At 44.6% G+C, this 144,179-nt stretch overlaps 1 protein-coding gene across 2 annotated transcripts; it reads left to right on the top strand.

Annotated features, from left to right (window-relative positions):
• Positions 1-27,596: 27,596 nt before the first annotated feature.
• Positions 27,597-94,369, top strand: JAG2 (jagged canonical Notch ligand 2; the record flags this gene model as incomplete). Of its 2 annotated transcripts, XM_084270459.1 has the most annotated exons (26): positions 27,597-27,932; positions 28,230-28,553; positions 53,586-53,640; positions 59,999-60,253; positions 61,215-61,275; positions 71,961-72,091; positions 72,468-72,587; positions 73,996-74,109; positions 74,899-75,012; positions 75,543-75,656; positions 76,196-76,242; positions 76,514-76,687; positions 78,972-79,122; positions 79,412-79,576; positions 80,118-80,231; positions 81,535-81,648; positions 82,041-82,154; positions 83,110-83,226; positions 84,191-84,218; positions 85,213-85,298; positions 86,854-86,967; positions 87,145-87,260; positions 88,701-88,946; positions 89,387-89,518; positions 90,472-90,628; positions 93,764-94,369. In XM_084270459.1, the coding sequence occupies 26 exons, from the start codon at positions 27,597-27,599 to the stop codon at positions 94,234-94,236; spliced, it is 3,972 nt and encodes a 1,323-aa protein (XP_084126585.1). In that variant the 3' UTR covers positions 94,237-94,369. The 2 variants fall into 2 exon arrangements, with proteins under 2 accessions (XP_084126585.1, XP_084126586.1); XM_084270460.1 differs by lacking the exon at positions 75,543-75,656 and having other exon boundaries at positions 27,852-27,932.
• Positions 94,370-144,179: the final 49,810 nt, after the last annotated feature.

Here is a 144,179-nt window from a genome sequence, read left to right on the forward strand (position 1 = left end):
TTCCCCGAAAGGATGTATCCCAAAGTCTCAGAGGAAGAACAGCCATGTGCCCTGGGGCTCCACTGGCTTTTCAGTACTGCCAGGGTCTTTCCAGAGCAGCCATGGACAAGTCACTTAACGGCCCCTGTAAGTGGGAGCGATGATGCTTTCCCTCCTCACAGTCCGCACGTGACACACACTGTGTAAATATTTAGTATTTGAGCCAACTAATGCTTGCCGGAGCGGCACAAGTGAGTATCAGATCTGCAAACATTACGTCCAGGAATGCAGCAGAGAACACTGTTTATTTTTATGAGCTAAGTGCACACCTTCTCGTCTTGGCTGCAAGGGCTGCTCTGTGATGGGAGGGGAAAGTGAAAATCTGAACACTGTCCCAAATATCAGCTTATTCCTCCTTGCAGGGCATCGACGCTGAAGTTAACCTGGAAGGCATTTAGGACAAGATGTGAAATGAGCTTCCCACTGGGCTGGAAGATCTCAAGGTGCCACCACCATTCCTGATAGTGGAAGAAGACTGGGGGTTTTGGTGGGTAGCAGTGAAAGTCTCTGCCCGGGCTCTGAAGAAATGGGTGCCGAAGCCAAATACCCTCAGAGATGAGAAAGCAAAGTCAGAGAACACTCTGGAGCTGGCAGTGTCTGGAAAGGAGGCATGGAAAGCTATGCCAGCTGGTCTTTGCCATGACCCATTCTTGAGGATCCCTCTTGGGCAGCTGGGAACTAAAGATAATCCACATGGGTGGAAGGTATCTTTCAGCCCAAGAAGGTGACCCATGTAATCTACTCTTCTCTATCGAATAAACCCATTGTTTCCCATCTCCTGGTTTACACCAAGTGCCAAAATGATGGATTTATTTGTGGGAATCAGCCACGTGAAATCAAGCCCATGTTTTTACATCCCTGCGGTTAAGTCACCTCGCTGTGCATTAAAGCCGGCTTTATCTCTCTGCCCACCCGAAAATCAATTCACCACTCTTGACCCAAATTGATGGCCAGGTGGAGGGGGCTGCACAGGCAATGCCTTGCTCCATTGCATGCACCCACTCACCGTTTGGTTACATTAATCACAAACAGCCCATCGCTGGGTCACGTCTTCTGCCAGACCCTTGGTTACAGGCTGCAGAACACGCTCGGTGCTGAAGCCACGAGCTAAGATAAATACCTTGTGTGGATATTGCAAACATTTTCAATGGCTCAAAATCCAGGATGAATTTCTGTGCAAGGTTCCCTTGTTACAGACAAGTGTCTGTAAGGTATCTCCAAGGCTTTTATCCTGTGCACGCTCCATCTTTCAGAGGACTTCTGTGGTAAGTCAGCACGAGACATCTACTGTAAAAATCTGCCATGTGACAATTAGATGTGCTTGCTGGTGCCACTCATCCTCGTTATATTTAGCAACATGAGCACCAGGTGGGCCAGCAAGGGCTGACCCGCTGTGAGGGAAAGCATGGATGAGCTCACTCCCCTGCAGCCCAACAGCACAGGAGGGGAGGAGGAGGCACCAGCAGAGGCCGAGGCGGACAAAGGATATGTGTCATCCTTCAGTTATCCTGCTGTCTTTTTTTATCGTTCAGTACAGGTCACAGGGAGGCCACTGGCCAAGGAAAAGAGACATCACCACCGCCTCTCTGGGGAGGGTGTGTTCTCAGCATCAGTAGCCTTGATCCAAGTGGTACCCACTCATTAGGACCTTCGTCCACAAGCAGCAGCTGTGTATCTCTCAACTGCAGAAAGAGCATGGTCCAGCGGTTGCACCTCAAGAGATGATGTGATGGGACATGACGCTGGGGGAGGGAACTGAAGCCCTAAGAAAGGTAAAATGTGCGCGAGGAGTCGCGGACACAACACAAGCCGTCGAGTGCCATCTGCTGCTATCTGGAGATCATGTTAGCTCTGCGAAGGGCACGACACTTAGGGGTCTGCCTAATATGGAAGGAAAAGCAGGAATGAGCTCAGTGGTGCTGCATCTGCTCTCCCAGGCTAAGGACAAGCAAGGAAGGGGTCTGGAAATTGTATAGATCCACCGGCTGGCTCAGCGCAGCCCCGCTGCGGAGCTCAGCTGTGCCCCTGCGCTGGGGAGGAAAGTCTTTCCCGGTGATGCTTTTCTTGCCACCAAATGTTAATAACGTGGTGTGAGGTCCTTGCAGACAGGCAACTGCTGCCCGTTCTCCTCCCTCTGCAGAGCTCTCTGAGGTGATGTTTTTTTGCTGCTGCAGGGACGGATGGTTTGCATGGCCCTCGCTGATGCCATGCAGGGACCCCAGGAGCAGAGAGGGTAGAGCAAGACTGTCAAACCACTTACGGGAGCTCAGGAGCAGCTGTAGCTCCCAAAATAGTTGGGTTGTGCCATTTCAGTCCCAGTGGGCCAAAGCCAGTATCCATGCAGAGCAATTTGGAATCTGTTTGGGCAGCATTCACTGCTTGCACAACCCATCCTCCAGACAGACAGAGCTGTTGCACCAGGATGTGACCTGTGGGCCACCAAGAGAACATCACCACAGAGAGGCTGTATGACACATGGCAGCCTACTCTCCTATCCCATAGTCCATGGCACCCCAAATCATTCCTTAATCAGGACAGTGGAACCACACCACAGCCAAAATCCCCTTGCCCATGCCTGATTCAAAGAAATGTAACCCCTTCCCTTGACATGACTCCCTTCTTGACATGTCCCTAAATGCAAAGCGAGGTCCATCTCTGGTGCCCACGCCTTGTCTGTACATACAGGGCTGAGGCTGCCAAACTTCACTCTCAGGCAATACAAGACCTGCAGCTTTTGAACAAGTGCTCCAGGGATTATTTCATGACAGCGCGGTGGGAGTTTGGCCCCTCCTGCCATTCCCTTAAGAAAGACTGCCTTAGTTAGGAGGGCAGGTTCATTTGTCAGTGGAGTAACAGCTGCACTTCCACACAGTTCTCACCCTGGCCACACAGCTGACCAACTTGTTCACCCTGACCCCCCTGCCACCATACCACAGCCTGCCCCATGCAGCACCCAGCACTGAAAGCAGGGGTTTCTTTAGACATACAGAAGTATCACAGAAGAGTTTCTGGGTTGAAAACACTTTGTTTTCTGATACCAGAGTCCCCTCATGCACTGCAAACCCCTTCCTTCCTCATGGAGAGGCAAAGCAAACAGTCAAGTTGCCTTTTTTTTTTCACCTAGCTGGGTCTTTGGATGTTGTGAGCTATTTCATGTCATGAAAATGACATGACCCCACTGGCAGCAGGACAGGGCTGGGCAGAATCTGTCCCAAATTCTGGGGACAGGGGATGCTGGGGGAGCAGTGCTGGGGCTTGGTACGGAGGCAGGGGAGGGGAAATTGGCATGTGCTGACCCTGCCAGCAGCACCTGCTCGCGTGTGAGTCAACCGTGGAGCAGGAGGCTCTTGAGAGAGCATAAGAAGGAAAGCAGATATTTAAGAAATTAGTCACAAACATAATGGCTTGATCAAGAGCTTGTTGGAGGCAGTTGGGCTTCATTTCACCAGAAGCTGCTCTGGCCACCAGGGCCAAGATATGGGGGTGAAGGGTCTTGTTCAAGAGCATGGTTGGCGATTGGTGCCCCTGCATCTCTCCCCACCTCATCCAGCACCAGGGAAACCCTCCCACCACATACCTGGCATCTCTGTGAGCCAGCCCAGAAAACTGTTCCAGGTGGAAAATAACACACACAAAATAAATCACACTTTCCCCACAGCCAAATCTGGTCTCTGCCGCTGTCCTCAGCAGACCCCAGTCCCTTCCTCTGTAAGCACAGCCAAGAGGATGGAGCAGGACAGGAGCAAGTCACTGGGACGTAGGAGTGAGAAGGGTTGGTTTGCCTGAAACTCAGTGTGGCTGGAGCTAATGAGCCCTGAGATGGGTCACTGGCTTGGGCTGGTGCCTTTGCACAGGGTGTCACACCACCGTGTACCATGCTGGTACCTGGGCCACCATGCTGAGCCACGCAGGCATCCCCTTCAGGCCCTCAAAGTCTGCAAAAGAGACAACACAGTGATGGCCTCCACTGCCTGTGGCTGCTGCTGTCTATTTTAACAGCAGGTTGTGTATGTGTTCCTCATGACAACCTGGGTATCACTGCAGTACAAACCCAGGGAACACAGCTGGGAGATGCTCAAAAGCATTTGCATGTTTATGCTGCTCACACGTGGCAGATAACTAGGTCTTCTGTGCAAAATGGACATTGAAAGTAAAGTAAGTGCATGTCCTGAACAGGAAAGTAAGGATTATTCCAGGAACAAAGAAAATTCAGTCTGAATCATCTAAAGATAAGAATTCAGTGGCTGAAACTACTTTGTAGTAATAGCTGTCTATTAATTTCAAGTACTGACTGGAATATATCCTACTAATAGGTAGGAACAGAGGGCACATTGCTATTAGTAAATGTAGTTGAAACATTTCTGCTGAACCATTTTTTTGCAAGCAGAAACAGTAATTTTTACAGAAAAACCCTTTTTCTATTCCATAAAATAAATCCATTTTTTCTGAGGAAAGCCAAGATGCTTCAATGCAGCTGAAACTTCATTTTGTCAAAAAATATCTCAGTTGGAATAGAGGAGGAAGAGATAAGAAGAGGATTTACCTCATCCACTCTAGCCATTAGCCACTTTGTTGCTTGAGATCTTGATTACATGACCTCTAATAAAAAGTTAGGCTACAGGACAGGGAAGAGTCCCTGCAAAATGACCTTTTTTTCTCTCTCTACAAAAATGCTTCAAGAAATGTTTGGCACAGAGCAAGAAGTTCTGATAAGAGATATTGCCAATAAATCCCCAGCTGCACTGAGATATAAACAAACAAAAAAAAATAGACAAGCATTGCCCCCCCTCCCCCACAAAAGAAAAAAGGGGGAAAAATAGGGTAACAATTTATGTTAGAGCATTCAAGATGGGAAAAACAGTTGCTATAAACAAAGCTAGTGGTTTGAATTAGATCTTTCGTTTGATTTGCCCACCTACTTCAATCTGGCTCAGGAACCGAAGGCAGAATCTGGCTTTTTCAGTGCACATCTACCATTTGCATATCAGCTCTATGAAAATGTGCTATCAGTCTTAAATTGTTACTTCTCCCCTGTTGCCTGAACACAAACCCTTTGCACAAAGAAGTAAGATTACATAGCCACATTTTCCTCAGAGTAAAACAAATGAGAGCAAGGAGGGAATAAAAGCCACCAGCAAAACCCCACTCCTTCTGTTTAAAATAATAGATGTAAGCAAAGAGCCCAGGGAGCAGCCCATATTAGGCAAAGTGCACTCTTTTCTTGTAAAAAGTTTGAAGAATTGAAGGTCTGCTGTCCCCACTTACAGCCAGCAGCACGCTTGTGTACTGCAAATGAAAACAAGAGGAGATGCGAGGATACTGGAGCAAAAGGAGGGGCTTTAAACTGCTCTCTGAAGGGACTGAGGGGTGGACGGGGTGATGAGATGTGCACAGAGGGAAATCATGGGGTCACCCCAGCCCCAGCTTGGTACCTATGGCCAAGCTGGGGGTAACATCGCCGCTGCATCCACTCTGCAACCAAGAGGGGATGTTTTGGCCAGGCTTCCCCACAGAAAAGGGAGCTGCAGGGTCCAGGTTGCCCACTTCCACGCTGCAGGTAGCAGTGAGGGGCCACGCTCAGTCCCATGGTCGACGGCGTTTTGCTTGGCGGCCCAGCGAAGAGCACCTTGTGCTCCCAGAGCACCGCCAGACACCCAAGACACAACGATCTGCCCATCACGACAGAAATCAAAGCTCACTTTAGCTCTGAGAGCCTTGCTGTACGTGACAGTGCTGGGTAACCTAGCGAGGACATCACGAGTAATCAAACCTGTTTGAAGCCTGGGGTAATGCTATACCTGGGTCAGGATCCCAGGTATGATTTCTGCCAGCTCTGCAGCTGAAAATGTGCTTTCTGGTATCTGGTCTCTCTCAAGCTTCAGGGATCAGATTGGTTTATGAACCTGCTTATATTAAGAGCAAACAATTTATCACTGCAGATTTTCCGTGGAGTCTCCTCGCTGTTGTTCCTCTGGTTTAGCAGCTACCTGCCCCTGAGAGCTCGAACCTTGAACCCACGGCTTCAGGGAGCCGTGCAGCCGCTGGTGACTCTGTGGGCACCTCTCTTTCCTTCTTCCCTCGAGGCACATCTCAAATCTGGCATTTTTAACCATTATCACTTCTTTTCTTTTCCTGTAATTCTTCCTGCAAGGTGTCTATGCTCACAGACATTCCTCCAGTGCAGGACGTGAGTGAGAGCGGCGCCCTGTCCGCCCTTTCCACACCGTTTTCTTCTTTACGTGCCATGATTTGGGGCTGGTTACACCATGATCAATAAGGTGTGTTTTTTTCCAGATTGACTCCACATACCGTGCAGTGTGTTTAAAATTGCTGCATCAACAAATCAAAGTAAACAACCTTCTCTCCTCTGTGAGATGATGAAAAACATAAATTATGTAGTCTTTAAACAAATGGTAAAGAGTTTCCTTATTAGGCTTCAGGGTCCTGTGTGTGTATATGCCCCTTGTAAAATCCTTGTCATTCCTGGGTCTGTAGGTCTGTATAATGTTCCTCACAGGTTCAACTGAGTGGTCAGCATACCATGCTTGGACTGGGGGATTTGACATAGACACACACACACACATATATATGTATGTATAAACTGCAGTGAAAAAGTTAAAAATCTCTGCTGATTCTTTTGCAGAAATTATCTTGAGGGGGAAAGTTTGCCTTGTTTTCAGTAGGAGATTTCCTCCTCCATTTCCCTTCTGTAGCAATTGCTCAAACTCTTGGCTTGCATAGAAATGTCTCCTATGTTCAACCTCTTGCTTTGCCAGGTAAGAAAGACATAGTCTGGGAATACGACCTTGTCCTTCCCAGCCACACGAGCTCTAGTCCACCTCCAAGTCCCTCAGACAATGAATCCAGTCACATCCTCACCTGCTGCCCTTCGCTGCCTCACCACCTTCTCCAAAGCACTTGAAAACTGGGGAAGACCTTGGTTGAAAACTCAAAAAATACACTGAGAGCCCTGAATAAAAATGTACCAGCATCTTTGCTCAGTCTCTCCATGGCAAGAGGGGCTGTAGCAGACATCTGGGTGAGCTTCCCAGGGGCCATGAGGTGCTGTGCTCGCTGCTCCAGGCTGCCCATGGGCAGAGGACCAGGGCAGCTCACTGCAGCCCTGAAGGAAATGCCCCTTCAAAAGGGGACATCACTGTGGCTGTTGGCTACCTGAGAGCACCTGCAAGCATGAGAGGCACAGCACCAGCCTTCCCTACATAAATAATTTTGCTTAAACAAACAGCATCTAGTTTGTTGTACTCGTTATGGGAAATATCTTGGATAAGGCAAATACTGAGGTTATCAGAGAGATATGTCTTATCTAAGGCAAATGGCAATTTTCAGGAGGGTCATCACTGTTGACTGATTAAACATGATTCTGATGGGATGTCTGGCATGTACTTATCCATAGAAATGCCTGACTTTTCTGGGTAGCCTTTGACAGCAAAAGCCTGTCCTGGTCTCTTGCCCAACTTCTATTTCCCATGCAATTACCTGTTATCTGAAAGCAAATGTACAACAAAGGAGGAGAACCAACAAGAACTCTGCAAAATGGGGTGCTGAGCCACAGCTAGGCCTCCAAGGGCTACAGCAACACAGATAAGAAGTGTGTGTAGCCAAGTGTACTTGATATCTCCCCATCCTTTTCATCCATCCCCTTCCTATAGCAGCTTTTCACTCATTTGAGAGGTAGTTCACACTGGAGGTAGAAAATCTTTCAAGCTACTTTAACCAGTGAACAACCACCCCAAGATCAAACCATGAAACTGCAATCTCTGAGGATGATCTCACCCCCACCCCCTGTCTCATTTCTCATGGCCTGTTAAGGATCTGTTCGTATCTTTGAAGATATAAATGGGACTGGAAAACCAAGCACTGCACAGGCAAGGTGAGAGGATTAAGGGTGGTTTTAACTGCATCACCACCTCAATTTTCTTGCCCCACTGCTAACAGTTGCTCTTACAGTAGCTGAGCAGTTTGCCAGCATTGAGGAGGGCACCAGCACGACTCCCTGAGAGACCTGGTGGCATTATCTCTTTTTGTAAACTGGAAAAAGGAGAAAATAGGTCAAAACTACCACTCTCCCAATTACTAGGGGTGATCAGTCTAAGATTTTAATTTTTTTAATGCTCCATGTTTTGGAGGTGCATTCTGCACCAAGCAGACTTTGTGGTTTGAACATAAAGACTTTGCACTGGCTACTCAGACATCTGGAAATCTGAAGGCAATTATTAATGCAGCACTTGTGTCTTTACATTCCTACTGAAGCACAGCCAAGCCAATGCCCATCATCTCCCACCTCTCCCCTCTTTCCTGCCCCAGTGCATGTCCACAGACCCGTGAAGGGACAGGAGGGGCATGAGAGCAGGTAATGCAACGATTGTTCATGTCCAGGGACCTCACCCTGCCTCTCCACTTAATGTGGAAAGCCCTTGGGTGCTATAAAGTGTGGTGGCAAAACATGACAGTAAAATAAATGAATATCTCATGCTGGGCACATAGAAAAATGAGGAATACACTAAAGAATTGCATGTGGCTAATTTGCCACATACTTTGTGCAATTTAGATGAGAGGATGTGCAAGGGAAGAAAGGGTTTCTCCAGCCTAGTCCTCAGACCACCTCTTTTACCTCATCTCACTCACCATCTGCTTTCTTCAACAGACACTGAAAAAGTCTCCCAGAGCCCTGTGTGCTCCCAGAGAGCCCCCAGCCCATCCTGGAGCACCAAGACTGAGGGGCTGGAGTGAGGTGACATGCAGCACAGGAGGCAGAGTCTCCCACCTCATCTTACAACCAACTGAGCCACCGGAGAGCTGGATTTGCTTCATGTCCAGGGCCAAAACAGAAGGAAATCCCCTCCATCACAGACACTGGGCAGGGTTTGCCCCTTGCACCTCACTTGGCTGCCCATCCCCAGGCTGTGGGAGAAACCAGTGAGCAAAAGGGACACGAACACCAGGTTGTTCACCGTGCCACAGGGATACTGGCCAAGGAGGAGATATCCTCCTGTGTGCTGAAGAAAGCCTTGGCCAGATGGCACGGGGTCCTGACTGAAACCAGTTTCTGAGTCTAGTTAAGGAGATCAGTTTCAATTAAATGAGCATTCTCTAAGGTAATGAGTAATTTGAAGGTGATTTTTGGCACATATCATAGATGGCTTCTTTAAATTTCTGCTTTTTAAAACTCCTGAAGTAAAACTATCCACAGTTTCTTCTCTGTTTTCAGCACTATCAGCCTTTCATGGTGCCACATTATTTTGTTATCTGATTACTCCTAATTTTACTTGCCCTGCCTGGTAAATATGCCCCTGGAGTAACAGCCCTCACATCCTCACCCTTGGCTTTGGAGCAGAAAGATTCGTGATCTGGAAAAGTGGGTAAAGGCTTAATTACTGGGAGAAGAAAATTAGCTCAGGCAAGAGAAGCTTGAGATAATAGGTTCCAAACCCTGGAATACCTGTCATTTTACCTGAGTGGAGATTTTCTGCTGTGGGTAATTCAACACAGTTTAACATAACATTAGAGACCTGACTCCTGCTTAATTTACCTCACAGAAAACCCAAGAATAAATCCATTCTATTCAGAGGAACTAAACCATTTTGAAAGGGCCTGGAGGTCACGGGTAGGCATATGAAATGTAGGCAAATTTACATGATGTGGGAGTCCCCAGCTTTTCAGCCACAGTGCAGCTATGAAGTGAACGATCAGCTGTTCATTGTGTTAGTGTTGGCATGCAGTGCAAGGTAGCAGATGACTGGGTAACACGTTTCCAATGATCGCTGTGAATCAGATTTAGCTCCTGCTTTCATTGAGGGCTGCTCACCATTACCTCCTGTGGAGATCATCTCAGGGGAACGTGCACTGAAATGCTCTCTCCTGTAGATCGATAGGTGTAGAGAGAGATGGAGCAGGTGGCCCATGATCTACACCTAACAAGACCAGGCACTACAGAAAGCAATGGACCAGCTGAGCTTCAGAGGCTCATTACAGCATCTCCTGCCCAGGGTAGAAAACACTGCACAGCCCTGCACTGCTGGGACAGTTTGTGCTGGGGCAAGGCCAATAGATAGATGCTGGTTACATCCCTGCTTCCTCACTTTAAAAGTCAGGAGGGTTATGGAGTGTGTTTTGCTTCCATGCACAATGTTCAGGAGGTGCACCCCATGTTTCCTGCTCAGTTCTGCCCCATGCATGCACTCAGTGTGTGGATACCATCTTATCTTTACCCCAGCTAAGCTTTTTAATCTGGTCTCTGCTGTTTATTGCTTGATATATCCCCATTCGGGATGTCATTTGGCAGCTGAACACATGCCTTGTGAAAGGAAGGAAAGAAGTGCAAGGGGCACTCACAGTAGATTTAGAGAATAATAACCAGCAGTTGGGGCAAGGCACTGACTATACAGCCAAAGCAGTGAACAGGATTTCAAAACCGACCAAAACCCAGAGATTTTAGGCTGATTTTTCTACACTGGCCCAAAATAACCCTTTTCAGTGTACAGACTCGTACCAGCACTACTTTTCCACACCAGTAAAAGACAGACCCAGAGCACAGGCAGGCAGGCCTCCAGCAGAGATAGGAATCTGCAGCTCTGCACCTCCAAACAGCTCCTGGCAATGATGGTGGCTGGACCAAGTGCTCCCCTGAACGCTCAGGGAGTAGGAGCAGTGCCCATGACCCAGCAATTTGCCACAGAGAAGAACTGCTAATGGCATTTCTTATCTCTTGGCAAAAGCTGCAGGTGATCACAATTTCCATTTCCACTCATTGCCACCTCCCATTAGACCAATTTGTCTCCTGCAGCAAAGTAGCATAGAACATTTGTGGTGCTGGTGCACTCAGTCACCTCTGTGGCCAGCAAAGGTAGATGTGAAATGCAACTGAGTTAGAAAGCCATTGCCATGATTTAGAGATGTTCTGGTGTTTTCTTTGCTTTTTCCTCACTCCTCCTCCTTCATCCCTCTGTTTTTTGCTACCAGGACTGCTGTCTTCATTTCTGGCTTCCACTACAGGCAGAGACACCCTCATCCTGGTGAGCTGCTCAGCCTGAGCTGATACCTGCATATCTCTTGGAGCAACAACATGTCCCATCTAGGGCTGACAGGTCGCAGTGCTCCCTCCACGTCCAGGGGAGGACTTGGAAATCGTGTAACTGTTGCTGCAACCAGCATCCAGGCCCAAGAACAGGGCTTACAATCCAAAGCAGGCACCTGACCTCTCTGAACTGCTCATTGACTTGTCCCAGCTCGCAGGCCCTCCCGTACCAGGAGGTGCCTTGGAGGGAAAGGCTGTCAACAAGATTGCAAGATCTTACGCCACAGATCCTTGGCCGTGCTGTTTGGTGGTGAAGGCTGTTGCGCCAGCTCAACGGATGGGTGGGATGGTGAGGGTGTGGGAGCATCAGGGAAGCCTCTGGGGTCACGAAGCCTCTTTATGGTGATGCTGTTGTCATTTCTACTGCATTGGGTGAGCCACAGCTGCTGATCATGCAAGGTGCCTTCTTTACCTCCCAGAAGCTGGGTGCAAAAGGCAGCTCTCCACATGCAGTGGCACTGCTCCTTGCTTTTTTTTTCCATCAGAGGGAGGGCAGGTGCAGGGGATCAGGCCCCGGAGGCGAGCCATGCTGCAAAGCCAGGGCTTGGAGCTCATCAAAGGGCAGTGGTGTTTGGGTGTAGGACCTTCATTCAGCCTGCAGTGAGGACAGAGCCTGTTTGCAAATCTGGATTTCAGCAGGACCCCAAAAAAATCCTGAAGTAAAGACATCCTGCTATTAAGTAGGGCATGTCTTACTTAAATACTCACTTGGAAAGAGTTTAGCTCCTAATCTCCCTTCTCTAACCAGAAGGGCAGGATCAGTCCCCTCTGTTTTCCTCCTTTTGTATAGTACCTTCTGAAAGATCATTAGACCCTTAGTGATGTGTATATATATAGTGGTGACTGGCACATCACGAACTCCTTAGGAAAAGAAATTTGCTTTGACTGTTGTGAGTTAATTGGGGATTTATTTTCTTTAAAGCCTGAAGCTCTACCTCCTCGGCCTCCGGGTTGATTTGAATAGGACTCAGAGGCCCAACACTCAACCTGGGCTTTGAATAGGATCCCACAAAACATTTGCTTCCTTCAGACCCCGAACGTGATGGCGAGTGCCCAACAAGTGAGTCAGTGAGGTTCTGTGAATCTGTTTATCAGACAGCAACAATCATTTGTGGAAATGTCTTTTGTAGCAACAGAAGAGTCTATTTGATGGTAGAACTGACTAATGTAAATGAGGATTAATTAATGTTTTCCTGCAGTGATGTTGGCACTGATAGCGCCTTATTCATGTAATTTAATTTCTATTGACAGGCTGCTAATGGAAATGGATAGCAATGGGTGTCTCTTCCATCAGGCACGCTCTGCCACAAAAATCATTCTCCGAACTGGCAGTTGGACTCATTTGTTGCTGGAAACGTGAGGCAGTAAAAGAGGACGAGTCAGAAACAGGAGACAAAGGGACTTATTGCTAAGCAGTGGCAGTTATCTCCCAGGTATCTGAACTGGGATAAATGTGGGGGTTTGGGTCTGGTTTGGGTTTAGCTGTCCCTGAAGCTGCAAGTCATGGATTTGCAGCTTCACAGTGGGAAGGAGGATATTTACAGAGGGCAGGGGGATGTGCAGGCAGGCTGGTAGCTCAGGGCTTGGGAGGAGAGAGGCTCAGCTCCTGCGTTCCCTCCGCTTCCCTCGCAGCCCAGCTCTGTGGCCAGGGGAGGAAGGGTACAGCAGGGTTAATAGGCACCGAGTGGGGAAATCCTGCATGGACAGATGCAGAGCAGTCCCCACACTGCACAGGTCCCCAGGAAAGGGGATGTTCTACAAGCAGGAACCAGAAACAGCTGCTGGTGTTCAAGGATGGTTTGAGTTCAGCAAAAGTCTCGGGTTGGGACCCCCTTATGAATGGAGAAAATGGGACACACTTCTTCTGGAATTCATCTCCACACTTCTCACAACTGTTGTCCTCAATATTTTGAAGCACAGTTGCAGAACCTCAGTTCATCAGAAACCATGGAATTGGGAAAGCAGGAAGAAATAATCTGGAGAAGGAAACGTACTCCCTCTTACCTAGCTAATTCAGGTACTAAAATTAACATACAGGTTGGGGTTTTTTTCTGTTTAATGTAATCAGTTCTGCACATTGCTTACTTCTTGAGCAGGCACACTCTCTAAGTGTCCTTTTGTCCGTGGGAATTTACAGTGAATTTCCAAGGGACCGTGGTGATTTTATTCAGCACTAAGTCCCACACAAGGCTGACAAAGTTCATCCAGGTGAGCAGGGAGTTACCACCCCATCAGAGCCTGACGCCTGCCATCGCCCCTCTCCTTGCAGAGCTGAATGGCAGGAAAGCATCTTTCAACATCTCTCCCAGGACATTCAAATACCTGACTCCACTCTGAAGAAATTTTGGCCGTTGAGGATTTTTCATACAGTCATTCTCTCATGGTCAAGGCATCATTTTGGGTCATACTCCTGCTTTTGTGACATCCAGTAGCAAATACTTCAAAATGCGAAATGTGCCTGGGAAGGCTGGAACAAGAGCAAAATGCCAACCTGCCACAAACAACTTGGACACAAGGCACAGCAGCACCTCTCCGGAGAGGCAGGAGCAGCCAAAGCAAGAGCCCCACGGCCAGTAGCTGCCCCATAACTCTGCTTGTCCCCACATGCAAGAGCCCGCGGCTCTCCCTCTAATCTGATCACCCATTTAAGTGCTCACCATTAGCATCTGCTTAGACCTCATACCTTCACTGCACTCCATCCCTGTCCCTTCAAAGGGAGAGCAATAACCTCTCCCCTCTGGCGATGCTGTTGCTGCTATCCCCAGTCTCTAACCAAACGGCAGGATCTCATTTGAGGACTCTGCTGTGCTCTGCCCTGACTGTAGCAACGGGGAGACCCCAGCACCCTCAGGAAACGAAATCTTTGCCCTCTAAAATCAAGCACCCAGACTCAGAGGATACTGGAGTCACCAAGGGCTGCGATGTCCAAGCGAACCGTAATGCTACTCCAGACATCAAGGCGTGGGTATGGGTGAGATCAGCTGTGCCCTGGGTGGTGACAACAAAGCCGTGGTGGCCCAGCCAGCACAGCCTCCCCCCAACCCTCGCCCAGAGATCCTGGTAGCAGCAATTTATTCCCTGCTGCCTTCTAGGGCATCTCCTTGCTGCTGTGAGCAGGGATGAGCCCAGCTGTGGGGAACAGATTCCCCAGTTCCCACCATGGGCACATTCAGACAAGGAGCCAAACCTGGAAGTTCCCCAGAAGGGCACCCACGCCTGGCTGGGATACAGCGGCGTTCTCCATCCCTCCTCCCACGGATGCTGAATTAAAAATAACCGAGGCTCTTGTTAGCCAGGAGACGAGGAGTGGAAACAGCTCCTCAAGGATGTTCAGGGCACCCTTAAGGAAAGCATCCTGCATTTAAAAATTAATCAGATGCTGAAAGAATTGGGGAAGAAGGGTGAGAGCACAGGGCTTTCCTCTCCCTGTCATTAGGCAAGGCCAGGGTTGCATGGAGCAATAATGCCCCTCATCGCACAAGCTCGCATGGCTAGAGAAGTTTAGTTTAGGGTTTCCAGCCCTAAAATGCCTTTTTCATGTTTGAAAGGGAAGGACCAGTTCCATTCCCAGGATGTCTTTGCACCATTTCTCCCGTTAAATTTTGTTGCTTAAGGAAAATGAAAAGAGGAGTTACAGCACCAGCACAGAAGAGAGGAGTATTAGCAAAGCCATAAGGTGGGGGAGCAAAAGAGCAAGAGTTACTGCCTGAGGTAGGGAGAGAGGTTAATTCAAGGTAAGACCTGAGGTAAAGTGTTAATAAAAGCCTGTGGAGTCCTTGTTTTTTTGCAGTCAGCAGAGCTATGGAGTCTGTTTTCCAGGCTCACCCCTGTCACGGACATATTCCTCCCCTTTGCCCTCCTTTCCTACAAGCACCTGCCTGCACGAAGTCCTAAGCACCTCATCTGTGACCAGACAGCTAAAGTGCTCCCCTAAAAGGTGAAGAGAATGGGGCTTGGACCCATCCCTCTTACAGAAACACTCCGATGAGGTGATGGCACCGGGAAGTGACTCCCGCACACCTTCCTTCCCCTCTCATTCTGCTGGATCCATCAAGCCTCTGACGGGCGTGCCTCCCAGTCTTCTGATAATAACAGCATGTCACCCTACATCTCCAGCACTCCTACTGCACGCAGGCTTTCTGTATCAGTTTCATTTGCAGAACACAGTAATTAGCTGTTTCACACTTGAAGACACCAGCAGCAGCCCCGCTGGCGGTGCTTCACCGCGGGCCGTAGCCTCCCCTCACAGCCCGAGAGGTAAACAAACAGCCTATTTAATAAGTACCAAATTCTGTCAATGCTGGTAGTTGCTATGGTGAGAATTCCCAGCGCGGCGCTGCAGCCCTTGGTCACTCCAGGCAGACAAATGTGGGCGTTTTGGATCACAACACACTGTTTACCAAGGTAGGTCTGAAACGCAGCGGAGGGCTGGGGAGGAGGTTGCTGGAATGGGAGGAGGGGGGGGGGAAGCCTGCTAAGGAAACCACCAGAAACAAACAGCAGAGGATGGGAAGATTCAGGAATACTCAGAAAGCCAGCCCAGGTGGGCAGCACCAGCTGAGAGCTGGGGGGTTTGTGTTGCGTCGGTATTTTTCAGGGCGAGCCAGGGAGCAGAGGGGATCCAAAGCACAAAATCCCCTCAGCGCAGCAGCCAGCGAAGGCACCAAGGAGCAGCTGCGGATGGAGAAGTATCTGCTCTTTCAGCCCTCGGGGAAGGCTGCGCAGAAGAGATGAGAAGGCTGATAGCTGCTGGATCTGCCTGCTGCATCCTCCCTGTGCGAGGAAAATTGCAGGCTCCGGGGCTGTCAAACCGTCAACTTTCCCTGGGTTTGACAACAAACTCGCTTCACATATATGGTTACATTTAAAGAAAATACGAGGAGGGAAAAAAGCAAGCTGTTGGAGCAAGTAATGTCCACAGATGCTTCCTCGAAGTAGAACATTATTCTGTGATCTGGCACCAACGTTTTAACAGCCTATAAAAGGTAAAGTTGGTACTACAGCCAGCCATTTGTACTGTACAAATAAGAGCTGTGAATATATTCTGGAAGTAATGTCAAAGAGGACCAGATGGGAAATGAGCAGCATTCATTCTAATTTAACAAAGACAGCTAGCCCAGAATATGCATTAACATGTAGCATTTTTCGTCTGCCTCCATTCAGAACAGATTCTCAGTATCATTTCCAAGCAAAGGAAATTGAAGGAATACTTACTCCTTGGTGAATTACTGTTCTCTCATAACTGGAAAAGTTTGGCATCCAAAGCTAGGTGTAATATGTTTTGCCTGGAAATGTATGCAAGGACACAATACACCCACAAAACCCTGCGCTTGGGCGTGCAGCCAGCTCTGTGTGTTTTGGTCCATGCTGGATGGATCCAGGGTTTCGGAGGCCCCGGGCACGTTGCTGGCCTGTGGAGGAAGATTTCACAGGGCATGGCAGGGAGGGCAGGCTGTGCTGTCTGTACGGTGGGGTCTGACACAGGAGCTGGGTAGGGGGGGTCTCTCTCCAGACCGGGCTCAATTTGCACATTAAAGTAACAGCAGGTACCATTCTGTGTTTCCTCCTGTACATGCATCATGGCTTTGTGTGCAACACACACTTTGGTCTCATATTTTGAGGGCCAAAACCAAATTTGGAGGCTACTGAAGCCTAGGTGTACAGTTCTAAAATAGAAGCTAATTTTCGGCTCTTCCAGGATTGCACCAAATTGTGTGAGACTGTTTGAGGGGAAGGATCCCAGGGTACAATAAACTGGGGGGGTTCTTCACATGTTTGGTAGAATCTCTGATCCGATTTTTAAACATAGCACCATTTCCATTCCCTTTCAGGGCTTTTTCTGCAATATTTAGAAGGGGTTAACTGCAGAAGACAAGCCATACCCTGAATTCTCTTTTTAATCAGAATTGTTCATTACAGGACTCTTTCTGAACTTCCATGTTGCTTTGTGTGACAAGTCCTTTTCTGAAGTCCAGAGCAGCCACAGTTCTCCCCAAACCCTGCACCCCAACATGTTACAAACCCGGAGTTTTATTATAACATTCTGCTCAGGGGAGCTCTGCATTTAAAACACCATTAATTTTCGACAGCAGCACAACTTCAGCACACAGCTAACACGCAGGTACCAGCTCCACCTCCTTTGGGAGAAATGCAGAGGCGCAACCTGTGCTGGCTCCTGGAGTTTCTCAGTCCCCAGGCCAAGTCCTGCCCAGTGAGTGGCCCTTCCTGAATTGAACCCAGGGAGCCCTGCTGTAGACACTCTCTTTTAATAGCAGCAAACGGAGCAAAAGCCTGAAAACCAGTTGAGGTCAGACCGGATGACCAACAAATTTCCATCTGACCTTGAAAATCTGATCAAAATGCACAGCTCTGACTGTGAGTTGACACTGTACACAAAATGCTTTTTGTATGACCGAAGCAGCTGGTTTAATGGATCCCTTCGGTCCCTCAGCTTTCTCTACCCAGAATCGCATTTGGATCAGCTACACGTAACTCCTGGCCAGTGTTCTGTGTCTGCTGGGTACAAACCCTCTTTCTGTCTCTCTCAGCAACACACAATACACCCAGCTGGTATGTGAAGAAGCCACTTTCAGAAGCAGAATGGGATCTCCAACTTCCCAGGCGAAGTCTCTGCCCTTGATCCCGGGGACAGCTGTGCTCGCCCGACTCTGCAGGGGACTGGGTGCGCCAGGGGCAGACCAGATCCTGCAGCAGTCCCCAGCCAAGGTCTGCAGCCAGCACCGGATCCATCCTGGCAGACTCCCCACTTCCCCAGCTCCGTCATTCTGCCCTGTGTGCCCCCGTGCCACTTCCTGCGGGGTCACAGCACTGACACGTATGTGCTGTGCAATCCTCAGTGCACCAGGCATAGCAGAGCCTGTCAAAAGCAGTGGCAGCCTGTTCCACTACCTGCTTCATCTCCGCTCGGTGCGCTGGGCTGATGCGAAACTGGCTCTGGGTGAGCGAAGTCTTGCTGGGTCACGGCTTTGAGACCTGAGACAGCAACAGCAGCCAGTGGGAATACACTGCTGTGTGAGCATGAGAGGGATCATCACGGCCAGGAACAAAAATGTGGGCTGGAAAAAATGTTATCCTGCAGTTACATGCAGTATAGTGCAGCAAATCTTCTACGTGCTCCCACCCTTTCCCCCCCTCCTCCCCATGCTTTCAGCCCCCGCAAAGCTAAGGTGCAGGTTATGTCCTATTCATTAGGGCCAGAGTAATGACTTGCAATAGCTCCTGAAATTGCTACCCTTGCTGGCTAGGGCAAAGAAAAAAAGCATGAATCTTTATAGGCAAAGAAAGACTAATAATCTCTCTCCCTTCTCCCTTCCTCTAAAATCCTCCCTCACCCCTCCTCTCCCGGAACAAACACACTTTTAAAAAGGCTTTTAAATAATCTCATGTTCCTTAACAAAATTACAGCAGCAGTTTCCTCCTTTAATAGCACTCTTCTTCTTAGTAATCTTGTTTTAGCTACAGTTTTTGATGGGAGAGTGCTGGTAGATGAATCATCTGTTGCCCCTCTCAGTTACTTTGCCTGGCTTCAGGAAGAAGGAATTCTGTCTCAGAGCAAGGTCTCTTGTTCAGAAGAGGAAGCTCTCATTTATGCCTGCTTTTAACTAGGAGTGATAAAAATTTTATTTGAATGGTTAATCAGGGCATAAACAGATGAATTGTGAACGTGACTCTGATCCAGCACAATGGATGGCATGGTTCTGGCTCTGAGTCACTTATCTCAAATGAATTGAGCTGTCTTCTGCAAGCTGGAGGTCTGCTCCTGCACATTGCCTTCTCACAGAAAGCACTGGAAGGCACCAGCTCAAAGACAGGTCAAAAGCAGACAAAGATTTGAGCGTTAATGGAGTCTGGGGACAGTATTCTAGTTCAAGAGCTCTGATGTGGATTATCACCTCTCTGACAATCTCATAAACCCAAGGAAAGAATTTTTTAGAAAGAGATCTGTGTTTGTTTATCAAAGCACAGGGGCTGGAGGTGCCAGTGAGGGAGAAGAAAGATTGCATCTATATGCACATCGGATCAAATTATGCATCAAGCAGTGATTCAGATAAATGCATTAATAGCTGGAAAAAGCCTATAGGAATGTCATTTCCTTTTTTTCAAAAATCAGCGTTCCTGTGTTAGTGCATTGCTGGACCTTTGTGCTGGAAGACAATCTCTGCTGCTGGGGCATCACTGGCATGGTGCTCAAACTGGGACATCTCCAGAGTGGTGTTCAGCAGCGCCACATACAAACTCACATTTCTGTAGGTCTGACTGCTTTACTTCCAAGCACACTGTGTAGCAGTGGTCCTTACATGGCAGAAGACCATAGTGAAAAACAATCCTTCCTCCTTTGGTGTTGTGCAGGTTTTCCAGGTGACCAGAAATAGGGAACAGTATCAGCTGAGGATGCTGCGGTGTGACAGTGAGAAACATGTGAACCCTACCCCACTGACAGCAAGTAGGATGCTTTCAAACCAAGATGGAATAGTAGCTTTAAACACCTCATATTTCTTTTCCTTTGTCATCTACCACACTCTCCACCTTACTCACATTTAAGTTTAACAAGCCATGAGCCAACCACACGGCTAGTGTGGTGAGAGGAAGGTCTTTGTATGAAGATAAATGTCCCGTTACATCTATGTACATACATCTGGTACCTCAACATGTTGCACCCTAATACATCACATAGACACACGGCTCCTTTCCTCCCAGCTTCCCTTCTGCAGACGTGGATATTTTACTCAATTTTCCTGAATTCTGCCACCTTCTTTTGGCAGAACAACAGCACCTCCTGGTCAACAACAGCTCCTGCTCTGACAAGTGGTCCAGATGTCAGAGGGACGTCAGGCCAAGGTTATCCAAGATGTCAGTGGCTTTGTCAGAATCTAGGTTGAGATTCAATTAGATAAACTTTTAACTGGATCTTGGATAATTTCCCTATGAATTTTCCATGGGAATTAAGGGATCCTCTGTGTTGACAGTTGGCTAGCATCAACATATCCAGAGCAGTTTTTTTAAGCATTGGTCAGACCAATTCATGTGTGAAAGGAGGAAGGGAAAATTCCTTCTATAAATAAAGGACTAGCTATTTTGGTCACAAGTGGCATCAGCTGCTTATAATTTTTCCTGGAAATAAATGCATGGATGTGCAGGTGGTATCACCAGGAAGGTTTTGACTTGATTGAAATTGGATGGGTGTTCCAAGAAAAGGAACTGGTGGTCAGACCTAGAGTTCAGCTCACAAGGCAGGAAGAGTATCTCATGCCTTGACCTGCTGAATTAATGCAACTGGTATCCACAAGGACGGGTTTCAAAAGCAAACAGGTAAATACAAGCATCAAGTACTTGGGCATCATTATATAAACTAGGGGAAATACCATTACTCATAAGAAAATAATTGGAGGGATGCTGAAGAGGATAATCAGTCACCTGATGAAACAACAATATTCCTTAAGCAAACAGCTTAAGGAATAAACAAGAGGAGGTTTTAAAACCTTGATATGTAACCAAAATAAGAGCTGAATTTGACTCTAACCAAAGAGAAGGAACTGCTTATAACATGCAAGAGGAATGCAGCTTGGGTGAGAATGACCATGAAACAACAGAGTTCACAAGTTGTAGGAAAGGAAGGAAGGAGAACAGCAAAATAAATACAATGGACTTCCAGAAACCATATTTCAAAAACCTCATAGAACTGATAATCATGAGAAACAAGAGTCAGAGAAAAGAGAATTCAGGAAAGTTGGCAGCACCTTAAAGAAACAATGCTAAGGACATCAATTCAAACAATTGCAGCAGAGAAGGGAAAGCGGCTGTTGCAGGAGACAGGTGATTTGCTTAAATCATACCCACCTCACTGACCTCTACTGCACAGAAAAAGTGCACCCAGAAAATGGGAAAGAAATTCACTTGCGTGTGAATTTAAATGCATAGGCTGAAGATATAGGGACCAAGCCAGAAAAGTCAAGATGTAAAAAGAAACATGACCAACAGGATCAACAGGACATTAAGAGAACATGAAATACATCAGTGGGGACATGAAGGGCATGGAAGAACTGCACAACAGGGAAGGAAAGCTCACAACACATGATGTGAAGACAGTCAAAGTACTTGCCTTTTTTACTTCAGCTTTCAGTAGAAAGGCCACTCACACACCATTAGTGCCATGGATGACAGAGAAAGAACTCAGTCCAGAAGGAAGGAAGAGTAACTGAAGAATACTTAGCTGCTTAGGCTGCTTGTTGAAGCGATCTCACGGCTGCCAGCAGCTCTCTGGGAGCCCACAGAGAACAAGTAAGGTGTCAGAAGACTGGAACAAATGAAGAAACTTTCTATAAACATCTGGAAAATAACAGATTTCTGTTAGCTGTTACTTCTTTGTTAAATCGCCCAGATATTTTTTTCCTATCGCCAGCGTACTCAAGAACTAATAGATGCAACAAACCTGTCCTTCATTAGAGGCATCAAATCAAATCCTCGTAACTAGAAAACACAATCTAAAGCCCCCAGTCTAAAATGGTGCTCAGCAAAGGGCAAACCAAGCTGAAGTCAACAACATCATGCTGTTGCAAAAAGGGGGGGGAAAAAAAGAACATTAAAGCAAGCATTATCTTTGCACACATAGCCAGTAGTGACTCCTGCTTGGTCTGTGATGGATTCCTCTCACTTCATCAAGCCCTGCTAAGATCTCCCTGGAACTCTGTGTCCAATTTGGGGCACTGTTTTTTTTAAGAAAATTGAGGAAAAATGGCAGAGAGGCTACAGTAGGAACACAAGAATGATCAAGGTCTAGAAAATATGATCTATGATCAGGTAAGACCAGAAATATTATTTCTTTTAATTGCAAAGAAGAAACATCAGTGAGACACAACCATAACCTTCAAATGCATCAAGGCAGCAGCAGGGAGGAAGGGAATGTCCTGTGCTCCACATCTGTTGCAAATAAGTCAAGAAGCAGTACCAAAGCACAGCAATGCAGGAGCACACTGTTTTCTGATGGTTAACCATCCTAACAGCTTACTGCAACTGTGAAATCTCTGGCTGGGGATGTTTTTAAGAAGAGATTGGAGACCCATCAGTTATGCAAGAAGCAGGCACTGCTTGCTCTTTGTGAAATGGGAGAAACTAGATGCCATCTGGATATCCATTCTGACCTTATTCTCTGTGATTCAGGCACCAGGAGAGTCACAGGTAAAGGTTTCTTTGCAGATAACTGCAACATATCTGGCTGTGGGTACAGCACAGTGCAGTTGGTTTTGAGAAAACTTCTCAGATGAGTTGTCTTCTGAAAACCCACAAAAAGATAAGCCAGCAGAAAAGCAAGAACTTCTCTTTTAAGGGAGCAGGTTGAGCCTCAGAAGTCATGTCAGCTGAGCTGCTTTTCTAATTACTTTTTCCCAAGTGACCAGTTAACACCTCCACCCTCAGCCCAAGTGTTAGCATTTTGGGCATGGAGGTGATGAGAACTCCTAAAGATTGCATTCCATAGATCACCTTCATTTTATTAATATTGCTAACCTTTATACCAGGCTGTACAAACTGATACCAACTGACTTCTAGGGCCAAGTTCAGCTTATGCTTCTGCTAGCAGAGGCCAGGTCCCAAAACCCAAAATCATGTTGGGCAGTGAAGTTGAAACACTAGGAACCCACCTTCTTTCTCCTCTGGAGGCCACAGAGACCTGTGCCAGCTCAGTGGGCAGCCACTGAAAGGAGAAAAGGTGGTGCCAAGATCTCAGCTCCTTTCCTGGCAGAAATTCAATCAAGAATGACTTTACTTTCCTAATAGCAGTCAGGAAGGAGGACAGATAGAAGCACTACCTTAGGCCATCTCCCCTTGGTCTTCTCTTGGACTGTACTGGCAGCTCGATCCTAACTAAGAGAAACTACTCCCAAGTTTTATACCAGAAGATATTTAAAAACAACATCTTTGCAGCTCATGTGAGTGTGCTCTGCTTCCACAAAGAGCACACATATGCATGTATACACTCATTAGACATTACATGAGCCATAGAAATCCAACAGCACTCTGAAGTCCAGAAGGCACACCTTTACCCTGCCAAGTCCACAGTAAAGCTTGAGCTAAATTCCACAAAGAAGAGAGAAAGAAAAATCCTTCTCCTCTGGTTAACCTCTAGCTCTCCTCCTGAGCAGTCTTCTCCATTCATACTGTTAGCCCCAGCTCACAAAGCTTCTCGAGGAGGAGGAGGAAGGAAAGGAATTAATTCTTCACAGCTGGTTCTGTCCTGCAATGCCTTGCTCTCAGTACAGGCAGCTGTAGCCTTTCTGGCCAGAAAGGGAGGGTTAACTCCTACCCTGCCAAGTTTCAGATGGACATCATCCAAAATGATCTTCTTGCCTTTAACTTTCCCAAGCGGATGTGTTCTGGCCTGGGTGAATGAGGTATATGTCCATATCCATATCCACACCACGCTGACAAATGACATCCCTAGACCTCTGCCGTCTCCAAGACGATCAGGACAAACCCTGCCCCTTTCTAGCTGTTTACGAGCCTCCGGGGATGTTTTATGCAAATCATTTAATGAGCATACTTGCAAAAGATTTGCATACGGGCATAAACTTAGCACAAGCGTGCAGCCAGAGCAAAAATCCTGGCCCAGAGGGCTGGGAACGCGGAGGTGCGGGGTGCCGGCACTCCACCCTGCCTGAGACTGGCGGTGAGCGCGTCCCACCCCTGCCAGAGGGACCGATGTTCTCCAGTCGCCTCCCTAGTGCAGGATGAGTAACTGCTGACTGCAGGCTCAAACCCCGGCTGAAGTCAAGCGTGAGTTTCCTCAGCCCTATTTCCACTCCTTTCTCGTGCTCAGCAGCCCCCGATTCCCACTCGCTACCGTCAGCAAGGGCTGCCAGAGAAAGGAGAAGGAGCAGCAATGGGAGGATATTTATGGGGCTTTTATCTGCATCTTGATAGCCCTTGTTTCAGTGGGGAGGGAGGGAGGGAGGGAAAGACGCGTCACAGCTCGTGCTCAGCATGGGGAAGTTTCCCCTGAGCAGCAGGCAGGTGCCCACCTGCACAGGACTACAAGGACAGCCCTGCGACGCAACACTGAGGTGCAGGGATGCTTCTTGGGGGAAGGCAAGGGGAGGATGGACCTCATGGGAGGGAAGGAAAGGATGGCTGCCAGTGCAGGGCACAGCCAGATGCAGGATGGCTGGAAAGACGGCGGCTTGGGTGACAGCAGGCTGGGCTGCAGGTGTGGGTGTAAGAGGAGACACTTGGCAGCCAGGGCCTCGAGCAGCCATGGAGAGCTCAGCTGATTGGGAATGAGTTATGGAGCTGGATGCCTCCAGCATGCTTGCTCAGAGCTGGGGAAGCCTGATCCTGCGAGCTGTCCTGCGGCAAGGGTCCGGAGCCTGTGAAATGCTGGAGCTAGGCAGGGGAAAGTCCTGCCACTGTACTCCTGGATGTAAAAGAGTTTGCTGGCCTGTTGGAAGTGTCCAAGGCACCCCAAGATCTGCTTTTCATCTTATCTAACTTTATCTCCCCAAAATGGTACTGGGAGGCAGCCCCTGTGAGAAGGCAGGGACTACATTGGAGGCTGGACTGTCCCCTTCAGGGCTGGCTCCCCAGGGGTGGCCTGATGGGGGTTGTCCAAGCTGCAAGGTATGGCTCCTCTTAGTCTTGCTCAGCATTCACCTCCAGATCTGTCTGCTGGACTTTTTTAAAACCTCAAAGTTTGTATGCTAAGAAATATTTTTGCTGTGTTTCCAGAAAACTGTAACTTTCGGTCCATAACTGTAATGAAACAGCTTTGCATACCTGCAGGAGAGTCAATGTCCATGGCACTTGAGAAATAATAACCATCACCATGAGAGAATGAAGGATTTCAGGCTGAAAACAAGGCTGCAGCACCAAGAATAAAATGAAGATTTCTCTGAGTGGACAGAATGCCTGGAAATAGCTGCACCTCCCTGCTCTGCTCCTGTGAAGCCACAGTGCAGCAAGAAAAGGCCCTTTTAAATGGCACCAGAGCTTTTGAGTACTGTAGAATATTTGCAAAGGCAAAACCAAAGCACAGAGAGAGCACGTGGCACGCTCAAGGTAACAAAGAAATTCTGTGATACCGCAGGTAACCGAGCTTGGCTCTGTAGAGACTGAGCATATGCTGTAACTACTGGATCATCTTTCTTCTGTATTACATTTGCTTAGTTTGGAGATAAAAATATGCCTTCCTCCACAGGCGTATTGACCGCCTAATGCTGCAGGTAGATTATGAGGTTTGATGTTTGTTTATGATGATCCATGCAGACAAAATACCTGCCTTGCAAAATATTTTGGCCGCCATCCACAGCAAAATAATTGTTTAGGCAGAAAGCTAGTCTAAGAAACTCCTTCCCTTCAGCCACCAGAAAAAGTAATTAAAAACTGAGGAGCGTTTGCCTGTCTATTTGGAAGCCAGCAAGGAGTGCAGCTCGGCAAGGGTAGGGGCCCAGAAAAGTTTCTGATTAGGAAAACGTAGCGACTTTAACACCTCAAACCGAGGTCTGGCCCTCCCTCAGCTCCCCCTGCTTTGCCTTTGCCGCCTTCTGAAGGTGGTTAACCAGAGGTTATCTTAACCAAAAAAATGCTTGCATGCAGTTGTGTTGGGAGGCACGGTTTCAAAGAGAGGACACATGAAATAATTAAAAGCAATATTCATCGCTCCACTTCAGAGAGCTCTTGTTTGAGCTCAGGAGGGATGAGAGGGAAAGTAAGGGATGCTAACAGGAGAGCAAGTAAGGTGAATCAGGACAGCAGAGGGGTAGGTTCGGGACAGCAGGGAGGTCGGAAACCGGAGCAGATTGAGATGAGTGGGAGACGCGTGAGGCTGGGGAAGGAGAAGCAGGTCTGTAGGTGGGGAGGCAGGAAAGCAAGGGGAGTGGGGCGGACAAGAGGATTTTGGAGAGCAGCTAGCCAGCTGGCACACATATAGCAGCTGCTGCTGTGTCAGCCTAGGAGAGTAGCTGCAGCTGCACGCTGGCCATGAATAGCAGAGGAGCAGCGTGCCGGCTGGCTGCTGGAGGGATGGGAGGCAGCCGGGGCGCTGAAAAGGCAGGGGGAGGCTCTGTGAAAGGTTTTCCGAGCAGGGGTACATGACAGTCCTTTGATTTCTGAGCTGTTTGTTCTCCAATTGTCCACTCTGGTGGATGATCAGTAGTAAAGAGTTAAAATGAGGAGAGGGGGGAGGGAAACAGAGTGAAAACTTAGGTCCTAAATGAGGATCTGGGCTTTGATAGCGTATCTATAGCATGCAGTTGTCTGGATGTATAGCTTTCATAGTTGTCAGCAGGGATCAAAATCACAGGGCACTTACACTAAAGAAGAAATCTGCGCTCAGTTACTCTCATAGTTGCCTGATCTACCACTGGAGGAGGACATGATCCCACCAGTTGGCCATCTGCTCTGTGCACCACACATGACATAGAGCACACTATAAGCGATCCCATGTGAACTCCTACGTGGCTGTGGGTGCATGCAATCTTTGTGCTTCTGCACGGGTGCGGATGCACACATCCCATGTGCTCCTCCACAGCCATGGGTGCATGCACAGCACACACTCCCCTGGGGCCGTGGGTGCTCCCACCCTTCGTGTTTTGTACAGCCACAGGTGCATCCACCCTGTACAATCCTCCACAGCTCTGGGTGCATGCACCATGCCTGCTCTTCCATAACTGTGGATGATCCCACCCCATCTTCTCCAACACTGCTGGAGCGGCACACACCACGTGTGCTCCTACATGGCCGTGGGTATTCCCAACCAGCACCAACCCTCCAGGACTGTAGGCACATCGTGTGTATTCCTCCACAGCTGTGGGTGATCCCACCCTGGGCACTCCTCCACAGCTGTGGGTGATCCCACCCTGGGCACTCCTCCACAGCTGTGGGTGCATGAACTATACACGTTCCCACAATCGCTGGGGTGCTCTCACCCCAAGCACTTCTCCTCGAGTGTGTGCTTGCACCACGTGTTCTTTCATCCCTGTATGTGCATATGCCCTTTGCTGCTCTACGTGAGGGTGGATGCAGGTACCCCACACGCTGCTCCGTGACCAGAGATGCGCCTCCCGATGCGCTCCTCTACAGCCACGGGTGCACACACCCCACGGCTGCTTCTCCAGCCCCGTGGGTGCACACACCCTGCACGCTCCTCCGTGGCAGCACAGGCACCCCCCCCCCACACACACACCCGCTAACGTGCGAGCACAGGCACACGTACCCCGAGTGCTTCTCTGCGGGTGTTCCCACCCCGCATTATCCCACTCGTGCCCCATCCACGCCGGCCCCCACCACCTGGGGCAAGCGGACCCCCCGCTGCCGGCGGGGCAGGGGAGGGCAGGGCGGGGGCCACCACCGCCGCCCTTTAAGAGCCGCGGCGGGAGCGGCGCTGGCCCCACCCGCCGACCGCGGGGCCGGGCCGTCCCCCTCATTAATATGAAGGCGGCGGCAGCGGCGGCGAATGGGTAATGAAGCTGTCACTCCGGCACCTACTTGTTGGGTGTCCGCGGAGCCGAGGCGCACAGAGGGCGAGCGGAGCCCGCGGGAGGGGAGCGGCGGCGGAGGAGCGCTCCGGGCGGCCCCGCCGGCAGCCCATGCCCTGCGCCCCCCGGCGCGCTGCGGGCGGCTCCCCCGCCGCCCATGCCGCGAGCGGCCGCCGGTCCGTGGCCGGTGGGCTCGGCGGGCTCCTCTGAGGCGGCCGCGCGGAGCAGCAGGCATGCGGGGCGCCGGCCGGCGGAGCCGGGTCCCCCGCGCCGCCGCGCTCGGCCTGGCGCTGCTCCTCGCCTCCTGCGTGCAGGTAGGAGGGCGCGGGGAGGCGCGGGGTGGGGGGGGTGTCCGCTCCCGGCCGCGGGGCGCGTCTCCCTTCTCCCTTCGCTCCCTTCCCGCCCCGCGCGTCTCTGGCGTTTGGGGGGGGGGGTTCTGATGCGGGAGCGTGTGTGTCGCTGCGGTGGGGTTCAACCCGCAGCCGGCGAAAGTTGGAGGGTGTGTGTGTGGGGGGGGGGGAACGGGAGCGGCGGGGCGGCTCGCTGCAGCCCCGCGCTGCCCCCGGCCGCGGTAGTAACGAGTCTGTCTCCCCTTTGGCTTTTATTTTTAGGTGTCCCGGTCCACGGGCTATTTCGAGCTGCAGCTTAACTCGGTGCGGAATGTAAACGGCGAGTTGTTCAATGGGGAATGCTGCGATGGCATGAAAAGCCCCCAGAACCAGGGCTGTACCCGGGACGAGTGCGACACTTACGTGAAAGTCTGTCTCAAGGAATATCAGGCCAAGATCACTCCGGTCGGACCTTGCAACTACGGATTCGGATCTACCCCCGTTCTCGGTGGAAATATTTTCTATTTGAACAGCAACAAATACTCCCATCAAGGCAGAACCCCCGAGACGGGCAGGATTGTTATCCCCTTCCAGTTCGCGTGGCCGGTAGGTTGATGGTGGCGGTGCCGTTATCGCGCTTTTTATTGTTATTTTTCTGTTGGCTTGTTGGCTCCTTCTCCCTCTCCCTCTCCCTCCCCTCCCGTCGGTGCCGTAGCGCCTGCCCGCTCCCCCGTTAGGAAGCCGGGCGAGCTCCCGCTGCGCTGCCCGGGCGGGGCCGGCCGCCTTCCCGGGCCGCGGGGCACGGCCAGCGGAGGGAGGGAGGGAGTCGCGGGAGATGCGCGCCGCCCTCGCCCCGCGGAGGGGCGCGGGGACCGCGGCAGCCTGGCGAGGGGCCGCCGGCGGGGATGGCGCCGGGGAGCGGCCGCGGAACAGCGGGGCGGCTGCGGACTGACCGCTTGACGGGGCTTCCGCAGGGGCCCGCAGGTGCGGCTCGCCGCGGCCTGTGCGCGGAGCATGAGCCAAAAGAACCGGAGCGGCGGCGGTGGCGGTGGGAACCCGCCCCCGGGAGCCGGAGCCCGACGGCAGCACCGCGCCCCGGGGCCGCGCGGCTCCCGCGGCTCCGCGCAGTGCCGGGCTGCCCCCGGCAGGGGGCGCCGCCGGGCGGCGCGCGCGGCGCAGGTGGGGGCGCGCCGCGGGGCGCGTGCCGCGGCTCGCGAAGGGCGCGAGCTGCCGCCTCTCCTGGGGCGCGGGCGGGGCCGCTCGGCGGCGGCGGTGCGCGCGGGGGCGGGATGGAAGGGCGGGAGCCGCCGCCGCCGGTGGGCGTGAGGGCTCGGGCGGGGTCCCGAGCGCAGGGAGCCCCCGCACCTGCGCGCTCCGCCCCCCGCGGCGCGACGAGGGGGGCTGGAGCTGCACCCTCTGTCCTCTCTATCCCCCCCTCCCACTTACCCCGGCATTGCCCGAACCGGGAGCCCCGCGATAATCCCGGCGGGGGCTGTATCCGTGTCTCGGGTGCTATCCCCGGCCCCCCTCTGCCCTCCGCTCGGGATCGCGGGGGTGCCGGTCACCCGCCCTCCCCATCTACTCCCTCAGCCCCCGCCTCCTCTTGCGCCGCCCGGCTGAGGCGGCACATCCTTACGGGGCTGCAGGTCAGCGCTCGCCCCCCTCCTTGGGGAACGGGCTGCCCCCTTCTGCTTTTGGGGGGGGGGGGGGGGACGGGGGGACTCACGCAGGGTGCGATGCGGGGCCCGTGCTGGGGAGCGGCGGGCGGGAGGAAAGGCCGGGCTTCCTGCCCGGCTGCAGGCAGGTAGGATCCTGCAGCGAGCTTCTCAGCTGTTGCTCCCGGCCCTTCCAAGTGGGCCAGGGGTGGGAGCTGGCAAGTTGCGAGGTGCTGAGGAATGGGGATGGTGCAATGCCCTCGCTCCGGAGGGAGATGAGTATCGGAAACCCCGGTACCTGCGGAGGGTGCTTGGCACACGGTGTGACGAACAGATGAAACGGCCCCCACCGACCTCTTGAGATGTACGTGGCTCGCAGGATCTCTGTTACTTGGAAAACCGCTGGTAGGAGCGGTCGGGAGCAACGCTGCCTGCCTGTGTTCCGTGCTGAAGGAAACCAGTCCGTGTAAACCTCCTTGTTTCTCTGGTGCTGCTGGGGACCTTCCAGCCTGATGCTCCTGTGCCTCCGGTTAGGATCTGGCTGCTGTTTTACAGCATGGGTCTTGCTGGGGTTAAATGGCTTTTAAAAAGAAAAGCACAGCTGCTACACGTACAGAGGCACTTGGTTCTGGTTGCCAAGTTGGGGTGTTTTGATTGCCCTTGTTAGTCCTGTGGCCTGTTGAGTGTGGCAAGGTATTAACAGGTATATAGAGTCCATACCGTAAAAACAGGGGAGTTGGAGCTCTGCTCTTAAGCTGTAAGATCAAAGGGAAAATTTAGGATTTTTTTTTCTCTTTATTGACCATTTAACACAGGCGTGATGAAATCATAAACTCTTCAGTAGGAGGCTTTGGTAACGTTAGCCCCTTAAAACTTATCAGCACGAGGAAGGGAAGGTAACTTAATTCATGCTTTTATTCTGCTGGTTTCTAGTATTGCTACTTGAAACAAGAGGAGAGCTTGATAATCCCTACAGCGCAGGTCCCTAAACTCAGCCTTCTTTGGCTCGTCTCCTTTTGGAATAAGCACATTCCTACCTTGCAGCTGCCGGATATTGTTGTTCTGTGCTCATCAAGTCCTAAGAAAGGCCTGTTTGACCTACCTCTTGCAGGTAAATTACCTCAGTGTCTCTAGCATACAGAGCTTTGTCTGCTGCTGCTCGTATCACTGCCTCCAGCGTTTTAAAGGATTCAAAGTCTTTGGTCTTTCCACTGATTTTTTTTCTTCTTGCAGCTGCTGTGAAGCAGCCTGTAACTTATTTAAACAGGGCCGCTGCAGTTTGGTGGGTGGCTGGCTGATTTTTTGGAAGGTTTACTGAATACTCTCCCTGCCCACCCTTGGTTCTAAAAATAAGCTGTGGAGTAGTTGTGCTTTTAAAACCAGTGCCTGTATTGCAGTCTGTGGATGCACGTACGGGAAGGAGCCTCCCCTGCGTGTTGTAGTTAGATTTTTGAGCTCTGGATGTTCAGCCCGTTGATGGGGAGCATGGCACTTTTTGTCATGCATAATGCAACTGTGCACAGGCTGTATAGACTCTGCAAGGAGGGGCTTAATTGTAATGGTAGTTTAACACAAGGATTTTTGGAAGTAGATTGAGTTCCTGGATAAGGTTTTAACTCCCTGGGGTAATTTAAAAAATATTCTCTAATATTCTTTCTCCACTCAGTTTTGCAAGCAAACAAGAATATGGGCATAGTCTTTTCTTATAGGTCTTTTTGTTTGCTAAGCAATGCTAAGGAAATTAACATTCGTTTATTGAATAAGCTGGGAAGGGACAAGACCAATGGCCATCAGAAAGTGTCCTTCACTTAGCCTTGGTGCTGGCAGTGACTGAATGACTTCAGTAGTTCTAGGTTGGATTTTCAAGACTTGGAGAACTCCAAACCTAATGAAAGACAACAGCAGTATAGGTAGAGTTCTTGCTGAAACCCATCTGAATAACTCCCTTGCTTGAGGAGACTAATGTTTGAATGTGTAAATCGCTTGAGGGAGGTTTCCTTGATGTCTGTTTGATATTGCAGTGTCCTGAGCTAGCAGTAGCTGTAAGGCAAGTTGTATCTTGAAATGTGGGGGGTTTATGCTGGTTTTGTTATACCTATATATATATATAATTTTAAACAGCAGACTTATACTCTAAGATTTGGTCGTGTGTCTCTTCTATAAAGATGTGTTAATGGTTCAGTGACTTCTGCTGTTTGATACAGGGTTGGTTATCCAGTTTATTCCTATTTCCTGTCTTTTAAAAATATCATTAGTGTGATCTCTGATTTGCAAGAGCAGCTTGGGATATTGCCAAAAAGTTCTTAAAATTGCTACCTTGGGATACATCATCCACAGAAATCTGGCAGTGGGAGAGGCTGAGGAACATCTAGAACAATACAGCTGTCTTCACCCACCTATCTCATTTTTTTTTCTTTGCCTCCTGCTGTAAAGCTTGAAGATTAATGGTCATTTGAGATTGTTAACAAACAAATAATGCAATTAAGAGTTATGTGCAACTTTAAAATAAAGAAAGATGGAAGAAGCTTTGAAAAATCTATTCCAATCACCTACACAGTTTAGATTCATTAGTCTTGAGCATTTTATTTTGGCAGCACAAAGCTGTTTGTTCAGACACTGAGGCTTCAGAAATATCTTGCACAGCATAATTTATCAATAACAATTAGGTTACTGGCAGATTTTTAGGCTTGGGTTTAATTGAAGGCTGCTCCTGAAGATGGAGCTTTACAGTTATAGGTGTTCTGCTGGATGGGCTGTGTGGAACCACTTTTCATACATTTTGCAGGGTGGAATGAAATGGAGCTCTGTGTGTGTGTGTGTGTGTGTGTTTTTTTTCTCCACCCTGTTCCTTCCCTCAGGGAATTCACAGCTTTTCCTGCACCATAAATATTGGTATGGCATCCATTACTTCAGTTAATTAGTCATATAGAGGAATTGTTCTGACTAGTTGTGGATGTTGAAATCCATGTATTGCAGTGTGGATCGTTACCTCCCCTCAGCCCCTCTGTTTCTGATTGTCTGACAGTGCAGTGTGTGTGTGAATACAGCATACTCAGTGCTCCATAGGTGAACTTCAGAGTTCAGGGCCTTGGAGATAAGTAGCAGAAACCAGCAATTTCACTGCTCTCTCTCTCCTATCTGCATACCTATCTGAAGAAGAGGTTCAGGCAGGCCTTGCAACTGGCTTGGATAAAGGGTTCCTTCCCCACCAGAATGTGGGTCACTAATTTATTATCCTTATAAGCACTGATCTGAAGTTTTTCCTATTTAGAATGTGATTGTAGCACCTCTTTCTAAACTTCTGAAGTACTCAAGCTTCAGGTAGGTAAGTGTGTGAAAGTGCATTAATTTAATATCCAGGCTCTGTGTGAGTTTCATCCACATGCAGTCCACATGTGGGTCTCTTCCAGATGCCTGGAAGGGTTCAGTCTTGATCTAAAACATACACAGGAGCATGAACCATAAAATATGTAAAGCTGCTGAGAGGATAACTTGGCTGCAGTACTAAATGTTGAATTTCTTAGAAAGCAACCCCTCCCCTGCCAAAACCTGAGCAGGAATTCTTGACCTTATAGCTTTTATTACTTAATGGGTACAGTGTTCTGTTTGGCACTTGGAGATGTTGTCTACTTCAGTATAGGATTCTGCATTAAGCTCTTTCAATCCTAATTTGAAAAACTCGGGTGGTTAGGCCCTGGAAGGCATCTAGCCTTGAAGCCTGTTACCTGGGATCCTTGGTGTTTGTAGGGAACTAGATACCCTGACTGTAGGAGATGTTTTTGTCTTATTTTTGTTTGGCTGGCAGATCTACAGTTGGTCTACCTTCTGTCTTAACACGGCCATCACTACTCTCTGATCAGGATCTTGAGGCTTTGTGATGAAAACATCCTGGATTAGATTACTCCATGCCCCCTGATAGAGTAAACATGCATCCTGTCAGTTTGAATGACAAGCCATCGTGACAGATATGCCCAAATTAAGCAGGTTAAAGTTAGGCCATTTTGCACTGAAAAAGGTGTTTGAACACAGTGGTACCCAGGAAACACTATATACACTTTCCTCATGGAAAAGATCAGCATTTCACAAATGAAACAGTCTCAAGTGATACACAGCAAGCTTTATCTGTAAATAGTTGTTCTTTGCTTTGCTGAAATTCCCTGGGAGGGGTGGTGGTGGGGGGAAGCAGTTTCAAACACACAGTCCCAAGCAAGACCTGAGGGCAGGAAATGAGAGTAAGGCCTCGAGTCAGAATGTAAAATTCACCTGGTGCAGTGATGGGTTAAATGTACGTGCATCACACCTTGTTAGCAGAGGAGGTTGGTGTGGAAAAACTAATGTAGTTGGTAGTCAAATATTGATGCACTACAGAAATGTTTAATGTCTCTTTTTGCCCTCAGATTTCTTCCCCCAGGTGGAAGGCTCTGCTGATAGCATAGAACTTCCTTTGTAATACATGATGACTTTTTTCTGCTTCCCCAGACTTGCTGCTTGCTCACTAACTGCACTTGTCAGTAGACTCTAGGACTGCTGTGGTAACTGGCATGCCAAGCTGCTGCTTAGTTTCACAAAACACCCATAGTCCTTGTGCCCAAAAAACCTTCCTCTACCTGTTGCAACTCAGACAGGTGTATTGTGGATCAGGAAACTTGGGTTCATGTTTCCTTGGTCTTGGAGCAGCATGTCAGGGAATCCTCTGCTTTCACCTGCTCGGTGTATTTGCCTTCAAACTTTTTTTGATCAGAAAGGAAAGGTTGGAGGAATGGTTTAGTATATAAATTATATCCCTTTAGTTTCAAGTTGCCCAAATGCAAAGAGTAACTTGTAGGTTTTGTTATACTCTTTCCTAAAAGAAGATAATGGAGTGATGTTTTAGAGACTGGCTTTAGCAATGCTGGGTAGTGACAACTCCAGTTGATTTCAATAGCAGCTGCAGGTGTCACCTCTAAAAAAGAATCGATGCCTTAATGGTGAGCACTTCAGAAGCACTCTTTGAAAAAGGGATTTATTATTGGCATGCTATGTGTGCCAGCAACTATTTGCAGCTTGCCCAGAATAGAAAGTCTAAAGACTTAAGTTTCATGTAACTATAGAAAATCTGTCTTCTAATTTTAAGCAGAAGCGTTCTTTGCACTCTTAATCTTTCATACATTGATGTCACTAAATCTAGAATTTCTTATGTCTTTGAAATGAATACGCCTCTGAGGACAGTATTCTGCTAACTATTCAAGTTTTTATACCTCAAAGTTCTGGGGGGTTTTTGAGTGTCACAGAGATGGTCAGATAGTAAATAACACTTCTATTTATAATTCTTGAAAGCTTCCTTAAATAAACACTTGCTTATTTATTAGAAACACTGAGGCTGAACTCAAAACTTGCAGGCCAACCACCTTACCTCCCAGACTGAGTGATATGCTTAGATACCTCTTGTCAACTTTCTAATCTTTATTCCAGAAGGTACTCTAGCCAGTCTATCAGTGAAATGCTACACTCTTAGCCACACAGCTGGTGCAGGCATTAAGTCTTTGACTGTAGATGGAATAGGTATTAAAGTAGACAGGATTACTCTTACATTAGAGGATGTGAGCTGGAGAAGAAGCTGAGGTGGAAAGAGCATGTTCAGTTCACCACAGTGTGATGTGGAAGCTTTGTAGCACTGACTTTGGGCTGTTTGAGGATGTTTCAAGCACTGCTTTCTTAAAAAAAATAAATTAAAAGGTTGCATAGGAATTGTCTGCCAAGAACATGAGTGCTTGTAGTTTTAGTCTTTAACAATCAGGTGTATCTTTAGCGTGGTTGGGGTAAAACCATAATGGGCTGTGCTTGTATCAGACCTGTGATGTTTGGCCTGATTGGGCTGTGTTCCCACTGTACTCTGAGTGCAATGGACTTTGAGAGATCCTGTGAAGTTCAAGAAGATATGTTGATATAGATGTTGCTTTTTGTTGTAAAAGCTGCTTTTTGTGTTTGATGCTGCTCTTGTATTCCTTGCAGGAGCCTGGCTTGTTTTGAGTTTAATATTAGAGTTCACTGACAGCACAATAGTGGTGAAAACTAAGTTTCTGTCAAATAATACATGACATGAAAGAGCTATGTTTTGGGGTGTAAAAAGTGTCCAAAACAGCTTTAGTGCATTTTAATCCTTGTCATGAATCAGTTCCCAAAATGGGGTGGGTGGTGTTTTTTTGTATGAGAAGAGCTGTATTTGAGAAAGATGTGGAAGGTAAATAATAATATTTTTTAACATTTAAAATGGCTTGTGTTTGTGCTATCCTTGTGGGCTGGTGGCTGACTGGCCCCTTTTCTTGAGCATCACCATCTCGTGTGGGTGGGATGAGTGGAATTAATTCTTTCTGTGTAGTCTGCCTCCTTCACTCTTTTCCCGTAGGTGTTGCTTTGTGCCGGTGTTGGCTCTGAAATACATGCTATGAACATACTTTAGAAAGTACTTTATTAAGTTTATAAAGCAGCTATGATCGCATCGTAGACTTAGTCATCTGCAAAAGCTTTAAATTACTGTGTGCCTGAAAGCTTCCCTCCCTCCTCTTTTGAAAACAAGCCAATGTTTTGTCAACTCTGTGTGGGTCCTATTTGCATTTCTTCTGCTGGTTCAGAGCTGCTCGGCCTGACTAAAAGGGAGGGTCACTTTCCTGCTAGCACATCAGTTTACTTACACTTGGTCCTTTCCAGTTCTAGCTGCTATATAATCCTCTGAGATGAAAAAAAGCTTGGGAGCGGCAATTTGAAAGGCAAGAGGCTACTTGAAGGCGTGAGGAATAAGGGTATGCTGGCATGGCTTCTGGCTCCTTACTGCTCAACCAGATACCCAAAAGGCAGTTGCTACTGTTCTTGGCAGTGGTTCCACCATTCTCCTCTTCAGCACACTGATAAGCCTTTGATGGATGCTTTCTAGAAAGCTGCTCTGGCTTTTGGTTAGTGATCAGTCTTTTGCCACTGGCTGTTCTGCCTGCCATATCCCCTTGATGGCTTTTGAGCTGCTTATTCAGCTGTCATGTGAGGAGGAGGTGGGCATCAAGCCTGGCCACTTCCTTCTTCCCCTGCCCCCAGGGTTGGCAAATGAACCAGTGTGGACAGTTAAGATATCTGTGCTAGGTCATGCTGGGCACCTGCTGAGTTTCTGCATCGCATGGGGTGGTGGGACCCTCTTAGAGCTGCTGCCTTCCCCTGCTTCACCCACACCCATGGAGCTCTGGCAGGAGGGAGAAGGATGAAGAGAGGTGTGTGGTGGCTCTAGTGTTGATCATTTTGAGTCAGGGAGGAGTGGCCATCCCTAATTTAACCATGGTGTCTTTGCTTACTGTGTAATATTAGTCTTTGACTGCTGTCTTAAGTGGAGACTCTTTCATGTCCATATTATAGATGAGCAATGAAGATAGACTTTTAATGAACAGATGAGTTTATTTTTCAATTACTTGGATTCCTTTGATTTTTTTTTTGTGGTCTTATGGCTGGAGTTTTGCTGGTTTTAGAAATCCAGTGTGTGTAACATAGTAGATACGTTTCAGCACCACTGAAAAATTAAATACTATCCAGCTTTGTGAGGTAAATACTTGCTATTTCCCTGAAATGTCTTTGCTGCTGCTTTTGATATTAAATATCTGTTTGTCTCTGCAACTATACTTGGAGAATGCTTTGCTGTTATGAAACACTGCTGTTTGAGTTGGGCTATAGGTTATGCTTGTTTAAAAAAATGAGTCTGAGAATCAAGCTTAATAGAGTTGTAATTAGCCTTTATTTTGTGTAAAAAGGAGGCAATTTAAAGGTTTACTTCATTGATTGCTCTTTCAGATACTAAATAAAACATAAAAAGTGTATTTGACGTAAAGATCTTCTGATAGCAAGTGCTATGAGGAACTCTCAGCTGGAACATACAGTAAGGCTGGATTTTGTTGTGGTTAAAAGGTCTCCCTGCTCCTCAGTAGTGGTTAGAATGCTCCATTAGATGGAAGGGGCAAGGCATTTCAAGGCTAAATGACAATCTTAGTCTTACTTGATTAGAGCTTGCAGAGGTTGCTAAGAAACAGCCTAATAGTCCTTGAGTAACCAATTATATGCCCCTTGGACAGATGCACAGGTGCTCATTCTCTGAAGTTTTTTTTTTTTTAAATCTGAGATAAGACTGGAGTATTAGTACATAAACTGCAATCTGTTTACATCCTGCTTTGAGCTTGAAAGTCCTGATTATATATATCTTGTTCCCAGCAGGATGTGTTCTGGTGGTTTTTTGTTTGGTACATTACTATTTGATTATAATTACACTTAAATTATTCTTGCAATGCCTCTTCTGCTTCTAGATAGCCTACTAGGTCCCTAGTCTCTCCTATGATTTCTAGTACTCTGAACATACCAGTTGAAGTAACTTTATCAAATGCAAGCATTAGATACTTAAGCTTTATATTTCTGGGCTTACAATGAATAGACAATATTGATGTGGTATCCTACAATTGGTGGAAAATTCTAGTATTGGGTGGAGATAGCTTTCCTTTCTCCTTTTGAAGGATTTCTATACATGGAAATTGTAGTGAAATATCTTATGAGCTGACAGTTAACCTCAAACACCAACCAGGATTCTTCCAGGATATTTTTTCTTCCTGCATACATATAATTTAGCATAAAATTGAAGTGTCTGCCTAGAAACACAGTCTACACTCTTAATACTATAGGTCCAGAACTCCATCTGGAGAATTTAGAAGTTCAAATTAGGGAGCTTGTCCATCCTTGGAAGGCTTGACTCACATGTACTTTAAGCAGTAAGTTGAGAAATATGTAAATAGCTTAATTATTGAGCTACTCCGATCAGGACTGAAGTAGAAGCTTTTTAGAGTGTGCAAACTTTCTACTGTTTACTGGTTGAGGACAATTTTAATAGCACTGGTCTGGTAACCTGTGCTGTTACTAAACAGATTTTTAGTGACACTTCCTTTCTTTTATGCAATGTCCAGAACTTTGGGGAGGGGGGGAGGGTCTTTTTTTGGTACTTCTAGTTATTGTCTCCTTTAACATGATCTTCCCTTCCTTACATCAGAATATGGAGATTTTACAGTCACTGGGTGCATGTAATCAGCAAAGCCTGAAGTCAAATCATGACTGACTTGGACTATTAAGAGCAAGTATAGTCATCTGCTGCCCCTCATTAATTACTGTTTTCTATACACAATGAGCTGGTAGCACCTTCTGTATTGCTTATGAACTGTTGTTTAAACAATATGTTTCTACATAGGCCCAAAACATTATAGTGTTGAATTTGGCTGTTGGAGACCCTTGTAGAACAGGGTTTCCATGGTTTGTCCACACAGAACTGTGCTTGCCTCTATCAGAAAGTGAGGAAGGGGAAGGAAGTAGAGAAACTGAAATGTTCTAGACTGGTGTACACTCCTGAGATGATGTCAGATATGTAAGGGCTCCTGCAGTGCCTTTTGATGTTTGCTGCTAAACTGTGATAGCTTCAGGGTTGTATGTTTTATAGCTTGTAGTCACTTCTAATCTCCTCTTGCTCTGTAAGAGCTGAAGGGTGAAGTAGTTGCTCAAACCTAGCTGGTGGCAAATTTAAACTAATCTTTCAAATTAGTCTAGAGGTAAATTTCCAGAACCAAAATCTCTTCAAACACTACTTGTCCCATGTCCTGCATTTAACCTGTGAACTGTTAGAATCCAATTGTGACAGGGCTTAGTCAAAAGAACAAATAGGTCTAATCAAACTGTTGATATCTAGTCCCAGATGACTGCAAATGTAAGGTAAACAAAATAGTCTTGTCTTGTGGCAGCAGGATGTGTGTGATAATGAGTTTGTCTCCAAGCCCTTGGGATGGATTTTCAAGATTGGGTAGTCTCTGAAATTTCATCTTGCCAAGGAATCTGGAGCAGACAGGAAAGCAGAAGAATCATTGGCAAGTGAAGTGCTACAGAAACTGAAAAGTGTTCACTAGTAAACATTCTTGAGTTGCAGGTCCAAAGCTGGGCTCATAAAATTAGCCTTCCAGCTTCGTGTTAGCTTGCTGCTTTGCTCGTTCTGTTCTGTGTTGGTACTTATCTTGTAAGGAAAGCTGTGACATCGATACACACCAGAGAAGTAACTAGGGGTCAACAATTAAATCAACTTGAAGAGTTGCTGAGATAGTATCTTTAGTGCTTCCAGATCCATGTCAATATGAAGAGACTTAGTGAGGAAAAAAACAGGGAAGCACTCTTAATTCACTTGCTTAGAGTAAATTTACAGGGCAATCACTTGCTTTTTCAAGTGATGTTCCATGTGTTTTGCTACAGAGGTTACAAATCTTCCCTCACAAAGGAGTACCAGTTTGTGGGGTTTGTCTGATTTTTTTATTAATATAAAGCTATATCAGATCCTCTCCAGTTTTCATTAATGTGAGAGATAGGATTTGATATTAAAGTTCTGATGCTGCTTTGTTTTTGGTGGGATTGATCAAGTCTTGGTTGCCATGTATTCAAATGGTGTTGTAGGCTACCTATACTGCTGTATGATCTGTTTATTTGCTGCTGTAAGCAGCCACAAAGTACTGTTCAGGTGATTCAGTCCTGCTGCTGGGATAGGACACCAGTATTTGTTTCAGGAACATGTTTATAAACTTACTTTGTTTCACAACTGAACTGTGGTGCTACCATGTATATTGAATGAGATGTGCATGTCTGTCCAGAATCCCTGTTTGATTCTTGTTCGAGTTCCTTGCATGTGTTGATCTGTGTAAAGAGCTTACACAATCTCTTGTGGTGGTGACTTGTTTTTCTGCTCAATTTATTCCTGTAAATTTATGGAGAAGAGCAAGGCATGGATATAGCATTGTTTGTGTTTGCAGTGTCCTGATTCCAAGAGCTGAGGAGGTTGTAAGGAAAGGCCAGCAGCAATCTGTGAAGTAAAAACACAGTGTTTTTCTATTTTTCTCTACCAGCCTCTTCAGCATGTGCACAGATTCAAAACTGTTCAGTTTGGGGCCGAAATGAGGGACAGCTTAAGTATGTTTCCCCTCTTCCTGGATTAATGACACTTCTGTCACTAGCTGTGGGGAAGTCTATAATCTGTTTGATGATTCTTTTGTGGAAATGTGAAGTTCAAAATGACTGTAACTGTCATACAGCTCATGTTAAAATAAAACCTCATCACTTGAATTCCTTGCAGTGAAAAGCCTGTGAGGATACCTGTGCTTAGAGCCAGTACCACTGGAGAAAAATGGTGTATCATTTTTGGAGCTATGTGGATATTTGATCAGTCAGATCACATGTCCCTTTTAAATGTGACTGATGCTGCCCAGCTAGCTCCAGCACTGACTCACATGGTTAGGACTGATGAGATGAAAGTTTGGATGAGAGAGTTGAAGAGGATTTATAAACACAGTGCCCTAATCTCTGTCCTCCCTTAGGAACAGAAGTTGACTATTGGCCCTTCCTAGGGCAAGGCATCTAGGCTCATTAGCTTGAATTGGTTTTGTGGGCATTTGCCTTTTCAAAAACAAAGAGACTGTAGCGCTATCAACAGCTGAGATGATTTAAAAGGGTTAAGATTAAAACACTGTGCTTTCTTCCTGGGAAGTTTGCATGCATAGAACTTGAGGGCATATCTGTTTTTTCCTGCATTTGTCTGCCTTCTTAGTATGTGTATTTCCAATACAAAAGAGAGTGTATGCAGGTGTTCTGTGTTTAGAACAATAATTAAAGTATGTTATTACATAGTTGGTTTAATTCCCTCTTGACTTTAAGTTGAAATTATAATGATGCATGTCTTGAAGTGCCCAGAGGACACTAATATCCATGCCACATGGAGTGTGGAGGGGAGGGGAAGAGCAGTATTAATTACCAGCTCATCTTTGAATTCTAAATATTAGCATAAAACAAGTCTTGCACTAACCATTAATGGGTTTTCATAGTTGTTGCATACACTTCAAAAGAGACAATCTAGCTGCATTTTCATTAATGCAACAAGAAAGTGTACATACAATGGGCTTAATTTATCTTGGACTTGTTCCAAAGCTTTAGGAAAGGAGTAGGACGTGGATACTTGGTTAATATCAAGTTTGTCTGAAGCAGTTCAAAGGTGGTGGCAAGGCTGAAAGCTTTGGTTTAAATCTAATAATATGTGAAGATGGTACCCAGCTGTCTGCATGGTATTGTACATCTCCAAGAAGGCTTTTTTTTCTCTGTTCACTAATTTCATCAGGACTTGTGTTCTGTGCTAGTGGATTAACTCAGTGGCCAACTACTAGTGCTAGCTTCAGCTCTGGTGGACAGGTCTGTATCTTAATAGCTGAGAAGCCATGAAAGTATCCAAGATGTGAATAGCTTGTCTATTTCCTGTTACATAATGATCAGGGAAAATCTCTATCAAAACTTAATCCTGTCACCCTCTGTCTAAACCAGTGGTTTCTGCTAGGTTTTGGACTACTTTGTCTGCTAAAATTGGTTGCTAGTACAGAAACATCTGCTGAAATTGCTTGTCTTTGCTCTTGCACATGATTTATGATGTAATCTCAATTAAAAATCAATACCCTGTGTTCTCCCTAAGTAGGATGGAAGGGGAAGGCTGTTACTTGAGGTTCTACCATGTTTGCAGGGTTGATGCACGTGGGGTTAATTTAAATTTCCTTCTTGCTGCTTCTGCTCTAAGAGCTGCCCCACAGAATGTAAGGAGGCTGCACTAGGCCTTCCCATCTGAGAGGCACCTACAATGCAGACCATGACATTGTTTGACCACCCTCACATGAACTTGTAGGATGTTGTCTCTTCTTTTTGCATGGTTGTAATATAGAATACAAAACTGCGTGGTTTTGGTAGCTGTTATATTTAAAACAGTTTTATTTTGGTAATTGACTGGCATTTCTACAAATTTATTGTAGGGTATAGAGAGGGAAAGCTTGCTGATGCTATTTTATATCCCAACTTGCTTTCCAGAAACCCTCATTGAAACAGGCACATTAACACCTGTATCAAAGGATGTTAAAAGATCGGTTGGTTACCTTTTAATCCGATCGGTTTAGTGTATGTAGATGTCTTGGGAAATTAACTAGCAGAGGGGAGCTGTGGCAGTAGAAGGGTGAGTAATGCAGCACTGGTGGTGGCTGGTTGCATTGAGCTTTGTTGTGTTCTGTGCTAGCTCTGATCAGCTATGGAAACAAAGCTAAGTGACAAGCAGGATGGTTTAAGACTGTTTTCAGGTGGATTTTGCTTTGTATCATCCTTCTTTTTAGTGTCAGTTCTGCCACAGCAGTCATGCATTGCAATGCTTGGGCATCTGTGGAAGAGCTGCCAGTTGGCAGAGACTGACCTTTTTGAGGCCTGTTTCCTACGTGTTCAAAGCTTTTTGTGGGGCCTTAAGCCTCTGTCCAGCAGATCTAAGGATCACCTCTAAGATGCTGGCAAACTCTGCCCAGTGTTTTAGTTGCAGATTGAAATGTGTGTGGTGGGCTTCCTTTACAGAAAAGAAAAGCAGTTTTACTGACTGTCACTATAGGCTCAGTCCAGGGCTTAGAAAACACAGATTCAGAATTTGAGCTGAGCTCTTTAGCTGCAGTGGCAGATCCAGAGAGCTAAGCTGATACATCTACTGTTTTCCTTTATCAGGAGTACAGTAGGGTATCCATGTGGAGTGTCTAGGAGCATCTGTTAAAAATCTAGGCAGTTTGTGTTGCTGTGAAGAGACTGGATCTTTTAGCTTGTATCTAGAATATTAAATAATGATTCCTTACAATATCTGAAGATGGGTTTTACAGATGGCAGTGTTGCATTTGAGGTGGTTCAGTTAAGTGAGGGAAACCTCTGCAGTGGTTCTGTGACCTCTCTTTTTCCCCTTGCAGCTTTGAACTTTGGACACTTCTTTCTTGTTAGTTGGTATTTCCAGACAGATGCAGATGCTTTTGCACCAGTCATGCCAACCTAATCTTTACCCTTCCTATCCTATTCTTCCCTGAATTCCCCCCTGGAGAATATAGGTGGTGTTTTGAAAGCTGTTTTGCTCCTTCCTGGGGAGACTGGCTCCTGAGTGACTGAGGGGGAGGTGAGGTATTTCTTCCTTGTGCATCAGCTACTGTAGAAAAACATGTCTGGCTGGAACTGGTACTTGGCTCTGCAGCATACTTAGTGCAGAATCACTCTAAGTGGAGTAACTAGGAATAGCAGCAGCCTTCAGCTATGCTATATAGATGCCAATAGGGATTCATTTTGACTACACTGAATAGGCTAGCTGAAGCTACCTTTCAGTTTAGTCTTCTGCAAGACAAATACTGGTTTTCTTACAGTTCAGCCAGGTTTTTTTTTATCAGAAATGTGACATTCTTGTGTGGAAAGGTGTTATAAAATCAGTAAGCTCAGTATTTTACGTGACACTTGTCAGTCTTCAAGCTAATAAATGATAAATTCTTGCTGTATTTGTCCATTCCTCTTCTCTTGCCTTGGATGATAGTATGTTCTGCTTTGTCACCTGGCTAATCACTCTTAAAATAGTCTGGATTGCATTTTCTTTAGAGGAAGTTCCAGAAGCCTTAGAGACCTCTAAACTTGTATTCCAAGGTGTAAGATCTCCTAGCTAGTAGCTGTAGCTCAGGTTGTCATCTGATTAGCATTAGTTGCATCTACTGCAGCAGGTACATGGCTTGCTGTGGATGTATGCACTACATGGTTTAGTCATTTTTTTCAATTTTATTGTATATGACATTTCAGTATTGTGGAAAGGAGACTCCTGATTAGACTTTTCAATTAGGACTTCTTTTATCACAGCTTTCAAAGGGGAGTTCTGAAGCATAATTAAATCTAATTCAGAACTGTTTCTTTTCTCTCCTGGTTTCCTTTTTTTTTTCTACTAATGTTCCTTGGTCAGAATTTTGATTACCCTGGAATAGATGTTAGTGGTTCAGACAGGCATGCAAGATTCTACTGTGTAAATTCCTATTTTGTTTAGTGTTTTCTTGGGTTTTTGTCAGCCATCAGAAAAAGTGGAATACTTGCTTCAGAACAGCACTTGTACTGAAATCAGAGTTCAAGAGTATAAATGTTCATGGAAAGCTAAGGGCAAGAATATAGAACATTTTCATTTCCCCAAGCCTTGCTTTCAACCTGGGAGCTTCATGCACGAGTTGACTGGTCTCTCCTAAGTATTTTTGCCAGTCTGCCCTTGGGCCCATGAAACCCTTAATGTTTTCACAAGGGCAAGATGTTTTTATAGAGGTTCCCTAAGCTTTGCATGGAGTACCATCTTCTCTCACTATTTTATTCTGATGATGGCTCCTGGTAGTTTGATGCCATTTAGTTATCAAGAACAAGAAAATGGATGATCTATTCCTACACAGGACCTTTTTGTAGCTTTGTATAAATCTAACATACTCCAGTTGCTTCCAGCCTGAGGAGTTTTGACCAACTATTTCACTCATGGAAATAATTTGATTCTTTGTTTCTTCTTGTGGTGTGTTAGGGGGTTTTTTGGATTTTTTTTGTGGGTTTTTCTTAAGACCTTTGATTTGTAACCTGCTCTCTTGGAGGATGCTATTCTGATCTATTGGGAAAGGGGGAACAGGAGGACCACCCAGCTTCCTTCCATCTTTGGTAACAGAGTAACACAGTAGCATTACACAAAATGTCTCTTTCCCTGTTTTTCTTCCTCTATTTCCCCTTCTAACCAGGGTGCAGTTCTCAGTTGGCTTCTGAATATTAAATAGTCAAGACTTAACAAGTGAAAACCTAAATAAGGTGGGAAGTAGATGTCTTCACAACTTTCAGACAAGTTCTTTGATCAGGTCATAGCAAGACAACTCACTCAGCTAGAAACAGGATGGCTTTGGTGGACTGAAGGAGTAGCTGTTTGGAAGTGACAAGTTAGTGGACATATTTGTGTAGCCTTGTTTATCAATAAAAATTTGCACAGAACAACAGTCACAGGTGTCATTAACTTGGGGTTATATGAGGCTCTGAAAGTGAGCTTACATACAGCAAGCCTAGAAACCTAAATGACAAGATTTGAAATACTGTACTATTCAAGGATTCTTTGTACTAATTGCATAGCATGGAAAGAGAAAGAAATTGTCAGTAAGATTAAACTGTTCAAATGTTAGTTTAAGAACTGGTTTAAAGACTACCTAGAGTGCCACTATTCTAATCATTAGGATGAAATTGTAGTTACTGATCATTCAGCTAAGATTGGTTATTTTTAATGAGAATTATGCTTGCTCAGCCAGTTGGCAAAAACGTAAGTCTCACTTATGATGTATTGATTAGTTTTATAAACCAGTGCACTGGTTGACACTTTTTACACCAGAGGTGCCTAGATGTGGTATGTGCAGAAGGCATTTGCAGCTAAACAGAAGTATTTGAACAAAACTGGCAAATGGTAGCTTGTACTTGTGTTGGTATTGAGCATCTGTAAGTCTTGTTTCTTGCTGGAAAATCTCAGCAAAGGCGAGTTATCATAGGAGCCTGTGTACCTGAGTAGCTAACTCCTCACTGATACTTTTTGTTTGCTCTGGACCTATAAGGAAAAAATTACTTGGAAACCTATCCAATGGTGTTTGTTCAGATTTAAGTTATGAAAGTTGACAGCTTGGAGTTCAGAGCTGGAATTTAAACTCGCTGGGTACAGCACAGATGTGTATATGCTGGGGTCAGGGGAGAGGGGATGGAGTTGGGTGGGGATGGATAGCAGGCAGCTATAAAAAGCAGAAGCAGGAATTACTTCTGTTCTGCAGGACTGGAGTTGCTGCTGCTGTGTGTAACTGAAATGCACAGCTTTAAAATAGGGTTGGGTTATTCTAGAACCTCGAGTGTCCTGTGAGCAGAGAGTAGCAGGCAGACCAGCTTTGCTTCAGCTAAGCCCTGATGTGACTACTGCCTGGTCAGATCTCCCACAGCTTTTTTAAATAAGCTAAAGACTTGCTTCTGGCACTGTGAAAACTTAGTGTGGTGTATGCTTCCTCTTTACTACAGGAGGATGCTGCTGCTCTGTCTGCAGCAGGTGTCTGACTGGTGTGCTATTAAAGGTCGGGGCCAGTGCTGAGGTATTGGAACAAATATTCTGTCTCTAAGACTTGTCATTTGTCACAAGATGGAATCTACTGAGATTAGCTTTGAGTTTGTCTAGGGTGTGAAGTCATGAGGAGCTTTTGGAGTCTTTCTTCTGATGGCTTAGCTTCTCATGTAGATGGATCTCCAGAGAGCTTTCTCTTTTTGTACGTGGTCCAAGGTGACTGTATTAATGTTCTCTGTTGAGGAGCTCTAGAAACATAGCATTTTGGCCTGTTGTGAGCCACCTGAACATGGATCATTGTTTCTACCTATTGTGTGACTTCAGATTCTTTTTAAGAAGTCAGCAGCTAAAACATGTGCTCTCCCATGATATATCAAGACCCTGACATAGAGACACTCCTGTTGCATTCTACCACTGCAGCAGGATTAGAGTATCTTCACACCTTCTTGTGAAGACTTTCCTGCAGATATGTCATCTGGTAAACTGTGTCATGATCAGGTAACTTGATCACCTTGGAGAGAAGCACACTGTGCTCCTGTTTCACAAAGCACTGGGCATGCCAAATAAATGCTGTAATACTCCTTTGAGTTACTCCTTCATGTTTTTATCTTTTAGATGCATGCAGCTGTTTGGTAGGATTCTTCCACCTAGTTGCTGGGTAATTGTCTTTAACTGGAGATGAGTCTCTAGTTAGGTGTTAAGTTTGATATATTAATTCCAAGACTTATTCACCTGTTGTTTTTATTTGTGCTCCTTTTGCAATGAAATGAGTCTTAATAGTCTAGACATCTAGATTCCCCCTGCCACCCCCACATGCATATACACATACACACCCCTCCAGTTTTGACTTTGCTTAGTTTGGGGGAGGAGTGGAATGAAGTGTTCAAATTCATGTAGGTGGAGATACCAGCCTCTTGGCTGTTAACCATGGCAAAAAATACCCCCCTCTCCCTCCCTGGTTTTGTAGACTTCCTAAAGATTGTCAGGTGGGGCTAATTCAGAAGAGTTCCCCTCACACAACAGTATGGCTCCAAAGTTTGTAAACATCATCCTGCTTTTGTGACTGGGCCAAGAGGAGTAGAAGTACAGTAATTGCTCTCTTGTTCAGCTGCTTTCTGCTATCTGCTGCTGATGTTTGCAGTACTCCAACATAGCCTTCCACAGCACTCCTAACGAAGTGGGATTGCTTGGCCCTGGTTTCCCTAGGGAAGACTTCTGTTTAGGACTTGCTGTGTCAGTAGGGCTCATCTCTCTAAGGAGAATTGAGGGTTTAGAGGACAGGTGGCGTTATGATTTTGTGTGGTGGAATGGCCTCTGTGTATGTGAGTGTGGTTGACATACCCTTCAAGTTTCAGAAAACAAAGCAGCCCCCTTCTCCCCCCTTTCCTGGAATGGGGAATGTTTTTTGCTTCAGTAAAGGTCTTCATTATGTCTTTTATAATGTCTGCTTCTAAAAGATCAAGTTGCAGGTTTGTTCCATCAGTCTGCCCTTAAACCTGTGTTTGAGGATGAGTCCTGGACCCTCTCACAATCTTTTTTCATTTCTTCTTTATGCTTGTGGCTTATTCAAGAAGTTGTAAGAACTTGCCTAGCTGCATTACTCCTGGAAATGGAGTATGCTTGCCTTTAAATCACCTTTTTCCATGGCAAATAGGCCGTTTGGAGGTGGGGGGCAGAGGGGGGAAAAAGTGGGGGGAAGGCCCCCAGGACCATGCTTACTTTGCTTGTCTAGAAGTTTTAGGAAAGCAAATCTGACAGTTGACCATGCTGATGGAGATTTAATGGACTTAATGATCAATATTTCTTGCCATGACTACAGAGGTGACAAAACCTAGACTATTAATAAGAATAGTGATATGCTGCTTTTTGCCTTCATTTAATATATGGTTTTAAATATTCAAATAAAATGTTGCCTCTCCTTGATTGAGGTTTGAAAGGAAATGGCACTTACAGCTGATGAGATCCTGTGTTTATGGTGTGACTATGGAATAGGAAGATAACGTGGGCTCTGGATTTGTTCAGTAGCTGTGCTTTTTCTACTTCAAAGCTGATTGCTGATGTCTTCTGAGGTTTTTCCCTACAGAAATTTCAGTCAGTTCTTTTATTCAAATGAAATTGGTAATTCTTTGTTAGAATAAATGGTTTTAATACACAATAGCTTGTTACCAATGCAGAAAATGTCAAGTATTGATTTCAGCTCAACCTTAGCTTTTTGCATTTTCCAGACTGAGCTGGAGAATGTTAGTACTATACCTGACTGAAAGTGCTGTCAGCAGACTGATCATCTTTCTTGGAATGAAAAATCTGACATACCTGGTTTACAAAAAAACCCCAAACCCCAACCCTTTTGAATTGATTTGCACATATGAAGGTAATAGTAATAGTTCGTGAAAAGATAATGCCAAACCAATATTACAGGTCTTGTTTCCCCCCTCCCCAGAAAGGAGGTCGTGTGGATAGTATGGGGAGTGTTTTGTTTAGTGTAAACAGTGGAATAATGCTTTGAAGTTGCTTTTGTCAACACCAGTCCTGAGAAAAACACAACTGAAACAGCATTACCAGGATAAACAGGCTTAATTTGTACCTTTCCAAACTGCTTGGCATATCTGTTTAGTGAACTCCTGTGAAATGGTTCCTTCATAAAGAAGCTTGGCTCTTCTGTACAAGTGTGCTGATGCTCCTATTCTGATGTGGAGCCTTTCATGTCTTCTGGGTTTTGATTTGATGAGCACCAGTGTGCTCATCTTGTGTGTTTCATTCTTTCCCAAAGGTAAACCTAGACACCAAAGTCAGTAGAAAGAAAGTGTGTTTTCAGTGCTGCATGCTCACCCCCATCCCCTCCCCGTCCAATCTATGCCATGGATGCTTCTAAAATACTTTCTAAATATTCTGCTAGTTCTAGTTGAAAGGTACAACAGATACTACTACTTGAAAGCTTTGCCTCTTCTGTGTAAGAACAGACTGGAAGCTGTGTGTCCTGCTGTTGTGAAGTGCTAGTGGTACCAGCCCACAAGAGTTTTGTGCAAGGTAGAAAAGAAGCAGGTGTGGTGGTGGTTGTTCTGTATAATATGCTCGTGAATTTATGTCATTTTTAGAATAACTATTAGAAAACTATAGTTTTCTGTTCAAGTTCCTGCATGAATTTGACAAGGTATATCACAGCCAGTGTACTGCTGGATGGTGTGAGAGGTTTAAAGATTCACAGTATGGGTAAAAGTCAGATTCAGGACAAGAGCCTAAAATAAAGCAAGTTCTGTAATTATTTTCTTAAGATGTCTGGTGGGAGTATCTGTGCTACAGAAGAGGTGTTAGCAGCTGGTGCTTGATGATGATGCACTGGGTAGTTCATGCTACTCTTTCTGTCAGAGTACAGACAGGACAGATGCAAACCCAGGGTGGGACTTCTTTGTGAAAGGACTGTGTCCATCAAGTAAGCTAAAAGTATTCTTCAGCACTTATATCCATTAGTATTATTCAGTCTATAGCTCTTATTCTGGCAGGATTACAGTATGTGTGAATCTATGGATATAAAAATTTCCACTAATAATATTTTTTAACAATCAAATGTTTCTGATAGCTGGATATGAACTGGAAAGCTCTCAGTGCAGCATTCCATAAATACACTCAATAACAGAGATGCTTCTTTGTAAGCTTCCCACTGGTATTTTAAAGGGAAGTGCAAAATGCAGAAGAATTTAAGATTTAGTGCAACACTTGATACGTGTAGTGGGAGGGAGAGGGGTGTTTTGAACCAGTAGGTTAATAATCTGCTTCCTGTTTTGAGGTGAAGTAATTGTAACATGATGTATCATCACGCTGCTGTGGAGAGGAATTCCTCTTTAGTTACTGGCTTAGCTGTAGGTGAGGAAGAGATGACAAGTTGTTTTAGTAACCATGACTCTCCTTTCTGGATGTAGAATAGCCACAAAGATCAGTTTCTCTTCTGGTTACATTCTTACTATGTCTCCTTAGGGTTTTTGAAGGGTGACACTGTCAGGGGAAGTCAGGAAGTTGCCCAACTGAACTGTCCTCGCTGAAACTGATTTGGTTATTTCAGTAAATGTGTGTGTCCATCAATACCAATTGCTGCTATTTGAATAACATCTCTAACTTTCCCCAGGTGTGACTGTTAGCCTTCTTAAAATGTTACACAGTCTGTGCTTTCTCACATGTAAACATCCAAGTGCTTGTCTGTAGCCCATTAGAGATGGGGAAACTGAGGCTGTGGAATGCCAGTAAGTGGAAGGATTTAATAGCATGGGTCTTGCTTCTGTTGTGTGTGTTCTTTAAACTTTCTAGTGATGGTTGCCACTGGGAGGTTCTTGATGGTCCTGTGTGGCACTGTGTCCTGGCCTGCTTGCCACCAGGAGGCATCAGGAGCTGCGCAGGCCACAGAGGTCAGTTACTTGGCCACAAATTCAGTTGTTCTGTATCTTGGAAGAAGAGCTGTGCACCAGTCATGGTTGCTTGTAACATGCCGTTAAGTTTCTATAAAGTAGTAGAGGAATATTTTCAGTTCCAGAGTCTTTGCCAGTGTAGATGGTCAGTTTTACCACCAGGGCTGTGGGGTTGATTTTAAGCTTCTTAACATTGGTAGAATCCCTCTTTATACCCATTCACACCTTCTCGTGGGTATATGCTGGAACAGTGCATTGCGTGCAGCTCTCCACAGAAAGTTCCTCAGCATTCTAGGCCAAGATAGAAATCTGCTTTCAAGTGGAGCGATGGGAAGGCATAATTGACTGATCTGGTTCCTAAAACAGCAAGTCCAGATTAAATTTTTTCTTTCTGCCTTAGCCTGTGTGGGCAGTCAGATGCAACAGGAAAGACCAGCACTTACATAAGATGAGTAAGTGGACATCTGGAAGCACTTGAGCACTGTTTTGTACTTCTGACATATCCCTCAGTCTTCCCGTGTTCTATTGGTTTGTGTTAGAACGTCAGTTGTGAAAAGCAGGGGAGACGAATGACAGAGCTCTGGATCATGCACTGACGTGCAGAATTGTGCCTAGGTTAACACTTCTAACTTTAATTTTGACCCCAAATAAGGAGACTTGCAATTGGCAGCAGAATGTTAAGGCAATATATAATATACTTATTTTCTGGTACTATTGACTTCACACTTTTCAGGGAGAGTTTCAGAGGAGGGGATGGCAGGTAGTGTTTTCAGAATGCAGTAGGATCTTAACCTGCTTCCCTAAGTGCTGAGACTGGGGAGAGGGGAGAGAAGGGAACTGGAAGGTGAAGCTATTGAAATGCTCCACTAATGCTTGTTTTCCAAAAAAACTGTGTAGTTGGGTTGTGTTGTTTTGTCCATACTTCAAAAGTAGAGGCCTCCAATTTCTCAGCTGATCTCCCTCAGTTGTGGTGTTTAAGGCAGTTCAAGCCCCAGTGTGCCTCTGTCCATTGTAGTCATTGCTGAGCTGCTTTTCCCTTGAGTGTCATTTTATTTACCAGTACATCTTTCTCTGTTTCAGTAATAGAAAATCTTCCCTAATATGTGTCTGAAGGCTGAGAGTACTGAAGAAATGTTGTTCAAAGGCATAGCTTGTGGTTTATACGTTCATGCAACTAAGTAATAGAAAAAAACTCATGCTTGGTCAAGTGTATTACTAATAGACCTGATCCCTTGCTGTAGTCATGAAGGACCTCAGGCAGAGCTTTTCTGCTTTGTGCTGCACTGATCTTGCTGCTGCTGTTCTAAAATAGGGGGATTTCTGTATTATGATCAACCCTTTTCAGTGGGGTGGCAAGGGGCATACAAAGCACTTCTGAGCTATCTCAGAATAACAATGTACATTTCTTGATGTGACAGTAAAATAGTCCTGTGCACCATATGGAAGATAGCCAAAGTCTTACCTGATTGTCTTCCAAGGGCAGTTCTCTCGCTTGGCTGATGTCCCCAAGTCCATGTGAATTCATATTGTTAGCATGTGAATTCTGTGCACATTAAGACTTGGCTCTGCTGTGTTTAATGAGCTTCAGTTTTTGGTGTGGCTTGCCTCTAAGCACAAAGATGAGGGTTATAGGATAGTGCTGCAATAACTCTGTTCTTGGAGGGGTTTTCCTTGGTTTTAAATGTATGTGAGAATCTCCTTGTTAGCTTGGACCAGTTGGAAACTATCAAAACTGAAGGGTTTGACAGCTTTTCTTGTTAAACTCAAAGCAGGTGAACATTATGTTTTACTCATAAAAGTAACTTTTTCTACAAAAGTTTAATATTCAAATATCAATGTCTATCCTACGTATTTGGTCATAAAACCAAGGAAAATGCCTGAAGCCTTGCTCTCCTAAAGTAAAGCCTTCAAGTTGTGTCCAAATATTTTTCAAACTGTCTGAAATCATGCTTTTCTTTCCTTGGGGGAAGTGTGCTATCAAATGTGCTTCCTTTAACAATTTATGTTTCTGCTCTGTCTTTTTTTAGGTTGTCTTTTCACACTACCCCATTCATGAAGAGTCTAAAATCTTGATAGATGTAGGATGGATTTTTATGTTCCTCTTTTAGGTTTTTTTTCTAGAAAACAGCAAGCATTGTTAGTCTGGTCTGTTGTGTGCTTCCTAAAGGATGGCTCTGGCTTTATTGCTTTTCTGGCTTTTATTTTGGTCTTCAGTTGCTTAAGTCCTAGCTGTTTCCCAATGTTTAGAACCCCTGACTTCATCTGAACCTTTTAGGGATACTTCTGAAGAGGATTTCTGTGGCTAAGCCAAGCTGAGAACTAAGTGCAGTGGGAGGTGAAGAATAATAATTCAGTCCTTGGTGTACGGGGGAATGTTTTTGTCTTGCTGTTAGCATGCCTTGTCCCACAGTTTTAATGCTGTTGTATTTCATGCTTTTGAGAAGATGCCTTCAAGGGCTTTCACATGACAGCAGAGAAGTGAAATTCTTAAATGCTTTCAGTTGGCTTTCTTGTAGCAGCAGTACCTGCCTGTTCTGAGTCGCTGTTTGTGTCTGATGTATAAAGGTAGGGTTTTTTATTACTATCTAATTGGTGTCTTGTTTCTTTTCAGAGATCGTTCACATTAATAATAGAAGCATGGGATTGGGATAATGATACAAAAGCCGGTGAGTATTTCTGTGAAACACGTAGTTTTAGCTTACTCTGTGCTGTATGTACACAGACTGGGGGAAATGGCATACTGCTGCAACTAGCCATCCTTCCAAATCAGTCTGAATGCAAACATACCACATACATCATACATCAAACATACATTTTAAATTCTCCTGTTTACCTACAGCCACATTGTACAGTAAGGATTCTTACTCCCCATAAAGAAACCTTGGTTGATGGCTTTGAGGAAAATGTTCTAAATCATGGTATGAGTCCTTCTCCTCTGTTTCTCCTCAAGTAATGAAAGTTACCTTGTATTTGTGGCCTGTAAATGCTAATGCTCAGTATCAGAGCAGGGCTGTTGATCTGAAGGAAAAGCAAGATTATTGTATAAATACTTCAAAATCACATGAAGGTGCTGGTTGCCATATTGTTGCTAAAATGTGACTCCAGCTTGACCCTACTCTTTGGTAATGGTTTACAAACCTGTCTTAATAATCAATGCTTTTTGGCTACAAGTGCTAAGTGAACTTCAGACTTCCATTGTGGTTAATGATGCATTATTTAATCTTGGCTGGGATCAATGTAGAGGAAGATAAATGTTTGGTCATTAAGATAACAAAGGTTTATGTCCCAGATCATCAGTTTATAATTATAGGCTCCCTTCTCTGTTGCTTCACTGATCATCTTTACCAAGATGCATCAAGTATAAATTGGCAAAGCTCAATTGATATTAAGGCTAGAGTTTCAAGGTACTTTTCCTTCAAGATTTGCATTTTCCTGACAGACTTTCCTAACTTAGAGATTTTCTCTAACATACTCTGTCTCCAATGATAGGAAGTAATCACGAGTTTATAGCTTGGTCCTGAGCCTGCCCTCTGTTAGAATTAAACTTCTTTTGTCGTCTTGTCAGCTCCTTCAACCTTTTCTAGTAGGTATGTTTTCTTTAGATCTCTGGTAATGAATAATGTTGCTGCAACCCATCAGTTGATCCCCAGCTTTCTCAAATGGCACTTTCCAAAGCTGGATATGGGTATTCAAAATGAGGTTTTTAGGTGCAGAACAGAGTAAACCTGAATCTTGAATCAAGTTTAGTTATCCTTCATAGCAACAGATTGGAGGTGTCCTCTTGAATGCCATATTCAAAAAGTGCTGCATGTAGTTAAGTTCTTCAGGTAGCTTCCAGTTTGGGAATAGTTTACCTAGGGGCAGGTAGTGCAGTGAATATTGGAATATTCATGCCCTAGTTGTAGATGGCAGATGAACTCATGGAGTGGTACAGAATGGGGTGAACATGAGATGCCTATCCTGTGAAACAGATCTGCATGCATTTAAATACTGAATTATGTTTTCTAATGAGCCACTTAGCAAGCTAATAAATGATGCTCAATTATGTTTGTCTTAATCTGCAGAATCCTCTTGCAAATATGTAGCTTTAAAAATCCAGATGTTTTTAAATACACTTGGTAAAGGGGCAATCATTTCAGGCTTGTGTTAAGCCTTTAGTGTGCCTTTTAGTTCAAGATACTTTTATTGATGTGTATTTAATCTTTTTCCACCCCAGAACTTCAGAACAAAAGGATATATAGTGTCTTTCAGAGGCCTGGTGGGCTATGTCCTTACTTTAACAGTGTCCCTGAGCCACAGGAGTCTAAGTGTCAGATTGCAGTTTAGCTTTCATGAGAAACTGATGGCGGTGAACTTCTCTTTAACACAGGCTGCTAGAGAGGTGCTGCTAAGCTGTGTTGTGCTTGAAACTTAGTATGCTTGTCATGTGAATTTTGGAAGGCTTTCTTGGCCTATAATTTGGCAAAGACTAGCTAAATGCTTGTCTTGTTTAAATGTTTCTCTGGTCTGTTTACTGAAACATGATAGGGATCTGTTGTTTTGCCATGCTGCAATTAGACTTAAACGTTAAACTTCTAGAAAGAATTCCCTAATGCTGGAGACTCTCTTTTGAGTGGTCTTCACAAGGAGTCCTCCAGTAGGTTTTTTGCCTTGTGAATCTGTCAAGATGCAAAGTCACTTTCCTTGTATTTCTGCAAGGAGTGCTGAACTGCCCAACACGGGTGAGAAAAGACAATGGTATCAGTATCCTAGGGGGGTGAAGAGAGTATCTGTGGAAAGCTGAACTCCTTACCATAACCTGAACACTGAGCTGATCTCTGTAGGTTCAGGTTATGTGTGTTTTCTGTTGCTACTGTAAGAAAAATTAATCAAAGTAATTGCCAGAGTCTGTTTATAAGCTGATTAATTAGTTCCAAAGGCAGGGTTTGCTTTCCATTAATGGGGATGAGCAAGACTGAAAGTTAAATGCAGGTCCTGTATTCCTGCTCTGATTTTTCATTTCTTAAAAAAAAACCCCAAGCAACCTACAGAAAATCCCAAACTACAACAAATAAGCAAAACAAACAGAAAACCCCACCAAAAAATCTAAGCCAACAATACAAACAATGATATAAACCTGGAAAAGAGGGGTTTCTAGTTAACCACTTAAAGGTTTTAGAACAGTTGTCATTCTTCCCTCTGTCCCTAGCATCCTATGTTCATCTTTACATCCATTGAAAGCAATGCAGGGGTGCTCAGAGAAGATCTGTGAAGGGCAAGACTGCCAGGGCAAATGTTTCCCCAGTACTTACCTCAAGCTACAGGCTCCTAAGAGGGACTTTCAAACCCTGATTCTGGAACTATTCCTCCAATTCTTCTTCCCCCCTCAGTGCAGCAGGGTTGGCAGGAAGGAAAGCTTGTGACAGTGTAGTGTAACCACTTGTTTGCTTTGTGAGGGTGGAGGAGGGGGGAGAGGAAACTGCTGTAGATACCGAGTCACTGTGAAGGGCCTGTTCTCTGTCATCTGTCACAGGTAAGTCATTTGACTTGGCAAACTTTGTAGTTGTACAGCAGAGGTCTTGGCAGTGCCTTACCCAGTGCTGCCATTATGAAGCAAGCTGGCATCTTCTCATGTGAAGTAACTTTCCGTTGACAACATGTCTCCTGAGGGAACGCAGTGGTTGCCTTCCTATTGCATGAAAAAACCCATAAGGATGCTTAAATGGTTGCTTGAAAAGCTGAAGAGGGTGTAATTCAGAGAAGGACACCTCCTGTTCCTTTGGGCATGAAGTTCTTATACTACAATATGTGTGCTTCACTGCAAAGAACCACTGACATCACCTTTTTATATTGCCCTGTGACTTCTGCTGTGAGTTTGTGTGGTGCTGAGTAGGGTTCTTACTGTGTAGTCGTGCCTTCTGATTGCACAGTTACACACTCTTCAGATAAGGATTCTTCTAAAAATCAGATGCTTAAATAAAAAACCCACCTTTTAGCCATTCCCTCCTTTTATGTAAACATCCGTGCTGCTCTGCTTCTCTAAGGAGACTTGTAGAAAACTCCTTAGTAATCAAGAAGTCCTACTGCTTCCAAGGGGTGGGGGCATGTGCACGGGGTTGTTCTACCAAGAACCAGGGAAATTAAGCTATGCAGCTAGCTGCCTTTATTGAGGGCAACAGGTAATGTGAGCTCCTAACATGAATGTTAATGGTAAACTGGACTGAGGGGGCAAACTTGTCTCTCACATGTAACTGTTTTGATGAGACTGAGTATCTTCAGAAACACTTTGGCATTGTGGAGGAGGAAGGAGGAATGTTGACAAACACACTAATCTGTGATTACACATCTTTTGGGAAGATGCATGCTCTATTTGGGATCAGTTTTAAATTAAAGCAGAGTTCTCATACTTTGGTACTTAAGAATTTAGTGTTAGAAACTAAATGACTTGGAGCTTATTTCCTGATGCCTTTTGCGGTTCAGGTTAAATTACTTGGCTTGCTTATTTAGGCTGTTAAAAGACTTACTTTTACTGATGTAAGCTAGGGGAAAAGCTCTTAAGGCTCAGAAGACATTAAAGAGTGTGTGAAAATAAAGTTTGTTCAAAAAAAGACACTAAGGGGTTACTTCCCTTGATCTTGACCCCATTAAGAGAACTGTTCTGCATGGGTATATTTGCAGTAGCTGTAATGCTTTTTCCAGTTGTTTAACTGCCTCTGAATCTCTATTAGCTTGAAGATGCTTGATAAGATTTTAATTATATAAGCCACTCCTTTAATCTCAAGACCTGTTCTTCAGTCTATCTGATACACTCTGAGGAAACACTTTTATAGCAGTGGCTGTTGCAGCTGTTTTAAATGGGCCTGTTGCTTGTTGGAAAACAGCTCTATAGTGTGTATTTGCTGTTCACATTCCCTGACTGTCCAATGATTCAGCATTTTTATCGAGGTTTTCAGATCAGCAGTCAATAGAGAAGAATAAGATTACAAAAGGATGTTGTATCTCATCTGCATCTTTTAACAGAGACTGGTGGTGAGGTAAATACCCTGTTAAGTTAAAAATAAAATGCAGGCAGCCTCTTTTAGCTTGCAGGCTCTTTATCCACTGTTACGCTGCTGGATGATGGAGAAATTAATGTATAGGAATTTGAGAGTTAAGAACCAGGATAGACTGCAGTGTGTCCTGTCTAGCTATAAAATGTTTTGGGCAAACTAGCCCAGGCAAGCATAAACTGTAGCTTATACATTGCAATACCATTTTTAATATTAAAGGAGGGAGATACTTTGTGTTCTTAGTAATTGGAGAGCCTTTCAGTGCTGAGATAAAACATTTTGTGGTTTTTTAGTTCAGTGTTCCTTTGTTTTCAGAGGAAAGAATTTTATAGTAGAGGCAAGCCTAAAAAAAGATGTGGAAGTAATGGACTGCAGAGCCCACTACTTCTGGGCTGAAACTGCTTTGCCAGCTCACAGTGAGCTTCTCATCCACCGAGACTAAGTGCTTCTCCTCAGGGTTGCTCTCAATCCATTCTCTGCCTGATCAGTAGTTGTGCTTGGGATGCCTCCATGCTGCAGGAAAGTTTCCTGCATTGGAAACCATCACTTCTTTTTTTATTTTTTTTTCTTAAATTGATTAGGTTAATGAGTTCTAGAAAGTATGTGAAACACATGCACTGAAAATGATAGTTTTGTATTGTTTCCTACTGCCTTGCTGTGTTTTATGTTATTAATAATCCGAAGCTTAGACTTTTGTCTCACTACTGTTAAGCCTCTTGCTGTGTGCAAGTTTTTGGTTTGTTTCTTTTAACATGCATTTTAAAGATTCCTTACTAGTTAAAGAAGGATGCTGAAGCCCTGAGCTGACAATACTATAGCTGTCTTATCAATTGGTATGGAATTAATATGTACAAGAGGACCTTATGTACTTTTTTTCTTAAATAGTGCTTGGAGTTCCAGCTGCAGCTTGCAGAATCACCTACAAAAACTCTTGCAGTAGGATGTTACCAAGTTTGAATAGTGAAAACATCTGACAACTCTTATGACTGGAGCTGTCTGCCCTTACTCTTACTGTGATTTATTATTCTTAACATTTATCAAAGAAATTGTGTAATTTTATTGTACTAACTATAATTGTCTCATCTCCTACCAGTGATATTTCTATACCAAGAATAAAATGGGTACTCATAAAAAGGAAAACACTTTGTGTTTGGCAGCTCCATAATCTTGCATCCTAGAATCCTCTTGTCCCTTGTGGCAGCTAATACTTGGTGAACATTTGGGCTTGGATAATGGAGCCTGTCAGTAGCAGTGCTACTGCTTTTTGTGAGGGCAAGGCAGGATGCTTATAGAGTGTGTATTGCAACAGTGACCATAATGATCAGTAGTTCCTCTGGGGATAAGTATTAGCAGAATAGAGATGTTAGAACGGCCCCTTGACAGTCGTGGGTTCGCTTCTACCTTTCTCAGTGTCAAATACTAACCCCACAGAGTGTTCTGTGAATGCTTAAAGATGTTTCCCTTTACTGCAGAGAGAGTGATAAAATGTAAAAGAGCTAGTTAATGTACATAATGCAAGCCTACCAGAGCATTCATTATTGCCTGGTAATTTTGCTGCAAATTGAGTGTGTGTCTTGCTTTACTCTTGAAAAAAAAGAAAAGGTACTGGAGGACTTTAATGTCTCAGCTACTTGGTTATGCAGATTTTGCAATTTTAGAAGAACAAAAAGGAGGCAAAAAGAGCCTCAGATCAAGATAAAGCTGCTGGTTGTCAGCGTGTGGGTGTGATATGTTTGGCTGCCTTGAAAAATAAGCTATTTCCTATGGATTATGTTCCAGAGTTTTTTAATATTTCCTTTGGGACACTCTTTAAAATTGGCCTTCCTGAAATGAACTTTGCAAGGCAAAGGAAAATTCAGTTATACAGTAGATCTTTATCATCTTTAACATTTTCTTTACTAGTTTTTTCTCTTAATCAGTTGAATTCTTTGGATTTGAATTTCTATGTTCTTGTGTGCTATAAAACTGATCTGTTGAATTTGCCTGTTTTTAAAAGGTGAACATCTGTTAATAGAACGAGTGGCACATGCTGGCATGATCAACCCAGAAGATCGATGGAAGACACTACAATTTAATGGTCCTGTTGCCCATTTTGAAGTACAAATAAGAGTGAAGTGTGATGAAAACTACTACAGTGCCCTGTGCAATAAATTTTGTGGCCCTCGAGATGACTTTGTTGGTCACTACACGTGTGATCAAAATGGAAACAAAGCCTGCATGGAAGGTTGGATGGGAGAAGAATGCAAACAAGGTAGTATTGTTTGCTTCTTAATAGATTAATGTGCCTATAATAGGTATAAAGTATAACTGTCACTTCTGTAGTGTTGGTGCTGTAGCATATTAGTGTTAATGCATGCAGACTTTGTCCTTTGAATAAAAGTCTCTTTGGGCAAAAGAAGAAAAAGTCCTCTGAAGTTTGGAGCCCAGGGCAGGATACAGTGGTGCTTGTCGTGTCTGCTGTGGAAGATACACTGAATTTAGGACTTGAAATAGGGAAATTTGGTTTTACTAATTTTTGTTGAGTGGTGGTGTTACTTCAAAGCAAAATGATGTATTACAACTGTTAATGTAAGATTGTAGTGAATAGTGATGGTATCAGTAGTACTGTAGTCTTTAATCTGTAAGAATGCCTTGATAACACGATTTTCACAAATGAAAGTTTGAAGTGTAATGGATGCAAAGCTGAAAGCTTTCTGATAGCTCTTAATGTGAACAGAAATTCAAGTGTAGTCATCATTTTTAATGTACAACTCAAATCTCTTTGCATTTTGTCTTCAGTCTTAGTGAGTAATTAGTGCTAAAATTATTTGACATACTCTTCTGTTGAGGGCTTTTTGGTGTTGTTTTCTGATCCTTCTCAGTAAAAAGCCTGTTAATGAGAGGGGAGACCTTTTTTAGGGCTTACTCAAGGTCATGTGTATCTCTTGAAGCTTGGGGTTTCCGATGTTAATTCCAGGCTTAAAAAACCAACTGCATCTGTGAACATTTCAGTGCTGACACTGGTGTTACCTTATTTTCCTAAACAGTTGTAGTAGGGTTGTGTTTTGTGCAATGGCTAGCTGGAAGCAACAACCCCTGGAACATATCTGCTTTGCATAAGCAACAACAGGGTAACTGGCAGAAGCCCTAGCTGAAGGCTTCCCTGTCGCTACTCTACTGATAATGGATACTTGGCTGGCCAGATTGATGCCAAAACCTTTTTCTATTTACAGCTGTATGTAAACAAGGATGTAATTTGCTCCATGGGGGTTGCAGCACACCTGGGGAATGCAAGTAAGTCTGCATGCTTAAGTACCTTTTTAAAGTCCTGATGTTACTAGTATTTTCTGTGAATGTTATTTTTAAAAAGTGTATTTTAATGGAAAGCATTCTATACAAAAACATGGACTGAAATAGAAGTAGCTTTCATGAGTTGCCTGTACTTTATACTGTGTTGCAGTCCTATCTTTTGTATGTATAGGATTTAACAGATTTACTTCACTTCATCCAAAAATATGTCTTTATAAAATGGCAATCTTTTTTACTTTTAAAATCCTTAGGACCCTTGATCTATATGTATTAGCTGCTGCCCTCAGATAAAAAAAGGAATTTGCATATTGGATTGTTAGGACTAGGAAATACTCCACAGTGCTAGAACATACTCTCACTGAAATACAGTGAACTCAATTTTTCCAGGAAAAAGGTTTGGTTTTCAGGGTTTTTTCTGGAGTACAGGAGACTACAGTAGCATCCTCAACCTTTCTTTCCCAAGTGAATGGGTTTTTTTGGTCCCTAAATCAGAGAACAGTCTGCAGTGTTCCCTTAACTTTGTCATGAAGCCTAAGCAGCCTCTGTGATAACAAGAGAAGTTCATTACATCCTTGTAAAAGTTCAGGCATCCAGCACGGTAGTTTGAGGGAAAATGGGTGTGATTTTCACCCATTGTTGTTGGAGTAATGGGACAGGTGTCTCTGCAAGTTGGGAATCTCATGCAGGTTCTTGTGTTATGTGGTGAGTTGTGTGCATCATTGTAAGAGTGGATTTGTGCAGTGTTTCTTTTGTAAGCTGTATTGAATCTGCTTTCTGGGAGAAATGTGAAACTCAGCTATCTGCCAGAACCCCTGGGAGATGACAGATAGCACTTGTGGTGAGCTGTGATAGTTTAGGGCAGTTCTGCTTCATAGTCTTCTCAGTAACTACTACAGACGTCATGGAAGTGGCAGAAATGGGATGTGGATTGTTGAGCTTTTCTGGCTTTAGAGCTAAGCTGGGGCTGAGGTGCCAGTTTGTGAGCTGTGGCAGCTCACAGGGGAACAAGTCTCATCCTGCTGGATGGCTTGAAGTTTCTGACAGTGGGGTATGATAGATAAAGTCAGTCCTACATCATTGCACCACAGAGTCATTTCTTACCTCCCTGAAACTTCCATCAGGTGCTGCTGACTTGATGATTTGCTGTGTTGTAGCTCCCAAATCTGACTGAAAATGGTAAATGCCAGTATGTGGAGTGCAGTATTTCAGTGCATATGCACTTTCACTTCTGAAGAGCTATAAAACCTATCTTAAAATATTTTTTTTTTCCAAGGCAGATACTTAAATCCTGGCTTAGTTTTTGTTAGTAAGACTATTTCTACTTAATGTTATCTTTTCATATCATTAAATATTTTACTTGTGATTCCAAGTATTGTATGCCCCTACTTCTGTTGGTTACTTTTTTTAGATTACAAATAGAGATTGTGGTTGAGAGCTGGGCTGGTATCACTTCTGCTGAAGAAGTAATCCTTCCCTTGAGCCTTCCAAGAATGCATTTCCCCCCCTGAACAGCCTACTCTAATGAATTTAGATTCATGTAAGGGTTTCTGGAGTCCTGAAGGTATCAAAGGAGTGTCCTAGGAGCACGTAAATCTTTTCTTTAAATTTATTTTTTTTAATGCATGGAGCCTTTGAATAAAGGTGAAAAAGCTCCAGGTTTAAGGAAATGCACAACAGTACACTTATTTGGGGGGCATGAGGGAGGGTGGTGCAGTTTCCCTTTCAGCTTTCATTTCTCTGATACCAGCTATATCTGGGAAGACAGAAGTTAGAGAGGAGGAGGAAAGTTTAAAGAAGTGAAAACAAAACCTTTGAAGATGGGGGCTGGGTGGCTGTGACACCTTAGAAAAAGGTATCTGTCAGTAGGTAGCCACATGTGAGCAAAGCCTTTCCTTATGCTGTGTCACTGATATGAAGATGCATCTACTGCAAGTCTAGGTGCCCTCTTCTAACCTGCCTGACTACATCAGTATCTCAAAAATAACACTACTGAAGGACTCTGACCCAAAAATCTCACTCTTTGGATGGATTCTTTCATCTGAAAGAAAATACTGAGAGAAGGAATAAGGACTTGGATGCAATTTGCCTCATTTCATAGCGCCTGTCTGCTGAGGTGATAGATGAGTGACCATCAGGTTGAAGGAAACAAATGTCCTTTCTATGTATGGCCACCCTAGGTCCAGTATCACAGGAGACCCTCAGCTACCTCTTGTAACATGGTATCTTGAGCTCACTCACACATGCATCCTTAGTGTTATTCCATAACAGTAATTAGGGTACAATAGGAATTCATTTGGGTTAAAAGCAACAGAATGCTTTCTGTAGGAAAATGATGCTGAACTAAAAATAAACAAGGCTTTACAGATATGACCTTTATCTTCAGCAGTACAAAGGAAACTGTTATTTAAAAGAAACTGCCGTGTTTGGTGCCATTGAATTATAATCTAGATTCCTTCATCCTGGTTTTTGGACAGTTGCCACTGTCATTTAGCAGGTGAAAACAATGTCCTTTTTTAATTCAGAAAGAAAATGAAAACGTGAGAAAAACATGGGTGTGAGATGTATGGAAATCTACTGGTGCTAATAGATACCTAATTGCCAAAAATCTGTAGTGGCATTTATAAATAGAAAAGTTGGAAAACATTTTTAATCTTCAACTTGTATGAACATGCAGGTAATAACTCAGGCTGAGGCATGAGAGCCATTGCTTAACTTCCATAGCAAGGATCTGCCCTCTGTGCCTTGATGTTCCAAAGTAATTTAGAGCTGCTCTGGATTGTAGTATACTAAAAACAGATCTTAAAAGTAGTTAACTGACTGCAGACTGTTAATAAGGATATGTGATTAGCACTAACTGTACGTCATGTGTTGGGCAAGTTCAGGTACCTCTTGTTTTGAGGAAGTTGCAGTGTTGTTGAGTTTGCCATTTATTTTGTTGAGCTTTTGTCATAGAAATCAAAAACATGTTGGAGATGACTTGCTGTCTTAGAGTGATGTGGTGTGGAAAAGATTTTGTGGTATGACTGGTGATAGGTTTTTGTCATTGTCACAGCAGTTCAGCAATAGGAGTTATTCACTAATAGGCAAAATTAACTTAGCTGGATCTTACAAAGATGGGAAATTGCAATCTTAAAAACAAAAAAACCAAAGCTCACCTTTATCCATATCTAGGTTCTAAGTGTTTGGCCACTGTAATCTTCTTTTTAGCCTGCAGTGGCAGACGAAATGGTCTTATTGACTTAACCAGCTCAAAGCAGTAGGAAAGATGGTCAAAGAAGCAACACTGCCAAGCCATGATGATGGGTGCTTTTTGTATGTTTGCATAATTTGGAAGTAAAGTTTGATCTAACAGTGCATCACTGGCTTAGGCTCAAACACCTTATGAAGTTGCCAAAGTGAATATAGAGAAGCTACAAGTGACAGTCTCCTTCCTTGATTAAAACTGTTGCCTTGAGTATGTTTGGTACCACTCATAAACTCAGTAGGCTTAACAGCTTAATCTTTCACTTCCTTGCAATCCAGAATGGTATGGGTTTGGCAGAAGTCCAGATAGGCCCTGTATCTAGGCTTGGTTGTCACGTTCCTGCCAGGGTAATGGTATTTTCAGAAGTCTTTCTACTTTTCCTGTTACCTTTGGATGTTTCAGTTTCTCTTCCAAAGCAAAACAAAAGGGAACAAATCCCTAACACTGCTCAGTTGTGTTCAGCTTCTGGAGCTGTGGTAGGGCCTAGATTATGTCCTCAGAAATGCAAAGCTTACTTCACACAGCTGTGATACGGAAGTGTCTTTAGAATAGGAAGACTAACTGAAAAGAATTAGAACTGGGATTGTTAATAGTACTTCAGTGTGAATATTTGTAAGGTGAACAAAGCAAGCATACAGCTTTTAAATTTTAAGTAATCAGAATTTTTTAGTTTGTGCTTGAACTGTCTGTTGACAGTTTGAACTGTCAGGCTTTGAACTATCTTTAGTCTTGAATTACTGTTGGAAGTACATGTGTCACAATTTTGGGTTTAGATGTTGGTGACTTTGTTTTTATTTAATCACATACTTATCACAGAAACATAGAATCTCCTGAGCTGGATGGGAATCATAAGGATCATCAGGTCCAACTCCTGGCTCCACACAGGGCCAGCCGGGTCAGAGCATGGGACTGAGGGCATCGTCCAGACACTTCTTGCACTCAGCCAAGCTCAGTGCTGTGACCACTTCCCTGGGGAGCCTGTTCCAGTGCCTGACCACCCTGTCAGGAGAGAACCTCTTCCTAATATTCAGCCTAAACCTCCCCCATCTCAGCTTCATGCATTCCCTCGGGTTCTATCACCAATTGCCGAAGAGGGGAGATTGGCACCTGCCCCTTCACTCCCCCATGTCAGTGCCAGTTGTAACCTTTCTGTTCCACTTCAGCCCTGCTTGTAAGGCTGATTTCTTGTGTTCAGCAGGGCCTGAAGGTGCTGTACTCCTCTCCCTTAATCTGTCACTATAAGGGTCAGTGTGTTCAGTACTTGCTTTACAGAGATGTAGGAACAAAGTTCTGAGTTGCAAAATGAGCTATGGCTGCCTGGAGTGTTGGGGGTGTAACAGTGTTCTAGCAATCCATTGTTAAATGTTAAAGGCTTGCATAGTCTTCCTGTCCTTTTCTGTCAGAGTTCTACCAATATCACTTGTGTTTTCCTGATGGTCAAGTGGATAACGTGGTTCACAAACCATGTTTGGGAACTCTGACTAAGCTTAAAATGGCTGTTGGATTCTTATAAACTTATTCTTGGGCACAAGCGACCTCAAAGTAGGTTGTTAGTGAAAGACTGTAGAGGACTAGCAAAAGATCCTAAATGATTGAATAAAGGAAACACAATGCTGTCTTCTAAAACTGGAGAGAAGGTAAGAGATGGGGAGCTCCCATACTGGCTAGATCAGATGGACATCTCAGAAGAACACAGATAGGTATATAACTTCTAAACATCTAGAAAATGCTCACAGATGAGTGCTAGCTTCAGTGGCATCTGACTACTTCAATTTCTGCAAGTTGGACTAGCTATGGTCCCCAAAGGGCACAGGGCTATTGTTTTGCAAGTATTGTATCACACCCTTGAGTTGAAAGAACTTGGGAAATTATTACAATCGCCATGTGTCTCATCTCCTAAGTTCTCTTTCCTGCTATCATAACCAGTATTCCTTTACTTATCTTTTTATATTTTACTGGTAAGCCTCCTGGGATTGTGAGTGAGTATTTGACAACTAGACATATTAACTTAGTGAAAAATAATGCCATATCTTGTTTCTTTATTGGTCATGGAACTGAGGCACGTTCTGCACTCGCTTCTTGGGTGGTAAGTGGGTAGAAAGGCACAGAATATATCCTAAAGGTGGATGCTGCTTCCAGGGGAATGGGAGTGGGTGTACACTAAATAAAAACATGTAGTACTTTAACCTGGGTCTAATAGCAGGTAGTGGCAGACAAATTAGAACAGTAGAAGAAAACAGCACTGACAGCCCAATATCCATTCTAAAAACACTTTTTTTATTGTTTTTAGTCTAGCTCTAGTCTGTTTTTGTGGCCTGAATGCCTATTTGCAGCTGGATCACATCAGCTCCTGATATACATTCTTACATTACCTTAGTTTAACCTAAAAGGAATCTAATTCCTCTGTTCCAAACAGCTCTGGTGTGACCCAACACACCTTCAATGGGAATGGATCAGGTAGTTCACTTAAGCACACTGCTGGTGTGAATCATGTGAATGTGATGCACCCTGAGAGCCATGCTACCTACAAGTTAACTGAGCAACCTTTCCCCATGTGTTCTGGGTAAACAATTTTGAACCATCCCCTCTAGCAGGTCCTTCACAAAACTCTGAATAAAGAATGTTAGCTTTCAATGGCCTCGTTTATTAGAGGAGAAAAAAGTTTGTACAGGAAAGGTTTGTATCTTTTGGCATAGTGAGGATACTGGGGGTGACAGGACAGGATGATAAATTTTCAGGTGATTAAATTTGAGCTCGATAATGAGCATCTTTTCCTTCCCTACTCACAAAAGTGTCATGCTTATTTCCAAGGTAGGAAAGTGGAGAAAACGATTTCTGAGGGAACTTAGTGCCATGCTAGCTGTGACATTGAATCCAGATGATTAGAATTGTAGGATCTCCTAGCAGTGAGACCATAGTACTGCCTGCCATGCAACAATTAATCTCTTAAAAGATTAAACAGACTTTCTTATAGTTATTTTAAGTAAATAACTAATATAAAGCTATTGTTCTGGCCTATGTAACACCATCCTGTTCACGTCATTAGAAAATTTAGTGGTTTTCCATTTAAGAGGGCTACTTCTCCCCCACCCCTGAATGATGCATTTTGCTTCTGCTCTTAATGTCACTGTTTTGCTTCGTTTTCCTGTGTTGAGTGTTTTGGCCACAGCTTCCAGTTGAAATATGAGTGGGAGAAGCTCCTTGCAAAGAGCTTGCTTAAAAAAATGGTGTGTAACTGTGGCACAATGATCTTTGCTTCAGCTTCCGTAGGATGTGCAAGATACTAGTACAGCATAACCTGTAGTAATTACAGGCTTGTACTGCATTGCCTAGATCCTCTTTAGGATTTTTCCAGTTTATTCTGATCAAGACTTGAAGTAATTTGGTTTTGTTTTCCTTCACACTCATGGTTTTAGGTGTGCTTGTACACTAAGTGCTGACAAAGCTCTGTAGCTAGGTGTAGAAAACAATTTGTTTAGGTATCCCCCTGTTCTTGTGTAGTATAAACCTTTTTGTAAGGTGAACCAGAGTAGCTGAGTGCTTGGATAAGACCTGTGATGGGAAGTTTCTCAGGCAAACTTCCTGCACAGAAAGCTCAGGGCTCTCACAGAATCAGGGAGTCATTCTCAAATAACCCAAAGAGACTGAACCTGGAAAATAAACCGTATCTGAAAATAGCTGATAGCTGAGTTAATATTGGCTGTTGAGAGCACTCTAAGGTTTTGATGTGTAATAAATGCTTTTCTTTTGGATAAGGAGGCATTAAGCAAGGTTCTGAGGGACCATGGTTTACAGGCCTTCAGGATCTGGCTACATCTCTTCACTTTTCCACATCGCTTCCATAACTGCCATTGTAGTATTTACCCTAAAATCCTGGAGTTTGGATGGACCCACACCCTGCCCAAAGAAAGCCTAGTTAGACCAGATTGCTTAGGGCCTTATCCTCACAAACAGTCTGTTTACACATAGCAACATGGGATCTTTTGAACACCTTGTGCATCTCATTCGGAAATGCTCAGTTTAAGCCTAGCTTTCACTAAGTAATTCTAACACAAACATCCTCAGAGGAAAGCAAAGACCATTATCAGCTTTTTCCTTAATTAGAACTGTTTCGGAAGAACATGGGAGAAGCACAGGTCTGTAGAGAAACCTATTTGATTGAATTTGAACAGTTTAGGTTTTTTAATAGCCTCAGGAAAAGAAGAAAAGTCCCAAATCTACGTTCTCCTTTCCTCACTCTCCTCCACCCCCACCCCAGCTCCTCTGAGTATCTTTGAACTTTGTGTAATGATGGATAGGATTCCTTGATACTAAAATTACTACTTTAATACTAGAGGCTTACTGTAGAAGCTCTTCCTTTCTTGTCCTGGAGTTCAGCTGTTGGAAGCCTTGCTTGCTTTTTGTAACCAAGTAGACACTATGAGTTGAATTATTGTGGCTTTGTGGACTTGTCAATGGCAACAGTGTTTTTCCTGCACAGTTGCAGTTTCTCTAATCTCAAGACTGAGACCTTATCTAGAAGTTTTGCTAATGTTGACTCCCCTTCCTCTAGCCTTGTATTTAAATTCGCATTTTTCTACTGCCACCAGACTGTCCTCTTGGGAATATGGAAGCTGTAAAGCATGTCTGTAGAATTATCAGGATCTTTTCTGCAAGTTTTTGGTTCCAAGACAACTAGAGATTGTTCTTCTGTCCCTATTGCGCTCTCTGTGTTAATCCTGACCTGAAGGGACCATGTGGTCTGTGAGCAGATGCCGGTACTGGTACTTCAGCCTTCCATCAGGAAGTTACTAAACTGTAACAATCTATTTATGGTAGCTTCTTTTGTACTGTTAATAACCCAGCAAGGGCTGAGATTAAGCCATCTCTGATTTTTTGGTTATAAAGGCAAGCTAGAGCTGATGAAGTCAGCAGAGGGGAAGGACAGAGGAAGCAGAATCTTGATTCCAATAAGAGTTTTCTTTGTCCCTTGAACAATGGGAATGCTTATGAATTCTCTAAATTTGGCTTTTTTTATTCAGATGTGAAAAGTGTAAGATTGCAGGAATTTCCAATAACTTATTCTCAACTGGGGGAGCAGCAGGGAAGAAGTAACTTTAGCCCACCATTGACTGCACTAACAATTTCCTGTTGGCTGCTACTTGAAAAGGAATTCTGTTGGGGCTTTTTTATAGGTGATGTTGCTCTTGTATCTGTTCTTTTAGGGCTTCCCTTAGTGGATTACTAAATTTTTATCTTTGGATTTATTTTTCTCATAAATTAGAATATGCCCATTTCTGGTATCATGTTATTGAGCACATCTTGCTCTTGGGGTGAGTGGAGATCCATGTAAACGTTATCTTTTTAGAAGGAAGTGGAATCAAAGCTGCTCTAGCACCTGCTAATGTAGGATGCGACCAGACTTCCTGTTCAAGAGGAAATCCTAATTTATTCTTCCTTGTAAACTGAAGGCTGATCAGCTTACCACATAGTAACCTTTTGACTTGTAAACACTGTGTTCCTTTGGACTGCTTTTAGCTTCTAGAAATTGTTTCCCTCGGCCTTGGTGGTGGCTTTAACAGTAAACTTTGACAGCATTGAACATCATGAAAAAGCAGCAACCCTCTTCTGCTATGCTGATTTTAAGTTAGGCATACCTACAAACTCAAGTAGGTCCTTACATGTCTTCAAGTTCTGAGAAGGTGGCTGTGTTTTTCTTTGCATTCTTAATCACCAGTGCAACGTGAAACAAAAACTTGTTATCCGTTGGGTATGGAAAATAAGTTGAGTTGTGATTATTTACTTTCTGATGGCAGGCTTTCAGCCCTTGAAAATGCTTGTTACATGTGGGTAGGGAGTTGGCTCTGGCTGGGATAGTGATGGTGAATCACTGGCATTAGTGCTAGGCTTGGCATGGATGGAGATTTGGGTTGGGGCCAGTAAAGTGAGTTACAGTGCTTTTTTTATTGTTTATTAACAGCCCCTGAAAAGATTTTTCTGTCCTTGAGGAGGAAGGAAGAGATCAAATTTAGCAGGAGCAGTATTTGCTTCCTCTTACTGCTAATACAGCAAAAGAAAGCTGCTTCTGAAATACATATGTGCTTTAGGCTTCTTACAGCCTTGTTTAGATGAGGACTTGGAACCCTCTGGGCTGGGTACACAGCTGGAGCTTGCTTTAGGGATCCTGTAAGTGAAGTTTTGAATGAGAAGCAGATACTGGGACAAAATACTCAAAGTAGTTCTAGAACTTCTTATATAAAAAAAAAACCCATCTTGCAAAGATCTGTGTCTAGATACCTTCTGCTAATGTGAATAGTAGAAATTGATTTTCTGTTGGGTTTTGGTATTATGACATTCAAAGCATGTTGGTAACAGAATGGTAGTGCTAAATCTTTAAAACAAAAAGTACAGTTTTCTCTCTAATGCCTTTTTTCCCCCTCTAGGCATTTTGGCTCTCCTGGCATGCATGTGCCCAACTCCCATTCAGTGTTTTTAAGCATCTCTTTGTTGTTAGTGTGGCTCTCAGATTGTTTATAAGAAACACTCTTAAAATAACAGGCCGAACAGGTTTGTTTTGTTGACCCAAAAGAGCAGCCTTACTAATTCTTTTTGATTTAAAAATTGTGTGAAATCTAGGTTTTTTTAAAAAACAAAAGCATTAGTATTTTTCTTTTTTAAAGTTCAGACTTTAAACACTTTTTCTGCAGCATGAACAGTTGGTTTTGTTAGCAGAATTCTGTTACAGTTAACATAAGGATGCTGGGCTCTGCAGAAATCTTGTGACAAAATTTCAACTCTGTTTAAAACAAGTTAATCATTAATGGCTTTTTATGTGCTCTCTCCTTCCTCAAAAGACCTTTCCTTTCTCCAAAGACCACTCTTTTCATGTCACTAGAGAACACTGAGGATATGATAGAATAAATCTGTAAAAAGGGCTCACTTCAGAAACTAAAATGCTGAGAAAATTCACAAGACGGCTGCATCTCTGGTTGTCGTGTTTTTTTCAAGACTGCAGTGCTCCAGAACAAACTAGCTAATAGCTTGAAAGATAACTTCATAGAGAGGAAAAAAAAACCCTATGTTGCTTGATGCAGTAAGCCCACAGTCATCTTTGGAACAGTAATTTCAACTTTTTTGTGTCAATCACAATTTTTGTCCTAGGGTGAGATGATAAAGGTGAGATTTCTAGTGAAAGAACTAATTTATGTACAGTGCTTGGCGTTATTTGTTACCATGGTGTATAATGCAGTTGGACAAAGGGAGTTTCAGTGAGGATGTTCAACAGGACTAGTGTGTCCCTCCTGAACAGGAGAGAGTTTTCTTATCTGTTGCACATTGAACAGTAGACCTTGTTCTTGAGAATGGTAAGTGTAGTGTTTTAAATAGATGTAATGCTGATAATTTAGCATCATGTTGCTAACTTTTAACATGTGAACTTACATCTTAGGTGTCATTATGGTTGGCAAGGACAGTTCTGTGATGAGTGTGTCCGCTACCCAGGCTGTGCTCATGGGAGCTGTAATGAACCATGGCAGTGTAATTGTGAAACCAACTGGGGTGGCCTGCTCTGTAACAAAGGTACTTAACATTAATGTACAGAAAAAATAAGTAAAGTTGCATGATTAACTGATAACTTATTAACCTTTTTATTTTCCTGCTAGTGTGCCACTACCTGAGTATTTCTGTGCCTAATTCTTTTTTGGCAGATGGTGCCTGAAAAATAAGTATAGAAAGTTTAAGACAAAAGGCTTGGAATGGTCCTAACTCATGCAGTTGCCTCTTGCTCATCATTCCCTGTTTCGTGATAGCAATGAGAAGACAGGCTAGCGGATGGAATACGGCGGTGAAGTGGGGGGGGAAATATGTTCAAGCCAGAAAGGAATCTGTATGTCTGACTAGGGATTAAAATGGTGAGACTTGTGTTCCCTGATGACTGACACTTTTCTCTGTCCAGATCTGAATTACTGTGGGAATCACCATCCCTGCCTGAACGGTGGAACCTGTATGAACACCGAACCGGACGAATATCGCTGCGCTTGTCCCGATGGCTACTCTGGGAAAAACTGCGAAATTGGTAAGTCTGGATATTGCTTTTGGCTTCAGAGATCTGAAACTCTTTCAAGCATGGCTATGTTCTAGTTAGCTGGCTGGTGTTTTTATATTGCTGCCTCTTTTTTGGTAGAGTGGAGGGCCTGTTTTCTCCCTTCTAAAACCTAGGGTGTGGATTTCTGAGCAAGGGGGAATATGGAAAGTGATGGTGTGCAGTTTGTACTTCCATCTTGAATGTTACTTTGTGTGACGGTGGGGATATGCCAGCTCTTAGGCTGGTTATTCAAAAAACAGCTGAAGAGAACAGAAGTGATGAAACCAGTTTCACTTGCACCTAGACAAGACTGAAAGTATTTCTCCCCTTTGGTTTCTTTCCTGTCTTAATTCAAACACTCAGCTGGGCTGTAGTCCCATGGAAATGGATTAGGTGCACCTTTCTTTGTTGCCTTTCTCTCTGCTTAGCCATTTTCTCATGTTGTGGCTTGCTTGCAGACATGCATCTTACAGAAGCTGGGGACTAAGAAGGTAGTAGTGATGAACACTTCAGTTCTAAGTGGTGTGGAGTTTTGGCCCAACTTTTAGGTGCCGGAATCTTGACTATCCTTTTTGATCAACTGAAACTTAATTTTTAAAATAATTTTTTAATATTAATCAGCAGCTTTAGGTACTAGTACGTAACATCCTAGAGAGTGTGAATTGTAGTTTGCAAGCTAGATAACATCTCTGAAAGAAAGATTTTGAAAGAGAAATGCTGGCAACAATTAGAAAGTCTTACCTACTAAGGGGGAGATGTTTTCATCTTTCCAAAAAGCTGCTTTGGCTTCTGAGAAGGAAAATATCAAAAGCAATGGTATGCAACTTGTCCCTTTTCAGGTTGATTGTTGCTTAGTGCAGCTTCTGCCAGTGTAACAGCCCTACATGGAGAAACAGCAAGCAGTGCTACCTATAATTGCAAGTAGCTCTGTTTGCTGTTTCCTGGGAATAGTATTAGAATGAAGCTAAACTGACCTTTGGATACGTTACTAATGCTGTTCAAACCTCTGTGTATGGCTTATCTGGTTTGTCTCATTGAGGGGAAAAAAAAGTTGGTGGAGCACTCCAGAGGTATAAGTGTGTAGCTTGAAGCAGTACTTAATGGAGGGCTTATCCAGCTCTTGGGATATTGAGATACGAGTGATTTCCCTGCCTTCAGGCTTTCTAGTCAGTAGATATGAAGGATGATGCACCTTCAGTAAAATCCTGCTTCAGACTCCTACTAGGAGTCTTACCCCCTGCAGCTGGGAGAGGGAGATTGCAAACTTGGGTACAGGCACCCCTCTACTCCTCATACTCTTAGTCCCTTTAATCAGAATTCAATCTTTAACCATGTAAGTTCTTCTTCATGGTTATTGGAAGATTGTTTAGCAGTCATTTATTTCTCTGTTTCTTCCCAGCGGAGCATGCTTGTGTATCTAATCCCTGTGCTAATGGTGGAATTTGTCATGAAATTTCATCAGGCTTCAAGTGTCACTGCCCATCAGGTTGGAGTGGACCAACATGTGCTATTGGTGAGTATGTGTTTACTGATGATTGGTTTGGAAGGGCTGATACAGCTTGCTCAGTAATTGTATTCTGTGGGTATGGAATTCAGTAGCCTTTTGCCTTACCTGTATTAACAGCTACATGCTGGGAGCTTCTGAAGAGATTAATGGTACTGTGTGGCCTGCAGTATCTGTTTGATGCACTTGAGGTCTGTGAATTATCAAAAGCACAGCTGGACCTGTTGCCAAAGCTTGTCAGACAATTTCTGACTCAAGCTGGCCAAAAGCAAAATACTGAATGGATTTGCTTTAAGAGATATAAAGATGAACATGAAAGGTTCTTCCCTTATTAACATAGCAGAAGAGTAGATTACTCAAATGCTGAAGTGTCTGATTTGAAGACATTAAGGACCTATGTATCTGGTTTGCATGTTGCCTGTGATTTGGAACACAAGATTTTTATCTGTTTTTGAACAGTAGCTGTCCTCAAAAAAGAAAAATACTGGTTAAACCTGTCTCCTGATACAGGGAACTCGACTTTCAGTGAATGTCTTACTTGTTGGCAGAATAACCAAATCATCGTGCTGTTTGCAGATAGAAAACTTCAGAGTTCTTTTCCCCCTCTTTCTCAAAGATGTGAGAAAAACCTAAGTAACAATTAGGTTAGAGGTGTTAGTCTGTTCCTAAACTTGCTTATTTGTACGTTCTTCCCCATCATCTCAAAATAACATAAATCCCCAAAACAACCAGACAAAAAACCCACGTGTTAAACTGGACTTTAAGCCATGTAACAGAAGGTACACTTTGACTTTCCAGATATTGATGAATGTGCATCTAACCCTTGTGCTCAAGGAGGGACCTGTATTGATGGTATTAATTCATTTGAGTGTATATGTCCACAACAGTGGATTGGAGCAACATGTCAGCTTGGTAAGTTAATTTACCTTCTAAAACTTTGAAGACCACTGGATATTATTCCTAAATAATGAATACTTCTCTGTGCTTCTGAATAGGATTTTATTGAAGAAAAGAGTGAAGATGTGTGTTGTATTTGGGTTCTTAGCTCTTCTTTAGTAATCTTAAAGACAGAAGTTTCAAGTATTCAACTACTTAATCCCCAATTTAAGCTAATTTATAATATAAACGCAGCACTGGTGATGGTAGCTCCTTCTTTGTGGTGGCAGAACAGTGACTATAAGCTTACAGAGGCAAGGGAGATTTGCCCTAACTAACATACTACCTTTTGAGTTTTGGGAAAGGGAAAAACCATTGTAACTTGCATGTGCTTCTCTAGATAAGTGTGCATTAAAAACCTGTGGTGTGTAAAAGGTTTTAGTGCCCTACCAATGTGTAATACGAGCTTCTGATGCTTGGTATGCACGGAAACTTTGCTGGGTGCTGTGGTAATCTGTTTCTGGGTTTGTTCTTTATTCTCTTCTTTCTTTTCTCTTCTTTCACAGATGCTAATGAGTGTGAGGGGAAACCCTGTGTTAATGCTTACTCTTGCAAAAATCTCATTGGTGGATATTACTGTGACTGCATTCCAGGATGGACAGGAGTAAATTGTCACATCAGTTAGTATTTCTTTAGTGTATATCTGTTGACCTTAGGGTGTTTTATTCTTTAAGAAAAGGTTTTATGATAAATGATCATACAAGAAACAATAACTGCTGTCAGGATTTTCCTAACTTCCAGTCCAGCAACTAAACAGAAAATACTGTTTGAGAATTTTAGAGGTGCAAATAATATTAAAATTTAAATAATATTAAAATGAGCTTAGATACACAATATACACTTACACAATTCTAATAAATCACACAACCCTGGTTTGAAGTGATATCATGTACTGATTCAATTTAAAATACTTTTTAGCTAAAATGTTAGACATGAAATTAGCTGATAGCATTTGATTTAATTACACTGCAATAGAAATATGTGATACATAATTCTCTATTACGTAATCTTTAAAATAAGAATCAATTGAAATAGCTTTCCATTGAAACATCTAGAAAAATGCTTTCTGAAAATTTTGATCTGCATTTTAATGCTAGACCTGTACTTTACAGCTTAGTCTTCAGTGTAAATTCTAATGCCTTGTATATTTTATCCATAGATATCAATGACTGCCATGGACAATGTCAACATGGAGGGACTTGTAAGGTAACTGTTGTTTATTATATGCCACATTGAAAATAAATCTAGTTCTGGTTAGTTATGAATTTTATAGTTTGCAGTTACAGGTTGGTTAAATGAAGTTAAATGTTAATAGTAGTATGGCATTTGCAGTCTCTTGCACCATTTCACAGAATAATTTTACATGGTGCTACTGCTGTTCAGAAATCCAGAATATAGAAATAAATGGAACTTGTGCAAGTTTCATCAATAAATAAATCTTTTCACTTTTACTCTGCCCTCTCCCCACCCTGTGAAGGATGAAGTGAACGGTTACCATTGCTTATGCCCTCGTGGCTTCACAGGAAAAAACTGTGAGACAGAAATAAATGAGTGTGAAAGCAATCCATGCCAGAATGGAGGCCGCTGCAAAGACCTGGTCAATGGATTCAGTTGCCTGTGTTTACAGGGCTTCTCAGGAGTCTTCTGTGAGGTGAGAACAGTGGTGACATTACTGCAATGCTTGTCATGGACTGAATTCTTGAAAGAAATACATCTCCAGGTTTAAATGCGAGTAACCCAAGGCTCAAGCACTACTGACTTAACGTAGCTGTTACTTGACACTCTGAATAGGCAAACTTCTTGTACAGTGCTGTCATAGTAGCTGTAGCACTTGAATTTGCAGCCTGATAAACTGCAAGTTGTTGCACATAGGTGTTGGGCCTACTAAATGTTTTAAGACTTAAAGTACTCCTTAAGCTTAATGTTTTTCTTCTGACCTGTGTCCTTCTGCTATACTAGAATTTTTGAGTTCGTCATTGTAGTAACTCTGGAGTACATAAATCAGTTCATTTCAGGTAATCCTACTGCTGTTGGTAGGATTATCTGCATAATTAAAGGCAGACAGATACACAGGTATTAGCTAGCAAACTTTTCTGCTTAAAATAATTTTAGGAACACATCATTCTAGTGCTTAAATAAGGGTTTAGATCTGAAATACTGAAATGCTAGTGGTAATTCATGAAGTGTACTTCATGATAATGAAGACCTACTTCTCTATAGTGAAGGCATTCGACTCTTCAATGTAAAATTATATTGCCCAAAGTGTAGCTTCTGAGGTTCTTGGATAGCCAGACTCATGAAAGTGTTAGGTGAGCAAGATTATGTCAGCTGGAGGCATTGGGTTAGGATTTGGTTGTATTTGCCCCAGAATTTCTCATGGAAGACACTGGAGTGATGTCTCAAGTGCTAAAATAGTTTTATTGTATATAATTTGCATTGTTAAATAAAAAGTCGAATTTTATTCAAAATTAAAAAGGGCTGCACATACTGACCAGTTTAAAGCTGTTGTAGTACCTAATAGCTCCTGTTACCATTTCTACATAAGGATCATAGCTTCAGTGCTGTACTTCTAGCTGATTCATACCATACTGTGTAATTAAAGTTTTAGCAAATCTGTTTGAGTAATAGGGGGGAGTTGGCTGCCTGCCTTGAGTGTTGCAGGAAATATCTACCATTGATTCCAGATGCTAAAGTACCAGCTACTGAACTTGCATTGGGAAGGGGAAATTTACACTAATGGAAGGAAACAAATGGAGACATCTGATAGAGAAGATCAGATAATCTTTCTCAGACCTTAGCTATTTTTTGTAGTTTGCTTTGAATGTTCCATATAAGACCATGAAATAGCTTGCTGAAAATCTGTCTTGCAGCTAGAATTGTATGGGCTTCTCTGACTTAAATACTTAACACCATTTGTGTTCCTTCTGCTTTGGTTAGCTTTTTTCCTATTTAGCTATGGAACTACTAAAGATAGGGACCAAATCCACTGTTGGACTTACACCTTATACAAATTTATCTTTCTCAAAAGACATGTGAAGAGGGGAAAAAAAAATCACTTGAGGGGAGGAAAGCAATTGTTAAGAATAACAATTTGGAGAAAAGATGCTGCGATGTAACAATATCCCTTTTGGGGCTGGTTGGTGCATTTTGAGGCTGGGCTTGGGCATCTCTAATTAGTGATCTTGTATGTTAATCTATGATGTAGAAGAAGCAGAATTAATTTGCTTATAGCAGTTTGTCTGTGTTTAAGGGTTGTGTTATGGAAGTTAGGTTTAAACTTTGCTTTTTTTAACCAGATGGTGAGGAGTGTTCAAAATACACCTAGTATTTCTGTGTGTGAACTGGCAGGGTGATAGTATTTATAAGGATAAACAGGCTGGTCTAACCAGACCAGCTTTGAGCAGGAGGTGGGAGTAGCTGACCTCTAGAGGTCCCTTCCAGGCTTTATGGTTCTGTCAGAAATTCTATGTGTGAAGATGGGAAGAGAAGTTGCTCTGGAGAATCACTGCTTGTGTTTAAGATTCTGTGTATTTTAGTGTCTTGCAGACACCCAGTTGAGAAGAGCACTTGCTTTAGAGCACCTAATATGTGGGTGGGAAGGACAGAAAATTAACTTATACTGATCCAGAGTAATCAGTGAGATGTCACTTAGTGGCTTGGTTTTGCTAGCTAAGTTATGGTAAATGTGCTTACTCAGCCTCCTGCAAAGGGGAGTCTCTTTTCAGCAGTATCAGAAATGCTTTGTGTTAGGGTTGACAAGCACAAAGCATTTTTGTCTGTGTTGCAGGATGGAATGCAATATATATGATTCATAAACCTTCTGAAAACGTAAAGCTCCTTTTAAATTATCTTCATCTGTGTCTTTGGCAACACAGATAATGGTGCTGACTCCTGGGACACGAAGCAGCTGCTGCTAACTGTGGTCTCTCTTACAGATGGATATTGATTTCTGTGAGCCTAACCCTTGCCAGAATGGGGCTAAATGCTATGATCTGGGAGGAGATTATTACTGTGCCTGCCCTGATGACTATGATGGAAAGAATTGTTCTCATCTCAAGGACCACTGCAAGAACAATTCTTGTAAAGGTACCTGCTGTTCTACAGAAACTTGTTTTTTAATGTACCACCAGTATATTAAAAGAATAGTATTTCTAGAAATAATGCAGAGGTTTTTATTGTACTCACTTGACCTTTGTGAAAGTATAAGGCAGTGAGAAGAAATGATTGTAAGGGTCTTGGTTTATAAAGATCTAGAGGGTAGCTTAAGAGTTAACTTTTAAATTGTGGTTAATCTTAATTTTTGATAGCTCTTTTTTAAAACAAAAGAACTGCTGAGTGCTGCTGATTATTAGTCTCATATTATACTTCTTTTTAGTAATAGACAGCTGTACAATAGAAGTCTTCACCAATGCTACCCAAGAAGGAATCCGTTTCATTTCATCTAATGTTTGTGGGCCTCATGGAAGGTGCATTAGCCAGCCAGGAGGAAACTTTACTTGTGCCTGTGAAAGAGGTTTTACTGGAATATACTGTCATGAAAGTAAGTAAGAGTTTCTTCTGTGATGGTTTTATTGCTCTAAAACTTTCTTCAAGGTTTTTTTATGAAGCTTTACAATAAAACATTAAGCTTTTAATAAAGTCACATAGAGCATTTCAGGTGTACTGCTTGAAATCCAGTTTCTTCTGGTAACAGTTGTCTTTGTAGAGGTTCTTGCTTCCTCTGTGAAGAAAGACCCTGGTTTTAGTCCAACTTCAATGTGAATGTCTCTGTACCTGTATGTAGAGTCTTGCAAGAAGCCATGGATTTCTCCAACACAATGATGACAAAGAAGGGACAGCTACATTAACACACAGCTTAAGTGCATGTGTATTGCTGTTCCAGGTATTTTTTGAACACCTGGATATTTTTGCCAGATAAACTTAATGATCTGTATTGAGAATACATCTAGAAACCTTACCAGGCTTGAAAACTAATGTTTAATGCAGTATAACTGTGCTTCTTTTCCTAAAGATCTGAGTGTAGCATTCTTCTAGGTAGGTGAAGACAGTCTTGAGCAATAATTGTTGACTTTCTGTCATAGATATCAATGATTGTCTTGGGAAACCATGCAAGAATGGTGGGACATGCATCGATGAAGTTGATTCATTTAGATGTTTCTGCTCAAGTGGCTGGGAAGGAGAATTGTGTGACACCAGTGAGTACTGCTAAGCATTGCAGGGTCAAATATTACAGCTTTGTTGTCACAGTGATGGCTGGTATATGGTTAATAATCATAGGCTAGTTTCCCTGTTCTATAATTACAGTCTAGCCAATGTTGTTGGCAAAAGTATTTTCAAGATGATTTTTGGGAAGCAAATCTAAAAGGCTCAGTTCTTGTAACAGGACAAAAACCTGATTCTTTGGTGTAGCTCATGATCTATCTTAGGAGGAAAGAACTTATCTCCTGAGGTGAGGCAGAAGTGCTGTTGAAAGGTCTACTCGTTATGTTGCTTTTATTCCTGTAAGTATATGTACTTAGTGCTTACTGTGAGTAAAAGTTTGCCCTAACCTAATTAAGCATACATAGTAAAAACTTAAAGCTTTTTAGCTTTGTCAGTGCAAGCTATAATGTGCTTCCACCTTACTGCAGGAATTTATAAACTTTTCTATTCCTTTATTAAGAAAAGAACTGCTGAAGCCTGAATTTTTACTGGCTGAATATGAGTAGTTGTTCTGTATTCTGTTTCAGTGGACCTTGGTTGACAAAGTAGTGTACTAACCCAGTTCATGGCTAAGTTACCTCAGAGGAAACTGCAGCTGGTTCTTTTTCAACTAAACTGTAGCCTCTTCTAAAACATGACAATACTGAGACTAACAATGGAACATGCACCAAGTGAGATGTGAAATAAAGACTTAGCAATAGCTGCCAAAAGCTTCTTGTCAAAATTGCTTTTAGTGAGGTCTAAGTGATGTTCAGTCTGTAATGGTTATGTTCTACTTATTAAAATGTTTGTTTCAAGTGAAAATAATTTTCTGTAAAATTCATGTATGTATATGTTTATGTGTATTCACACACTGTAAGTGTGTGTATGTGTATTGCTAAGTCATCTAATGACTTTAAATCTCTGTATTTTGAGACACAGGAGAGGGAATTGTAACTGCCTCATGTGGATGTCCCAAGTTGGGGCTCCTTCTCTACGTGTTGTCGTCCTTACTAGAAAGTTTCCTGTGAAGTTCAGAATACAGCTGTTAGCTCAAATAATGAAACTACTTTGGTGCTCTAAAGTCAAGCTGAATGATACAATTTCTTTTAAGCTGGCAGAAAATCTTTTATATTTCATGTTGTTCACTGTTAAAGGAAAGGGTTTTTCCTTGCTCACATAAAGATAACACCCTAATTAATAGGAACACTGTTTCACTGAATAGAACAAAATTCATTTCTGTTGATAAAGAACTATTTTATCCTTTGTCATGGCCTTGGCTAGGCTACATCATCTAATTTGAGTAACTTCTTCTAGATTTCAATGACTGTTCTCCAAACCCATGTCACAACGGTGGCCGATGCATTGATTTGGTAAATGACTTCTATTGTGAGTGTAAGAATGACTGGAAAGGCAAAACTTGCCATTCACGTAAGTGTTCTTTACTTTGATCCTTAGTTTACCCAATGATTTGTTTTCTTTCTTCTCAAGAGACTAGAGTTCCTGAAATTTAAAATCAAACAATTGCAGTGAAATAATAGGCATATTTTCATTACTTCTACCAGTTTCCCAGCAGCGAAATGGAATGTTCAAAAAACCTATTCCTTCATGTAGTGAAATAGTGTTGTAAGAGATGCCCTTAGATTCCACTCTTCTGGTTGTTTACTGTAATACAGTGAGTGGAACGATGCTTTTCTAGTACTGTTGCATTTAAATATGATGTCTCTTTAAAAGCAATTTTTGGTGAAAAAGTACCTGCACTTAAAATTCAGCAAGACCAATGGAAATTAACACTGGTTTAACTTTTTTATTTTGGTGTATAGGTGAATACCAGTGTGATGCAAATACTTGTAGCAATGGTGGAACATGTTATGATGATGGAGATACATTCCGTTGTTCGTGTCCTCCAGAATGGATAGGAAGTACTTGTAACACTGGTAAGCTTGTTAAATTGTGTGCAGATAAAGCTGGAGGAAGTAGAGAAGTGTTTAAATAATATTGAACTGTTTACTAAATAGGCACACTGTTCTTGTTGGCTAGTTCAGAGCTGTTCCAGTTGCCTGGTGACTTAAGATCAAAGTGACTTCTTCCATTCACCTGACATGATACTGGTTTTTAGGAAGCTGGTTCTCCACAGGCTGCTTGCGTGGTCTTTTACATAACTTCTAAGCAGATTTGGAACACTTGGACTTGACTGCTCTATTAACCTTTACACAGGCTCTCTAAAGACTTTCTTGGGAGCTTAATCCCTCGCTTTGCTCAAAGGTTTGTAATGTGATTAAAGCTGCGATGGAGAGGTGTTGGGAGCAGACACAATGAGGACAAGGGAAATCTTCCTTGGAGCTTTTTGCAGGTTCACTGCCTGCTGCAGGGAACTACAACTGGTCTTTTGGGGGATTGAATCTAGTCTCCATGGTATGTTTTTCTGAATAGGAAGCTCTCCATTAAGACCAAGGAGTTGGATGAATGTAACTTAGTACAGCTTTTATACATTTTTAGACACAACTGCAGCATTTCATCAAAATCAGAGATTGAAATACTAGTATTTTATTATGACCTCGTGACCTTATTTATTACACCTTATTACACCTCGTGACCTGGGCAGCTCACTGCTGAAATAGGAATTTAGCAGTATTTGAAGGATGCTTATACAGATGGGGAAAGTTAGATATTCTTTTTCACAAAACTTCATGGTTCAATCAAACAGAACTGGTATGATGGTGAAGGTAAATGAGAGGTGATCATGCAATGTGACTTTTTTAGGAGTCTTGACCTTGTAAGTCTTGCACTGTTGACTTAAATGCTACTCAGGATTGTGATATTGACACATCCAGATGATGATAGATACTTTTTGCTTTCTGTTCTAAAATGAGACCTCTTCTGTTTTCAAAGCTAAAAACAGCAGCTGTATTCCAAACCCTTGCATGAACGGTGGAACATGCGTTGGCAGTGGAGATTCCTTTTCTTGCATCTGCAAAGAAGGATGGGAAGGACGTACATGCACACAGAGTAAGACTCTTCTTTCTTCCCCTGCATTCTCCTGGGGTATTAGGAATGTTTGGCAGAGAGCTGTTAACTGAAACAAAGCAAGTTTATATAGTTCATGTGCCAAAATATCTGAATCACTTAGGGTGGGAGGTAGGTAATGAAAAAGATGCTGGAATAATGAATGAAAACTTGTTATGTTTCTTTAGGCACCTAGTGTCTGCCAAAATAAGACTTATGTCCTTCTATAGAAATACAATTTTGGGAACATACAGAGTGGAAAAATAATTACAAAAACAATTTCAATAATGAACAGTATGTGGAAAGGCAGGCAGTAGTGTATACTCCATTTTATTTGAGGGTAGCACTTAACTACTTGGATATACAGTACAGTGAATTGATTAGGTGGAGTGAAGCCTGCAACTTTGTCTTATTACCTTTTCCAAGGTGCAGCATTAGGGGGGAGGAAATCTAAGCAGGAGCTCTGTACTCTTAAGTCTACTGTGAAATTACTGTTCTACTGATGCATGCTGTTTTAATGTTGACAGTGCTAGTTATAAATGCTAACAAATAACTTGGAGCCTTTTATAAAGGAGAAGACTTAAGAAATCTGGCTAGATTCATGTATACATATGAAGTGCCAAAGCAATAGTAATCCTCAGGAAGCTGTTAGAGGCTGGTTGAATTATCAGCTACTATTGCATTCAGTACCCTGTTTTATTTCTGTTACGTTGTCGTCATGCTACCTGTCAGGATCTCAAAATACACTGAAGTTGTAAAACTTTGCATTTGTCAATATCTTCATAAAATTTAAGGTATTTCATTGATCTGTTAGGTCTAATTGAATTTTCGTGGCAAGTGTAGAAGACAACTTTTAATTCTGTATTTTGCTTTGCTTTCCTTGTAAAACAGTGTTCTTGAACTATAGTATTCTATGTTAGAAAATAAATATGCCACTAGTTACACAAGTCTGTATTCTTTTTTATAGATACCAATGACTGCAACCCTCATCCCTGGTAAGTATGTGAACTCCAATTCTGTACCTACTGTGAAAACAAAAGTGATCACAGTAGTATGGATTGCCATTCCAGATTAGAACTAATTCTACCCTAAAATAATCAAAGCCAGCCTCAGTGAAAGTCCTAAAACAATTTTTTGCTATGCCTTATCTGTCCTTTGACAGCAACAAAAGCCACAGAATAGTTCTAAGTTGATCAATGTATGAACAGATAAAAGTATTTTAGTGTGGTCTTCATGCCAAAACTGACTGGTAAATTACTGTGATATAAAATAAATTAGACTTGATAATGTTTAAAAAATCTAGGAGTTTTATGAGAAATTAATTTGAAATAATTTATAGATAATATTTTTCCTTTTAGATCAAATATTATTTATAAATGTGTGTAAAAACAAAGTTAACTTTTGGAAGATACAATTGGAGCATTTTAAATGTAGATGTTGAAAAATACTCAGATGTAGATGAAGCCAGCCATCTACCTTATATTTCTCTGTCCATTCTGATGCAATAATCTGTACTTTAGACAATGTATTAGAAAAAAGAAAAATGTGCAGAAGCTTGGGCTTTCTCTGTAGTCACTTTACAGTGCTCCTTGGTCTCCTTACTTTCTTTTGATACACCTCTCCATGCATGCTTGCACTTCTGCAGTGTTGCTGTTCTAACACGTGAATTTCTAAGCAATACGGTTTGTTTAGGTTATGCTTTCTCTCTTGATGGGAATAAAATGCCCCCCTAAGCAGCAGCAAAAAGTTTAATTAACAGATCTTTAATTAGACATCAATGAAACAATGTCAGATGGCTTAAGTAGATTTGTATTATGATTTAGGAGGGACTTTTTAATTCTGCATTGTTGAACAGTGAGAAAGGACTATAAATAGGGACAACAGAAATTTATCTTTGAACATGCTGCAGGGGACCTGTGGGTTTTACTCATCTTTAGTGAATATGCTCTGAGAATGCTTGGTGTAATGGTAGGTTTGCTATTTTTACAGTTACAATGGAGGCATCTGTGTCGATGGTGTGAATTGGTTTCGATGTGAATGTGCACCTGGATTTGCTGGTCCTGACTGCAGAATTAGTAAGTACTTGTATGGGTAAAGACCTGAAAGGTTGTACCACTCTGACACACAAATCAGAATGGCCTGTGACCCTTTTTGCATTAGGTTAGCTGAATTCCTAATAAAGCAGAAGCCACCAGTTAGGCAGGTACTGATACCTTGTAAATAATAGGAACCTAAGTTGCCTTCTTACTTGTATTAAATAGAACTGAAATGAGTTGGCTTTAATTATACTCAGACTTGATAATCACATATCTAGATCCAGATACACGATGAGAGATACTGAATTCTCCTTCTCCAGACAAGAAATGCAAAAAAAGACTATTTGTCATTAAAGACAAACACTGTGAACTTGTAATGGGACTCCAGGCATTTTTCTTGTTTAGACTATATATGAAAGGAGTAGCTCTGACAAAAATGCCCCTTATGGTGTTTTAATAGTCACTTCTTTCAGCATACAGAGGCTGGAGAATCTTAAACCACCCTAGCCTGAAGAGAGGAGGAAAGAGGCATAAACCCTGCAGTAGTTCAAATATGTTTGCATAAAACTTCATGTTAGGTCACTTCTGAAAGAAGCTTGAATAGAACCAGAGGCCATTCCACACTCACATGGTGTTTTCCATTGCTTACATGGGTAACAGTTCCACTACCACCATTTGTCATGTTCTAAGTCCAGTCCTTTTAACATAGATGAGCTGATACTGTAGATTAGTCAAGAATTGGTGTTTAAATGGTTTTTCTGAGGGATTGGAGTGAGCATTTTCTATGGAAGGAAATCTTTTGAAAGAAGGTTTGGAAGGGAATGGTTATGGTTGAAAAGGAAGCAGTTGGTGCTTGTGGCTCACAAATTGACAGGTTGGTTTCTGTTGCCTTTGTTGGTAGACTGTTGTAGAGCTTTAGTATTGGCCACTTCCCTGGGATAACAAGTAACACATTGCTGTGCATCTGATTGGACTGTGCTTCCCTGCCTTTTTTGATAGATATCTACAGTTCTGAATCTTTGAAGGTTTTTAAGAGGCTGTTGTGCTAAGTGTGTATGTACTAAATTAATCTATCGACTATTTTGAGGTTATTAAGAAAAGTAGCATCAAATGTCTGTTACTTGAAAAGTCTATTCCTTATGAGGAACTGTGATAGCTTAGTTTGAAAGTCACTCTTGAGCACTGTTGAGCCAATTCATTGTTCAGCTCTTGCACTGTGATAGCTTCCTGAAAACATGTGCTTTTCTAGGAAGCCTAAATGTATGAGATTTAGTGCCAGAATGGGATATGGGACCTCAGTTCCTCAGCTGTATGTGGAGAAGACATTAGCACCTTCAGCTGTCCAGCTGCTCCGAGAGATGAGTCAGCATGAGTGCTGCTTTGATCACCAGAACTTCAATTAGGGTGCAATTGCAAGAAATCTGTTAGAGGCTACAGCTAGAATCTGTTAGAACTACCCAATTAGGAAATTATTCTGAAGTCAAACTGTCTTTTGCTTGTTAGGAAAGCAGGTATTATCAGATTACACCTCAGTAAAGGTTTAATTGTGGTGCTCTGTGTTTCCACCATTGAGTTTTACCTATTTTCTATCTAGATATCGATGAATGCCAGTCTTCCCCATGTGGATATGGTGCCACTTGTATAGATGAAATAAATGGATACCGATGCACTTGTCCCCCTGGAAGAATTGGTCCTAGGTGCCAAGAAGGTATTGCTATGTCTACTATCAACCTTTACCTTAAAAACAGTAGGGTACAATGTAGCCACTATAGAGTTCACATATAGTGGTCTGATGCATAAAGGAACAGTGGCTGTTATTACTTAAATTTGTATAGCTTTAGTAACTTGGAAGTGAAGTTTGAGAGTGCTTTTTTCTTTTCCTTAGTGATTGGAATTGGAAAGCCTTGTTGGCTTAAAGGAATTACCTTTCCCCACGGGAGCAGGTGGGATCAAGAATGCAACAACTGCCACTGTTTGGATGGCCGTATTGACTGCACCAAGGTAGACACTTTAATTTACTCTTCTTAAATTCTTCTGGCTGGAAAAAAGCTTATTGTTCTTCATGTACAAGTTAATCTTTGTGTTTTTTCCATCAAGGCTCTTGCATAGGTCTTGCCCGGACCTTCTTTGTGTAAGGGGAAAAAAAGTGTCTAATCACTTCCTCTAACAAAGTTTTGCAAGCACGTGTTTTAGAGCTCCTAAGTTTGTGAAACAATTGTTCCAGGGTAAAGGACATATAGGAAGAAAGGCTTCTTCAGTGGGTAATAATTACTGTCTTTCAGGATTTTTGTGAGTCATCAAGTTGCAACCATTGTATATTTATTGTGGACTAGATCTTGGAGGTTGTGACTTGGACAAAAAAACCCTAGCATAAAAGCAAATAGAATGCTCCAAGTGCTTCAGTTCTCCTGAGACAGCATTTCTCAGTGGATTTGTGGTACCTGTGCAGCTGGAGAGAGAAAAGATCAGTGCTGCTTACAAACTATAGGGCTAGGCAGGTGGCTCCAGATGGGTGCTAAGAGCACTTACAACATGGCATCACACAGTAGTCTTCCATGTTTCACCGAAACCACCAGTTCACAAAATTCTTGGTCTTATTAGTCTGTCCAACCTTAATCTTTATTTAGCTAGATATGCACTGTAGGCAAAGAAACAACAAAATCTTTCAGGTAATTTAGAAATACTGAGATTAGACCCTTTTATTGTGGTGAGATTTCAAGTTTGAGATGTGTTGAGAAGACAACAGTACGTGAAGGTAACTAGAGTCTCATAAATGTTGGTGTGGTAAATGCAATTTATCCATGTATGTTGTTTGGTTCTTTCATGTGTAGTGGAACAAATAAGCTTTCTTGCTGAGAATTGTGCTTGAAGAAATCAGTAAGTTCCTAAACTAACAGTTGTATAGTGTTGTATAGAATCTTACATCATGAAATGGAGCTGTGTTTGGAAGCTACCTGCACCTCAGCAATTTGGGTGGACCAACATACTGTTTTCTTTTGGGACAGTGGTTGAAGTGACAGTGCTTATCACCAGCTTTTAATGTTCTCAACATACTATGGCCAGGACCTCAGTATCAATATTGAAGAGAAATTAATCCTTGTTTCCTTTTAGATTATAGAAGCCTAGATGACTGATGAAAATTCAAGCATTTACTTTTAATAACTCAGTGTGGAACACATTTCTAAGCCTCTAAGGAGATATGCAGAGTCAGTGGTGACTTTGGCAATCTTGGCACAGCTTTCACTCTTTTCATCCATAAAAAAAAATCTTTGTTTTGTGGAAGAGAAACCCCATCCACTACTAGGACTACAGCAGTATTAAAATATGTATATTCTTTCTGCAGTCAGTAGTAGATCACAACTATCTTATGTGAATTGCTTATTTTGATTTGATGTATAAGAGCAATTAACTGTAACACACTTTGTTCTTTTTAATTTCTAGGTGTGGTGTGGGAAAAAACCTTGTTTGTTACACAAACACTGGGATAATTCAAATCACCAGTGTCCCATGGCTCAAGAATGCCAGGAGAAATACATGAAATGTTTTCAGCCACCATGTGCAGACTGGGGAGAATGCAGTGCCTCTGAACCTCTGCCTGCTAATATCAAGTGTCTGCCTAATTCTGGATACTTGGACAATGACTGTGCTAGAATTACTTTAATTTTTAATGGAGACAAAGTCCCTCAGGTGAGAACAGAATTATTAATAAAGTATAGCAATATATGTAGGGATATATTCCATGTCAGAGCACGGAACACTAATGTTTCTTACTCCTTGCTGTCATAAACCTGCAGAATTTATTATGGAACACCTCTGTTGCTATTAAATGTGCTTTGTCTGAAGTGTGAGGCAAAACTGGGGCTTGTACTGAATATTTTGTTTTCTTTACATACCCAATAATTCTTTCTTAGATTTCAAAATGGGCTCAGACTGTACTAAGATAGTCATGCAAGTTCAGTTTCTCACCCTTCATTCCGAAACCCCGTTCTTCACTTTCCTGCCCTTTCTTGCTGCTCTGTTGCTGCCTTCATCAGGTCTCAGTAACTGTAAGAGCTTTGAACATGTTTATTTTTATGAGCTTTTTTTAACTTGAACTGATGTCATGCCTTCTCCTTTGCTTCTAACAGGGCACTACAACTGAAAATATCTGTTCTGAAATTCGGTATTTACCAGCTACTAGGACTGTTTCTAGGGAGAGAACTTTGATAATACTATGTGATCTGTCTTACTCCACAGAGAATGCAGTGGAAGTTGCTATTGTAAGTATAAGACTTGTATTACTATACATAGGAAAATACTTTCTTAGCAATTGGAGCTAGGGAAGAGATTCAAGCTTGTTTTACAAGGTACTGTAGTCTGTGCTCTGGGCTGTAAAGCAGTTTTTGTGATCTTACAACTGCCTGTAATGCTGGATAGCTGAAACTGCAGGCAGCCACTGCAGTCTCCTGATAAGTTAATTACTGTAAAGACCAATTCAGCCCAAATTAGCGAACAGGTACCTGCCTGTTCTGTCAGAAGTCTTGGTCTAGTGACCTTCTCAGGAAGGAGAGCTGGTTGCAGATGGCTCTTCTAAAGAAGCTTCTGCAGTGGCTGCTGTGTTAAATACATCAGAGCAAAGTGGGAAGTAGAAGAAGGTGCAAATTAAGTAGATGAAAGTAACTGTTGTCCTACTGAGATAAAGACTTGCTTTAGAGATAGTTACAGCCCAATCACTCAATGCTTGCATATTGCTTATTTTCCAGGTAAAGAGTTAATTTTCATAGTAAAGTGCTCAGGCAGAAGTTGGACTGTCTGTCTTTACTGAAAGAACATGCTGAGCCCTGATGCAGGAAGCAAAGTGTTACGGTATAAATAGAGCAGACTGTTATTAGTCCAAGCTTCTATCTAGATAATTCATGTCTTGAAGTGCTCTAAACTATGACTAAGTTTAGCTCAGCAGTGTAAGTAACATGGAAGTCAGCTGCCTTTTATTTGAGGTATGTTAGGTTAGTAAGGAGGTGTGTTACCCACCAAGTCTGACACTGCATCTGCAGTTTGGATAGAGCCAGCTGTACCTACGTTGTGACTGTAAACTCCTAGGGTGCTGTTTGTAACTCCTGGCATGTAAACTCAACCTAGTGGACTCAATTAAGATGTAGCTGGATTTACATTGTAGATTTCCACAGTTAGGTGATTGGAATAACTCTTTGGTTTTCCCCTTCACTCCCTCTAGTCTTTTGTCCCCCATCGAGATGAACAAGACAACAGTCTCATACAGAATGCTGCCAATACAATAGTAAATGCAATCACTAAGAGGCAAAACAGCTCTGTTATGTTGGCAGTCACTGAAGTCAAAGTAGAGACTATCGTTGTTGGGAATTCATCATCAGGTAAGGTTCTCAGTGCATACTTCTAAGTGTTTTCTGTTCCCTAGTCTTATTTTTCTTTACATAAAATTATAGAATGTGTAAGTTTGGAAGGGACCTCTGGAGGTCATCTAGTCCAACCCTGCTACAGTGAGCAGGGACACCTTTGCTAGATCAGGCTGCTCAGAGCAGCCAGGGATGGGGCCTCCACTAGCTCTCTGGACAGCCTGTTCCAGTGATCTTCCACCCTCATATTGAAGAATTTTTTCCTAATAGACAAGCTAAATCTACCTTTTTCTAGTTTAAAGCCATTACCCCTCATCCTATTGCTACATGCCCTCGTGAACAGTTCTTTCCCAGCTTTCTTAGACACACAGATGTGGGAAAACTAGCAGCAACTAAAGAAATATCCTGATCTATTACTGAGAAAGTGGCTTTGAAATCAAGATTCTATGTTTGTGCTAGTTTAAACTTAACCTCATCCCTAGTGTAATAGCCCCACCTACTCTTGCCACTGACTTCAACCTCATTCTCCAAGTCAAAGTGTAACTTTTCCAAGATCAGGAGGAGTTCTTGTGTCCTGTTCAAATCCTTTCCAGTTCCCCCTACGTTAACCTTAACCATCAGCCCTTGATGCTGCTGCACTATAGAAACTAAGAGTGTGAGCTGAGGAAAATAGGAGGAGGTGGAGGACATACAGTGTGATGCCATGTCTCTTCTGAAACACTTATGTATTGTTTACCTTAAGATTTAAAGATGTCCAGTATCTAAGTACTTGGCCATGATAATGTAAAACTTTGCTTTCTCTTTCAACATGTGTTTCTCACTAGTGCACAGCTGGCTTAAAATGTAGTGCTCATTGTTCTTAATGAGGATATGGTGTGACTGAAGAGACCTTTATCTCTGAATATTGGCTCGCTAAGATCTATGCTGAAGTAAGCAGTTCCAAGCCTGTGTTCTGCCCTAGGGTGGCAGGAGGTGGTCTTGTGGAAGACCCCTGATAGGCTCCAGTTCAACTAAGCCCTAGAGTGGAAACCTTACAGTGGTAGGAGACTCTCCCAACTTTTTCCAGCACCTCCCCAACATAATCTTCTGGAAGATCTTCCAGTCATAGTCCAAGCAAGTAAAATTCCTGGTTTCACTTCCCTGTGTTTCACTCCTAGGGAATGCATTTCATCTGTTAAAGCCCTGGCAAATGTGCTGTTCCCTCAGCTTCCTTGAAGGAGTGCATTGTCTTTGTTCTTGTCATGGAACAGAAATGTCATAGATGCTAAAGAATCAAGCTGAGATTCTGTCATACCTCAGCCTCTTCTGATTGTGCATTAAATACTAAGGCAAAAGGGATTGGAATTACTTTGCCTCTTACCTCAGTAAGATTCAAAGATCCTCCTAAGAAAGTGGATAGACTCTGTCTCCTGCAGCTAGCACTAGAGAATGATTTCCAGATTCATAGTTTTCATATGGATGCTTGGTATTGACCACTGCCCATAGTTCTTTAAGTGGAGCTGTTATGAAGTAAACTGTAACCTGGACACTCATGTTATTTGATTTGGTTTGTTGCTGCCTCTTAATTGGGTGAGGTAGGTAGAAACCTATCACAAAATGTGGCATAAAGCCCTTATGTCTGTGTTGAGAATCTCATTTCTGTGGGATGTTCAAGTGTGTAGGTGGAGATGATCATTTAGACACTTCATTAATTTCCTTTAGCTTGAAGCAAAAATACACTGAATTTGGAATCTATATATAGACAGCTCTTTTTATAAGAGCCTTCTGTTAAGTAAACTTGGATCCACAGTCATATGATGAAATGATAGATGTGATAGCAGTGAGAATGCAAGCTTTGTATTTTAATCTTGGAAAAGCTGGTATGAAGAGCTCCTTTTTCCTTTAAGTATTCCCCCCATTCATGGTTTATTATTAGATTGCTTATGAAAAATGAGGAGAGAATAACAGTTACTCCTAAGAGTACAATCCTTCCTCAAACTGCTGAAGTACCATTTTTAGATCCCTTAAGCTGCAAAACATGGTTGGCCTCGTTCATTTGTCTTTACCAGAAGGAAATGTTTGAGTCATATTCCACATAACAGTATGTTCATAAGACACTTTAACATTAAAATGGAAGACACTGGTGTTGAAGCAGTTGGTTGCTTTTGTACAGCCACTTGCAGGTTATTCCGTAAGCAGTTGTGTCTCAAACTGCAGAGGGAATTTATGTGGATCAGAGATTAAAGAGGCAGGTTGACAGCATTTGTCTGCTAGAGCTTTTGGGCAATCCTGCTGTCACTACAAAAAGCAAAGCCTTATTGCCTTTTACCACGTGTGAATTCTTAATTATCAAGGAGAGTAGGAAAATGTTGTTCTGTCCTAGCAGTGAAGCCCATGAGGATGGAGAGGGGGGAACTCTACACACAGATAACTTAAGGAGTGGTTTCCCAGAGAAATAATCTGGGTCTGCATGGCAGGGAGAGTACTAGTGAGGAATGTGGAGAAGAGCAATTGCCTCATCTCCTCTTGTTTGTTCACTGAGCAGTGAAGACTCCTGTCTGTAGTGACAATATTCTGGTGGTTTATTCTGAAGTACAACTGGAACATCCTAAGGAGTGTGTCATTTGGTTACATAGCTCTAACCTGAATGGGTTTGGAGATAGTCGATGCATAAATGTCTGTGGACTTGATGGTAAAGGACTCTGCTTCCTGATAGTAAATGCAGGACATATTTCTAATTCAAGTGCCAGTAATTCTAGAGCAACTTAAAGGCTAGTACTCCTTATAGCCTGCCTCCTACAAGGATAGACTTCTGGTTCTGAAGGGTCATGGCTGAGGTTTTCTGGGCCAGCGGAGCTTGGGTGTTGAGAAAAAGTTAGTGCTTCTATAATGAGTTAGTCTGTTGTAAGGGGAAAAAACCCTCTCAAATGTAAGCATTCCCCCCATCATTAAGCAGGGAAAACTTTTACTTAGCTTAAACTAGTAAAGAGTGTTTTCTAGATGGACTAATGCATTCAGACAGTTATCAGTGTGCTGTAATCATGCCTTACTTTCTCCTAAAGATCTTTCTAGGACTAATCTAGTTACCCATGGGTAATTTTCTTGCAGATATTCAATGCTTTATATCTAGTTCTGTTAACTCAAGACTTCTTTTTTTTTCATTTGCCCTCCTAGATTATTTGGTTCCAATTCTTTGTGCTGTATTTAGCATTGTATGGCTGACTTGCATAATCATCTGTGTGTGGTGGACTCGGAAGAGAAGAAAAGAGAGAGAGAGAAGTCGTCCTCCCAGAGAAGAGGGTGCCAATAACCAATGGGCACCTCTAAATCCCATAAGAAATCCTATAGACAGATCTTACAGTAACAAAGACATTCGTTACGAATGCAAAAACTTCATATCTCCTCAAAAAAGAACTTGTGATGCAGTAGAGGAGTACGTAGAGTATGAGGAAGAGGAGGATGAAGAGGAGGAAAGAGATGAGGAAATGGACAAATTCCTCTCTCACAAACTCACAAAGCCTTTGCCGACAAAGGCACCTGACACATCAGAGAGCAGTCCAGTAAAGAAATCCCATCAAATAGGCAAAATGGACAACAGATCTGTAAAAAATGTGAATGCATCAAACTTTGAAGGCAGTAGAGACTAACCTGTATTCGGATTGTAGGCAGACCGCGCGCCTACGCTTACTGGGGAGGGGAAAAATTGACATCTCCACTTTGCATCAAGGACTAAAAATATCTGGAGTCAAATGTTCATAGTTTCTTTATTTTGCGTAAAAAAAAAAAATTAAATAAAAATAATAAATAAAATTTATTTTGTTTCTTTAGCCTTGTATAAATTATTCAATGACTGTCAGATGAAAAAAAATGAGTAATCTTTGATAGTTGCTATTTTTGTAAAGTTTACTTATAATACACTCGCTGTGTGGCAGAGGAGAGGTTGTATTTTCAATATGTGTAAAGTTTATTACAAAAGACTGTACACTGTTTACAGAATGTATTTCTTTTTATTACTTGCTCTAATTTAATGGTGGCTTTAAAACCTCCTGGTTGAGGAAATTTGTGTGAACTTTCAACTGCTTTCTTGACTTTGAATCTCTATTAATGGCAGCTCACTGCACTTGTTACGTTAGTAGCTTCTGTAAGATTTTTTTTTCCAAATTTGCCTTACACACTTTGTAATAGGAACAAAAAAAAATAGTTATAGAGATCTTTCAACTGTGGTTTAAAAGTGGCCTTTTTATTTCTGTTTAATTACTTTAGAATTGCAGTATTGAAGCATGTGACAAGTGCCTTGAGATTAAACTTTTTCTATAGCAACTGTCAAAGACTGCCATATCAATATAGTAAAATTGTGAGAACTCTAGGTTCCCCAACTGACACAGTTTATTTTCTAATAGTGAAAGTGCTTTTTTGTAAATATGTATATATTAAATGAATCACTCTGTATATTTGATTTAATAACTTAAATATTTTGGTCTTTTTTTTTTTTTACATGTCATTCCTTTTAATTTATGTTGCCGAAAAGGAGGTTTTATGGCAGTTTATAAGACTTTTTTTTGGTATTATGTCCAGATTAGAAAATGATGTTAATACAATCAATGTTAGGAATCTGTTGGTCATTTGTATTTACATAGGAACATAACCACTCTACGTGTAAATAGATCCAGAAATATTTGTTTATCCCCATGTTCAGCCCATCTCAAGAACACGTAACGGGTGCATCTACTGTACAGTACCAACATAGCGAGGCATTGTTTTTTTTCTTTTGTGAATATGTTAATTACATGTGGTATTACCTTTTTTTTGCGTTTAAATACAGGCCTAATGAAGGGAACAATATTTTCCTCAATCTTGTTTCTGTTGTGCTTTATTCATCTTCTGCTCTAAAGAGAAAAAAAAAAAAGAAAGAGGCTGGTGAGCTCAGAAGATGGGAGTATCTCACTAGAAATGGTTACTTGTAATGGAAGGCTTAGGCATTTTTAAAAGGCTTTATAATTGCTATTAACTGGGCAAACTATACGTTTACTTTAAATACCGAAGAAGCATAACACTACATACACCTGGTTACCCCAGCAATGAGAGGAGCGGATGTTTGAGAGTCTAAACTCTGGCCCATGAACAATGTAAACACGAATGTTTTGAAACCAGTTATTTTATATGGGAACGCAGGATTTGCTTTGCAGGATCTTCTGTTTTAGTACATTTTTGTTTGACATGTTCTTAAAAAAAAAAAATAAAAAACTTTCAGAAAAGAAACTATTTATTAAAGCATTTTATAATGATGTTTGTTGTAACTTTTTTACTTGTGCTAAATATTCAAAACTTATTTTGATAACCTGGTTAGGAGTTAGTTTAGAAAAGGGTACTATCCTTCTCATGTTCCCCAGTATAATCCTGAGTATTTAAACCAAAAACACTTTTTTCTGCTACTCTTGTAACTTTTTGTACTGTAATGCTGCTGTCTTCCATAATCTAATAAAATGATTCCCTCATTGTGTGTAAGATACCTCAGACTGTGTTTGCTTTCGAAGTGCCCGGCCTGGTGCTGTGGAAGGAGGAGTGCAACCCCTGAGTCAACACAGGGTGCTTCTGTAACCGGAGCTTGCGGCCTGCATCCAGGCCCTGATACTTCCTGCGCCAGCTGGGCAGCCTTGTCCCCTGCCCACTGTTGCATTGCTAACGATTTGTGTAGGAGGTGGCATCCCGCCTGTGGGCCAGGGACATAAACGCCTCCGGTACCTAATCCGGAACCTTCCGAACGCTGCCTCACGCTAAGGATGAAGGCTGGTTCTAGCTGGCGGTTACCGGCTGTGCATACGGTGTGCCTGTGCTGAAATGGCTCTCCTCCCAGCCGCCAAGCAGAGGCTTGCCTAGCTGTATCGTTTTGCTTCCTTGGGTGATAAGAGGGCTGTCTGAGCACGCAGGGGCTCGAGGTATTCTTGCCAAAGTGAGTCGGATTTTTAAGTAATACCTCTCTCCTGTTCTGCAGCCATCCAGCCCTCTCTCTTGTCGCACTCCAATTTCAGTTTAGTAGGTCTGTGCCTGTTCCTTACAGTGACTTGACTGGCTTTTGTGTAGAATATTTTCTGTAGCAAAAGGTGAACTCTTGCATAAGATAACATGGAATATAAAAGTTGAGTTTTTTCCAGTAGCTATCAACTTTTAAAGCGGAATTCTGGAGCCTTTGTTACTCTTTTCCCTAGAGTATTGGTTTGTCTTTGTCTTGCTGAGTGAGAGCTGTGTCTGTTCTCAAATCAAACTCTATTGTTATCAGATATCTGTGGGTGGGGGAGGGGAAATCCAAAGCTGAGACAAGGAACCAATACTTCCCAATGATGACTTTCTAAAATTAACTCTGTGGTGCCTTGGGAAAGCTCAGTGGCTGCCGTTACCTCCTCAGAAATAGCAGGAGCAACACGTTAGCCATTCAGGACAGTGCCAGGCCAGACAATGACCTTGTGAGATGTGCTGTGCTGCAGTAGTTGTGAGTACCTGCTGCAGAGAGCGAGTTCAGATACTTGCAATGTACTTAAAATAGCTGAAAGAGTGGTCCCTGTTGGAGGCTTTACCTGAATACAAATAAATGTCGTGGGTGTTGCTGCTGCAGGCAGAAGGAGAAGTATCAGGGATGAGGCTGTGCTGTCCTGGCATGCAGCAGTGAGCTGGCTTGCTGCCGCCTCATCTTACTGAAATAGTGCATGAAGTATCAGGGTCCCAACAGTGCTCATCACCCAGTGCACTAAACAAGGGGCAGAGCGTTCCCCATGGCTGATACTGTGCCCAAGGCTTGTTCCCATGGATTCCCAGAAGCCCTGTGAACAAGTATTCTACTCGCTTGGTGCTGTTTGTCTGCCAAAAACAAGTATTGTTTTACACCACCTTCATGTGATGGCCAAGGGTGAGTTATACAGACTGAGATATGAGAGGCAAGATGGGTAAGAGAGGAAGGTGAACAAAAAGTAAACTTCACTTGTACAGTTTAACCTTGATCTGTTTTAAGCAGATTGCATTTTGCTGCTGCTCTTTAATTGCATCCTTTCTCAGCTTGCTCCACGTCATCTTATTCAGTAGTTTTGTTTCCTTTTGACCAAAATTTCATGTAAAAATTTGTACGTCTCAACTTCTTGTTGATCCTTAGTACGTACTGAGCATCCTCTTACTTGCAGAATCAAATGTTATAACTACATAATGAGGAAAACCAGTAAATGGGCTCTTCCTTGAGGTGTTTTTTCACATAGCAAACATTCACATAGTTTTTTGGTCTAGGGGTTCCCAGGAGAGGCTATTGCTTTCAAACATTCTGTCAGAAACCAAAAGTAACTTACTGCTGCCTCATGTGTTTTTAAAAGAAGTTGAAAGGCATCTTCATTACGGTCTTGAAAGCTGCAGAGGACAGGAGTTGCAAAGCCAGGATAAGGGATTTGGGTAGCATGGAGTTAACTCCTACAGGAATTTGGGTTGGCTGAATTTGGTCACAGGTGTGGTAGATCTGCCTCCTCATTCTTGAGTGCTGATGGGTTATCATCCACCTTTGGATGCAACAGAAATGATAAGCCAGAAGAAGAGTTCAAGTAGCTTGTGAAACCTCCCTATGGCAGTTAGCATCCCTTCTGTTAGGCAGTCTAGCTGTGACCTTTGGGAGCTGCTTATGAGCCAGGAGAGTAGACATTTGCTTTGTTTTTTCTCCTTTTTTCAACAGTAAAGGAGGTGTTTTGAGTCACCCTTAGTAGGAATCTTGCTCTTGCTCTGCTCAGTGCTGCAAAGCAGTCCCGAACTAGCTGTTTGTCGTTATTTCATCACAGATGGTGGAATAAAGAGCGGGCTTCTAAAACAGTAAAGGATCAAATGGTCCCCTTGGGAATGAGATATGACTAAATCCTTCCCGTGTTCATCCCTCTTACAGCATCATTTCTCATGCACGCAATGTTTTTATATGGATATGTGGGGCTTTTGCTCTGTATACAACTGATTTCTTTCAGCAAGAGAGGTACAAAAATATCTCTTCCTCAAACACTTGATTGTAAACATCTGCTTGCAGTCAAACATTTATGTCTTTATTTCTATTGGTTTTTTTCCCTTGCAAGTATCACTAATGTTTGCAGTTTGTTGGGTCACCTTTTCCATTGCAAAAGCCAGTAAAATCTGGGTGGTTTATACGAATCTCCTCTCTACCCCATAGTTACAATCTTTGGAGCAAGAAGAAGATGACATTGTACAGGGTGGTGTCTGTGTACATAGCACCAAGTCACTCTTAGAAATCTCCTGGACAGTGACCCAACTTTCTTGCCTCAAAGTTAAAGGTTCCAGGTTATTTGCAGGGAATCTTGATTCCTGCAGCCAGGGACAAGTGCCATAGCTCATCCCTGTAACCTGTTCCTACAACTATGCAGATGGAGCACATCCTTCTCAAAGGGCACTTTGTGATATCTTTATGAGAGGACTCTGTAAATAAACCAGTTTTGAGTGAAGCTCTCAGGAGGAACTTTAATTCCTTTCCCTGCCAACAAAGCCACTTCTGTTTTTTTTCTTTGGGGGGGGGATATGAAAACCTTAAACAGGCAGTGTTTAGGAGGTGTTATGCTTTTGTTCATGTTAACAATACTCCATCCCTATTACTCTTAGAACTATGGCTGCACAAAGGATGTGTGCTTTTCTGAAAAGCAAACTAAGCTTTCTCTTTTTTTCCAGTGGTGGATCAGGCAGAAGGATCACTTCCCAGGTGTAAATGTGGCGGTCCTGTATGGATGCAAGAATGTGACCAGGGAGTCATGCTGTTTTCTGGTCTAGGGGTTCCCAGGAGAGGCTATTGCTTTCTGTCCAAAAAACCCCACAAAACCAACTGAATGCAAATCCTTCAGTGCTGCTTGGTAGGGAAAGACTTGTTAACTTGTAGATCTTTCTCACCTGCTGTCCTATCTTCTCTCCCACCCTTCTGAAGTAGGCTTGTTGGAGGGGACTTCTCCCTGTGGCAGATCTGCTGATAGGCTACATATGAAAGAAGGTTGAGCAGGGAGCTGTGGAGCAGGTTTGGAAAGTGCTGTGGCAGCCAAGTGAGGCCTTTGAAGGCTTGGCCATCTGTCTGGAGGCACAACTGTGGGCATAACCCACCTACTAATTAACAGTTACCTGTGGGCGGAAGTTGATTCAGCCAACAGCTGTACTGGTGCAGATGAAAGGTCCATCTAGTCCAGTAGCCTGTGTCCTGCAGTGGCCAGTGGGAGGTGCTTAGAGAAAGTGCAAAAAAAAGCAGCAAATTGCAGCACAAACACTTCTTATAACCCATCCAGCTTCTGTGGGTCAGTGGTTTAGGGGCTTCCTAAGCCAGGTGTGGTTGATGGGCACCTCTTCTCCACAGCATTGTACCACCCCTTTAATGCTTTAGGAGCCTGCAACATCTTGTGGCAATGAGTGCCACAACTGGACCATCAATTGGGTGGAAAAGTGCTTCCTTCTCTCTGTTGTAAACCTGCTCTTTGATAGTGTGATGTGTAATACAGCAAGCAGTTGTTCCCTTTCCACAGTATTTGGGATTTACAATGCAGACAGCCCCCTTTCCCTGTCTTGGGATCCACAGTCCCAGTCTATTTCATCTCTGCTTGCAGATATGCTTTTCCATGACTCCAGCTCTTTCTTCCTACATGAGCCTCATGCTCTCCCAAATTTCAGGATGACCAAGAAGCAGCACTGCTAAGGGGGTCCATGTTGGGCCTGAAGGCTGCAATCCTGTTGGGGGGGTGGTGGGGCAGGACTTGTGCACACAAGGCTAGTAGAAGAACTGATAAGGCGAGTAGAAGAACTAACCCTGCAGCATCAGTAAATCCAGAGATGAGTCAGAGAGGCACCACATCACATTGCTTCATCCCTCTTCGATTTCTCTGCTGCTGAGAGCTGTGCAGCAAGTCATGGTTGGCGCAGTCTTTCCCAAAGGGGGGTGTGTGTGTAGTAGCTCTGTGCTCTCTGAGGCCAAACTGGCTGTACTCATGTTGTACCTCATCACTCGTGGTTTGCTGTTGGAGAGGCAAAAGGGAGGAAGAAGAGAAAAATGGTTGGGTGGCTGGTGGCTGTTGTCCTGTGCCCAGCCCTGGGCAGACATGTGGTTGCTCAAGCCAGGAGAGCAGTCTGTGTGGCTCCTGGCAGAGAGCAGCAGCTCCTGTTCATCGCTGTGCTGCTGTTACTAAAAGCTTGCCCACGACTCAGAACTGCTGCAGACAGCTCGTCATTTTGGGAGCAGTGGAAATACCCCAGCAGGGCTTTTTGAGGTCCTGGTACCTGCCACTGCTGGACAAGGCAGCAACAAAATTCCATTCAGGAATGGATGAAAATTTCAGTTTAGGAGCAGCAGTTTCATACAAAGCTGTGTTACATCGTTTTCAAATAGTATAGGATAGATATTGGGGAGGAGGGTGTCCCTCCTTTAAGCATCCTTGTTAAAGGCAGTCCCAGGACCTGACCTCTCTATGGATTAGAAATTCAGGGCGAGTTTGTAGCTGTTTCTCCTTTTGCCAGGTGGCTTATCTAGTTCTTCCCTCTTTGGTGGTCCTTTCCCTGATGAATGTCTACATTCCAAAATCCTCCGTGCATTACGTACAAGGAGGTGTAAAGGGCTGGGAGAAAGGGCCATGTGAACCCCCAGTCAGCCTGCACAGGAGATGCATGAGCCAGCCTTTGCTCCAGCCAAGGGGACATCCCTGAACTGGCCTGCCTTCTATGGGGCTGAAGCTCCCCTGGGCAGGGCTGACCCCTCTGTGGGGCACTGAGTGTTCAACTGCCACAGCCTTTTCTAACCTCTGTTTCCCAAAAGCAAAAGGGAGATTGCAGCAGCAGCTTCTGAACAGGAGCCAAAATAAGGCATTGCTGGAGTTAAACATCTGGGCAGATTAAAAGGTGAGCGTGGATCAGCAGGTTCTCCTCTCTGTATCTCTCACCTCTCCATTTTACTGCTTTAAATAAAACGTACCTCTCCACCAAAAAAGAAAAAAAAAAGAAGAAAAAACATGATAGCAAAGTGTTCTGTCCTCTCACAATGTCCTCTGAGCACCGGGAAGCACGAGGGTGCTGCCTTGGCACCCTGGACCCTGGTGGGCTGCTGATGGGAGGGATCCCGGATGCAGCAAACCTCAGCCTGTGGGGAGTCCCTGGCACGGTGGCATGGGGACAACCATCCTACACGGCCCGAGGCACCACGGACGCGGTGGGTGGGTCTGCGGGGAGGTGTTCTGACAGCCCGCTGACATCGCTTTCAGTACAGATAAGCCAGGGAGGTTATCTCAAGTGCAGCAATATCCTCTAAAAAAGTGAGGAGGAGAACCTACTTTGCACTGTGTCACCATGGATAAAAACCTGTTACTGAGCAGCAGTGGTGGGAGCCGAGACCCCGGTGCCTTCTACAGGCATCGTGCGGCAGCAGCCTGGGTGTGTGGGACCTGCAGCGAAGTGCAGCAGTGGCACTACGTGGCCCACATTTTCCAGCCCGGGTGTTTAAATTTTGGTCTATATTTAGTGCCCTAAATGAGTGCTTTGATTTGCAGTGTTTCCAAGCACCTGCTGCTTCCATTGACTCCGGTGGTCTATATGGGTCCCGGCAGTCCTCGGGGTTAAGCTGCTCTTTCTACATGCCTAAATTTGGGTACTCGGGTTGGGAGCTGCGGGTGCCGCATTCTGCTTGGGCCTGTGTTCCTCCTGCTGTGGGGTACGCTGCTGTTTGTGGGCAAAGCGTTTGCAAAACAAGGGCGGCTTTGATTTTTGCAGGTTTCTGGTTCAGCTCATCGGAGCTGATCAATTGCTTATCAGAGCAGAGAGCAATTAAAACTTCTGGAAATCAAAACTGAATTGAAGGTGGACTACTCTCCCCCAGCAGCAGAGGCCCACTGCCTGCGCGCCGCTGCTGCGGCAGCCCCTCTCTCTCTCTCTCTCTCGAAACAGGAGTGTTTTTCGTGGCCTGTCCCCTGCAGACCTGCTGGGAACAGTGAGGTCTGAGGCCAAATTGCGACCACCAGACTGCAGAACCCTCCGTCTGGCTGCCACAGCTCCGCAGGGCACCGCTGCCAGCTGGGCCTGCACTTGCCTTTTAAGGAGCCCTGGCCTGGAACAGGGCATAAACACTTCTCCCTTTCGCGCTCCTTTCCCGGGCAGGTAATTTATGTATCTAGGTAAGCACTGGCAGCCATGTCCACGTTCCTGTCCCTCTGTAATATCCTGTTGTTGCTTTCCAAAGAAAAATACCAGCAGATATTCAAGGTTACTTCCTTGGCATGCTCTGTGTGTTTTCAGCCCGATCGTATCTGCGCTGCTTAGACATTTCCTGACATGCTGTGTCTCCCCTCTCTTGCATCACAGGCTGAGCGTTAGCTGCATGCTTTGCTGCACCAGACCTCTCTCCCCTGACCGCAGCCCCGACTCTCTTTCAGAGGCTTGTTTCCAGACACTCCTTTCTGCTACCCCCACTCCCCTAGACTGCTCCCTAGGTACTTCTTCATGGTGCTCGATGGATGTTGGATGCTGAAGCAAGTCTTTACCCAAGGCAGGAGATGAAGATCGAATGCGGCAAGGATCAGATACCCACACAAATCTGGGTGTTGCAAAGGGCCCTCAATGCTCTTGCTTCAAAGGAAATGGTGGTTTGAAAAAGTCAACACAGGCTGACTGCCCCAAGGCTGCTTCCAGACCACGTCGCTCTGGTTCTCTCTAGCATCTGGACAAGATGGAGCAGCCGCAGCATCCTTGCCTGTGCCTGGTTCACCGACTCAATGCCGCTTCCTTTTCTCATCCAGTCCCTGAGAAGTCTTGGTCCAGGTTTGCAGGTTTCTCATTGCTCCAGGATGTATCAAGGAGATTGGAGCCCATACCCATCTCCACTCCCAGGCCTGGGCTTCAGCAGCGTGGTCCAGCCCCCAGCACAAAGCCTGTGTTGCGCGTGATGCTGCAGATGAAAGCTGTTGTTTGTTTACAAGCTTTCCTCAATTAGAACTCATTTGCTGCTCACACACTATATTTAAAAGCTCATGTTTAAATCAGCGCTGGTGATTTAGGAGTGCCTGTTTTGTTTTCTTTCCTAGATACATATGATAATTCCTCCACCTGTTGCTAATATCTGCTGTCAGGTTTTCTTTCTTTCTTTCTTTCTTTCTTTCTTTCTTTCTTTCTTTCTTTCTTTCTTTCTTTCTTTCTTTCTTTCTTTCTTTCTTTCTTTCTTTCTTTCTTTCTTTCTTTCTTTCTTTCTTTCTTTCTTTCTTTCTTTCTTTCTTTCTTTCTTTCTTTCTTTCTTTCTTTCTTTCTTTCTTTCTTTCTTTCTTTCTTTCTTTCTTTCTTTCTTTCTTTCTCTCTCTCTTTCTCTCTTTCCTTTCCTTTCCTTTCCTTTCCTTTCCTTTCCTTTCCTTTCCTTTCCTTTCCTTTCCTTTCCTTTCCTTTCCTTTCCTTTCCTTTCCTTTCCTTTCCTTTCCTTTCCTTTCCTTTCCTTTCCTTTCCTTTCCTTTCCTTTCCTTTCCTTTCCTTTCCTTTCCTTTCCTTTCCTTTCCTTTCCTTTCCTTTCCTTTCCTCCAGGATAGCCAGAGGCCTACCAGTTTTTATTTAACCATAACTGTTTATTTCTCATAAATTTCCCTGTCTGGAAATCCATTTGGGATCAGGCAGGAAAAAGCTTTGCAATTAAGCTGGATTTTATCAAAATGTTTGAAAGTTTCAGTTTGAGCACTTTGGCAGCCCAGGATCTCCTCAGAGCCACTCACTCTCTCAGTAAGGCTGTCAGCACACGGCCCCAGAAGTAGGGAGGGGACACGTTCATGTCCCTTTGCAGACTGGTGTCCTGGCCAGTGCCAAGGGTCCCGGGCTGTGGGGCAGCGGCAGGAGCTCTGCCCCGTGGGGTGCTTCCCCGACCCCCTTCCAGCCTCAGGGGACCGCTCCAAACAGACCCACTATGCCCTCATGCCAGGGCCCCACTGACCTTTTAGCCTTAATCATTGCAGGTCAGGGTTTTTTGCTGTTTCCCAAGGTTTTGGTTTCTACAACTTTCCTGTCATTTTCTTTCTAATCTGTTTATTTTCTGTTATGCCTTTTTGTTAATTCATTACAAACTCGGCACCTGATGTCTATGCAAACACCTTCCAGAACATCAACTCCATTGGATCAGATTTACCCACGGGAGGATAACTTCAGCCATTCAAGAGAAGTTTTGTTGAGGTTGCAAAGCCCTCACTATAAAGCTTGTCCTGTGTTTGTGGGTACTTCTGCCTCCCCGTGAATGAAACCTGGGAGAGCTGCTTACCCAACTTGCCAGTGTGAACTTAGGGAACCTGGGGTAAGCCCAGGATGAGAAGCCAGGCTTCCTAGCTGTATGGGTGAACTGATCCAGCAGACTTCCCAGGAAGGGGAGCATGCCCAAGATTTCACACCTGTGGTTTTGGGTTTCATCAGTCGTTCCTCCCAACTAAACCTGTCCTGCCACAGTCCTATTTGTAGCATTTTCCATTTTAATATGCTCCTGTTCCACCCACTGAATTTTTATGCCACTGAATGTTTTCCATAGACCAGGATGGGTTTTCTAATGGGCTGTGAACTGGGATGCTGACAGAAATGTTCCCACGTAGATATCTGATTGGGTCATGACATTTCTTTCTTTCATGCCCCTGAAGCCTCCTTATATTTCATGCTTTAGCCAAGCAAGGGTCAAGTGCTGGCCCCTGTTTCCCAATTCCACACCACGGAATTCCACAGAATCATTCTGGATTTTCTGCCATGTGCATGAAAAGTTTTTTTGGTCCTTTCATAGTTTTTGTAACAACTCGAATGGCTTTGTCAGGAAACATAATCTTGAGTAAGATAGAAACAAGAAAGTTGAGTCCTTCTTGTATCTTCCATGCTATTTCCATCTCCAATGTATTTCCTTTCTCAAATTGCTTCTCTCCAGAGTCATACTCTGCCAGAGATAACTAGGTGGCGGTGAGTGAAGAAAGGAACCGTATTGTCTACAGCTTTGAACCATGAATAGCCTTTGGAAAAACAGCAGCGGAGAGAGATACAAGTTCATGTTGATAAAGAGGGTTGCCAAGTGACAGAAGACTTGATCCTGTTTCACTGAAGTTGGTGGTGAACTCCCACGAACGGCACTTTTATCGCTGCTGCCAGCCCATCTTGGTACCATCCACCACGAGCCTGAGCAGAGCATGGGTGGAACGTGGCTGTGGGTATGGGGCTGGCTCGGCCGGTTGAGCATCCTTCTGCTGCATCTGTTGGGGCAGGGTAGTGCGTACCAGTGAGGTGCAAGGTTGGTTAGCTGAGGTTCAGTGCCATGCTCGTGCTGTGCAGTGTCCTTTGGTTTTGTGTTGCTGAAGGAACATACACATCTATACATCACATTACCCACCAGTTTTTAAGAAAAAAAAAGACAAAAAAATCCCCACTGATGAAGACTGAGGCTCTCAGCTCTCTGTTGGTACCCTAACTCATCACTAGTTCTGGCTCCATCAGCAAAAGCCACCCCTCACTCTGTCAGTCCAAATCCCAGTACAGTTCTTGGCACAACGGGCCAACCTCACACGAAGGGCTCACCTCCCCTGCCCTCCACCAGACCCGACACCGTGCCTTCACCTGCTGATGGAAGAGGGCAAAGCACTTTAAGGCCATTTCAATAGCTACCCACTTCCCTACTACCCTCTCTGCCAGCTCTGCGTGCATGACATGAACCCCAGGGCAGCCCCACGGCGCGGTCGCTTACCGCTCTCCCCGAGACCATTCGTCAAAGCCCTGCCTAATGTCAGCCGACAAAGGGAAACCGGTTCATTTCGGTGCCTCCGAGGGGGCTAGATGAATAGCTGGACTGCGGCAGCCTAATGGATTTGGGAGGGGGAGGCAGGGGCAGGGGGGGGGGAAGCGGCATGGGACATGGCAACAATTTGCTGGGAGGCGTGTGGGGAAATGTTGTCGCAGCGATGAGGAGCGGGAGATGGAGCAACAATGGCTCCGGTTTACATTGTGCTGCGCCGGCGCTGTGATCTGCTGCCAAGATCAACCCGGCAGAGAGGAACTTGAAAATAACACGAATAGTGTGGCAAGAGAGATACCCCCACAGCATATCCTGCTCCCTCAGACTTCGCCTTTGAGTCAGGAGTGAAATATTGGAGCTATTGTGGTAAAGTGGGACTTAAAAATAGGCGGAAAAAATGCTGCCTCCTTTTCCCCCCCCCCCCCCCCCTCCAAGGGGCCATTAATTGTTTCTAAGTTGTGCTACTTCTAGTTTGAGTCAAGAAGAAAAACACTTCAAGGCATTGAAAGGGCGAGAGAACATGTCACTCATCAGCTGTGGTGTGAGGGCTGCCCCTTATCTCCATTGCCATAGCGATGCTGCTGCTCTGGTTACTCTCCCCGCTGGGTTTCACACCGCTCCTGGCATTACCTCCGTGCCCGAGATCCTTTCACAGGAGGCCTGGTTGATACCACAAGTCTTACAAAAATACTAAGCTTAGCTTTGAGCTTGGGGGTAGCATTTCTTGTTACCCATGTGTGTGCTCTGTGGGGACCGCAGAGCTGGTGCCAGCGGGTTCTGCAGAGAAGGTGAAGCTGTCTTCCAGGGAAAAGCTGGGAATTGCCCTCTGTCTTGCAAGAACAACATCCTGAAACCAAACTGGGTCAGGGGAGTCACAGAGCATGTATTTCTGCTAGTGCTTTAACTTATCTCTGTTATCACGGTGATTGGTGAGCTGGGGATAGTGCGGTTGCCTGGTAAAGCTTAGGGATCTCTGGGTGTTCAGAGAATTGCATTTACATGAATATGGGGTGAAGCAGACTGTCGTCAGGTCTGGTCACAGAGATGCTGTTTATTTATCATCTTCAGGAACAGCACACACCTTTGCATTAGGCACTGCAGGCTGCTGCTGCTGTTGGATCTCTTAGAGGTGTCTTTCTGGGCGCAACCCCCCTCCCCTCCACAGCCCCCACCTCTGAGCTTCCTTGGAGCAGAGAAGCTGGTCTGGGACATCAGCACCACCACTACCCTGGGACAGCTGTGGGCTTCCAGCCACCTTCCTGGGGGTGCCCTCCCCCCCATACCAGACCTGCTGCCACCCTTCGACGAGTGACTGCTGCCAGTGACAGGGCTGCTCCCCTACAAGGAGAACGCTGTGCTGGTTTGTATAAATATAGCACATGACATTTATGTCTGAGTTTACCAAATTCAGTCCTTTCCCACCAGTAAACTGTGAGAACCAGCAGGGTCACAGCTTTTATGGCCAGAAGGAATTGCTAAATCTGGATTTACCCAGATCACTAAGCTCAGTTGCTTGAGCTCAGTAGTCTGGTCCACTAAAGCCCACATTGCTCTGAGGATGCTGGGAGATGAGTGCATCTTTCTCTTTGTCCCAGTAACTCATCACCATCGTTGTTCAGTCATGTGCTCCTTTTGGTTCAGATATGTGTGTCCTTAACTCTCAAACCACCGATGCCTTTGGGAATGTTAAAGATCCCAGAAGGACTGAAGGTCTTCATCCCTTCAAAGCATGTATGTTGGGCTGTCTCAGTCCCTTTTCCTAAAATTAAGGGAAGATTCAGCTTCTTAAGAGACTTCCTATAGGTTCTGCCATCCTCCCCTGCCCTCATATTGCTGCTGTGCCTGTTATGTCCATGGCAGATAACATATATCCCCAGCATTTAGCATTAGAAACCTGGTCTCCCACAAACAATTTCCAAAACTGAGGATACTTCATTTTTACCTCAGGCTCTCAAAAGGCACCATGGCCAAACCAGGTGTTTTGGGATGGGTCTAACTGAAGATCCCCATATGGCTGAGATCCTCCCGGCAGCAGGTCCTGGGAAAGCACTTCCGTGGGAGGTGGCCACCACTGAACAAGGACCCGATGGTTTCTGCAGGATGGTGATGGATACAGCTGTGCCTTGCCCAGGTCATGTCTCCTCCAGAAGCTCAGAGGAGCCACCATGCAACGGCTCATTTCTCCAGCAGATAGAATCAACAGAAGGAAGCAAATAAAGAACAATCAATCATTTTAAAAGGTCAGAAAACCAGCCTCTTACTGACAAAATACCCAAGTGATGTTCAGAGATGGTATGACTTGATAAAGATGATGAAAACACAACATGGGGGCAGAGAAAGAACTCAGGGCCCAGTACTGCACTGGACATGGGGGCTGGCATCCTGGATGGGATCCCTGGCCAGCTGGGACAAGTCTGATGATACTGCTGTGGGAAGCAATAAGTGGTGTTTTGAGTCCATCACATGCCCAAACACTGAAAAAGAAGCAGCCTCAAGTCCTTACCATAGGGGCTTTTCAAATGCCCTTAAAAGGGGAGAAAAACATCAACAGCACCCAAACATCAGAGTAAGACTGAGCCACTGTCTAAAATCTGGACATTCATGTCACGTTATGGCAATGCTTTTGGGCCCCAAAGTTCTGACAGATTTTGGCAACATGTGGTCTCACCTCCAGTTTTGGATGGAAGAAACCAGGCAAAGAGAACATGGGATGTGTACCATGGGCCACACTTCTGGAACTGTCTGTCTACCCAAAGGAATCACTTTCCAGCTACAGCTCCTTCTCTGAGCTTGGCTTAGTTCATCACAGGACAGAAATTTACCCCATTAAGCTCACTTGATATTAGTCTGTTGGGCTTTGCTCACTCTGTGGAACAGTGGCATGTTAATGTCCTGGAGCAACGATGTGTCAACATCCCAGAGCAATGATGTGCAAACATGCTGAAGCAATGACATGCTAGTGTCTTGGGGCAATGACATGCTAATGTCCTGGAGCCAGCTGTAACCAAATCCTCACTTAAGCCATGGTAATACTTATTTTACCTGGGGACCATCAAACTTGTGGCTTGTCAGTTTTGTCATACTGTGACTTCATAGAAATGTGCAAGACTCCCTGAGAAACTAAACTCATAATGATAATTATTATTATAATGATAATAATAATTATTATTATTATATTTTTACATTTTTCTCTTTCTTTATTCTTCCATGTGATCCCCAAGCAGTTCAGTTCATCCCCCATTTCTAATCCCCAAGCATGATAATTTTAATTCCACTAAATTGTCCTTCCTGCTACAGGAAGTCCTCTCTGAACATAGATCCTTTGTGGAGTTTTATTTGGTTCATCAAGGGACAGGAACATATGCCACAGCCTGCATTTCCCATCAGAATGCACCTGAAATTCCAACAGTGAGCAAAAAAATGCCCCAACAAAACTCCCTACCCACAACCAGCCAAGAAAAACCCAAGCCCATAGTCAATAATTCCAAGGAATTCACAGGAACCTCACTCACACTCACCAAACAAATTCCTTGCTGGGAATTATTAGCTTGTTTGTAAGTGTTTCCTTGCTCTCTGTGCAGCATTGTATCTCAGATCACAGTTTAAGAATCATTTGCCCAGAGTGGCTCTGGCTGACTCCAGAGATGGGCGATTCACCATTTCATCCACCCATCCACGGGGTAATGTCACTAAAAGGGGTCACAGCGTGGGGTCTGTTTGGTTATCAGATAATTTCTCCTTTAAAGTGTAAAGCCATCACACAAGAATGCCCACACCTTTGTACTCTCCTGCTAGAAATGATTAGGTCTTCAGAAGAAGGGACATTTAACACTTGCTGTGTTTAATTTGGACAGGAGGCCGAGCAGCCTCCTCCTCCAAAACTGAGTGAGTGCCACAGAGCAGCCCCTGGCTTACCAACAGGAGAAACCTATCTTCCTCATGACTAATTAATAACAAACATGACCCATCTCAGGCACAGGAGTGCAGTGATTCAGCAAATGCTCCAGCAATGGACTAGATGGCATTAATCAGCTCTTGTGTCAGAGATAATGTGTGGGGTCATTTCACGAACCAAGTCCGTGGCAGCAGCTCCTGCTCGCCTCTGACTCAGCTACAGCTTTGAAACCACGAGGTGCCAGAGTTCCCAAGCGACCTCAAGGTGGTTTCCCAAACGGGGAATCAAGTGCAGAGGGTTTGGAGCCCACACATCTGCAGTGGGACTGAGACTCCACACAGCTGCTCAGTGAGCCAGCCAAAGGGCTCGTTGTGGAGGATCTCACACGAGGGGGGAGAATGTCATAGGAGAGGAAAATGTGCAAAAAGCTTACTCTGAGGCCAGTTTTTAGGCTTGGACCTGATGATCTCTCGAGGTCCCTCCCAACCCTTACGATTCTGTGAGTCTGTGATTCTTTCTTCTGCCTTTCCCCATGTATTCAGAAGATGAGTTACTTGGTGGAGAGTCAACGATACCTCCTGAGAGCACCTGCTCTGTTCCTGCTCCCAGAGAGATGCTCCCAGGCTTGCTCCTTAGGTCTGGGCTTGTGCTTGGGTCTGGAGCTTGCCATGGGGGAGGGATATCCAGCCTGCCTTTGACTGCAGAGCATGCCCAGCAGCCCAGCTCAGCACTGCTGCTGTGGGACCAGCCCCTGGCATGGGCTGCAGATGTGCAGCATCACTTGCCACAAACATTAAGGTATGCAGGCACCGTGTCCACAGAAGCCCTCAAATTTTGATGGTGCAAGTGAGAGAACCTGTTTGGCAAGTGCTCCATAGCCCAGGAATTTGGGTCCCTTTTAATCTGATCTCCACTTCATGCCTGCACTGGTCCCATGGCTGCTATCCCCTCTGCAGAGAGACTCCTTCCTTGCAACTGTGTCACTGTGCTGGGCAGTCTGCAGCGGGGCATCCCTGGGTGTGGAGTCACACCACTGAAAAGAAGGACCTCTCAATGTTCCCTATTTGTTTTCTTTCCCACCACAGTGTGCACAAAACTCAATTTTACCAGGGCTCCATCTCCAGCCATCTCCTGTTTCCACTTCTACCTGCACCTCCTCAGGGACTACACCCAGGTTGTTTCTTTTCAAATGTCAGCAGGAAGCAGGGTTCCTGCAGTCACAGATCTGCAGAGCAGCCCTCAAGCCAGAGCCACAAGCAGCACTGGGCATTATTTGGACCAAACTCAGAAGAGGCCCTTGCTGTCCTTACTGGGGGATGCTAACAGGGTCCCTACACCCCACTGCCCTTCATACTCCTCATGGGTATTCCCCCAAAACCATTCTCTGCAATCATTTTCATGCTAAGTCAAGCAGTTATCAATATATTTACACCACGGGGCGATCCCCTGTGCTCTGCATTTGGATACTTGCAGCTTTTTGATTTAAGAACATCCATTTTTGGAAGCAGTTGGTGATTTTTCTTTCTCACAGGCTCTCCCATTCCCCACAGCCCCTAAGTGGCTTTCTGCCAGCTCTGCAGCTCCTCACTCCTCCACCTGGCAGTGGCACGGGCCATGACACATTTTGCAGGTCTGTGGGGGAAATGAGCTACATGGGACAAGGATTTCCTTTGGGGGGAATTTCTGTGATTTTGAAATTTACCTGAGTTTGAAATATTGGTTCCAAACCAAAATGTAATTGGAAAAAAAGCCAAACATTTCAAATGTCCTTCCAGAGGTACAAGTGGGACTTCACATAGACATCAGAAGAACATTTTCCATCAATACAATCAATGCTCCTCATTCCAGGACTGATGTTTGTAATAGAATATGCATTAAAAATTAATGAAAATTTGTTTTAAAAAAAGGAAAAGAAACTCTTTCTTGGGAAAGGCTGAGAGAGTACCCTGATCTTGACAGGAAAATGCCAGTGTAACTTCTTGCAAAGTCACTTTTGGTTGAAAGCTCTGTGTTCCCACAGAAAGTTTCAAACTTTTTAAGAAATGGCACTTTATCCTTTCCTTTTTCCTTTCCTTTTTCCTTTCCTTTCCTTTCCTTTCCTTTCCTTTCCTTTCCTTTCCTTTCCTTTCCTTTCCTTTCCTTTCCTTTCCTTTCCTTTCCTTTCCTTTCCGTTCCTTTCCATTTCCATTTCCTTCTTTCTTTCCTTCCTTTCCTTTTTTCCCCCCTGACAGAAAAGAACTCAACCTGCATGTTAGCAGGCAGCTGTCTAAATAAGCTATGTCAAAAATATCTTCTTGTGTCGCTGAAGAATGAGCCCAAGTATTTTTGGTGGCTGCAGGAGATGTACTTAACATCACACATTTTCCCTCTACACTTTTCCCAGTGCTTTTCCCAAGGCTGCTGGGCAGTGCACGTCTCTGCTCCGGAACTTCATCCTGGAGGTTTTGCTCCCAATCTTGGGCCCATCTGAACCTCCTGCTGCCATTTCATCACATTCCCTCTCCTCTGACTCCACACGAGCTGATTGCCTCTTCCCTCTTTTTTGGGCAGATAACCTCCCTGGGGATTGCAGCCATTTGTTCACAAAGTGCATATCGGTGCCCACAGGCAAATTTTAAGTCCCTAAATCCCCTCTTAGGTGCCTCAGTGGTGCGATGAATCTGGTTCAACAGTCTTTTAAGCAACAGACCCTCTGTAAACAGCCAAGGGACAGGCACATCCCTTTCTTTCCGCTGCAGTTTGCCCTCCAGGATGAATGGGAGCATCCCAGCTTATTTTTTTAATGCATGGAGACATCTGCCTGGGAAAGAAGCCGCCTCCCCAGGATCCACACGCTTTTGTGCATCAGCTGGAAGTAAATGGAGGGCAATTTTCCAGAAAAGTTGCTGGGCGTGTGTGTGAGACAGCTAGAAATTGCAGGGAGGCCCTGATGGATCGGGGAGAGAGGCTGCATCCCATAAATGGCCTTTCCCGGAGGAGGAGAAGGAGGAGGAGGAGGAGGGGGAGGGCAGCGAGGAAGGTGGGTGGGGGAAGCCGGTACAACCACAGTGCCCTTTCTCCTTCTGCAGGGAGGAAAGGCAGATGCCATTCTCAAATGAAGCTGTGAGCATGGGGAAATCCTGCCTTCAGTCCCAGAGATATGGCAGATCTGATGGCTGAGTGACCCAAGCCACACAGTTTTCTCCCCGTCCCCATGCACGCAGCTTGTCCCTTGCTTGCCACGTCCCCCCGTGGCTCAGCCACCATTGCAGGGCTCTGCAGTGGCTTTCCCTGCCTACACGAGCTGTGCTCACACACAATGCCACAAAGGAACCTTGTAAAACTGGGAGCAAGAATGGTGTTTGGCCCTCCGACCCCTGACCCTCCAACAATCTAGTTAATGATTCTGGTTATCAGATGTACTGGCTCAGCAGTGCATCCATCACAGGGCTGACAGGGATTCAATCCTATAAGGGGAGGGAATGTGCAAACGCATTCAATCCTGGCCCCTCCCGCCCCCAGCATGCCTCTCCCCCAAATCAAAGAACAAACAGAGAGTTTCCATCAGGGGAAGATCTGCTGTGATTTATTGTGAAATAATACACAAGGAGGGCCTGTAGATGATGGCGATGCCACACACGCAGGATAAACCCACGGGATGCTGCTTTAGCTGCTGGGGCTACTTGCAGTATTCTGTGAGAAAAGTAAAGAAGTAATTGGGCTTTATTTCCCATGATGGTCTTTGCCACCCATTTCTCTGCAATAGTGTAATTGCACTGGGTTCAATCTGCAGCCCAAAACTGAAGCCAGCAGCTTCTCTTGCTGAACCTAAGGCTCACACTTTGCACTTGTACTGTTTCAATATCCTGGCTCTGCACTGAAGCTTCTCATCCCATTTGTTTTCAGGCCCTGCCCAGGACACTATGACATCCCTCCCGCCCCAGACTGCCCAGTTCCTCCAACCCCCTTTCAATTGATTATTCTGCAATAAATCACAGCAGTCTTCACATGATGGAAAAGTTCCTCCTGTTCCTGGGTTTGGGGGAGGTTGGTAATGATGCCATCAGCCACAGCAGCCCCAAGGGCACCAAAGTGGGGAAGAGAAAATTAGTGCTGCAACAGCCCCAGGGTTGATTTGTCCACATTTGGACCCAGAGCTTTCCAAGGCTGCTTGTGACCACTGGCTTGCCCTTATATTTTTGGATATCACAGTATTTTCATGGTAGGCAAGGTCTGAGACCAAATGCTGAAATAGGGCTGCTTAGGTCACCAGCTTGTTTTAAGACTTGAAAAAATCTGGAGACATTTCCTCTGAACAGGCAGTGCAGAAACAAGCCTGAACCCAGAGTCTCTAAAGACCTTCTGCTCAAATGCCATCAGAAATCCCCACTCCTGTTTCATTTTCTTGCCTCATCATGTCACACGTGCGTGGGATGGGTGGCAGGGAGGCACAGGGATTTTCATGGTGGGAACGTTTGCCCTTCCAGCTTTCCATATGGTAGAAACCCCTCCAAAGGAGATGTCCAGAGGAATCTGCATCCAATCCTGGCTGTCCAGGAGCACCATGAGACAACTGAGTGCGTGCATTAACTAGCCCAGCATGCATCTGTTTTGCATAGCAATTATTTCCAATAAGGCCAGGGTTAATTAGTTGCTCCTGGTCGCTGCTGCCTGAAACAGGCCACCCTCTGTGTGAAGAAGGGCTGCAGCACAGAGCAGGTCTGTCATTCGCCTTTGCTCCTGATTAGAGACCGGGCAGCTGTGGAGGGGTGGCAAATGCCATGCTGAAGTGGTTTTGGATCCCATAAGCTGCCCAAAACCTTGGCTTAGCTTTCCTAAAGCTCACTGACAAGCAGATCACACAAGCACAGGGCACAGGACAGCTGGCTGTAGCTGGGATAAGGCAGTGCAGACACCCCTGGCAGATGGGTGCTCTCTATAGTGCCCAAGGCCCAGGCACCCTTCCTGGAGACCCCAGTGCTCCCTGTACAGGCTCAAGGGCAGTCAAAACCCTCTTCACTGGGGGGTACAACATGGCCAGGAGGAACATCTGTACACAGCGCTGTTTGCAAGGGAGAGGCTGGCCCACAGCCTTGGAGCAGTAACCAGCCAGTGTGAAAGCTGCAATGAAGGCGCAGGTTCGTTCCCCCCCCCCCACTCCCCGCTCACTTCCCTCTGTGCTTTTATTGCTTTCCCAGGGGAGCAGGACACAGCTCAGGGAGGACAGCCTGAGTGATTTCTGGGTAGTGCTGCGACTCTGGAGTTTCTGGTCCCACACCAGCATCCTCCACGCTGGCTGGGCTCAGAGGGACGGCTGTGTTAGGGAAGCTGCACTGCAGTCCTGCATGATAAGAGCAGATAAGAGAGTTCCTGATGTGATTACGGCATGACCAAACAAGTTTCCTGATCCCATACCTAAGCCTGCTGCTCCTTGAGACAATACTGTTATCCCTGGCAGGAAAGCACAGGCAAGCAGGAGCAAACAAGAGCCACAAGCCCCGATGCCCTGGGGCAAATAAACATCAATATGTACCCTTGTCCCATGCAAGGGGCTGGCTTCAGGATTCAGAGCAGGCAGATTTCCCAAGGAAGCGTCCTGGCAGGGCAGAGCATCCTCACTGCATCAAACATGGAGGGACAGGGCAGGGGGCATTCAAAGGTACAGTGAAAAGAGAACAGGATGTGAACCAATGCTGAAAATATGACAAAAGAGTGCAGAAAAATAGGCCTAGCTGCAATTTGCTATTGGATTCTGCAGGAGAGGTGAGGCTCACAGGAAGGGAAATGTTCTCTGCTACACCAGCTTTTCTCAGCTCCACCGTGGATGTCATGACTGCTCCAGTGTGGTAGTCCAGCATGCTCTGAGCTAGCCCCAAACCACCATGGCCTGACCACCTTGTCCAGCAAAACATACATGGAGGAGCTCTCTGCAGCACTGCATGTGTGATGTGGGTTTGGCTGCAAGAGAAGAGCCTGGTTGGGGTGCAGGCTCAAGCCTAGGTGGCACAGTCCCTGCTCTCTCAGGACCCACCAAGCAAGACTGAGGAACTCTCAGCAATGTTTTCTTGTGGGACTGGCCATTCACTGGGCACCAAGCTGGGAAAATGCTTGTGCTCAGCGTTAGGCTGGTATTGGCATTTTAGGGCAGACTATGTGCTTACCCACGGGGGAAGACTTCTGAACCGGGATCTCACCAACAGGGTTTTCCCTGCCTGATTTCCCTTACCCTGAAGGGATTATTGCTTTCCTTTCTGGTGAGCTAAGGACTTTATGGTGCTTTATAGCTTGCTGGGGTGTTGTCCCAGCAGCAGACCAAAGCAGAGAGCTCCAGGCACACTCAGGGCTGTGCTTCTCTGTTGTCTTCCATACAGTTGCTTGAAGGAAACACTCCCAATTTTAGAAGCAGATCTATTGCACCACTGTTGAATATTCAACTCCTTTCAAAAGCATGGAGCCACTTACCATGTGATTCTTCCCTTGTTTGTATGGCAGTGAAGTCGCTGGGGCTATGCCAATGGAAAACAAGTGCAAATGCAGGCTGAGCAAAGGCCATACCTGTGTGACTTGGTGTACAGCTCAAAGTGTTTCCTAAACCTCTTGTTTTTGCAGGTTCAGTGTGTCTGCACTCATTTAATTGTAGTGCCCAGCCTGCAGTCCAGACAAACAGCATCACGTCATGCCGGGGTGTGCGTTCGGCGTGTACAGTCAGTACAAAGGAGCACATAACGGCCTCTTCGACCACGGTATTTAGCAAAGCCCACAAGAAAGAGCTTTCCAGCTATCTCAGAGGCCTCATTTGCATCATGAGAGACAGTTGGCTTCTCTGAACGCTTCCTGGCCTGCCCGAACAGTGCCAGCCCAACGGCTCTCGAGAAACGTTTTACTAGGGGCCACTGGATAAAACTCTGTAGCTGCTAATCAGAAAGCTGACTAGGAAAAAATTGCTCTGAAGTTCTTTTTATCCCCATTAGGAGCTAATTTGCATAAAGACATAGGGATCACCAGGGGGTTTTGCTGTTTTTCAAGCCAGTTTCTGCAAAGGACCCACAAGGCAGAGAATGTGCTCTGGTAAATACCTCTGGCCGTGTCCTGAGGTGCAGTGGTTGGACATAGGTTTTCCTCATGAATCTCCATGGGGTGCTGAGTCCTGTGAAGAACTGCTGGGTGAGCTACATCCTTTCATTTTGAGAGTCATGTCAATGGTTGTGGTAGACCATCTCCTGGTGTTTTTGCCTCTTGGGTACTGCATTTTGGCAAGGGGCTGGCAGCTCAAAAGAAAAGTAAACCATGTGTGTCTTTTGGCCAGCTCAGGCCCAGGAGATCAGAAGCTGTGTGGAAATAAAAGACATTCATGATATATTCAGGTGGTGGTAGTGATTTCTACTTCACTAAGGAACCAGCTACCAAGTCTCCTTGTCTCTACCACTGCTCAAACAATCGGCAACTCTAGTGTCAGAAGAACACCAATGATAATTTATCACAGTTAAAAGTGGTCTCTATAGATGTAATTAGGTACACTCTAAAAGACACTATAGCTAAGCCTTGCAGGCATGTGTACCTGACCACAGAGGGACCTCATCAGAACATCAATTACTAATATATTATGGCTAATGATGACAACCAACAGTTTCTTGTCCATGTGAATTACAATTACACATTCTCATTTGGCTGGAGAGTCCAATTTTCACGAGGAAATTTTTCACTCATACAGGACAAGAAATACTAGTAATGCCTACAGGCTGTTCTTTCCTACCTTATTATTATTATTATTCTGTTTTCCACTGCTAATATGTTTCAATATTATTTCAAACATTATTAGATTGGTATGGATGATCACCCACCACTTCTCCCTTTCACCATCTCCCATGTGTCTTTAGATGCTCCACCTTTTTACAGTTAGCCCGAAGGCAATATTCAATCTCTTAAACTGACCATCACAAGAGGGTCTGCCAATCTTTATTGCACCACCAAACATTATTTTCAGTCTGGCATTTGACATCTGAGCTATGAGTTCCTCTCACCTCAAGTTCACCTTTGCAAATGTTCTTTCTCTAACAAGCAGGTTTTAAGGGCCACTGCCCCTGATATCCTATGCTGTGTCCAACACTTCACAAATTGCTCTGTAAAGACCATAGGAGGTTGAATCAGCTTTGGAGGAAGACTGCCCATCTCCATCTAGAGCTGGCTGTTACCCATGTGTAGTACCTATAAGCAATATAATACCATGTGGTAAGCGATACCGTAATAGAGCCTCCAGAAGCTTCTTAAGAGGCTCTGTAAAGCAAAGATAGCAGCATCAGCTTTTCTCACAGCTGGAGGTGAAATGTGTTAAGAGGCACTACTGTGAAGGGAGCTGTAGAGGTATATTGGCTAGACCCCAAAACAAATGAAATGACCCAAGGAGGAGGCACTGAGAAAGCTTGAGGCTGTCTGAAGGGGAAAGTCATGGCAATCCCAGCAGCCTCAGACAGGCAGTGCTGATGTCCTGAGGTGCTGTGATGGATGGGGAGGTATTGCATTATCTGGCTGAAACCACTTCCCCAGCTCTGGGGAATCCCAGCACATCTGTGAATCATATCCTGAAGTGTACAGACCAGAGCTCAGTGGTGTCTGCTGCCACATCCCACTGTCTCTCTGGACTGCTCCTAGAGGAGTACAGAGGGCTGGCAATGCCTAGGGAAAGCTCAACAATATCCGACCCAGCAGCCAGCACCTAGTCCCACATCACTGTCACTGCTAGGGAAACTCCTCAACAAGATTTGTCTCCCTGCATCTGCAAGGTGGTCTCCAGGCATAGCAGGCTTGCTTTGGGACACTGTTCCATCACTCATCTGTCTGCTGAGGTGTGAAGACACGAGTATCTCTGTGCCAGATTTGTCTTCTGCTGTGATGCAGAGCCTGCATCTCTGGTTTGCTCTCAAAAAAGCTGCTGTTGGGTTGGGTCTTTGGATACTAACTCTAGGCCTCTTCTAGTAAATCTAGAGAGGACCTTCTATCTTCCCTACCATCACCAAATTGTCACTGGGCAAAAAAGCTGCCTAATTGAAATAAAAAGAAAAAAAAAGAAAAAATATTTAAAAGAAAACAGAAAGAAATAAAACCAGAAAAAACCTGAACAAAACATGCCAGTGAGCTCAGGAACCGCTTTTCATTCTTTGAAATGTCCTGGCTGATGACAGCCCAGGATGCACAGATATGAGCTGCCCGTTTTGGCAGCCTGTTCTCTGTGGGAAGGAAGAGGTTGCATTCAGTGATCTCTCTTGTCAGGCTGACGGACTGTGCCTCAGGACTGTGCCTCAGGACTGTGCCTCAGGACTGCACGTGCCTGTTTGCCACTCAAAGAGCAAGTTGCTGCCTAGAGCGAGTCTGTCCTGCAGAAGAACTGGAGGGGAGCCAGCACTGGGCCCATCGCTTGTTTTGCCCCGGATATTATTTTGATGTATCACAGAGAGCTCAGACTCAGCTCTGAGAGCAGATTGAGGTTTCTGTGCCCAAAACATCCCTGGCCACAGCTCCAGTCCTAGCAGCAACTGCTGTGCTGTGTCATACCTCTCTACTCCGATGACTTTTCAGCATCCTGCCTTTCTAACCCTTTCTTGCTGAATAACCCTCTGCAGCCACATCCTGCAGTCGTTTGCACCCCTTTTACTCCAGTGAAACCTGAAGGCAGCATGTCACTCATTTCAGCCCAGAAGCTGGGCCTGACTCTCAGAAAGCAGGGCATTGCAATTAGTAGGTTTTGCTGCCTACAAAACAGAGCTGAACACCACTCATGTTTTTCTTGGAGTCCTCGCTTGGCTTGAAGGTCATGGTCCAGCCCACCATGGAGCCTGTTTTGCTGAGCAGTCCCCTCCTTCCCGCCTGGAAGGGACGCAGCACGCTGGAATCTCATTCATGCATCTGCTGTTGCACCGCTGCTGCCAATCCAGCCCGGGCTTTAGGGGAGGAGAACATGATCGCTTTGCAGGGCGCTGGTGGAGTCACCGCACAAGCGGAGAAGACCACCTAATCCTCACATTCCTGCAGGAAAGAAAGCCCCCAGGGAGCTAAACATAAATGGCCAACGGTGTGTGTTATTTTTAAGTCTGAAAGCCCGAAGGCAAGGTTTAAAGGAGAATCTAATGGCATTTTTTTCACGAGCTGTCTTAAGTCCCCTTGTCTCTTGCCTGGATTGCGTCAGCCAGCAGTGACATATTTCAGTGTGGTGGCTGTCTCTGCCCCTGTTCTTATGGTGCTTTAAGCCTCCATACACGGCTGGAGCGGGCAAACTGAGACATGGAGCAAATGCTGGCTTCCATCTACATATCTTGTCATCCGGGATTGACAGAGCCGGCAGAGCGGCCTCACGAAGGGATAAAGTCAAACGATATGCCTGCCTGATGTTTCATGTTATACCCTGCCTCTCCTCCCTGGAGCCAAGGGGAGGCTCACTATGCCCCGTGCTGATTTCCCTGCCTGACAGCTGTCCGTCACTGACCGATGGATGGCAAGAGGCCCCCAGGTCAGCCCTGTTGTGCTGCACCACCTCTTCCCTGCCACTCCAAGACGGAGCTGAGGATGTGAAAGCCTGGCATGTATCCTACTTCCCCTCTCTGCAATATGGCCAAGGAGAGCTGAGCCCTCCCAAGTGCCTGAGAGCATCACCATGCTCACACATGTTCCGCTCCCACTGCTGCCAGAGCACCATGCACACCCCAGCAGAGACAAAAATCCACGACTTCACACTATGGAGATGTCTAAGTGCAATATCTAGCCAGTTTGTTGGGGTGTTGAGCAGTGTTAGGAGATGAAACAAGGGAAGTAGGAGCACAGTACAAGCTCCCCAAGGAGCCCCGGGGAGGCAGCTGGACGAGGGCATGCATCCATGCACCCATCACACCCAGCTGCAGCAACCAGCTCCCACCATGCTTAGCCTGCAGTGAGTGAGCACCCCAGGTTACACACTGCTATCGCATGGCATTAAGCAATGTGTTCCTGTTCCCACTGCAAGCAACTGCAAAGGCAGCTGAACAGTCCCCAAAACCCCGCAGTATCTGCCACACTGATGCTCTGATATCCCAGCAATCATTTCTGACAGCAGTGCCTTTTTTCTGAGACTGCTCCAGCCAACTCTGCCATAACTGGAAAATATAACCAGCTTTGACTTTTGAGATGTTTTACACTCTAAAATGAAGAGGTTTTTGTTACAGTACAGATGGCTTTTGCTGAAACAAGCAGCCATTCGATCTGGGATGAAATCCGGGAAGTAGGTGGTTGGGTTTGGGGTTTTTTTTGAAAGGAAAGATGACTCCTGGGCATAAAGAAGCTCAGGTCTTTCCTCTTATAGAAAGGATTGGGCCACAGTCGAGAACTGTCATGCCACAATGCCAATGAATGCAGCCAGATGGACTCCAGAGATTTCAGCCCATCTTCTGGGATGGCCTCACCTGCCTACACATCAGCACTGACTGACACTTGAGCCTGAAATCCCAAAATCCCTGGCCTGTGTGCCCTGCTGCTCCCATCCTTGTTTCTCCATGTAAGGAAGATAGAGAGCCATATGACACACAAAACCAGCCCCGGTGCTTTGTTGTCTGAACACAAACCTTTTCAAATGAGCTGTCTTTTGTTTGTTGTTTTTTAGCTTTGGCTGCAACACCTTCTCAATTGCCCCAGCTCCTCTTCTCAGTGACCTCACCTGCAATTTTGCTTTTCTTAGTCCAGGTTTTTCTGTTCCCATCCTCTATCAACTGAAGACCCTAGTTCTCATGGACAGCAGAGATAATGAACATTGGATATATATCCTACCCATCAGGCCAGCTTCCAGAATTCCCTCTCATCTGCTGCTGTCTCAGGCTGGCACCAACAGGGCATCCTGCAAAGCTGGGTCTGAAAGCAGTCCCCTGTACGGGCAGGGAAAGGGACTGCTTGTGCTGAGCCCCACACCTCTAGCAGCAGCTGTCCAGAAGCAGCGCTGACAGCTTGAGGTGGCAGCTCTGTGTTCATGTGGGAGCATTTGGGCTTGTAACCAGTGCCTCGTCCCCACTGGGTGAGGACGTCTGGGCAGACTCCAGCATCTGGACATCTTCTTCAGGCTCCCTTGGAACAGAGGACTTCTTCTGACTTGGTGCAGAGAAAACAAAGGAGAGGAAACACCAGCATCACTTTGGGGATGGAGGCGAGGGGACCATGTTTCTGATTTTTTTAATTAGTTGGGTTATGAAAGTGAAAACAGTATCACCTTACAGAAGCCAAACTGATCTTATTAGCAGTATGATTATGAATGCACTGCCTTCCCAGGCAGAGGAAAGGTGCTCATCTTCAACACTTCCATTAAAATAATGACTTCCACCACCTTTCTCCCCCCGCTCACCCCCGGCCCCACCATAGGTCTTCCCTCTCCCATGCTGGTGACTCTGCTGGGATATGCCCCCGATAATCTTCTGCTATCCTGGGGGCCTGGGAGGCAGGAGGGCCATGGAAAGAATCCCAGCATTTCCATCTGTTGAATTCCCGAGTGGCAGAAACCTGACCCCGCACGGAGCGGGTACTCGCTGCATTATTGCTGCTGAGGCAGAGTGAGCAGCCTGTGCTCCTTGTCATGCATTATTAAGCAAGCTCAGAGAGAGGGAAAGACACCAACGGGAGGGTGAGTGAACCTGAAAAGTGGAGAAGTCAAATCTATCCCTGCAATAAAAGAAAATTTTAAAGTAAATTTCCATCCCTGAGCAGCCTCCGTAGCCAATGCAGCAGCTGCTTTCATGGGCAGAGCTGGCCAGATCTGAGCCAGAGACATGACAGCCATGCTGATGGTCTGCTGCAGTAGCATGGGATTTTTCCAGGATTTTAGCAACTTCCTGGAAAGGTAAGGAGCCTGTGTGAAAAAGGCATCAGTAAAAGTGAAAGCCTGCAATGCTCTTGTTTCTGTGCTAATTAGCTCAGGGCTGAGGGAGTGTGAATACTTTGCCGTTGCATGAGCTGCCCCAGAGCCAAACCCCACAGAGGTGGTGCAAGCCCATAGAGTGACGTACGGGCTGCAAGCCAAGAGCTCCTGGGGTGGCACCACTGGCATCTGAGGCTGGGGCACACTACACCTGGTTCACGTCAGCTCGGCTGTGGCTACCCAGGCACGTCTCTGTAGTCCCAAACATATTTGGAAGTGGTTTCAGAGCCCCCTGCCCCATGCAGGGCCCTGCCATGGGCACAGAGCTCCTCAGCCATCAGCCAAGACTACCCTGGCACCCACGTTTAGCTGTGCAAGTGCATCCCTGCAGCCACGCTCCCAGTCAAACAACTGCATAGCATAAGCGTGAGGGCAGGGTGTGTCCTCTGGGAGTCCATCACCCAGAGAGGTGGATGGGATTTGATGGGGGCAGTTTGAGGTAGTGGGACCCCAGAAGTCACCTGCCTCTGTCCAACTGATCCCTGTCACATCGGCAGCAGGATGGTTTCAACCAGCAAGCAATACTGAGCTTACCTGTGGGGAAAGGCCACCCAGAAGTCGAGGTCCTGGATCAGAGATGCAAACTGGACCAGTCTTTCCCTAGGCATGTCTAGAGACGGATGGTTTTGCCCATTTTCCAGTCCAGTGGCAACTATTTCTTATATGGAAAAACAGCAACATAGAGGAACTTAATGTATTTCTGGTTGCTTTTAATGAAATTTAATAACTTTAGCAAAGCAGCAGAATCATCCCAACTGATTCCTCATGAACCTGGAGCCCGTAACTTGAAAGTCTGTCTCAAACAGAGCAAAAATGGCCACTCCTGTTATTTGCAGAAGAGGCAAAATTGCAAAGGGCCAAGTATTGCAAAACCCCAGGCTCTGCAGAAGGTGATTTATTGTTACCTGCAAAGTTGTGACTAAGGAGCTCAGGAATCCCCAGCTGAACAACAGTCCATTGATAAGCCCCAAGACACTGCAGGCCAAACTCTTGGCTACCCCCCAGCCGACCTCTGGCAGTGTCCTGGGCTTGCCCGAAGGGCGAATGTGTGCAGGTGAGAGGCAGCTGGGAGCGCAGGAGGACACTGCTGTGGGCCAGGGACTCCACACATCAGGGCTGATTTGCTTTTGTCAGCAGAGGATGGACCAAATCCATCGCTGGAGGCAAGCAGCCTCACTGCTGCCAAGGGGCCGAGGGTCAGACCTCTGCTAATAGTGCTGGGTTTTTTTTTCCAGGGAGGTTTTCTTTCCACTTGTGCTCCTGGAAATGCAGAGGCACACAAATAGAAGAGGACAAATCAATAAGCATTTATGAGCCTTGAAAAAGCTTTCTCCTCACTCAGGTAAAAATCTTAGTTGTGCTCTTTATGCGGCTGTGATGATTCATTATGCTTGCCCTCTCCCCCACAGGCAAGCAGAAATAAACAGGAATACTTTACAAATTCAAGAAGGACACCCTGCGTCCCTCCCTCTTTTCCCCAGCCTTAGTGTAATTTTCTCCTGTCCGCTCCAATAGCTGTCCCTGAAGACATGCCAACTCCTGATCATGCTGGCTTTGCCGTAGCATAGCCTGGCGTGAGGGCAACCTCTCTTCCTGGCCATGCACACATCCCCAATGGACAGCTCATTTCCCCAGGGGTGCCAAAACACTCCTCCAACCCCCTGAGCTCTGCTTTTGCTGTCGCTGGAGTCAGAGGCAAAAAACATCCCCCCGGCTCCAGCAGGAGTAGGAGCAGTTTTCACCCAGCAGATCCACGGGGATGGCTGTGTGCCGCTTTCCCTCCCCGCTCTGTTTTCCTTTCGGCCCTATCTGCTCCATCAAAGAAAGGGAGCTGCTCAGGGCCGTGATGTTTGCACAAAGGTGGTAATTCAAGCCGCGGTGCGAGCTGTTTTGGCAGCGTAGCCTAGGCACCGCTGCTTGTTGCAGCTGACCTCTTCGGGTAGGGCCCGGCCCGGCTGCCTCACCGCGTGCAGGTGGCTCTCACACCAGCCCTGGTTTGTGGCAATAGTGGTTTTAAAAGCCATTTTCTTCTGAGTTGCACCAGGATGAAGTGGCTTGTGTCCTCCTGAGCAGGGAACATCAAGATCCTCCCACCACCAGACAGCTTGTGCCCTGTGCTGTTTTTAAGACTCTGTGTGGCCCAGTAGTAGCAACCCAGTAATAATGCTGACAGTGGGTGCTGCCAGGAATTTGCCCGGTGTGGGTGCTTGCTTGGGCAGAACAACCACACTGCTCACCGTTCTGCTGCACATGAGTACGCACCCATCACTCTCCTGGGATGGGGCTGTCGGTGCCTCCACCATCCCGCTCTGAGGACAAACATAGCAATTGAGAGGAAACCATGAGTTTCTGTCACGTAACTATCCCTTTTGTAGGTGAATCCTCATGTGGAGAGAGACACCCAAGCCCCTGTGCTCATCCTTTGCGATGGCCTGTGATGGTGCTCTCTGGCTCCTGCTTTGAGGCTCTTTATTCCAAACTTGTTGACACCATCCAAAGTCTTTGTAATGAGTTTTCTGGCTCCCAAAGGGTATGGAGAAAGTGCAGGGTGAAATTCCCTTTCCCTGCACACCTCGGTTTGGCTTCTCCCCACTGCGAGAAATTCCAGGATGAAGAACAGCCAGATCAAAGAGAGACAATCCCAGCTGAAACATGCACAATTTGCATATTCCATTAAAAAAAAATATCAAAGGGGAGGGTGTGTAAAATATTTGCACCCTGGAGCATATACAATGTATGCCCCAACAAGATGCTCCATGCAGGGCTTATACTTATTTACTCTTATGCCTAATAACAAAAAAAAAAAAAAAAACCAAAACCAAAAAAGAAACCCAACCCAAAAAAAGAAAGAAAGAAATAGAGGCTGCTGTAATTTTCACATCCCAAAGGATTCTGGCTCATCTGGTATGCAGACCATCTCCTTGAAAGAAGCACAGATAGCCCTAAAAATCTCGGGCTGACTTTTGGCAAATTACTTACTTTTGAAGGTCAAACTAAATACATTCCTTGTGCAGTGGGAGGTCCCCATTGATAGAAATCTTTATTTCTCTGCTTCTGCCGTTTCATTTAACATTTGATAGGCCCCAAACACAGGGGAGGTGACTGGAGGATACACGTACCTTTCTCTGCCAAATTTTAGAATGGTACTTTCAAAAGTCAAAATGGCAAAGCTGAGTTTGCTTTAGGCTGAGAAAAGGATGGGTTGTGAATTTAATCCTGCCACTGGCTCTGCTGCTAGCCAGCTGGATGACAGTGACGAGGTCATTGCTCTGTGTCTCTGTTTCTCCATCTGTAAAAAACGTTATTGATCCCTTTTTGGAGTATTTTGAGATTGACTGTTAACATTAATATTCTTACTGCCTTTTATTACTGCTGTGGTGACTATAAACACTGCTAGCCCATGCTGCACCAGCCTGGGGTTTGAGCACCAGCACACCCTCTTGCAGCAGCAGGGGTGGGGGCACGTATTTGCATGAGGAGATGTGACCAGGGTTGCTTATCCTAAGTCCAATGACTGTGTTCTTTCTACCTGTCATTTCTAAGTCAGAGCAGGTCTGCACAGCCTTCTAGCAGGGGATGAAAAATAGAACAGACTGACTGGTCTGTGCTCCCCATGGAGCAATGGCTTGAAGGGTTCCTCTGCCGACCCCCATCCCTGAAGCCATTCTCCCAGCAGCTGGTCCAGCTCACACATCATCAGGCCCTGAGGGATGCAGCAAAGGCTGCAGGGCAGCACGTGGAGAGGGGAGGCGGGGGAAGACAGCAGGCGCACACCCAGATGGGAAAGCACCACTGGCAAGAGCAGAGCATCTCCTCATGATTGCAGCTGCCCCAGCCCTTCCCTGGGCAGAGGCAGAGCCCTTGGGTCTCCCTTGCAGAGCTACAGGCTGGAGGAGACACTCAGTTCCTCTTCTCCACAGACAGCTCTCCTGTGCCACCTCTCATGCTTGCCTGAAAATCCAACATGCTCCATGCCTCACCCCACAGTCCCACAGCCACAATGCCTCCCTCCAGCTGTCCTCCCCCTCCAAGAGGCCAGGCATGGTGGCTGTGCATGGCAATGCCCTGAGAAAGATGTTTTCATCCTCCCATTGAGTTCTCCTGGCTGTTGGCACACCGCAGCAGCGCTGTATTGATTTGCTTAAAGGCAATGGTCGAGTCCCTCATAATTTATTGACAACCAGGCGGGTGGTTTTTGCTGACTCCCACGCCTTCTGTGGCTCACAGGAATAGTGATCAGGTGCCAGCAACGAGTCGTTTTTGAGAATACAATCCCTCTCACAAAGCATCTTCCAAGAAAAAATAATACACAGGAAGAATGCACCTCAAGACATCAAGCGTTTTAGCGCTGGTTTGTTTGCTTTTTCCCAACAGCCTGCCTCTAAGGTACATCATTTCTGGCATCAGGTTTCCTCACGTAGAGACCATTTAAGTACTTAAGGTGCTCTCTATGTACTCAGCCAAATGTTTTGCCAAGAAACCTAGAATTTCTTTGCTTTAAAGGCATAAAGTCTTCCATCTGAGTCTTAATTATAGGGTTGAATACACAATGAAACTGCAGCTAAGCCCCTACATGTATGGAATGTAACACCACTTCACTGCGCCTTACCTGAAAGACAACTTGTAAAAAAGCCACAGATGAGTAATAAACTGGAAGGACACTAATAAGAAAAGAGAAAAGATTAAAAAAAAAATCCCTCCAGTAAATAATTAGCCTTTTCAGATTATGCTCCTCCTGATAAAAGACAAAGAGCTCTGTCAGGAAGTGACTCCATCTGAGAACCTACTTCCAGAAAATGTGGTTTTAGTGGTCTAGACCATCTGCTCATGGTCACAGGAAGGGTGGGTCTGAACCCATTTGCAGTTGGACCACTGCAATGTGGGTGCCAAAACTCTCCTGAATCCTGCTCCTGGGCTGGGTGTCTTAGGGGAGGCAGGAGAAATCCTGAACCCCCCCGGGAGAAGGAAGCCCAAAAGCCATTGCTGCTGGGACATGTCCTTGGTACTATTAAAGATCTACAGTGCCCAGGTTTCTGCAGGATTGAGGTCAAGTCCATCTTCAAGGTTCATTTAGCACCTTGGCAGGGGCCAAGGTGGCTTTGGCGATGCAGCAAACCCAGCTGCTGTTTCTGCGCTGCCCTGAGGCTCTCTGGGGCACAGCAAAGCCATGAGCAGTGGTCTCATGGCCGTGCTCAGGCTAACTCAGACCTCAGTGGCACTATACTCACCCAACTGGCTTCCCACCACACCTTTTCTGCTCCATGGGGTTTTAGTGAGGGGAAACAGTGTGGATAAAAGTATGGGGGCTCTGGAAGGAGAGGGGACAGGCTGAGCTGGCACAGTGCGTGGGGTGGAAAGCCCTGGAGAGTTTGCTCTGCACACCAGCTTTGCCTTTCTCCTCCTCATCTGTGATGTGTGACATGACCAAACAGCAGAGAGAAACTCTCCAGAGAAATCCCTGGCACAGCTGGGTCGTCTGCTGGGGACAGAGGCAGGGGGGTAACAGGCAATGAGGTCGAGTTAGTGCTGCCATTACTTCGAAAGAAGCCAGCACTGCATTTCTTAGCAGGGGAAGAAGCCTCATCAAAGCATACCTGAAAGGAGGGAGCATGCTTCACCCGGAGCACATAATCTTCATTTTTAACCTGTAATTTATTTTTTTCCATTGAAGGATCAAATTAGTTGCTTTAGCTCCATCCCTAATTAAATGTTTTTCTTTTTTCCTTTTTCCAAATGGCAAATTCCTGCAAATTCAAACAAGTTGTATCACCTGGCAGAATTAATTTTTAGTCAGGACATGCCTGTCATTCCAAACAAATTAGATATCTGAAGGGGTGGGTTTAGCTGCATTTCTGTGCACTAACCAAACCAAGTGGTTAGGAGCCACGCTGGGCCAAAAACTATGTTCTTCAGGTGACAGCAACCCCTATGCATACCAGCACCTCGCTGAATCAAAGAGTAAACACCCATTGTACTCAGGCATATGCTGCCGTGGGTCCCTGAACCGATGTTTAATGACCTTGTCAGGGAATGTGTTCTGTACTCGTACATTTTTAAGAAAGCATAATAGTGCTTTTGTCTTCTGTTTTTTCCTGTGTGGCAAGTTGCAGCTAGTCTTCAAACTTAGCTTAAAAACTTCACTTATTACTCCTGGACAGTTCTCTTGCCAGTTCTGTGCTTTCATTTTTTTTTTTTCTTTTATTTATTTTTTTTTCCTCTTGAGCTGGGTGTCTCAGCAGATATTGAACTACCTCTTTTTATTTAAGTGCCCTAATTGATAGTTTGCAAACCAGTTGTGTGTCCGTGCATGTGTGTATCTGCAGACTCTCAGTCTCTGGTACATTGAACTACCCGTACAGCAAGGCATGACTGCAGCCTGAGGACCTACAATGAGCAGCAAGGCTCTGTTCAAAGGGCCCTGGTGTTTGGTGTCTCCTCATGCGGCTGGGAAGTTCACTAGGTGGCTGCCTTTTGGCATGTGCCAAAGTCCCACTAAATGAAAGACTCCAGAGGCATTTAAGTGGAGCTTTTATAGACACCGAGAGGGGAGAAAACAGAATTCATGACCAAAGTGAATTTTTCTCTCCTCCCCACCTGGAGGCTTTCAGGAGAACTTGGGGCTCTTTTTGCCTGTATTTGTCTTGGTGTGGGCAGGGATATGCAAGGCACACGTACAGTTCATCAGCCTGCCATAAATTCACAGCTACAGAACGGGGAAGTTGCTCTTTCCAGCACCTAAACATGCAGTGCAGTTACAGGAAGGGACACTTGGTTACAGATGAGATAAATTGGGAGCACATGTCCAGAAAGTTCATACAGAAGCTTCATGTAAATTTCTTGAGGTCTGACATAGGAATTGGAAGGTTCAGGAGGATGATTTGTGATTAGGAGGTAATAGGAACTATTTGGAGCACTCAGAAAGAAATCAGGGCTTTTTGATGACTTTTTCAGAGCAGCTGTAGATTCTTCATAATTCCTTATGTTCTCCTTTTTAACCAGTGTTAATTACTGGAGAACAATGTTTGCAGCACAAGAGTAGGATGCATGTCATAGTGGTTTAGGCATTTACAACACTGCTGTCCTATCAGACTTCCCTTCCTAGTCGTGTAACAGAAGTTAGGAAGGGATAGATGTACTTGATTTGGGGCATCCATTTTAGCATGAGGTAAATCCATGATGAAGCCATTGACTCTAAAGAGACACCAGCAGGCTAGATAGTAACCAGCTAGATGGAGATACCCAGAGCTAGGGAAATGAATTTCACCCTAGGTATCATTTAAGTGTTGAGCAGGTCTACCAGCCAACTGCTTTTGCTGCAAAATTTGTAGGAAAATTAGTCAGGGAGCTGGAGGAATTTGGCTTTAGGCAAGGAATATTATTTCCTGGCAGAAGGAAGAGGCACTGAGAAGCAAACAATTAGGAGAGTGTATGAATATTAAAACCCAAATAGCTCCTGAGGTGCCTGTTAACTCTGCTAATACCTGGATGGAGCGGAAGACACACAATGGGCCTTCCTAAAGAAGATGAGTACGAGGAGTTAAGGAGTCTTGATAAGCTGATTTTACTTCATGCCCTCTGATGCCTCTTGGGAGCCAGCACCCTGCTGCAGGGCAACTGAAGGGGGGAAGCCCAGAGCTCTTGGTCTCAGCCATAGATGGCTGTTCTTCCAACATCACCTGAGAGCATCCCCAAGCATGCTGGTGACAACCAGCTCTGCAGGGTGAACACTAGAAAGAAATGAGATGAAGGATGGAAAGACACAAATGGGAGGGTGGGAGCAAGGCCCTAAGAGCATGATTTCCCTGCAGCATGCTTGGAATGGGACTCAATTTCATCGCTCTTGCCTCAGCTGAGTGCTTCACTCTCGAAGACCATACCCTTTACTCTGGATCAGGAGTGGCTGACTCCATATACCACATCCCTGTGCTGCCACATACTGCAAGCCTCCTGAGAGCCAGAAGTCCAGTATCCCAACCCAGAGGCACCACACCACGGTCCAGAGATGGACACCTAACTGAGCCCCAAGATAGCCAGGAGATGTTACTGTGGGGAGGATGTGTCCCTTTCCCTGGTTGGAATGCAGGCAGTTCAGAAACTCCCATACTAGTCCTGTGCCTGTGGAGCCCACGCCAACATTTCCCATGTGCTCACACACCACCTTCCTGTGGGCACAAAGTGCCACACCATGCAGTCTGCACATATGTGTGAGCACATGCTTTCACATGGATGGGCAGAGCTTTGTAGGGTTATGAATACAGTAGACTCCAGAGTCTTCCCACAGTGCTATAGGAAACTGCTGAATATACTGTCTGAGCACTAAGGCCAACAGCTTGGGTCCTGTACCAGTGCCCCACATGAAGATAATGCTCCCTATCCCAAAGCGCTTACAATCGAAATATAAGAGCAGGGGCAACAGGTGGACACAGACAGCCAGGCTGGAGAAGCACACAGCAAAAAAGGAAACCAAGGAATGCATGTGGTGCTGATGAATCTGCATGTGCCTTTCATTGAGATTATTTTTTGCCATTTCTTCCAAAGTATTGCATCAAAGAATGCTCCATTCTGGGCTGTACAGATAATGCTGGAAGCAAAAATGAATCAGCCATAACCATGTGCTCTGTTATGAGCAAACACGGGCAGCTCATCAGAGCTTGTGTCCTGTGCAGGAGATCCCAAATTAGGTATTTTTTGTTTAAATGACACTTCTGCCCTTGCAGCTTTTCTCAGCAGCTGTCCTATGGAGGACTATGTTCTATATCCGTTTGTTTACCTACTCTGCTGTAGGAACCGTTCCTATGACAGCTCCTATTAGAGGGAACACCTGCGAGTCTGAAACCCCATGCTCCTTGGTTCAGAAATTAATTGTTCATCTTGATGGGCTGAAGGCTGAATACTTTTTAAAAGGGGCCAAGCAAGAGTTTCCAAATAGCAGTTAGAGCTGTGTATAGGGAGTTGCATCTAGAAGACAGCAGCTTCAGATAAAGGTTTCCAAAATTCCCCTCTGCCAGCACATTACAAGAAGGATTTGAAATGAAAGACTGCAGTTGCCTGCCTTTGTTAGCTACCTGTTGGATGAGTCTCTTGGACCCCATGGCTTGTTGTAGCAGGCACTATGCAAGCATAGAGGACAGAGTTCCCAGAGTTTACAGTAATGTCACAGGATGGACTTTTTATTCTATTCTGCTCATTATTCTTTTGTGTATTCTGCTGGTGAACAAGAGCTGGGAAAAGATTGCTTGCAGCTTCCCACACCTCAGAAACAAAGGCCAACGCCAAATCCAGAAAAACAAATATCCCATTCAGACACTCCTTCTGTATTGGCTGAAATTAAACTGACATCCAACCTGAAGTTCAAATTCTGGCAGTGTTAGATACCCAACATCCAACAGCAGACATGGGAAAGCCAGTCCAAGACTGCTACACCAGTAAACGCTACAGCACTGGCATCGGAGATCAGTGTGACCTTCTGCTGCCAACAGAAACATGTCCACTGACTGTACCAAAGATACCAACCTGGGCTGCAGTAGTTAGACTGCAAACAAGCTGTTTAGCCCTTCTCTGTCTGGCACAAGGCTGTTCCTTGGGCTATGCTTGCTAGAATATTTGCCTTAGCATCTAGGCTGTCTGAGAAGTTCTTTACAGAGAGAGTGGTGAGGTGCTGGAACAGGCTGCCCAGTGAGGTGGTGGATGCCCCATCCCTGGAGGTGTTCAAGGCCAGATTGGATGGTGCCCTGGGCAACCTTTTGTAGCTCCAGGCCTGGAGGTTGGTGTCCCTGCCTGTGGCAGGGGGGTTGGAGCTCTGTGATCTTTGGGGTCCCTTCCAACCCAGACCATTCTATGATTCTATGATTCTATGTTCCTGCCACTTCCCCAAAAGACACTCACATGATTTCCTAGAGTACAAAATAGGAAACAGTGGGTTATTTTGCCTTATCTGTGGGTCTTCCCACACAGCAGGCTGAAGCGTGGCTTCTGCACTACGAAGTATGGTGTTGCTAGCACGTTTCTAGCAAGGGTGACATGACATGAGCTTTAACGAGTACAAATAACAGGAGAACAAACCCACTGGGGACCTGAGTAACAGTCAGGTAAAAGCAGAGTCATGGTGCTTTTGTTGCCCTGCTCTTCCTGCTCGTTAGATGAAGGCAGACAGGGCATATTACAGTGACAGTTTTGTTCTGCTGCCTCACCCAGGCTTTCATCTCCTGGTTAGTATCTCCTCCTTACAGGGGGTTTTCTGTGCTCCCTGGTTTGAACACTCTCCTCCACCACCTTCCTTGCCACTTCCCATGATTCACGAGCATCAGGGGTTAGTAAGAGACAAATAAAAATACCACTTGTTTAAATTTCTGATTTCTGGCCTTTGGCTCTCTCCTGGTGGGATTCATGACACACTCCTGAAATCCATGTCTGCAGCTGAGCAGCCATGCCCAGGGCTGACCTTATGCACTTCATGCTGGTGGATGGTAGCAAGCTGAAGAGCAAGTGAAACCTCTGCAGACAAACTCTTCTGCCTTAGAAATGCAAATCTAGGCACACTATTTCACATTTTGGCTCCTGCAGAGATACAGCTGAATCTCAGGAGCATGAAGCAACTTGACAGGGTCCTGTCTCAGAGGCCAGATTTCAAGAATGACCTGAGAGGTCACTTCAACCCCACTCCCCACTACAAAAGCCAACATGGGAAAACGAGACTCATGTCAGAACCATGTATCTGGATGCATATGGTGGCCCAGCAAACTGCTAGAGCAAACACTGGCAGCACCACCCCTTGACTCGCCCTGTAACACAATACAGAGCAGCTCCCAGGATTGATGCTTTGCAGTGCTGTCACCCGAGGAACCACTGGGCTCTGCTGGTAAACTAATCCTCGAGGTGAGGCTGGGGGGCAAAGGGGAGCAGGGCACACTGAGAAGGATAATCCACATCTCCTTTAAAAATTAAAAGCCGTGTTCTGTGGCTCTGACACCAGGTTGCACTTTGCTCTGCGAAACACTCATGAAAGCCAGGAAATTTGAGGTGTGCAGGCTGCCCAGCTCTTAGCTGAGTGCCACCCAAAGGGTCTTGCCTGGGTCTCTCTGCAGAAGCAGAGAGCAAACCCCCTCCTCACACAGGGCAAACCCACTCCCAGGGAGCCCCAGAACTGGAGAGACACCTAAAATCATGTTTCCCATCCATAAAGAGTGAGAGCCTGCTCTGCTTAGATAGCTCTGTATTTTCAATTTTCAGTATTTTATTGGCACCTGCTCCTTGAGAGACACTTCCCTGCCAGGTCTGGGACTTAGAGGCTGGTGGAGAAAACTGTGTCAGAGATCTCACAGCCCAGGGATGACAGCCAGGGGCTCAGGCAGGACCAGAGCTGTACATATATCCCGGGTAGTTGCCCCTCTCCAGCCTCTCACAGGCTGCCACCTCACCGGGGTTATATTTAGCCAGGCATCTGCGGTGACAGCCATTTTTTCAGTATTTAGGAAATGCTAGTGCTGTCTTCTGGTTGGCTGCCAGGTGCTACTGGGAAACATGTGTTGGGATTATTTTCAGCGCTCCCACCACCACGGTGCCCATCAATCATGGCAGTGGGGCTGCTTCAAGTCTGTCTGGACCACAGCAGCCTCTCAAAGTCCTCCTGTCTCCCTGGGGTGGGGGGGGGAGAGTGAGCTCAAGGAGGCTCAAGGAAGGCATGCAGATAATTTTTTAAAGGAATTCCTGTCACGCCAGGCTCAGCTGAGCCCACCCAGCCCCACTGCAAAGCCTGGGGAAAGGAGTGACATTTAAAAAGAGTGAGCCCAATCCAGGGGCACGCTCTGGCTTCGTGATGAAGGCTTCCTCTGAAATGGTTCCCAGGAGGAGAAGCCAAGCAAAATGTTCTCCTTCCCTGATGTGCTGGCTCGCAGCAGGGGTTTCAGCAATCAGGGTGTTGTTTCACTTCATATTGGCTTCCCCCAAGAAGCAACACTGAGTTTGTTTTCTGTGCGGGACTCTTGCTATTTAGAAAGCAAAATGCACTCAGTAATTGCTTGTAACTAAGTGAGGCATCAGACACCAGCAGAGAGTGGAGGGTTTTATAAGTACTGTCATTACCAAATTGATATGCTCAGTTAAACCCTTTATTTTCTTTTAAATGGGATTTTTTTTTCCATTTTTTTTTGGCCACAGCAGTGCCAAAGAAGCATGAACAAACACTTCTGCCAGGTCTTGATGCATTTCACTGTCACAGCCTTTCCCTGATGGGTTTGCAGGAGCTGGACCTGCCCCTCATTTCAGTTCCCACCACTTCCCACTGGGGCTCCTCCTCCAGGCTCTTGGTGCTCCCAGATTTTCCTCCTCAGCCTCTCCCCATCCTCACAGCTACACTTCCTTTTCCCTGCTGCTCTCCCATGCACACCTTCTTGCCGTGGGTAAACCAAACCCACACCTCTGTGGAGAGCTTGCCCACACGCTCGGTGCTGCTGGTAAGTCCCTACAGACTGGGGCAATGGGTGAGTGGTCAGACCTGGACCAGGGCAGCCCATTAGCTGACAGAGGGCTGCAGCAGCAGCAGCTGCCTCACCAGCATCATTGCATAGGCTTGTGCCTTCAATGCAACCCCCGGGAAGGCCAGTGGAACAACTTGTTTCACAAAAATGCATACTGAGGGGAAAGGAGAGGGTTTCCTGGGCAGCTGAAAACACCAAAGCCCACCTATTCCCTGGCCTGGTGTCCCCACAGCCATGGCCCCAAGCCTTTGCTCCAAAAGAGCCTCTTGAAGGTTTCTGGCTGTCTCCCATCTAGATCTTCCCTGTTGTGCCTCAAAATTCTTAAGATGACATTTTAATCTTCACACTTTGGTCTGCTGCTCAATTATTTCTCCCTGATGTATACACATGCATTAAATCACTGGTAAGTGTAAAAATATCTTGTGAATAATGTCATTAGGAGTTACAAAGTGATGGCTGCAAGTTAAACACTATTTACATGGGAAATCTGGATGCTCTTTTGTCCAAATTTGTCTTTTGGATGGAGATTTGCAAAAAGTGTGTGAAGCAGAAAAGACATGAAATTTTCTAAATACATTGCTGGTGGTGGATGGATGGATTGATTCATCGTGTTCATCATCCTGTTTCAACTTCTGCAGTATGTGGGCTCAGACAAGCATCTTTTAATCGCTTATAAAAGTATTCAGGTTTCCCTGATGGTGATGGTTTATTGATCTGCATTACACATTATGGCAAAAGCAGAGAGGGGACGGCAGATTTGGTTGCTGGGTTGGGTCCTGTTTGTGCCAAGAAAGACATTAGATTCAAATCCCCTGAAGCTGATCTTTTTATGATTCAAGTGGGTTTGAGGAGGTCTGTTTAGCTACATACGGCGTATGCCACTGCCACGAGCCAAGCACACTGAGCTGCTCCTGGCAGAAATCACTGGACCACCCAGTTGCTTTCTCTAAAGCATCTACTCAAGTCTTGGAGCAGCGTCCACATCACTTTCCACACCTAACACTGACCTCCACATCTCACTTTCACGTTGTTCTTGAGGACGAATGCCACCAGACACCAGCTTTCCATGAAACCCTTCTTCTCTGTCCAGGCAGGCAGAGATGCATGTCAGCAAAATCAGTAAAAGGCTGACTTTTCTACCTGTCTGTAACATCAGAGCAGCATGAAGCTCTATCTCTCAGCATGCAGATCAGAGCAGTGGTTCAAAGTAGAAGACACCACCCAGCATTGGGTGGGAAGGCATTTGAGGCCATCCCATCCAGCCCCTACAACCTCCTAAGTATTGCTCAGCTCTTCAGTGCAACCTCTCTACGCCCCAGCCATGAGGCACAGGGCTGTCCTCACCACCCAAAAAGTGTTTCAGATAGGACAGAATCTTCAGTATGCCAGAGGAAGGAAGCAAGAGGAAACAAACTTTCATCTCTGTCTTTTGTCCAGGCTTTAATAAATTCAAATGTTGCTGCTGAGCCATCTCCGGTACCAATCCTCAGACCGTCCAAACCCATCCCTAATGAAGGGATTCCCTGTGGAATTTTCACCAAACCAGGAAGAAAACAGACCCTTACCAGTCTCCTGCTCCCCCTTCCCCAACACAGAGTTCTGATGATAGCCAGATTCTCTTTCTAGGGTTTCCAGAAATAGGTTAGAAGGGCTCTGCAGTGCATGTGCGTTCTCACACGGGAGACCTCAGGGTGCTGACAGCATCCCCCGATCCCACAGCCTGGTCTTTTTACCCTCAAGCTGGGCACCTTGGCCCCACTGTGCAGAAATGGTGGAAGAGGTTTGTATATGGTCAAGAATCTCCATGAATCCTGGAGGCATCAGATTTCCAGGTGGCTTGAAATTGAAATGTGTACAAGTGAGCGTGGCTAGCTCATTATTAGAGTAATCAAAACTGAAACATGAAAACTGAAGATGTTTTGACTTACAGGGATTGGAATGTTGCATTGAAAGCAAAGTGTTCAGGGTGTCTTCAGATGTCCTTTTCCAGCCAGGCACTCAGCTTACTCCAGCAGGCCTGGGGGAGGAAGGAGGGACACAGGGACACGGCAGCCTCCAAACACCCTGCTCAGGCATGGGAGGAGTGTTGCCCTTTGCAGCATCCCTGTGCAACACATACACAGGGCTTGCTAGAGCTCGTACTTGCAGCTGAGAAACCGCATCATGAATTTTCCCCAAGCAGATTTTCACATCACTGACAAATCCTTCAAGATGAAGTCTATTACTGACACCATCCAGCAAAAACTATTGAGTATCAGGGAGGAGTTTCCCCATGCAGATGATCTCCTTTGAATTGTGGTGCTTGGTAATGGCCAAACTCGTGGATTTGCACAAGTTTCCACCCGCAGGGAAATCTCCCCATAGACTTCAGTGGGATTTTCACATGGGTAAAAGGCTGGAATTCATCCATGATGGTGGAAGGTTCTTGTATTTAGTTGTACAGGTTTCATAGGGAAAAGGGGGGAATAAACCCTTGCTTTTTCACATGAAATGCTTTTTATGTGAGATCTACTGAGCTAATTTCAGGAAAACTGAAGGGAGGGGGGGGATGTTGTGTGTAACCTTGGTGACTGACTGCTCTGGAGCCTATACATATGAAGACTTCAATCAAGATTAGTTAAAATGTAATAAATCTAAGTAGGCAGACATGGTCTGCCCCAACTATTAATAGAAGGAGTGGGGAACTCAACAACTGCTGGTTGCTCAAAGGGCTTAAATGGATAAAATGAAACAGAAGGTATACGTTTTATTATAGGGTGTCACAGCGTTATCAGATGAGTGGAAATCATCCTTGCAATGCTACTGCACCACTAAATCTTGCATGCAGGCTGAATGAAGAGGATTATTTCCAACATCCTTTTGCTCGTGCTACTGTCCCAGCTTTTCCATATTTGACTTTGGGAAAAGAAGAAAGGAGTTTGCAAAACGAAGAGTCGTGGCCACGCCGAGTGCTAGCACCAGACCAAGTCAGTCGTGTGCTGCTCTCATTGCTACATCACAAGAAGTTACTAAACCAACAGAAATGGCTTGACATCCTTTGCAGGGGTCCATTGGTATTCGATATTTCAACGGGAAGATGCAGATAAAACACTTTGTAGCAGACTGGCGAACAGCACTTCTGGATGTAAGACAGCAGCATGTCAGAGGAAAAGTGCATTTAGACCTGGACTTTCTTTTCATCTCTTTATACTGTCTGACTCCAGTTTTAAAGCTGCTTCTTAATCCTTGCCCACCTTTAGACTCTCTTGGGCACTGGGGCTGCCAACTGTGTGGCACCAGCACTGCTCCTCAACATGTGCTTAATCAGTGTGCCCAATTCTAGTTTCTGTATGAGGTAACATAATCCTAATATAACCTGTGAGTTGTCTTGAAATATTTTCAGATATTCCTACAATAAGGATCTCTGTGTGGGTATGTAGCTGGGATTAGCAGGTTTTCTGCAGATACTACTAGAACTGCTACAAGTGAACAATGGAAAATAAAACCTAATTTCTATTACTTTCTCTTGCCTTTTCCAGAAAAATGACAAAATATGTTAGAACATTGGAAGTGGGATACATTTGTTCTACTACAGCTATACTATTTCTGGTATTAGAGACTCCTAAAGCTTCCTATTTTGCTTTCAGCTTCAAAATTCATTGTAATGTGAAGGATGGCAGGTCGTAACACTGAGGTGGGATTTTCCTTTTTGTTGGCACAACATGTAATCATGTCCATCTTGCTCACATTTTCCACATGGGGCTCGGACTCTGCTTTCTGCTTAGTCTTCCAGTCTTGAACATAAATCTAGCAGTTGAACCTTTGGTCCAGTGACCCTTTGAACTGGTGCGACATCCTGATAACGTACAGTAGCCTTAGGGAAACCCCACAATGGTAAACAATGAAACAGAGTAAAGCCCAAAAAGGTTACTTTGGAAAATGGAAGTTGAACAGCCTTGAAAGGCTGCTTGTTTACTGGATGGAATCCTTTACATGTATTTATTCACACAACAGAGCACTCCTGCACTGTCCAATGGTGCTACTCGAAACTAAGGATGTGTAGGTGAGCAACTGAGGCCCAGGCAGACCATGGGGTCCCAGTGGTACAGGTGTTTCTCTGAGGCACTGTTTGTATTTGCATGTTGCAGAGTAACCCTTCCTCTGGCTGCTCCATTCTTGTCCTTAATGACCCCTCACTTCTTGGATTTGAGGGGATTTCCACATAATGGCTTTGCTGTCCTCCCTCCAGCCACAACCGCTGTCCAGACCTGCCTGTTATACGAGGTCATACAAGGATTAGCAGATCTCCTTTGAGTCTCCCATCACATAGGAGGCTTAAAAAATCATATATTGAGCTATAGATATGTGGACAGAGAGTGCTACACAATGCTCCTTCCCAAGGAGAAGCCTGGGGTTGACATGAATGCACCATATTTGAAACAGGACAGCAAATCTTTCTGAGGCACCAAGTGACAAAAATTGACTGTGTCCATTCTCTGTAGCATTTGGGACTGGATTTCCTTTGGTCTCCATGCGATGACCCCCCAACATTAATATTTTTTACCTCTTTCTTTTTCAGCTGAAACTACCTGCAGTAATAGTGGGGTCATGTTGTCCCCAGTCAGAGGATTTAAATGGAGATTGTGCACTGCATGCCCTGGTGAGAAGCCATGGGAAGATCCAAACTCCATGCTGCAAGATAGTGGATGACAGGAATAAGCAGAAGGACGGGGTTATCCATATAACCCTCTGTACAAGGGCCAGCACCAGCTACACCATGCCACTGTGTCCTGCATGGTCAGGAAACATGTAACAGGGTGCTCTCAGAAAGGGAAAAATGGATTTTCTTTTCTATAGACCCATGGGGATGTCCTGTAGTGCCCGCACTGTGTTGGCTGACTCTCTTCTCTCTGGCCATCTGGAACTAGGAAAAGCAACATATAGCGTGTGAAGTCAGATGACAACAGCTGAAGCTGGAAAAGAGAAGCAGAGAAAGAGAGAGGAAGCTGTTTGTGCTGCCAGAAACTATTCTGATACAGGGCTCCCATTTATTCAGCAATAAAGTGATCAGAAAAAACCCCATAAATGATCCCCCAAACCGAGAAATATAGACCTACAGGAAATACTGAGGTTTGTGTTGAAAAGAAATTGATATCCATATTGATCTCTTAAAATGCCTGAAATGCAAAATTTTCCTCCTCGTTTTTCCCCTTTTACTCTTCATTCCAAGTCCCTTTGTTCCTCGCCTGTCACTCAATGTCAGATAGATTTTATGATCTCGGAGGCTGCATTTTCTTTTCAGCATTCTCAGGATCATCTGCCTGCACGTGTCTCGTTTCTCTTCCAGTCCTTCTGGGTGCAAATCATCTGACGCAATTTTAGCCATTTGAGAGTTGGCTACTTACTCAAGCTGGGCTTCTGGGCTCATTTTACCATGGGCAGAGAGAGACCCAGCTGGCAGTTTATCCCACGCTCTCTAGGAAGGGGCAAAAGGCTTAGCTTAGCTTTCACTAGACATCTAAGACAGTGAAGAAAGAGGGTGACAAGTCCTGTCATCTGTGACTTTCCAATAACTGCATGGTATCAGACTTAAAAGGAGAAAAGGAATAATAAAACAAAGACAAGCTATAATTTGAAAGAAAAGAAAGGGGGGAAAAAAGTAAAACCAAAATTCTCCAGTTGTCAGAAAAGGAGATTTTTTTTTTTAAAGAAATGTTATATTTGGGAAAATCCAAAATTTTCACAGAAATTCCAAATTTAGGGCAGAAACAGCATTTTAAGCAAAAAAACAACCAACCAACCAAAACACCAAATCATTGTCTCTTTTTTTGCATTGGCTATAAAAACAGTAAAGGCAAACCAGGTATTAAATTTATTAGGAAATTATTTGAAGAAAATGCCAGTATTTGTTTTTTGGTTTGTGTTGTTTTGTTGTTTTTTTTTTTTAAAAAGCAATCTGTGTAACTGGATGTGGTATTTAAGTGCCTCTATCTTCTCTTCCCTTTCAGCCCCACACCATCACTTCACATTTCTTCATTTCTCCCTATTTATCTCCATGACAAGATCAAGAGTAATTTTCCAGCTGAATTTCCATCCTGACATTTTTAAATCCCTTTTTCCAATATCCTATTAAACGTCTCTCTCTCTCCACACATGAACAAATTACTTCAGAAAGTTTGGGGAAAAAAAACCCACAAACAACAAGGGGAAAAAAACCTCAAATAATTCACAATTACAGATGAAGAATGAGTGCTACTAATGCCATGCACATTGGGATGCCATAGGGAAGTTCTGGTACCCAAAACCTGTCCATCACTTTTTGTCCCTCCCAAGGGCCTCTCTCCATCACCATTTTGCACAGGTGTTTGCAGGTGCCGCTGCCAGAAGAGGACACCTCGATCTTGCAGGGTGCTGCTGTGGCCATGAGGTGTGGACTGTGGTTTGAAAAGTGTTCAAGCCAGAGTGTAAGGCCATGTCCCTTTCTGCTTTCTCCTGAGCAGACCTGACCTGCAATAATCCTCAAACTTTGGAGAGGTATCCCCCACTGAGGGGCTCTACGTAACAGAGACCACCTCACAGACACCAGCTCGCCAGCTGAGCCCCAGAGTTAGCATGCAAGTGCACTGAATGGGGGCAAACCTCGTTCTTCTCATTTTAGTAGTAATTTATTCAGTTGGAAATTGCCCCAGCTGGAAAATGGCTATGTCCCTGGCTTGTAGGAGCACACAAATGCACAGCCCTTTCTGCAACACAGAGCTTTAATCTACTTCCCGACTGCTGAGGACTGTGGTGATAGTAACAGCACCAGTCTCCTGTATAATCATGGCTGAGGTCAGGCTTTAATCTCTTGTGAAAGCTCCTGTGCAACAAACACCTCTTTTCTCAGTGGATTTGTTGGTAAGGCTGTCAAAAGGAAGCCCTTCCTATTTATAAAAACGCTATCCTGGGTCACCATTATTCCAGGCCTGTTGTCAGAGCCTGTGAAAAGTGGAATTCTGCAGATGGGGAAACTGAGGCACGGAGTGGCAGTCTGGCTCAAGCCAAAACCAATGGGGATTTTTCCCTAGTTGTGTTGCCCTGCCATCAGAGTTTGCCCAAACGGGCAGCCCAACAGCAGTGATGGCTCCCAGGCCATGATTTAATGACCCTTTCTCCCGCAAAGGATTTCCCTTAGTGCAGATGCCAGAGTTCAAGATCGCATGCTGGTGACCAGCAGATGCAGGCAGCACTTTGACAAAGTGTGTCGGATCCTCCATGACTTCTTGACTAGTCTCAGCTGCTTCCAGCCACTTTTACCCTCTCCACTAACCACCCCCTTTTCCTTCACCTCCGAGCTGGTAAAACCAGTGTGTTTCTGTTTCCAAGTGCCTTTGTGTTAAATTCACTGGTGTTCATAAACATGCAAAGGCAACTGTAAAAGTGTAAAAAAAATGAATATATGTTAATGTATTCTGTGATCATAAAGCCAGGAAAGGGAGAAGATAAAGCAGTGATTTTTATGTCTGTAGAAAGAATAATTTAAGAACCGTAACCAAACACAGCTATAGGATGTGGCCAACGACCCTATTTCAGGTCTATCACCGCCCCTATCAACCTGTCATCAGTGAGGTGTCTTTCCAACCTTATGTACTTCCCAAAGCTGCAAATAATCTGCAACATCAGTGATTCCAGTCTCGTTTCTCAAACAGCAAGCACAGCGCCACAGATTTTTGCCTACAGCTGGAAACACAGGCCGAGTTGTTAGCTGTTACATTCACCCAAGGGGAGCAGTTTAAGGTAAAGCAGCATTAGCCTGGAGCACATGTCGCAGCACGACAGAAGCCCTTGAAAATGGAAATAAAAAATGCAAATCTGCCCTCTGCGTCGTCTGTTAACACCGTGTCACCCGTTGAGCCCGGTCTCTGGGCTTTCAACATTAACAGAACAGCCCTGCTTGGGTTTTTTTTTCACTCCCAGGTTGGTTCTTGAGCTCAGCGAGCAGATATTACGCTGTCAAATAACTCCTGTGTAATCCGAACTGGGCTGCAAGATTAATCCCTCCTTCTGGTTTTATTTTTTTTAGAGGACAACCTGATGGAAAGAGCTGCAGTCAGCAGGTGGGCTTGTGGTGAAGAAAAGAGAGCAAGGATCAATTATAGCCTTGAACGTGGCTGCTCAACTATGTATCGGATAACCAGCAATTCCCTTAAAATCTGTCACTGCCCCGCAGTTGCTCTGCAAGGGAGGGCGTGAGGCTGCGTAGTTCATGTTCAGAACCAGGCCAGGTGGGTGATGCCTTTTAAGGAGAAGCTGCAGGAGGAATGTGATGGGACCCAGGGTGAACAGCCTTGTTGGGTATTTTTTTTTTTTGCCATAATTAAGTATACCTGATGGCCCAGGAGCTCCAGTTTTGTTTGGCAAGGATTCTTGCAGGGGGAACACAGAGAAACAAGAGCTCTGTCAAAGAGGTTGTGATGCTGCTGGGTAACGCAGCAATGACCTGCCACAGGCAGAATTTTCCTCTTTTAAATTTTCCCTTAGAGACTGGCCTGGATCAGAGCTTTGATGGATATTTGGAGGGCAAAGAATGGGTCTGATCT

Source organism: Gallinula chloropus (assembly GCF_964237585.1).
Source record: "Gallinula chloropus genome assembly, chromosome: 14".
Taxonomy (NCBI): Eukaryota; Metazoa; Chordata; class Aves; order Gruiformes; family Rallidae; genus Gallinula; species Gallinula chloropus.